The sequence below is a fragment of the Zosterops lateralis genome (assembly GCF_965231275.1).
Source record: "Zosterops lateralis genome assembly, chromosome: Z".
In the NCBI taxonomy this organism is placed as follows: Eukaryota; Metazoa; Chordata; class Aves; order Passeriformes; family Zosteropidae; genus Zosterops; species Zosterops lateralis.
In genome coordinates this window covers 45,790,717-45,934,895 of record NC_139800.1, presented here as the reverse complement: position 1 = coordinate 45,934,895, position 144,179 = coordinate 45,790,717, and the positions used below count along the sequence as shown (strand labels likewise).

Sequence of the window (144,179 nt, the reverse complement as noted above, 5' to 3'; positions counted from 1 at the left end):
GCTAACAATTTCCACTCTTTTTTAACCTTAAAATATTTCCAGTGGTGCTTGAGTACAGTGAGTTTATGTCCCCTGACAAAAGTTTCCCCTTACCAGACCTTTAAAAGCAGTCTACCAATGTCCCAGGGAATCAAGAAAAGTCCAGTGCTACCCTGTGTCCATGGAGAGTCAACTCCCCCCAGCAGCTGCTGCTATGGGCAAAAAGCACAGTGTGTTTGCTGCTCACTGACTGCTGCTCCTTCAGCAGCACTGCCGACTGCTCACCAACCCACACCTACGAGTGTTCTCAACTGGCATGGAAAAGGATGCACTTTGATGGGGATCACTTGCATCTCCTAGGGTTCCCTAAGCTACAGAAAGACCAGACAAGCTGAGATAGGGACTGAGATCTCTAGGAGAAACAGGCTGTGACAGCCAGCTAGGACAGCAGTTTTCAACCAAGCCACAGCAGAAACCACAGCTTAACCACAAAAGCAAAAATATGTAGGCATCATTCAGGCAACAGCCACACTGATCCCTCAAGCATCAGGGAGGTACTTCCTAGGCTATAGATCTGTGTAGATCTACACGATGGCAGTCTCACCATGCTCTTTGCATTCAAGAACCAGCCAGCTTATTCCTTGTCCCAATATACAGCCAAAGGAAGAAATCATTATGCTACGCCTTCCTAGGACATGACTTTTACTTACCAGGCACCCCCAGGCGGTAGAATGATTTCCCTATAATTCTAGTTGAAGAAGATGCTAATGTACACTTCCCCAGTATCACAACTCTCACTGGAGTGAGGACCTTCTCTCCCTCTCTACTCCTGCCTTGAAATTCTTTCTGTAGAAAATTCAAGGTTGTTTATGCTAAAAAAGAAGCACTCTAACAGGCAACAAAGTTTAGTAGAGGACTCACTAGAAGGTGACTTCTAGTCCCTCCTTCAAGAGCAAGTTATGCCCCTGATATTAAACAGTCATTGAATGAAATGCAATCTAAGTGCACAGAAATTCAGAAGTGTGGGATCTTCTGAGGACAGTCTACTCTAAGACCAAGTAGCATCAGCAGAGAGTTCTCATGATCCTTGTGTCAAGTCCAGTACCTAAATTTTGGACCTGGGCAGGTGAGACTGACAAGGCACTGTTGTGGTTTGAAAGCAAAACGAGTGAGAGGCTCCAAGTCAGAGATATAATTTAATGAGAAGAAAGGTAAAAAAAGTAAAAATAAAAGAAAATAAATGCAATAACACAAAGAATCATTGACAGAGTCAGAATACAACCTGAGCAGGGTGGTGGAAGCAGTCCAGGTGAAGTGCTCTTCCTGAAGCAGTGATCCTGTAGAAAGGTCTGGGAGCTCTGGTCCTCTGGGAATCCAGTGGGTAAGTGCTGCTTGCACTGTCCCAAATCCCAGCTTATACCCAGTGGAGAATGTTTGGCTCCTCCCCCTGGGCAGAGCATCTCACAATAGCATGAGAAGTGTGAAATGGGTCCTTGATGGCCCATTAACAGAGATAACCCCTGGAGGGAGTTACCTGTGACTCATGGGTCATTAGCAGGAGACACCCCAAAAGTCATTAGCAGGAAACACCCCAAAGGCGTTAATGGGCCATTAGCAGAAGAGGCAGGGGGCTTGGGAAAACACTAGCTCACCTGGTTTCAACAGTTCATGAAGATGGTGATAGAATAAATACTTTGTGTACAGCCTACACTGCAACCCAGGACAGGCACCTTCTTCATTAAGTGAACATCATCTGATGCATCTCAACTCACCCTATGCATACACAATCCTTCCTCCCCTCAGCAAACAGGTTTGTTGTCCCAACAGACAGGGGAGTACAGTGCCAAATTACAGGACACAGAGCTAAGTAACCCTTTTCTCCCAAATTAGGAAGTTAGCTCCCCTTCCCCTAAACCTGGAATAAACCCTGCTGTGCTGATTTTGGCTTGGATAGGGTTAATTTTCATCACAGTGTCAAATATGGGGCTGTGTTTCAGATTTGTCCTGAACACAGGGTTAATAATACTGAGATGTTTTTGTTGTTGCTGAGTAAGGGCTTGCACAGAACTTTTCTGCTTTTCATACTGCCAAGCTGAAGAGAAGGTAGGGGCGTCTGGGAGGTTGGGAGGAAACTCAGCCAGGACAGGTCACCCAAACTGACCAAAGGGATATTTCAAACCATTTCACATCCACATCAAATTTAAAGTGGGGGGAAGAAGGAGGAAGAGTGGGACACATTTGGAGTGATGGTGTTTGTCTTCCCAAGTCACCATCAAGTGTGACGAGGCCCTGTAATTCTGGAGATGGCTAAACACCTGCCTGTCCATGGGAAGTGGTGAATTAATTCCTTATTTTTCTTTCCTTGTGTGTGCAGCTTTTTCTTCCCCCATTAAACCATCTCTATATCAACCCACAAGTTTTCAATATTTCGCCCTTCCAGTTCTCTCCCCAGTCCCAATGGTGGTGGCGTGAGACAGTGTGGTGCTTGGTTAATGGCTGGGGTTAAAGCCACGAAACCATACAGACCTTTCAAACTTCTTAATATCTTTATTAGCACACTCATTGTTCAGCAGAAGACAAAACACAGCTGTACAATTGCTGCTCAGGTCCTATGCTGAACACCTAACTAGAAGCTAAGAGATGTGTCAGTCTCAAGCCTTGGTAAAGCACTGATTTTAAAGATATGGGAATATATCAAATTTGCAGACTGAACTGAAAGACTAAATAGAAACACATTTCAAAATAATCTGAGAGCCCTAAGATAAGGACTTTGAGACATATTTTGTCTGGCAAAGTGTTAAACATTTTATGATCAACTTAACAGCTTTCTAGAACCTACACAGTAAAATACCACCCAGGTCACACCATTAGAACAGCAATTAGGAAACCGTAATTTGTCTGAAAATTTGCCATAATTTAACAATTTTGTGACATAAGTAAAAAAGTTCTGGCTTAAGTCATGTATCAAATAGTATCAAATAGCCCCAAGCAACCAGTCTAACCCCAGAGATGTGCCTGCTTTGAGCAGGTCTGACTACACACCTCTTATGGTCCCTTCCAACCTAAATTACACTATGATCTTAGAGTGCAAACCACCTTGTTGTTCTTATAACCCTAACTTCTCAAACCCTTCTTCTCTTACTCCAAAACTCCTAGCTGTTCACCTTCTACCATAGGTTTCGCTTTCTCTATTTTAAATCCTTATTTTCTCTTCCCAGCCTCTCTGCTTCCTACTTGAAATGCCACCCACTGAAACAGTATTTGGAGGTGTTTTTTTCATAAGTGTCCAGTGAGCATTTAGGTCCAGATTTGTAATCTTATGTAGGTCCTTTTCCAGCATGTATCCCCCATAAATTGCCAGCAGAGAAGAGTCTTTCCCACAAAATACTGTGAAAATTAGAGAACAGCAGGCCTCAAACACACAGAAATATGCCTGTGGACCTTGTGTAAATAGGAAAGAAGAAGAACCAGAAAGAAATACGATGGGTTTCACCTTCAGATTTTCAAATTTCTAATTTCTAATGCATTCTTAGTGACTACCTGTAGAGCAATTTTTTGCAAGATTTTACAGTCCATAATGCCATAATGTCCCATATGGAAACGGGGCGGGGGGTGGGGGGGGCGGGGACAAAGAAAAAAAAAGTAGTAGGAAACAGAATAAGTTATGGTAGGTTACACAGCCATCATGACCAAATAGTCAAAGCTATGACAACCATTTATCAAACTGGCACAGAAATAACAACACATACATCTTGCCATAAACACATGTGGGAGAAGAGGCAGACAATAAAATAATGCAATGCTTTGCACTTTGGTGGCATAAGCTGAAGATCTCCATCTATTTTACAAGCACGCATTTTAGCTTCAAGCCTAGAGTGCAAATAATTGATAGCTCTTTTGTCCTTTGTGCCACTGAGTCACAAAAAGTTAAGAAGCTGATCTGCACATTACTGAAAACATCCAGTTCTGTGCACTGTAAGCAAAGCAAGCCCGCACTTTTGGTCATGGTAGTGCCTACTCCCAAGCAAGGCACCCAATCCAATAAAGAGAGCTCCCTCAGCTCCTCTGTGAGCTAAAAAAAAAAAAAAAAAAAAAAAAAAAAAAAAAAAAAAAAAAAAAAAAAAAAAATTGAAACAAAGATCTCCTAACCCTCTCTGGAGACAGGAACTGACCATAAATGACTACCACGGCAACACACAGAAAGCCCAGATTATAATTGTGAAGAGACTGCTGGGAACATATATGCTCCAGGCTGGTGTTGTCCCATAAAACCTTATATGCTTGCTCCAAAGCCCACCAGAAAAACTCTTGAAAACAAGTTATAAATTTTGGAAAAGGAAAACCTGACTAATAAAGCTTAGCAATAAAACAGCTGCCAGAGACTCAAAAACTACCTGCAGCTACTAATTTAGGTGACAGACTGATGTGGCCAAGTGGCTTGCAGTTCTCCCATCTTTTGTTGCACACAGATATTCTTTTTTTTTCAGCAGGCAGGCCTGGCTGAGGATTTAGACACACACAGATCAGCTATGAACATGCAAATAGGCATCCTAACCACACTGGAAGGGGCCACTAGCTAGGACTGAGGTGATCAGTGCTACACTTTGAGGTCCAGAGAACTCTTCAGTGACCTTTATTTGCAACGGTAAGTCAGCCCATTTTCTTAGAGTAATGCCAATTCAGCCATCAACAATTCATTCACTATAGATATATAAATGTTTTGTGCAGTCTTAGGTCTGTTATTATTAATGTAACAACACCATTACAATGTTTGTAGACCTGTTACCCACAGAAGCTGACTTTCAATGTGCAAGATATGCTAATGACCATACTGTGTGTATGTGTATGTGTATGTGTGTGTGTATGTGTATGTGTGTGTGTATGTGTATGTGTGTGTGTTTAACAACTTTCCTGTTACTGAAAATGTGCCACAGTGCAAAGCTGTAAATAACTTGGCGAAAAACTGGGCTAATTTGGAAAAACTGGAGTGGCAGTGAAACACAGGAGGCTTCTGAATAATAACATGGTGAAACAAGTTGCCAGTGAAATTTCTGGCTTTGCATACTGAACATGGTGCTTGGAAGACAAAGAGGCGTTTTGGGGAGACGCAGGTAAGAGCTGGAAAAGGTTAACAGTAGCAACCTGCTCCACAGGAGGAATAAAAAGGTACAGCAGAATTATTAATTACATTATTAACTTTGTGTGTTAGCCTGGCCTCTCACAACGCACAGCTTTGTGGGATGCAAAGATCAATCTCCTATCACAAACACAGGGAAGAAAAGGTCCTTTCTTTAGAAGATGGCATTCAAGATGAGGAAGATGGAACACCTGAAACAGTTGTAGGAACACCTGAAGAACTGTGCTGGAGAAGCCTTGCCGACCAATTCTGGCAGTTACCAAAAAAGGAAGGAAAGAAACATCAAGAAACACTTTGTACAGAAAAGAAACAATTTCCTGCTAATGGAAGGTTTGCTTTTTCTACTCTAACACATGGAAGTTAAATGCTGAGTAATAAATTGATGCATAAAAGCTTAAAAGTTTTCTTAGTTTTGTATTTATTTACTGTTAAATTAATGTTCTCACCATTCACAATAAATAGTTCATTTTTTAAGGTCTTGACAATCAAGTTATACAAATCACACATTTCCCTCACACATAAATGTATGTTGTGTCAGGGAGTAAGGCACTTTGTCCATTCTACATATAATTAGTTCTTTAAGTGATTACTTCCCACTGACTACATCTCCTCACCATCCTCACAGCATGTTTCTATGAGGGTCCTCTGGATTAACAGCTGGTTGAGAGTTCACCTGTGCTTTCTGAAGCAATATTTAGATGCTCAACAGAAATCTCAGGAGGCACATGCTATATTTTATAAAATCCTGTCTGTCCTCTATACATTCATTTTTTAAGAGTGATGGGGTGAGTTCTTTTCCAGACGCCTGAAGATCACACCACAAGCACAGAAAATGTCACAGATCCTGTACCAAAATCTTTACACAGCCACAGATCAGCAGATCAACACACTCAGTCCTCGGGGTAAGGGACAGAGGAAGAGCTGAGGATGATTGGGAAGAGCTGAGGATGACCCAGCCATCGCTTTCTCGAGGGACACAAGAAGGCTGGTCAGGACTTCTGTGTTTTCTCACATACTCGGTGTTCCGTGGGCCCTTTGTGAACAGGAGAGAGCAAAACTCCCTTGTCAGTGTGGTCCTAAGCGGCAGAATGACACATCCCTTTGATACTTTTTGACACTGAGCCAATGATACTTCTCGACAGTGCAACCTTAGAGAGCTGGGCTCGGGTCAGAGCAGCCTCCCACCAAGTGCTCCTGGAACGACCACCGCCCCATGCAGGGCGCAGAAACCTCTCTCAGGGAGGAGCAGCTGCTGCAAAGCAGACCTGTGCCCATCTGGCCGAGATTACAGCCGGGTGCTGTCTCTCCTCAGGGAGGTGCCAACAGGGCCTGCCCTGCCGGGGCAGAGGGAGCAAGGTCGCATCTCTGCAGAAAGCTAAACACCGGATAACACCACGCACACCCCCTCCAGCCGCCAACAGGTGTACTTGAGCTGCTGGAAGAGAAAACGATTTGGAAAACTGCTTTCTCTCTCTCACTTGCTCCCCTGAATGCTAATCAGCGGCGCCGGCTAAAAATACCCAGCAAGGCTGGCGTGCGCACGGCAGATAGGGAAAATGGGGGAGCTGGAACGGCTACGGCTTCCCGGAAGAAAAAAAAGGACTGGCGAGGAAGAGCCTTCCTCAAGAGCCCCTTGCCGGACTCGCCCGCTCCGAGGCTGAGGTTCCAACCCCTCCTTCACACGGCCACTGCGGGCGCTCCCCAAAGAGGTGGCCGGGCCCCCCTCGGCCGGGGCAGCTGACAGCACCAGCCCCAAACCGGCTTCCAGCCCCGGCGCTGCAGCGCTCCCGGACGTGGCGTCCCGAGGGTGCCGCCGTGGCCATTCGTCCCTCGAGCCCCGCCGCCGACGGGGTGCAATGCCCCCAGGGTTCGCCGGCGGTGCGCGAAGCAGAGAGGGCTGCTGGGGACTGAGGCCCCCGCGGGCACGGGGGGCCTGCTCCGGGCAGCGCGGCGTGGGGGGCTCGATCCGCCCGCCGGCCGCATCAGCGCCGCCGGCACCGCAACGCGGTCACAGCGATGCGCGGCTGTTCGCCGGCCTCCTGGCGAGCGCGAGAGCTAAGAAATAAATAAATAAAAATTAAGAGAGGCAGAGAAAGCGTGAACACGGAGACGAGCATCGGCCCCCGGCAACGGAGCCCGCGGGGGTGTTCAAACCTCCGCCGCCCCCCGCCCGAGCCGCGCGTCCCGAGTGCGCTCCGCGGTGCGGGCCCGGCCGGGGGGCGACGCGCGGCCCCCCCGCGCCAGGCGGGCGGGAGGGCGGGCCGGGCAGCTCCGCCGCCCCCGGCCTCGGCGGGGGTCGCACTCTGCCCCTGCCACCCGCGACGGCCCGGTGGGCCGCCCCCTCCGTCCCCCCCGCCCGCCGCGGCTCCCATCCATAATTAATCGCCTCCCCGCAGCCGCCGCGATAAGAGAGGGCGGGCGGGGACGAGGAGGCGGCGGCGACCGGGAGGCGGTGGGGGGAGCGTTGCGCGCTCGCCGCGCCCGGCTCACTGCGGCCGGCAGCTGCCTGCCGTGCGGAGCGGAGCGGAGCGCAGCCGCCCCGTCGGGGAGCGCCGCGCTCGCATGGCCGCGCCGCGCCGCGCCGCCGCCGCCGCGGGGCCGGGGGGGGCCGCGGGAGGAGGATGAGGCGGACGGCGGGGCGGCGGCGGCGGCGGCGGCGCGGAGGATGAAGTGGAGCGTGCGGGGAGCCTGCGCCGCGCTCTCCAGCTGCCTCCTGCTCGCCTGCGCCCTCAGCGCCGCCGCCGTGGGCCTCAAGTGCTTCTCGCTGGGCTCCGAGCTCAAGGGCGAGCCCTTCCGCCTGGGCACCGCCGCCGGCGCCTTCTACTCGGGGCTGCTGCTGGCCGCCGGCCTCTCGCTGCTCGCCGCCGCGCTGCTCTGCTGCCGCCCGCCCGACGAGGCGCCCGTGGCGCCGGCCCCGGCACCGGCACCGGCACCGGCCTCTGCTCTGGCCCCGGCCGGGGACCCGGACCCGGCGAGCGGCGGCCTCGGCGGGGCGGAGGCGGCGGCCACGCCGTCGGGGCCGGTGGAAAAGGCGTCGCCCGGGGGGCGGCAGAACTTCCTGCTTCTGGGGGTGCTGGTGTTCATGCTGGGCGTGCTGAGCGCCTTCGCCGGCGCCGTCATCGACGGCGACACCGTGTCGCTGGTGGAGAGGAAGTACTCGCACTATTGCCTGCTGCAGCCCGGCGGCGCGGCCCGCCCGCGGAGCGGACCCGCGGCCCCCGACGGCACAGCCGCGGCGCTCCGCTGCCAGAAGCTGCGGGACTACCAGCAAGGGTTGGTGCTCTCCACCGTTTTCAACGCGCTGGAGTGCCTCCTGGGCCTGCTCAACCTGCTTCTCGTCAAGAACTACAAGGCCGCGCAGCAGCGCGGACGGAGGCGGCGGCGGCGGAGAGCGGCCCCGGCGGCGGCGGCAGCGGCGGCGGGCGGGCGGCGGCGGCGGCGGAGGGGCGGCGGCGGCGGCGGCGGCGGGCGGCGGGCGCCGCGCCACAGCCAGGGCTCCCTCTTCTCCGGCGGCGAGCCCGAGCTCAGCCCCGGGGACTGCCCCTTCCAGGCCGTCTCCTACATCAACGTGGGCGTCTTCCACGTCTTCGACGAGGCCGGCGTGGAGGTGCACTGCGGCGGACATCCCTCCGTCGAGCTGCCCGGCTACTCGCCCATGGACCCCGAGCTCAACGCTTCCTACCCCTACTGCTACCCTCTGCCCAGCGAGCAGCCCCCCGCCTACGAGGAGATCTACCCCGGGGAGCCCTGCGCTCACGGCACTTAGCGCCCACCGCTCCCGGGACGCCCGGCTCCCCGCCCGGCCCCCGGATCGCCGTGACAGCCGGGAGCGGGCCCGCCGGCACCGCGGGGCTCGGGGACAGTTCTCGCACCCCCGACGGGATGGTCCCGCCGCCCCGGGCGCAGCGGGACACGGGCGGCGTGCTGCCGTGCCTCTGGCTCTGCGGAAGCTTCTCCTCCCTCCCTTCCTGCTCTCCCCTTCTTTCTCCCCCTTCCCTCCCCCACACCGACCCTTCGTCTGCCGGCGGCTGAATTTTCCGAAGGCTGCGCAAGAAACGCCTAAGGGTTGGTTCCTCCCGTCGCCTCTCCTCTGTAGCCAAGTTTAGTTCCCTTCAAGTGATTCATCAGTCTCCAGCTTTAGCAGTCCAGAGTTACCCATTTATGATAACCAGCCAGTGTAAGGAAAAGGTGTCATGAAGCTTCTTTACCTCTCAAAAGAGCTAAATTTCTAAACAACGCAGAGACATTTGTGTCACGTTTACTAGAGGTGTATTGGGGATCTTTAACGTTTACACTACTCCTTGGGAGAATTGAGTTCTGTTTTAAGATTTAGTGAGTTAAAACATTCGTTGGTCTTGTAAGATGCACATTGAGAAAAAAACCTGCACTTTGACAAAGAAACAGGAAAAAAATCAACAACGTTTTTGTACACTAACGTGCCTGCTTTTGTTGATAACTTCTTACTGTAAAAGCTTTCAGAAGTCTATAGTGAAAATGTTTGGTAAATTCACTGCAGTTTAAAATTGATGATTAGTTCCTTTACTAAAATAACTGAGATGTTGCTAGGATATGGCAGTTAAAAAGGAAGTCCAAATGTAGTACACATTCCTTTTTGTAAACAGGTTCTGTGTTTTTAATGCAAGGCAGGATTTCTTTTTGTTTTGCACAGGTGAAGGGTATAATTCTATTTTGTACAACTACATGGTTTACCTTGTAAAGAGTTCCATTTTACCTGTTACAATTCATCAATCTGGTAAGCTTGAATATTAAAAGTTTTATTTGAGAAATATATATATTGTAAACAGCCTTAACTGGTGCAGTAGTCACAGTTTTAAAGGATAAAAAAATATATAAACCATCCTGGAAGACATCTTCCAAATGTGTTTTCAAAACAGTATTTATACTCCTGTTTTAAAGCAAGGAAATTTTGTTTGTTTGTTTGTTTGTTTGTTTGTTTGCTTTATTTAAAGAAAGGCCAGTCTAATTTCTGAAAAGGGGGAGGGGGGAAATGATGGGATCTAATGCTGTTAACTCTTCACGAACTTTGAGGTATTAAAAAGGGTTCCTGCAAAGAGAAAAAGTGCTAAATCCTCCTTTTGGATTCTGCTGTGGAATGCCAGTACCAGATAGTACAAAAAAGTGCTAATTAAAGAGAATCAGATGCGGCATATTTTATTACATCATTTGAGAACAGACAAAGGCTTGATTTCATGTTGCACGAAGAACCAAAAAGCAACTCTCCTGGTTGCAGTTGGTTCGATACCCCCTCCTCCCGTTAAGGCATATTGAAATGAAGTATTACAAAATAACCTTTCTGTTAATCCTGTGCTTGGAGCCTGCTGCATAATGCCAGTGTATCAGCTACCCAGGGGCTGGGGGGGTGGGGGGAAGGTGGAAGAGGAGGGGAGACAGAGTGGAAAGAGAGTTAAGAATATGCAAAGTTAGAGTCTATTTCTGTGGTTCATAGAAAATTATTTTGAACTTTTTAGCTGCAGAGAGGCTGACGTAATTTGCAGCCTTAGAGCTGGAGAGAGAGATTTAATTCTAAAATATTCAAATATCTCTGCACTGTTGTTTTCTAAAATGTTTTGACTTGCACACTTTGTATAATCTAAAATGCAGAATGCCTGAAAAGTCTTAAAGTTGCAAACTGATGTCTGTGAAGCTCACAATTAAAACTCTAATCTAGAGAAGAGAGTGAAAAGCAGCAGTTGCCAATTTGTCATGTAGTTCTAAATAGCAGAAATTTAAAATAGAGCTTCTTTTGGCCAGCAAATTTCCTGGTTTGGAATGCCAGTCTAAAACATATGCCCTAGCTAAGTCCCATTTTAGTACTGAAGATTGGTTTTATGCTGCCTCTCTGCAGATGCAACTTCTTAACCCCTTATGGGAAAGTGAAAAGTCCTGTAGTCTTTGCCTATGATATTGATTTAGGCAAAAAACCATTTCCATAGCATACTTTATTGCTCATACAAACAGGATTTTGCAAACTGAGTAACTAAAGCAAGGAGGCTAAATTCTTATGTAAGTCTCCAATTGAGTTTATGAGACAGCATACTAACCTGATACTGAATTAAATGGGAACTGCTAGACTGCAGAGTGATTTTGAAAAACAGACGAACCAGCTAGGTGCCTAAATACAGATGCAGATTAGTAATAGCAGTTGTTGTTGTTTTTTTTTTAATTGGCTACAAACATTGTAGTTCATGGAACCTGTATCCTAGTTTTACTTAAGGAATTGATTTTTTTGGTCATAAAAAGATAGCATTTTACTAAAGATAATTATTTTAGGAAATATGAACTAGACAATTCTGAAACTCCAGATGTTCCAAAGATCAGTGCTCAGGGAAATAAATGGAAAGTCAAGAAAGCTACCTATTATACTCAATTGTTTAAATGTAAACAATTTTAGACTATGGATTTTTAAGATTGTTAAAGTCATAACTTTTTTTTGTATGTATGTATGTGTGTACATGCCTGTGTAAGTGTGTTTGTGTTTTATTTAAGTATTTTCTGGATGCCGTTGAATTAGAATATTTATTTGCAGCTCAGTTTTAGTTCTCAAATTTCTACTTTTCTTCATTTGGGCTTTTATCCCCTGGAATAGTTTAATTTAGTGGTGGACAGATTGCCAGAATAATGTCCAAGTCAGACTCCCACAGAAGCCAGTAGGCATTGTTTCATTGACTTCAGTGGATCTGGGCACAAATGATAGGTAACACCTACTCTAAATAGTCTTCAAAGTAATCTTGATCTTCTGGCATGACAGGATGCAGCAGTGGCATATTATTTCTCAGTTATTTGTGATTTGTATGGATAGCAGTATTAAGGGAGGTCTCCTATGGTATTATATACATTTTTAAAAGCAGGAAAAGAAATTGGCAGGCAAATTGACCAAACAAGCCATGTTTTATTAAAGATGGTATATCAGTGTTTCAGGTATCTGGTGACTAACTTTTCTGATAAAACATGAAACACCACACAAATTTATTTCTCAGTGAGAAGAAACTTATAAATACAGGATATGAGATGAAGCTTCACAGGCATGATTGCAGTATTGTGAAGCTGTTTTTAGTAAACCTGAATCATCATTCTATCTTCTGAGCAATAATGTTAGAGTGTATAAACTATACTGTGCCAAAATTGAAAATAGGCTGGTGTGGGAAGCATTGGAGCTTAGGTTAATTACCTGAGAGGACTCATACTGTCCCTTTATTTCCCATTCTCCATCACAGGATTGTCAAGGTGAATGCAAACCTGATCAATTCATGTCATGAAAGGTGATTACTGCAAGGCTTCAGCCTTAAGTAGCAAAACCAGGGAGAATGGAAGAGAAACATGTATGTGCTATCAAATCTCCATTTTGCCTATCTGAAGTAATGACAAGACTTCTTTTTGCCCTGTGGCTTGTTGTTTTAATTTGCTTCCAGCTTTACTCACATCTGTTCAAAGGGAGGGAAGAAGAGGCTCAGTACTACTGTTTTGTTCACAGTGAAGTACTGATTTAGTAGCAGACTGCTCTCAGCTTTTGTGTCCCTTCTGCAGGTAATAGTGGCTAGTCGAGGTGGAAAATCAAGTCTGCTGTCTTTGATGAGACAGGATTTGCCTTCATGTGGAAAAAATTTATTCCCACCAGCCTATTAGCAATTCACATTAATTATTTTCACACTCCAACATCCTTGCTTAAATGTTACTTATACTTCGCATTGTAATTGACAGACAGAATATACATGAATCTAAAAATGGGAAAAAATTATGTTAGAGGGGAAATTGTATTAAAATCGTACAGATTTTGCTCAGAGTTTGATTTCACTGTAGGACTTCTTTGGTTCACCAAAAAGCACTATAGCGGCTGGTATAACTTAGATATATTTCAGACATACTGTTTAATAATCAGAAAAGGTTTCTGGATGTTCACATGAGAATGGCAATCTGTTTCTGCTTTTGGATATAGTACATATGAAAACCTTTTCTTCATTTTGCCATTTAATCCAAGATTGATCCTCAAGAAAATGTCAGTAATTGATCTTGTAACTTTAGGATCAATAAAATAAGTTTTAAAGCACAGCATATCCTATAAGAAAAGCCTAATGCTCTTCATTTCATATTCTTTATTGTCTTAGGTGGATGTCTAATAGTACAACTGCAACTAGTATATAATTACCATTTTCATTACAAAAACTTGCTTTTCAGGGACTTACAACTGGTGCAAGTAGAACCATGTTATAAAATTCCAGGTTTTACTGTGAAGTTGAGTCTGTTTCTGTAAGTCAGGTATTTCTCAGTTACAAGATGTTCAAATATTTTAGATAAATACTGCTGTTAAAAATCTGTTCATTTCATGTGATAGAACTCTACATATGTGCTAGAGTTACCTCCCCTTAATACAAGCACATATTTCCAATTAAAATGCATAAGGGTGAGATTCAAATTTGTCATGATCACTGTCCAGGTTTAGATTTCTTAATTATCTCTCAGTAGTTGACTGCATAGGACTAGGGCTTGGTGTATATTCCAGAATCAGTAACAGCTCATCTAATAACAGTTTAACAGAGAACAGATGGACTTCAGAAAATCCACAGGCTAATGGAGTGCTGGGGGGAAAGCTTCAATCACCTGTTGCAACCGTTCAGCATGCAGTGTTTCCTTGCGCCAAAGGAGGCACTGCCCAAACAAAATAACTAGAAGAAATTGAGATTTTAAGTTGAGTGCATTGTGTTCTCATTCTTACAATACCAGTTCTGGAATTCTTTTCCTGCATAGCTTTTGAAGAGTGAAATCCTCAAATTGGTGTTCTAAAATAAAGATTCAACTGCCTCTCTTTCTGGGCCAGGTGTGCTGAGTACTTTCTAGCCAATGTTCAGGCACCATGGTGAAGTTCAGTTGAATTTTATGGCTGTGTCTCCCTGATGTCAGCCTAGATAGTCTGTAATTGAAGCTCAAGTAACCTAAGAAACCATAAGATACTCTGAGGTGTATTTCCTTTACATAAGAAAGTCCTGCTGTCCTGTTTCATCCCTTTTTCAAACCCAAATGCCTTAAACTTCAGTGAATTTACCTTGAGGCAGGAGTGGAGATGATATTGCTGTTTACCACTATTTTAGTTGTGGAATTTTAGATATCTGGAAGACCTCATTAAGTTTTGTGGAGGGAAAACTTGTAGTGAAAAATACATACTGAGTCATCATCAGAACACAAAACATAGCAATACAACATAGCAGTTCCCAGGGCTTCACTTATGGATTACTTCTGGCACGGGTCTGCCTGACGGAGAAATTCATTTCATGGTCTTTGCAAATGAATCATTTGTTTCACCTCAGCAGATAGGATTTAAACATCTACTAAATACCTCAAGCATCCTTATCAGTTTGTCTCCTCTGTGGCCGTTGTTAGCAGAGGATAAAGTGAAGTGTGAGAGGAGAGAAAGCTTATCATGATCCTCTTAATGGGTTCAGAGGACTAAACGTTCCAAAGCATTCATTGGTTTTATATTAAGATTTGAGAATGGAAGAATACCTATAATATCTAAAAGGATTATTTTCCAGGATTTATATTTTTGGAAACCTAATACTTAGGTTTAGAGAAGGTTCTTTCAGAATTTGCTTTTTCTCCCAGGTTCTACATTTTAAATGACAGCTCATCTCACAAAAATACTCAGTGAAATCTCCAGGCATTTAAATTATTAAATTTAGGGAGATTAAGTAGAGCTGTCCTACAAATTACTGAGTGCCACCAGTTTCTTTAGAGGTCGTACAAGGAATTTGACACATGATGCAGATGAGGCTTTATTTGCCAGTGTTCAAATTCTGGCATTTCCTCACAAGTGAAGGAGGCAACAGCACAAAGTTGTGCTCCAAAAAAGAAAGTTGTGGGCAATCAGTCAGTATTGGATTTTGGATGAGGTATGTACAGTCTCATGATCTATGCAGCTGCCATTCATTCATGATTAAAATGTATGCCCACACCAAGGGATTGCCAGTGGTGGATCTGAGTAGAAGCTGACCTTGTTGTTTAGTCCAATGGCTCCTAGAAACATGGAAAATCATACCAAAAGATCATACTTTCACTGGAAAGGAAAGAGCCACTGAGAAATTCCTATTTCCTTGAATTTTGGAATATTTACTATTTCCTGAATGATACAGAAGCTACTGGTATATGCAGATCAACTAAATTAGACTCCTAGGAAAATAGGAAATGGAAATGTAAGTGTTAAAAACTACTTAATCTGTCCAAAACATTTTGATGTGTAATCAAAAATTATGGTAATTCTAGTAGCATATCCTCCTGACCTGGGCACTCAAAATTACTGGAATTGAAAAAATTTACTACCACCAAAACAGGACTGGAAGATTGGAAAAAAAAAAATCTGCTTTCTGATTCATCTTTTGTTCTAAATCAAAAAGAAAGAAATTCTGATACAGCTCTGTGTGAAACTATTACTTAGAAATATGGTTTGTTGTACTGGATGGAACATAAGGGTGCTTCTCTCAACAAACTGGGAGATTATAGCGCACAAAAATGCATTTGGCTAGCACAGAGACTTCCTTATCAGTAAAGTTCTTGGAGAGCTACCAGAAATATATTGAAAGGCACATTATCATCCAGGTTTACCTGGACCATTGTTTGCTGCACTGAGGTTCATGTTCCCCTAAGCAATGGAGCTTGTCTTGTCAGTAGGAACAAGCATCTGTCTCTTGTGACACTAAGCCAGGACCTGGATACATGCAGGCAGGTTCTGGCCCTCTGGGAGCTGGGTGCTGTGGCGCTGTTCTGTTGCGTGTGCTGAGAGCAGGTGAGGTGGGATGTGCATAGCCCAGGTGGAACACTGTGCTATGTTACAGCAATGAGGAGAGCAGATTGGTGTCACAATGCCAAGTTATAGACTTGGTTATGCACTGGTCCTGGGGTGCAGCAAGAGCTTGGCTGCATCTGGGGAGCTGCTTCTGGGTCATTTCTTCTAGAGCAAGTTGCTCAAGTCAAGTGGGATGGGAAGAGCAATAAATGTCTTTATTGCCACCTCCTCATTCCCCCTCCAACAAAACGAAAGTGATCCAATTGCAGACCTTCACAATAGAGATGTTAGGTTGTGTCTTGGGTTCAATATTTATCCTCTGCTCCCTCTAGCAACTTCTCCAAAGGAGCAGCTCAGGAATGTCAAGTGCACACTGTCTGTTGCCTCTTTGCTTAGGGGGAGAGCCTGCTAATGGCATTATGAATTACTCAATCAGCTGGTGGGGAAATAAATAGAAATGAGCAACAAACGATATTTGGCACATTACAAGAGCTATGAGCTGCTCTGGGCTGTCCTTCATTGAAGGGCTGTGGCAATTCTTATTTGCTCAAGGTCTGCAAGATTCAGAGGTCCAAGAGTGAGGATCCCTGTTGGAAGTTTTCCTAGATGAATTTATCTCAAAAGTCAAAAAGCAACTGTTCCCGTGTTTCAGTAAATGCATCTTGGCATCCAAGCATGAAAAGGAAAAAAACATAAACAGGGCAGAACTGTTGATTCATTCATGGTTCATTAATTTTTCATCAAGGGCAGCAAAAAGACAAACATTAGTGTTAACATCTCAGATTCAGAGAATTGCTTCATTGTAAGAGGTTTTGAAACTGACTGAGAAGGAAGCAGCAGAAAGTACACCAAAAGAAAATTGATATTTCACAATGCTACTGTCAGACCATTCATAATGTTAGCAAAGGCTAACAAGAACATGAATTTCAACTTCCCTTATACATGCAGCTGGAAATGCTGCAAATCTCCAGATGATATTCAAAAACTTCTATACATGACTAGACTAGACTTGCAGTCCGTTACCTTCTGTGTTCATAGCTACATGGTGGGACTTTACATGCATGTGTGTGTGTGTGTGTGTATGTAAAATGTGTATACTGGCTGTGGACAGATGGCCATCTTCATCTTCCCTACTGCTACTGCAGGACCAAGCTCTTCCGTTCTGTTCAGCACAGCAGCAGAACATCAGAGCACCCCTACTCAGCCACTAAATCTCAGCAGAAATGCACTGCCAGCATCATGGGGGGCCCCAGTGGAACCTGTATGTCTGTGGACAGAAAGATATCACCACAGATTTTCTCAGGAAAAAAAGCAGGGTACTGTTCAGATCTTCAGCTTCTCACTTTATACTGCAGGCCTCTGAGATCCTCAGCAGCAGAGAGAGTCAGTGCACCCAAGGGTGAAGCACACCAGGTCAGGTGCCAAAAGAAATGCCTTTCTTTCCTGGAGGAGGAATCACTGTCACAAGAACACACAGAAGAGATACAAAAGCACTGATCTCCCTCACTTACAGTTATGTAATTTGAGATAGAGAGGGCCAGGGTGCTGTCCTGTGATCCCCAGCCCCTACACCAATGCATATTGATACATGGGGAAGCAGGGCGAGCAGAATGACAATCACATTTAACCAGTTAAATTAAATACTGATGGAGCAGCCAAGAGGCAGATATGGAGCTAAAACACACAGAGCCAAACTAATTCTCATCCTGCCCTCTCCTGGGCACATACCTGGAGAACTTCCATAGATAGGGATTTTGTTTATCCCTATGAGGGTGAAGTTTTAGTTACATCAAGTGGAAAGAACTCTCCTGTTTACAGTTAAAAGTTAGGGTATTTCCTCCCTAAAATGTCAGAGTATTTCCCTCTACAACTCCCTGAAAGGCGGCTGTCGTCAGGTGGGGGTTGGTCTCTTTCTCCAGGCAGCAACTGAGAGAATAAGAGGACACAGTCTTAAGCCACCCCAAGGGAACTATAGGTTGGATATTAGGAAGAAGTTTTTCAGAGCAAGAGTGATTGAATACTGGAATAGTCTGCCTGGAGTGGTGTTGGAGTCACCATCCCTGGATGTGTTTAAAAAAAGACTGGATGTGGCACTCAGTGCCATGGTTTTGTTGAGGTGTTAGGGCATGGGTTGGATTCGATGATCTTGAAGGTCTTTTCTAACCTACACATTCTGTGTGATTCTGTGAAAATGATCACCTTGTTACAGTAATACAGAAACCCAAAAGAAATTTCCAGGAAAGGTAACGCAAATGGAGACATCCAGCTAAAACCCACGTAAACAGAGTAGAAGCTGATCTCTCAAAATTTCACACCTCTTCTTTCTTTTGGAACAGTCACATCATTTTGTTCTTTGCATTTTCAGCTCCAGCTCTCAGGAAAGATAGAAGCTGGTAGGAGGCAGACACTGATAAAGGCTGTACTGGCAAAGTGTCAGGTAAAGGGAAACCATTTTTACATTTCTGCTCTGACAAGAGAGGACAATATATTCTAGCCTGAAAGCTTAGATGGCAGAAGCAGCAGTGATTAATTGCTCTAATTAGGGCTCCAAATAGGAAAGAGTGAGTTTCCTGAGATATTGCGTGCTAAATTTCCTCGCTTCTATGAATAACTGTATTGCTCAGAGGAGATGGGCATCAGAGTGCATCATCAGAACAAATATTTACCCACTTCACCTTAGAAATACCACTACAACCTCAACACAAATAACTAATGCAAAAAGGCAACAGGACATTTTTGACACCTGGGAGGCAGCATAGCAGTCTGGTTCATCTGCTTCCCTAAAGAGAGCATAACTCAGAGAATCACAGAATTGTGGAATGGCCTGGGTTGGAAGGGACCTTAAAGACCAACTAGTTCCAACACCCCTGCCATGGACAGGGAGACTTTTCATTAGACCAGGATGCTCAGAGCTTCATCCAACCTGGCCTTGAAAACTTGGAGGGATGGGGCAGCCGCCACTTCTCTGTTTCAGTGCCTCACCACCCTTACAGTAAAGACTTTTTTCTTTGTATCTAACCTAAACCTACTCTCTTTCAGTTTGAAGTAATTTCTGCTTGCCTTGTTATTACATGCTCTTGGAAATATCTCTCCCTTTCTTTCTTGTAGGCTCCCTTCAGTTACTGAAAGACCAAAATAGATCACCCTGAAGCTGCCTCTTCTCCAGGCTGAAAAATCACAATTCTCTCAGCCTTTCCTCATAGGGAGAGATGCTTCATCCCTCTGATCATCTGGGTGGGCTCCTCTGGACTCACTCCAACAGGTCAATGTCCTTCCTGTGCTGGGACCCCAGAGCTGGATGCTGTGTTCATGTACTCAAATGCTTGCATGAAAATGGGTGAGCTGCTGGTCTACCACACCACCACTTTCTGGTTTCAGTGAACTACAAATTTCTGCTGGCCACTAGAGCATTAACAGGAGATTTTTCAGTAACAGGGCTGGTATCTTAATCCTTTAGTGTTCTTCACTGATGTTTATACCCTTCCACTTCCACCTGCCTTTCAGCCACAGTGGATAAATGTCAGGTCCTGATTCAGGTCCTCTTTGATGTGGACAATTGGAAATAAAATCACTACAGAATTACACAAAAAACTCCCTACCTCATATCACCAGAAGGAGAAAAGATCACATAAAGTGCTGACTGTCAGCTTTGCAAAATGCATTATGGGAAATTCTGAGTACATTTCTAAAAAAAAAAAAAAAAAAAAAAAAAAAAAACGCTGGAAAGTGTTTAGCAAAAAAAAAACCCCACAACATCATTGTTGGAATATATCCTACACAGCCCGGGAGTCAGCCAACTTTAGCAACACTCTTCTGTCATATGCAGGAAAAAGCTTTTGCTTCAGCTGAGTCCAGCTGCTTCTTATTGACAATCAGATGTACTGGCACAGAGAGCATCTAATCTGGAATGTGGCCATCTACAAATAGCTAGAAGCACACAAATAATAATGGTTCATCATTGCACACTGATTTATATGAGGCAGGCAGTGACATGCATATGTCCATTATTTTTCTTTCATTCTTTGTTTGAACTCCTCACTTGCCTGACTAATAAAACACACTGGTAGAGGCTACCAGGAAAGGAGGAGCTTAGCATAGGTGCATGCCAGCAGCACTTAACATTCAGTAAGTACAGGGTTCCTTTCACTGCCTGTGCCTGTCAGAGGAGTTTCTACAGTGCTACATCACTACATAGCCCACCATCAGGGCTGCAGAGGAGTGCAGGCTGGTCTGAGAAATGTTCCTACTGGTGAAGCAAAGCAGAACAGAAATACGCAAAGCAAGCCTCACTGCTGATTGTACCCTCTCATTTGTATGCTCAACACTCTCCCAGTAATGAATCATCAGCCCAAGTTCTGCTCAGCTCATCATGGCTAGAAATGCTGCAATAGCACCAAACTGGGTGGGGGGATACAGATTCATCTCCAAACAACCAAACAGAGGAGATAGTGGATGGCTATGAAGCTGGCAAAATTGTACCTTGCTGATGTTGAAAGAGTCATCATATACAAGTATCCATAGCAGAGTTGAATATAGGAGAGATACGCCATGACCAGGAATCTGCTGTGAAATGTGAATCAGTGGTGAAGCAAATGTTATTCCGCTCTAGTCTGAGATTCTGGAGTACAGCAAAATTACACAGATATGTCCACATTTGCTTTAGTGAGGAAAAATTTTCATGTCAAGACAGGAGAAAGCAAAGTATGCTATGGGGGAAGAGCATCCATCCCTTTCCAGTCTTCCAGTCAATCTAGGGAAAAAACCCCAATGTTTTAGAGACAAAATGCTTCATACATTCCCAGCCAGAAAGGCACACTCTGCTCCAGGTGTCTGCAGCCCTTACCTTAAGATGGTGCCTGCAAATTGCACCCTGGTGAACAACAGAAAGGAACTACCAGTCTCACGGACACCTGAGACCACCTATGAACCTTTTCCTAGTGATCCCATCTCTGGAAAAAGATGCATCTGTGCCTGCCAAGAACAAAGCTTACATGTGGAGATAACAGAGCAACACAGTAGGTTTTTTTTCAAGATTTTATCATGAGAGAGTGAGGGAGTTTTTTGTTAACAGCTCAGTTTTGGTTACAGAGATTTATGCATCAGCTTAGCCAAGTGGAACAAAGCAGAGGGCTGGAAGAACTGGAGGGACATACCAACTCTCAGGTACTACCTTTAGCCAAAGTTGAACTCATGCAAAATTCACACTGTGTTGGTGCCCTTCAGGGAAATAGCAACAGGTGAACAAATCCCAAATGCAGAGGAAATTAAAGATGCACTGATGCCATATATAATAAAGGAGAGTTATGTCTAAGTACAATTTCAAAATTAAATATCTAAAATCAATTTTGTAAGGTGACATTTCAACATGGAGTCTTTCGACCACTCCGATGTCAGTGGTCTCTCAGTTCCTAGAGGATCTTAGTACCTTCTTGTTTTAGAGGACTACATTAGGCCTTTGAAAGTTTTGTCATAAAGGAAATTTAGGATCCTCTATAAAGGCCATCCTGAGGGAACATAGATAGTATGGTTTCCTGTTTTGTTATGATCTGACTTAAAGCATAGCAGTAAGGGGAACAATGGCAGGATCACATGTATCATCTTCACAAACAAGGAAACATTAGATATGGATAAACAGATGATTAAATGGAGATAGCAAAATAGGAAAGGAACTTGAAAAGGTAGATTTTTAGGAGAGCAGTGGTAACACAGAGAACAGAACAGCTTTATTCTATAAAATACACAGACTGGCCATGCATCTCAGTTAATGACTGGAGAAGTATTTCCTTCTTCATGGATTGCCTACATGGTTCCTAAACTATGTCTGCTCTTTTTCCTCTATCTCAGTTCCAGAAATTGCTGCCTTTGCCATTTTTGCTGCCTGGCAGTATTGTGGAAGGAGGTAGCAGCTCTCCATACCATTGCAACCAGGACAGATGTGTGCACACATTTTGTGCACAAACACATTAGCTCCAGGAATTAATACACTTCCTTTTCCTGCTATATTGTTGCTAGGGAGCTCCTGAGGTTCCCCTGGATACCATGCGAGGGATAAAAAAAATGTTGTCATCTGTCTGAACAGAACAGTAACTGCTACCAACAGTTCTCTTGTGTTCTCTCTCTCTCTCTCTCTTTTTTTTTTTTTTTTTTTTTTTTTTTTTTTTTTTTTTTTTTTTTTTTTTTTTAATACTTTATCCCTCGTTTGTCCCCAAAACCAAGGTATTGCCTAGGGTTGGTTTGGCACAGGCAAGAGAGCAATAAAACCATATGCATTCAGTGTTGTTTATTGTGCAGACACTGAAGCAACACTGAAGCTGCTGTGTGTGTCAGAAGCTTAGTCCAAACATGCTGGGAGAGGCAGGGATGTGTTCAAGGCTGTGACCTAATGCTTATGTCCAGCCCAGGTCCTCATTACATAACATAAAATAACAACCATGCACTTCCAGGGTGCATCCACAGCAAATCCTTGCCTCTTAGTCACTCTCCTTGCTTGCCTGAGGTATCTGCTTATGTGCACCTCAAAATGCATGTAACAAATTAGATTTTGAGTTGATGCCAAAGAAATAAATACCTTCTTGTAAACCACTGTGACCCATGTGTTGCCTGTGAGGAGGCAGGCTGGGGAACAGCAGGTCTGAAGCCAAAGAAGAAAGATCAGATTGGCTGGAATTATAAAGTAAAGCCAGAAAAAGAGAAGTGCTCCAAGTACAGCTGTGATACCTCTGCCAATAAAATTTGAAGAAGATGGTTTCATCTGTTGGATTTCCAAATGAGTCAAGATTCAAACATGCAGCATCACTGAAGTCTTGTTCATGTACCTTTAAGTTTCCTGTTAATTTCATTGTTTTTCTATATCCCCAATATTTAATTTTCAAATCACAGCACAGTTCCTATCTGCAGAATCTGCACGATGGAAAAAAAATCACAACCAGAACAGCAGGTACAGACATTGTATCAGATCTAGCTGAGACCGGGTAACAACACTGATTCATCATGTCAGCTTAAGCAATAATAATTTTAAAAAGTCTGCCCAAGGCTCTCAGTGGCCTAGCACATCTCAGATATAATAAAATCTCAGCAAATTAAAATAATTCTACTAGCCAGCCCCAAAACCTCCTCGATAATCATCCATTGTTACCAGGGCTACCTATAGCCCTTTCATGAAGGCAGATAAGCCCATCTCCAGCCTTTCAGTGAGAGAAACACTGCCTATTCTCAGCAGGTACTGCTACTGGCATCCCCAGTGAAAATTAATTTCCTGGCTCCCTTCCACAAAAAGTGAACCTTGGAATCCCCATAATCAGCCAGAGGATAGGTGGGGACCAATGTGGTGTGGTCTCTCATTCAATGCATTTTTCTAAATCAGGACAGAGATGCTGAGTGACTGGTATTTGAGTATTTGTTTTCTTCAGCTTTTCATATGCTTTTCCTTAATCTGTGAGAGGAGTTTCTGTGTTTTTCCTTTTGCAGCAACTTGCCCTGCAGAAGAATGACATCAGTCCCCACTGTGGGACAGCACTGGCACACAGAACCCAGACCTTGGAGCAGAAGTGGGATACAGCACAGAACATCATTTGCCCAGCTTCTGTCTATTAGCTGCTGGCCACAGCACCACTAAGCTCCCACTGGTGCTCCAGAGGTGCAGGCTGATTTGTCAGGTGGAGAAGGAAGGGAGTACCAGGTAAGAGATCCTAGCCAGTCCTGAGCTGATGGTGTCTCTCAGCCATAAAAAGCAGCTGCTACAGCAAAATCACATTGCAGCCAAGCTCAGCAGGGTGTGTGGGGTGATACCCTTCCTCCTCAGGACCACCAGGCAGACAGCAGCTCTGAGCTCAACAGGAGATATCCACCTGCTGCACTCAGAAATGCCTTGGTCTCTGGCAGTGCATTAACCAGTTGAAAGACTCAGAGCAGCAACTTGGATAAATTGCCCAAATTCAGCTCAACAGTGATTCAAAAGCCAAGGGAGATACAGGAAGCAGGTCTTAACTCCCTCAAAGGCAGAGAGGCTCTGCAGGAAGACGAAACAAATTACAGGGCTGGGCAATCAATAACTGTGTGACCTCTAACAAGAGAAGGTGCTGATTCTACACATGGGACAGGGAAACCCTGGATGTATAGATAGATTAGGAGAAAAGAGGCTGGAGAGCAGTGTCATGGAAAGGGCCCTGGGGGTCCTGGTTGATGGCGGGCAACCTGAATATGAGTGAGCAGTGTCCTGGCAGCCAGGAGGGCCACCTATGTCCTGGGGTGCATCAGATGCAGCATGGCCAGCCAGGCAAGGGAGGGGTTGTCCTGCTCTGCTGTAACTCAGCACCAGCTCATCTTCTTCCCTCCAGACAGCTTCTGGACAGAGTATTTGTTCTCACCATGAGGCATACATACCCACAAATGTATACCAAGCAAGAACACCAGATACAGCAGGATGAGATGGCATATTTTGTCACCACAAGTGCCCTGTGATGCTTATAGGGCTCCTTCTTGCTAGATTCTGCCCCTTTAGGTTGTGATCATCACATTTACACCACTCTTAGTCAGTAGGTAGATGCATTTACTGAATTAGCTCTTCCTAGGGCACTACAAGCAACAATGCAATATCCCATGCTTTGCAAAACACTCAGGCCCAGCAAAGCCTGGCTTTTCACAGTCCACAAGCTGGACTGCAAATTATTATCTTAATAGAGGGCCATGAAACCCCCCTCCTTTTTGCCCCCTTTGTGCCCACCCTTTGTGGATAATAACTCAAAAATGCAAAACCAAATATTAAACATGATGGCCATGTTCTTCCTTAAAGATATGATCCTGGCAATGGTGAATTACCTGATACATTTCACCTCCTCTTCTCTTCACAGACCTTTGAAGAACAAAAAGGTGATGTCAGTTCATCCATTTCTTCCTCAAACATCAGCTTCAGGGCTGTGATGAAATAAAAAAACTAAAGTTAAAAAAAACCCTAATAACAAAAAGATCTGTACAATTAACTGATTTTTTAATACTTCTCCACAGACCACCATTGACAAAAATGGCTCCTAAGAATACAACACCAAGAATTCCCTGCAGAGAAAGAAACCCAACCACTTGTAAGTGTTATTAACACTCATGTCAGGCCTGCCCTGATCTTTTCTCTTCCTTTGTCACCCTCAGCCTTATACATCATCCCCCATCCTATTTGCTCAGCTAGGCACATCCTTTATCTGTATTTCTGAGATGATGCCATCTCACAAGGCCAGGAATAATCAGTAGTACATACACAGCGTAACCTAACTCAAGCATGTGAGCTGGAAGCATGTACTCTGCAGTCATTAGACAGAGAAAAAGGCTCTTTCAAAGCACAAAGCAAGGCAGGAAGCTAATTTAGCTGCACTGAATTGCCCTCTAGAGAAGAACAAGGTGTTTGACGATAAATCAAGAAGATAATCTCTCTAGATAGTTGAGGATTTACCAAATATACCCAAAATTATGTGGCACACAAGCTCACAGGCACAGGGGTGCAGAAATGTAGACTGGTTGTGCTGCACGAGGCCAGTGGGGAGCACAGCCATGGTTCGGAGCACACACTGCTCGGGAGTAACTGTAGTCTCCCAGAAATCAAGTCGGGAGGGCCACTTGGAGCCCTCGATGCCTCTGTCCCCTTGGATGGCCAGCAGGTGCCCAAACATGGACAAGTCCCTTAGAATTTTCATTTTCCTGAACTGCAGCTCAGGGGAGATCTGTGCTGCAGCACATGCCATCACACAGTGCCTGGAGATGAGCCTTACCAGCAGGCAAAGCACAGCCCTGCTCCTGCTCAGTGCCTGCTCAGAGGGTGGTTTCCATTACTGCCTGACCCCCGCGGGCAGGCAAGTGGAGTAATTCAGCTGCTTGGCTAAAAATAAAAGGAGAGACTTCCCTTTCTCCCTTTGGCCTGTTCAGTGAAAGCTCTCCGCACTGATTCAAGCCACTTTAACTGTTGTCTGCCTCATTCCTTCACTAGTCTTTCACAGATCTGATATTCTCTGCCCTACATTTCATACCCAGTCTTCCTACCTCTTCTCTGCCTTGCCACTTTGGTCTTCCCTGTCTTCTGCTTTTGCAGCTGCATCCTACCCCTGCAAGTTCCCTTTTCCCATCACTATTTGTACTCTCATGTTTAGGGCATCACAGATGCACATAGAAGCTATATGAAACCATAATTTTGGGTACAGCCACATTGCTGCCATGCCCTCTGATGGTGACAGCTGGCAGGAGCCGACGTCTGCTGCAGGCATCTAGGCTGGTGGACTCAAAGTTCTGCAAAGCCAGAGAACAAACAAACTGCCAAGAAATACGATCACAGCACCCATCCTCCTGTAACAGCACAACAGCATCATATTAGGAGCTACCTGAGCACTGAGAAGAAGGCTGAGGGGATGGACTGAGGCATGCAACAACTTGGAGCAAACTGAGACTCAGATTGTACAGTAGCTGTATATGAACTATCTTTGCTTAAATTCTTGCATTTGCTCCACATTAAAGTTAATCCAAATGAGATCAGAATCTGGCTTTACTTTCCACATGTCCCGTGTGCTATTACATAATCCCTTCCAAAAGTATTTAACTGCCCTTATAAATACAGTGGCTGTGATACTAGAAAACTCCTGTGGTGTACCCTGCGAAAATCCTTTGGCCAGCATCCACTGCTCCATGGAAAGACACAAAAGTCTTGAGCACTGGGTTATTACCAAGTAAGCTGCTTGTAGGTTGTTTCTTTCCAGCCTCCAGTGAAGCTGAAGGATAATCTCTGCTTAAAAGCATAGGACTGAATGTGCTGATTGCTTTCTTGTAAATCCTTTTTGTAATTAAAGAAGAATACTGGGTTTGATCCTGATTACAAAAGCCATTGGCTAGATGCTAATAAACAGTTGGGAAAGAAGTCATCAGAACCGTACAAGCCCTTCTCACCAGCTTTGGCACAAAGGAGTCATCATGGAATTTCACTGTCACTAGAGTACCTAACATTAAGACTTGTAGGTAGAAAGGTAACTTCACAAATCAGTATTCTGGTCTCAGCTGCCACATCACATTTATGTAAGATATGGACTACTGACCACTTTTGTGGAAGGTAGTCCACACTTCTAAGATTTTTCAAAACACAATATTGTCAAAACTGGGTTATATAAACAAACAAACAAACCCAATAAAAGCACGTTTATTAAAGTAACATTGTCAGAATGGAATTATTCTGAAAATATAAACCACTACATATTTATTTTAGACTAACATGGCAGAATCTGTCCCACTCCTTTGCAAAAATTTCAGTGAAAAGCAGAATTTTCACTAGATGAAGCAAAGTATCCCTGGTGCAGAAGATGCGTAACTACATAGAAAATGTATCTCCCAAAGGAAAAAATAGCCTTCAACTTCTCATTAGGTAATTGTAGATACTGTCATGAGGCATGAATTATCTACCCAGTGACTAAATGTCATTCATCCTTCACAAAGGTAGCTTATAGGTTTACTACCTGTCAGGAGAGAAAGAAAGGCTATTCCTGTGTGGTTTGTATTGCTGATGCTCTAACACAATTTCCTGGAGTTTCCCACACAAACTCTCCCTCATTTCTAATGACCATACACAGGCTGGTGCCTGGGCTCATGCTAAACACATAACTGAGCAACAGGTTTTTACTGATCTTGGAAGGAAAAGGGTTTTCTGACAGAGGACCTGTTGGCTGGCTTGCTTTTATTTCTTGTGAGAATGAAGGTAAATGAAAGTAAGAACTGAATTTGGTGTCCAAATGCTTTGTATTGTTCCAGAAAAGGTATAGTGCTGACAGCAACAAAATCTGGTGCAACACATTCACAGTGATAGTGGCAGTCACAGACTGTCTCCAGAACCTGTTTTATCATTTTTCTCTAATGCACTATGTCCTTTGCATCAGATGGGACAGCCTGGACAGCACAGGAAACTAGTCAGACTGGAAGGGAGTAATGTCTTCTTCCAACTGGAAAATAGGTAGAATCCAACCAAGGCTTCTCTTGAGCCACCAGAGTTTTAGCAAGGGATCAGGTACCAGGTGTCTGGGGAGAGAATTCTCTTCAGCTAGAAGAGAACTACTGCATTAGAGGTGAGACAGCAAACAATCCCAGTCAAGGCAAAGGAGATTGGAACATGTTGGTAATGTGAGAACATGCTGGTAATGTGACAAGGGCATTTTGTAAGATGATCATCTACATCCACCTCACAGACAGCACAATCTGCAAAACCTTACGTCTTCAGCAGGTGAAAGAACTCTGCTTTGGGAAAGTTGTCAAACATTACTCCCAAGCTCTTACTTTAACAACTGAAAGCCTGAGCAAAAGATTAAATTGAAGATGGGTAGTTAATCAAGATGAAACTTTTCTTTAGTTGAAACAAAATAAAACAACACGTTTTGGGAACTTTCAATATCATACCTCCTGTATAAAAGAGGTATTTTTACTGACATCCTTAAAAATACTGGGATTTTGTCAAGAGGTCAAATGTTTATTTTTTTATTTAGTTTAAAATTTAGGAATTACACAGATTGGTCTTTTGATCTTAAAGTTTCTAGCACTTATGGCGTACATGGAAATTTGAAAAGATTCATAAATCCCTTTCCCTATCTTCTTCCTGCCCCCAACCTTCCACTCCTTAAGAATAAAATAATAATAATAATTTAAAAAGAGGCCCACTATGATTTTTACATCTTTGTCATAATATTCAGATGTCGCTTTAACAATATTTTTGCATGGAAAACTTTCAAAAATTTTTTGCTACCACTAAGGTTACATTCCTTGATAATAATCTAAGCTATTAAAATAGATTTTTCCTTACATGAAAAAGACTGGAGCATTTAAATTAGCCTTTGAGAATTAGATAGAGATAATTTTCTCTAATTAACCATTCCAATTTCTTCCTAAATGACTTCCCCCAGTAAGTCAAAGATATTTCCCTTCTTAATTCTGCTACTACTGTGTCTAAAATAAGTCTACACTCAGTTTTACATTTCATTTTCTGCTACAGCGGATCTAATAAAGCACCTGATTTACACAACAGAAAGCACAGTGCCTAGGGGCTGTGGGGAGAGGTTGTCCAACCCATTGGTTTCAGAGAGTAATTAAAATTTACCCTTTCTCCAGCTCACAGCAAATAAGAGACATTTTGCAAGCTTGCTTCCCAAAGGTCAGCAAAGACAACCATGACTGGAAGAAGATGCTTGAGGTGATGTGCTCTGAGGATCAGTGATTAAGAGCTGGGAAGGAGTGGGAAGTGCTGGTGCTCACAGAAGGTGACATGCTGCTTGGTGCTGCACATCAGGCAGAGTGGCTGGAGGCAGACAGCAGGGCCAGGGAAAGGACACATGCCCTGTGTGACAACCAGTGGCATAAACTGCTGCTGAGGAGGGACAGCTGGAGGTGGTGAGAGCAGGCCTGCAGTGGGAGAAATCACTACTCCCACACCACAGAATAAGAGCCATCATTTAACTCTCAGCAGCCTAAACACAAAATGGGAAAAAGCTTTTTTCTCAACAAAACTTAGCTGTCAGAAATATCAAAAACAGGATTTTAGGTGAATTGCCAAGTTGGCTCCAAATATTATCTCCCATATTATCCTTGTCCATTTGTCACTGGTCATAATTTAAGACTGGATACTGGAGCTGGGTGATCTCTGGTCTCTGGTCCTAGTCAAGCATTTCCTCCATTTCATTTATAGACTTCTTCAGCAAAAGGAAGATCCTAGTCTCAGGGGGACAATAATCTCTCTCATCTTGTGAAGTAAAGATTTTCAATATCCTGTTAATCATGAAAACACTTTAATCATTCAGCATCATACGTATTCCCCCCAAACAGGCCTGCCATGTTTCTCTTCATGAAGGGTTTTCTGGGACAGAAATCATGTCCATGCATGGAGAGAAAATTTTTATAAGGAGATGCAGTGATTGGATAAGGGAGAATGGTTTAAAATTAATATGAGAATTTAGATTAGATATTAGAAAGAAATTCTTCCCTTTGAGGGTAGTAAGCCACTAGAACATGTTGCCCAGAGAAGCTGCAGGTGCCTCATCCCTGGAAGTGTTCACAGCCAAGTTGGATGGGACTTTGAAAAACGTGGTATAGTAGAAGGTGTCTCTGCCCGTGGTGGGGGATTTGGAATGAGGTAATGTTTAAGGTCCCTTCCAACCCACACCATTCTGTGATTCTATGATTCTGTGTCTAGCTCACTGCACAGAACAAGTCCCATCACAGACAAGATGAGACCCCGGGGATTCTGAGTGTCTTCCTCTGCATTATGTACAAAAGGTTCAACATTTCAGTGTGTAGCAAATAAGACACTTGCACAGAATACACCAGTTCCTGTGCAGTGCTCCAACTCTAAATTTCTGCATAACAACTCTGATCAGGACACTGAACATCTGGAATTACAGGCAAACATCCAAATATGGCAGATTTCAACCAAACATCGCTTTCAGCAAAGATGGTAAATGTGGAAGAGCTGGAAGCACAACAGTTTTATGAGCCCAGAGCCAGCGGATCCTGTCAGAACTGAAATCTCCTACTCACTCATTATAAAATCAACTTTTTTTACAACAGAAAGCAAGTATTTTTGGCTTTTTTTACAGAATTTTATATCAAAGACCTCAGAAGAGCTATCCCATCTCTCTTTCATTCTCCCTGTGCTTCTCAGGTTCTAATTCTCTGGTTTTCCTTGTCACTACTGGCCTGACTTTCCATGCCTTATTCAAAGTATAAGGAGTCACTAAAAGTTTTTCTGCTAATTCGAGCCCTTAAGCACACATGCAGTCTCCAGAGAGTTTATCAGAAAAGGATTTGCCTTTATCCAGTCTAAAGCCATTTAGATTGCAGACTCAAGAGAGGCCTCTGGAGTCAATTAAAGGGAGCTGCAAGTGTCTCCCGAGGCTTACAGTGTCCCAGCACTTGCTGACTCCTCCCTGCCTTGTGAAGCAGTACAGACATGAGCAGGACAGTGGAGAAAGAAGATTGCCACCATGGGAAGCACTAGGAGTAAAGAAAGAGGAAGAAAACCTCAGGAACTGCAGCCAGTCTCCCCACAGACCAAAAACCAGGGGAAACCTGGAAAATCGAAAAACATGTCTTCCTCCAAAACACGAATTTGGCATACACATCTGTGGGGCTGCTGGAGATGCACATGCATAGGGCATATCACCTTGGTCTGCAGCTTCTCGACTGAAATGTTTATGACAGGGGAAGAACCAGCACTAGACCTCTGGTTAGAAGAACCTTATAGCTTTGGGTGATAGTCACTTCTTGTTATCATCTCCGTGGAATGTGTTAAAACCATATAAAAATTAAGGTATAAAAGCAACTTATATCATGCATATAGTAGCCTTCTCACCTTCCTCCAAGGGAAGAAAAGTTGAACGCAAATGATTCTTACAGTCTTCTTCCTGTCAAACAAAATATTTCCTCTTTAGAGTACCTCAGTGTTTCAGTGCATATTTCACGAAGAGCAGAAAATCCTTTGCTAGGGAGTAGCAGTTCACTATTAACAAATGCAAAGAGTTACTGCCTAGTGGAGCAGAGCAGCTCACAGAAAATCTTTGGGCTTTTCCTTTTTATTCAAAACATCATACAGTGTCTCAGAAACAGTATCTACTACTTTTATAGCTACTTCCATAGCTAGGACAGAACTTTGCATAGCTGCCTGAACACTAGAATTAGTCCTTGGCATAACAGTGAAAATTTGGCCATTGAGATACCAGTGAGAATTTGGCCACTCAGCTAGCAAGGAAACCCTCTCTGAACTTTTGTTCAAGGTCTTAATAAAACATTAATGTATCCAACAGCAGTAAAGTAGTACTTCAATACAGCCATAGACAAAGCCATGTCAACAGCCCAGGTTCAGGCTCTATCTGTTTTACTCTCAGACTCTGATCCCAGATTGATAGCAAAGGTTTTATTCAAACTCCCTCTCAGAAGAAAAATGCACAGCTGACAGGATCGTTTTTTCATTATTGTTTCCAGATATGACTGTCTTATAGACTTGCACCCTTAAAAGTTATCCTGTTTCATGGTTCATGAAACATGGAATGTTTCATGGAATCTAGAACACAGGAGAGTTGTCTGCCATGAAATGGGGATGTGCTAGTACCAAGCAAAAGAGAGACAAGTCTCAGTTAGCCTAAGATGATGTTTGTCTTCTGCAGACCATCTAGAATTGTGGCAACAGAGACAGCCCAAACATACATGCTTTGACTTTACACTCATAATTCTATGTGCCTTGCCCATTTTTCTGTCTATGGCCTTCATTGCCTAGGCTAAGGAAGAACTTTCTGGATAGTCTCTCCATTCCTGAAGTAGCACAGACAAAATGTTCTGGCATCCAGCTGTGGCCCTTTTCCCTCAATTCTTTCCTCTCTCCCTTGGGCCCTCAGCAACATAAGCCAAAGCAGGACAGATATGCCTTGCACTTGGATCAGACAGGTTTGGGGCCCAGGAGGAGTTGAGGGAGCAGAGGATTATGCTGAGATAAAGAAGGGAAGAGACATAGTGTTGAGATCCCTGAATCTGCAGGCAGATCCCTCTCTGTATTCAAGTGGCTTGGGGTTATCAACAGAGAGACAGTGCCTTCATCTCAGACCCCTAGTCAAGTAACCCATGCCAAGGCAGGGCTTCCTGCAGCACCACCACCATGGAGGTTGCCAGTGGTCTAGCCTGCCCCATGCCCCCAGAGAGCAGTAAAGCAACCCTGAGATGAGCCAGGGAGGTGAGGCATTGCTACTGCGTCCCTATGTGTTTCCTCCACTTCAAAGGATGCAACACCTGCAAGTCACTCTGGGGAAAAAGACTGAGCCACAGTGGGAGTTAAAGCAAGCCCAGACTGCCCTGCCAGCCTTCCCCAGAGGAATGGCAAGGCAGAGATTGCTGGTGTGCTAAATCCCCCTTCCATGTAGCAGGAGTGCTGAGGTTCAAGGACAACCTCTAGAAAAGGTGGAAAGAGAAGAGACTCCACCACAGCCCTCAATTAACCTAGATGGGAAAAACTACCCTTCATTTCAGCTTTGAATTTGTTTAGTTTTAAACTACAGCAACTGAGTCTTGTTATCTGCCTGCTTTACTGAAGAGCCCTCTGCCATCACATCTCTGTTTCCAGCAGGTACTTATAGATTCAGATCAAGCCAGCCAGTGGCCTCCCGGGTGATAAGTCAAATAAATTGAACTCCCAACTGTTTCATTACAAAAGCAAGTTTCCTGGTATCCTACTTGTTTTCTTCCGTCTTCTCAGAGCCTCCCCCAAATTAGCAGCATGTTTCTGAGCTGCAGACTCAGGGCTAGACACAGCATTTCTGCTGCAGTCACCCCAGTAGCAAGCACAGTGTTGACACTGTTGCTCCACTCCTATCCCAATGCTGCTGTTTGCATCCCAAACTCACTCTAGGATACTCCTCTGGGTATGTCTCTCTGTATATCCAGCATAAGTCATGCTGACTGAATATGGGCTGCCTTCTTCATTGACAAGACCTTTGTCCAAACAGTTTGGCTGCACCCAGCTCAAACGGGTTCCAGGTTCTTTTACAGAGTAGTGACATGTCTCAGTAATACTTTTCTAATCTGTGTTTATTACAAGCTTAGTGTTGTAATTTCTTTTATGCCCTCTGATGCCTTGATCCAATCCAGCACCACATCCCACTGTTATCTGTCTCCTTAAAGTGGACTGGAGGAGAAGGGAGGAGATCCCTTCTCTTCCTAGAAACAAAGGCAGATTTACTTATCAATGGATATTCTGGCACACATCCCAGGCCATGTCAGCAAGTTTTGTCCCACTAGCTGTCAGTCCGAGAAGGGCTCTTGGGTGCATGCCACCAGCACACCCTTGTCATAGTTGACTGCAATATGCCAAACCAGCCAGAAGAACCTCCTGGAAGAGACAGTTTCTCCAGGGCAGAGTGGGATTCAGCCCTAAGCTCTGTACCTTGTGTGGCAAAAGCCAAGCACAAGGAAAGAGGGAAGTGGTTCCATGCCATGGCCTCAGCACCACAGAACAGCAGCACTGCAGGGAGGATCCATGCTCCTGTCCCCTTGCCATGTGCACTGTGCCAGGGAACAGCCATTCCCTGAGCAGTGACACAGCTCAGCAAGTTCACATCATCGTGTGAAGGAAAGAGTATCTCCCAGACCCCACCTCATTTTATATTCCTGTGTCATGGCCAATGTGTATTCCTTGAGCACCTGGGGCAACCAGGATTTGACCAGGGTGGCAGGCTGCTAGTCTCCAAGCCTGTGTCATTCCTTCATCCAGCATGCCTCTGCAGCAATGTCACAATCACTGCTGTAAAGTTCAGGGTGGACCCTTGGAAACAAAAGAAGGTGCTTTAACGTTGTCTCTCTGTGCCCAGCTGCTGGAAAAGACTTGAAGGTACTTCCAGCTGTTTGGGAGTGAGTTTAATGCATGAAAGGGTCTGTCCCAGCTCTGCTCCATGGTTGCATCCTGTCCAAAGGAATGAGAGGATGCCTCCTGACTGCTGTAAAAGTGAAGCTGTGCTTGGAAATCTGACCTAAGTCCCCTGGCCTGTCATCAGAGAGTGTTAAAAAAGAAGGACCATTCCACAAAGACAACCATAAGTTTTCTTCCTTATGTGTTTTCTCCTGGGTACTTATTTACTACAAATTTAAAGATTTTGCTTAGCATTAGTGTGAGCCCAAAACACTCTGAGTGATTGGGGCACGAAGGGCACTGGAAAGCATTTTTTAGCTAAACAATTGTTTAATGTCTTTTCATTTAGAGGGCATTTTGATGACAGGTTCTACAGGGATGCATTTAAACACTCTCTCAAGATTCATTGAATGTGGGTCAGGCGAGACACGACTATAAATGGGTTTCAATTTGATTTGGATTCATTTTACTGCCCTTCCAGAACTCTTGTTTCTTAACAAATGCTTGCTGTATGAACTTTTTTAACTAGTAAAGTATTTTAATACCCACCAGTAGCTGTTTGGCTCAACTATTACTCAAGACACTCTCAAAAAGCTCACATTTCCTTTGATAAACATGGAGGCACTGTTGCAAGGCACTGAACACAACACAAAGGAGCTTGAGGGCTGAGTTAATTTTGTGTAAGGAGGAAACTTCAAGTGCAGACATTATCCTTCATTTCTAAGAGCACATTTGTCAGCTCATTGCATCGGAAAAATAAATTAACTCAATATATTACCGATCATTTTTTAGAATAAATGCAAATCAGACATATTTAGTGTTTGGGGTTTGGATGAAGAGCCATGCAGAGCTATGAAACTCTCTGTGCGTGTGTGCATGCACTGTGTTTGCAGTGAATTCATTGACTGAGTAGCAGTAAAAGCAGCTTTTTTTCATGTTGTGGCTTGTGCCAAACATTTTGTCATGCATGTTGGGGTTTTGGGGAGGTTTAGCATTTTATAAGCACACATTACAGGAAAAGGTCCATAAATGAGGACATTCTTGCACAAATAGAGGGAGTCCATTCTGGATGCTGCAAGGAGAGCTTCAGGGACAATCTTGTGACTTAAAAGAGAAAACACGCACTAGTTTTACCATCCCTACAGGTTGTCCCTACCTTGTAGTACTTCCTTATTTTCAGAAAGCTCCCAGAAGCTTACAAGAATACTCCTGCATACTGCTGATGTTCACACATAGAATCACACATAGAACCACACACAGAATCACTAAGTTGGAAGAGACCTTCATGATCATCGAGTCCAACCCAGCCTTAACACCTCAACTAAATCATGGTACCAAGTGCCACATCCAGTCTTTTTTTAAACACATCCAGAGATGGTGACTCCACCACCTCCCTGGGCAGACCATTCCAGTACTTTATCACTCTTTCCATAGCATCCAACCCATATTTCTCTTGATGCAGCTTAAGACTGTGTTCTCTCCTTCTCTCAGTTGTTGCCTGGGAGAAGAGGCCAAACCCCACCTGACTACAATCACCTTTCAGACAGTTGCAGAGAGTAGTAAGGCCTCCCCTGAGCCCCTTTTTTTCCAGGATAAACAACTCCCGTTGCCTCACAGGGCATGTGTTGTTCCAAGCCCTCCACTAGCCTTGTTGCCCTGCTCTGGACACGTTTCAGCATCATAACGTTCTCCCTAAACTGAAGGCCCAGAACTGGACACAGCACTCAAGGTGTGGCCTCACCAGTGCCCAGGACAGGGGAAGAATGACCTCCCAGCTCCTGCTGGCCACACTATTCCTGATCCAGGCCAGAATGTCCTTGGCCCTCTTGGCCACCAGGGCACACTTCTGGCTCATGTTCAGCTGCTGTCACCGGTACCCCCAGGCCCCTTTCTGCCTGGGGACTTATTAAACTTTATCTTATTGGACTCTGCCCATCCATCTGACTGTTCCAGGTCTCTTTGCAGAGCCCTCCTACCTTCCAACAGATCAACACACTCCCAGCTTAGTGTTGTCTGCAAATTTACTAATGAAAGATTCAATGCTCTTATCCATGTCATCAGTAAAAATACTGAACAGAAGGTCCTAGCACAGACCCCTGAGGGACACCACTGGTGACTGTCCCCAGCTGGATGCAGCACCATTCACCACCACTCTCTGGGTCTGGCCATCCAGCCAGTTCCTAACCCAGCAAAGAGTGCTCCTGCCCAAGCCTTGGGCTGCCAGCTTTTCCAGGAGTCTGCTGTGGGAGACAGTGTCAAAAGCCTTGCTAAAGTCCAAATAGACAACATGTTCCAGCCTGTAATACAACTATCCCCCTCCCTTCCTCCCAGAACTCCTTCACCAGAATCCTGAAGAGGATCCTGAAGCTACCTGAGGATTTCAGAGAGAAGCAAATATTCACATTTCCAAAATCTCAGGGCTTCTCAGGGGCAGCAGATAGCCAAAGCTGTATCTGACAGAAGCTCATCCCTTTGCATCCCCAGCTGGTACCCTGTGGCTTTCTCTAGCACATACTCCTCCATCCAAAATAAAGGCATAGGCAAAGGGTTGTTCTCCTGGCTGTGGAAGCAGTGGTAATTTTCCCACTGAAAGGAAAATTTCCTCCAATGTACAAAAAGAGAAACAATAAAACTAGCTCTATAATAACAAATAAAATTATTTGTTTTGAGTTGTCAGAACTTAGTTTAGTATCTCCATATGAAGTTCTCAGATCACAGAAACTGATTCCTAGGGTGAATAACTTTTGAATCTGTTATGTAGGAATGGATATTAATAATGCTATAACAGTAGGCTGGAAGAGTGCACATGTAAACACTTAATCTTAATCCAGAACACATACATGACTCCAGCTCTCTACATTTCCCACTCTCTATCTTTCAACGGCAGGAATTTCACATTATGATCACTTCCAACTCTAGGTATCTTATTTTGGAAATAATCTTTTCAAAATATGTTAATGCTTTAAGCATCCCACACAGAACTGGTTGCTCTAAGTTCTCCATTATTCTTTTAACATAGTGAATGCAGACTTAAAATTTCCTAATAGGTACTAAGAAGCTCAAGGCAGAAAAGATTTCTAAAATAACTCCATGCTATTTTCAGAGAATCCAATTTAAACAAGTGCCAGCTAAAATATTTCTGGATTGAAAAGTTTTCTATAGTAACTTGCAAATACAAAATCAGTCACCAGGACAGTTCTAAATGATATATTTTTTGTCACAGATCTATACTTCTGTCCAGTTAAAAATTCCTAGTTTGAAAATAGGAAGATGTGGGATGAGCACTGATTTTTATCTAAATGTTCCAAAAAACAGATTCATGTTTCTAAACCACAAATTACAGGTAAGCTCAAAGAATAAGTCTGTCCAGGGATTAGTACAAGGCTTGCTCCTACAGCTGCTGGAGGAAACGGAGCTATAATTTCTGAACACAGGATTGACAGTCAGGTTCTGGCCAGTGCAAGTTTGGGTCAGTTGTGGTCAAGCATAGCCTTCTCTGTGGATCTGACATACCTTGTGTTGCAGCATCCCAGAGAAGAGCATTTACAAGATCAAGACCAGAAGACCCACTGCACCTACTCTATTTTTCATCCTGGCTCCCCCTTTGAATTCTCACTGTAAAGCGAAGCAAAATTTACTTTGTGATATTAAAAGGGAGAAAACTGGAGCTGGATATAAAAAGAAGATGAGAACTTGATGTCAGTCTCACAAGCCTATTGGGTAGTTCTGTTGTTTTGTTTACAAATGGTTGCTATTAAAGCCTTTGGGATATTCTCTTCCCATCTGAAAGTGAGGCTGCAAATCTCAGACTCTGTGTGAGATTTTAAGCACTTGCCTTTCAGGAAGGAATTTCCAGACTCCAGGCTCTTCTCACAGGCTCCTGTGACCCTTACTGGGTGCACCAAAGTCAAAGAATCTCTTAGAAGGAGGTATAGACATCCAGGTATGAAAGGGATGAATGGTGTGCTTAAATGCAGGCAGGCAGGGAAACATGGCATATCCTCTCCAACAGGTGCTGCTGCTGTGGACCCTCTTGCCCACACTGGTGCTGAGCTGGGGAGAGGGCAGCCCCTGCTCAGTGCATTCAGGTCCCTGGACACAGGCTCCTGCTTTTGTTCTGAACAGCTTGGAGATAGCTTCTCTCCCACAGCAGCTCATGTCCCTGCACCACTCCCCAAACTCCCTTGCCACTTTTTCATAGCTTGATCTTTCTATTTAGCTGCTTTACATCCAGCACTGAAGACTGGTCCCCCGTGGCAGCTCTGCAAGTACAAGCAGCAGATATAATTGTCTGCATCAAGAAGCAAACAGCAAAAAACAGCTGCTTAAGCCCCAAAGAATGGCTGTCAAGCATCTTCCCTTCCTGGAGAGATCGAGACTGTCAAGGTCTCTAGAATGACATTAGCTGCCACACAGCAGACCCCAGCACACAGGAAGATTTGAAAGCCTGCATTGTAGAAAGTCAATGAGATCAATCCTACCAGGGATGGAGGAGCTACAGCAGAGCACTTACTAGCACCCACATGCATCACTTCTTCCTCCATCTCAGTTGGACAGAGCACAAGCCATCAGGAAAGTTCACACACTGCTGCTTTAAATAGCAGCTAATCCCCAAAGCCCAGAACTCAACAGAAAGCTGCCTGAGGAAAAACATTCAACAGCCTGAAATCCCAAATTAGTTCATTCTGATCGCTGTTGCCAAATAAACTGAAGTGGATTAATGGTAGCACATAGCAGACAACTGAATGTAAAGACTGTTTTTTGGCTTGTTGCTCAGTTCTCCAGAAGACATCACAGCACATCTCCATGTGGGGAGTTCCAGCTGCCCTGTCCCCAAGCAGCCTTTGTAAGACAGGAGGCCAGGGGCTGGGGCTGGGCTTCCACAATATGTGTGGGCATGCATCTGCTTCCAAGGACACACTGAAAATCCACCAAAATCAGCCTGTGGAGGACCAGGGCAGAGTTTACATATTGCCCCAGCAGCCCCAGTGCAGCTGCTCACCTTCATACAGTCGCAGTGGCATTGCCTTACCATAAGCACTGAAACCCTGCCCTGGCCCTTCCGTGTCTGCAGAGGGTGGCCTCCTGACCAAGGATCTCACACATTCCCTTCCTGCCACATTCTGCCTATGTGAGACCCTGTAGATCCTCTTAAGCCAGAAGCAACAGTTACCTCCAGGCAGTGCTAGTGCCTACATCATGGATAGAGAAGTTCTGTCTTCCCTCATAGCCCTTCTGTGCCAGAACTTCACACACTGAGTAAGAAATCTCCCCAACGAACATGTACATATCTGGGAAAATGGTAGTGGCTTTCTGTAAAGCACAGAAATTAAGAACTCCCCATCTTCCATGAGTCTTAAGACTCATTTGGGAATCGTATCCTCAGGCAACCTTTAGCTCCTTGAAACAATGTCCCCAGGGAGCTCCACCCTTACCTGTCAGCACCTCATCAACTGACTTCTTGCTTTTTGGCTACACCCCTGAGAGCAACATGCCCAGAAAACTGCTCCCCTCTTAGATTAGACATTGGAGATCCACGCACACCTTCAGATAACTCTATTCTTGGCAGTACACAAGCACCTTGAAACTCTGTGTTGCTTTTCTTTCAGGCTTTTAATCTGGACAAGACAACCCTGCTCACTTAATCCAGTTAAAGTTTTTGCCTTTTCTTCACAAATTCTCTCTGAGGTCTGGCAAACAGTTTTCTTCAGGTCAGTAAAATCTCCACAAGTTGGAAGGAATCAATGAAATGTTGCTTCTCACACATAAGAGGAACAGACCCACCAGAGAAATTATTCCTGTCTAGATATTTACGTCAACATGGACATTCACAAGTCTGAATGGGAGTCCTGTGTCTTAGCTTAAAGGACATCAGTCTCTAAGAGAAATGGTTGAAAGCTTCCTGCAGAGCTGCAGGAATTGCAAGCTCTTCCTTCCTGAACATCAGCTGGGAGTGAGATGTTTCCAGGGCTTTGCCCAGCCACTTGCAGCGTAGTAGGGCCTGTGGAAGGGCTTGTGGAAGGCTGTATCAGCAAATTACATTAGTTGGGGTTTCTGGAAGGTGGTATGTGTTTTCCTTTGGCTTTCCAACTTTTTATTTGCTGATATTTCCCTCACATGCATATTCTTTGTGTAGACATGCATGCAAGAATCTGCCTGATTTTTGTCTTAGCTAATAAAATTTATTCTCTCCCCTGCATGCCTTGCCTTTACAAGAAATCATGTCCTTTCTAGATGTGACCTGTAGAAACTGCCTTTGCGCACATCTCGCTTCGTTCCCTGTGAGTCCCACTACAAGCTGTGCTGAGGACAGCGCTCCTTCTTTTCCCTCTCAGTCCTTCAGTTTGCCTAAGTCATGTAAATATTCATAGCACAGGGGAAAACAGCTCATTAACTGAGGGAGGGACCTCAGTTCTGATGGATGCTCAGCTGCTTCCTACAAAGGAAAAGACAGTCAGCAGGAGGGGGTTGTACTGGCTTTGTGTGGACAGGCTTCGATGGTGGGGGGACTACAAGAGTGGTTCCATATCCAAAAAAGCCAATGCCAAATGGCCTCAGGGTGGACCTGCCACTGGTCAGGGCTGAGACAGCCAAGAATTGTGGTAATGCCTCTGTGATAACATAGGAAAGGAAAGAAAGGAGGAAAAAGAAAATAGTTACAATGCAGGTGCAATTGTGGCCAGAAAAGAGTGGAATGAGAACATGAGAGATGAACAGCTCTGCAAACACCAAGGTCAGTGGAGAAGGAGGGGCAGGAGGTGCTCCAGGTGCCAGAGATGAGATTCCTCTGCAGGCCATGCTGCAGACCAGGGTGGAGCAGCTGTGCCCCTGCAGCCTGTGGGGATCCACAGGGGGATGCAGAGAACCACCTGCAGCCCATGGGGGAGGTGCCCATGCCAGAACAGGTGGATGCCTGGAGGAGGCTGTGACCCTCTGGGAGGCCTATGCTGGAACAGGCTCTTAACAGGGATGCCAGACCCATGGGGAGAGGAGATGGAGTAGGTTTCCTGGTAAGACCTGTGACCCCAGGGGGAACGCACGCTGGAGCAGACTGTGCCTGAAGGACTGCATCCCGTGTAAGAATGACCCACTTTGTAGCAGTTCATGGAGAACTGTCTCCAGTGAGAGGGATGCCACACTGGATCAGAGGAACAACACCTGTCCCTGAACAGCAGAAACAACGGGAGATGAACTGACCCCCATTCCCTGTCTCCCTGCTCTTCTGGGAAGGAGGTAGAGCTGGGAAGCGGCAGGGGGAGAGGAGGGGATGTTGGTTTTTAATATTTTATTTCTCATTATCCTGCTCTGATTTTGAAAGTAATAAATTGAATTAATATCCCCAAGGTGAATCAGTTTTGCCCATGGTGGTATTTACTGAGTGATCTCTCCCAGTCCTGATCTCAACTCAGAATATTTTGTGGTATTTTCTCTCCCCTGTGCACTGTTGGAGAGGAGTGAGAGAGTGCCTTTGGTGGGTGCCTGGCATCCAGCCAGTGTCAAACCACTACGAGGGTAAAAGCACATTTCAGTTAAAGCTCCTGACTGCCTAGAGCTGGAGGGACTCAGGCAACTCTCCTGGCCATATTGAAGCTCTAACCAGAGGGCTCTGGAGAAAAACCTGCCACTGCCAATTTTCTGTCCCATTTTGTGACCAATCTCCAAGTTTTACCTCTAACCATAAAACCAGTGCTGTGATTTCAGCCTGGACTGGGGAAACTGAGCAGGGGTAGAAGTTCATTTTCCTGTGAATACATTGCACAGCAGACGAAAGGATAGGCTAAGTGTTCCCCTTTTGCCCTCTTCATGCCTCCTCCTGTAGGATCAGAGCTGCAATTTCCACGCCATAGTATGCTGCCAGCCTCATCAATTACTGAAATTGAAATATCAGACTGAAATACGCATGTTTTTCTAAGTGTTATTTCACACAACAGATAGCAGTTATGGAGAAGTATGCAGAAGAGGATAAGTCTGATCTCTGTCATTTAATTTGGGAAAAAAATTAATTTGTCATTTAAAGGAGTAGAATTCCAGAAACTTCCTCCTGCCCCATTAGTCTACATACCAACAAGGCAGTAATTGCCCTGTGAAAGTAGAGGCACAGCACTATTAACCTAAAGCAGCTTTTACTCCTCTTGAAACATAGCTTAGTTTCTCTCAACATAGCTATGCGAAATGTAATATAGATGCATATGATGGACAAATACATACACAGAAAGGCATGCATAAAGTTGAGAAATGCACCCTGAAAGAGGCACACGATAGTGGTGTTCCCGCAAGCTGGCTTGTGTGCAGCTGAGTAGTGCAAGGACTCAGCAGCTGCAGTAGTTAAAGCAAGAGAGCGTAGAAGCTAGAAGTGATGCTACAGAAACCAGCAAAACAAGCAAATATAGGTGCTGTCTTCCATTTGGAGTAGTCTTGCAGGTTCCTCTAAGAGGCTGTGTTCAGAAAATAAGGTATTTCTAGATATATATCTCTTCATAGATTTGTTGTGTTTTCTTTTACCAGTAAAACTCTCTCTTTAAAGCAATGAAAATTCTCAACCACTTTCTAGAATTTTGGTTTCATCCTTCTTAAAACAAGCTTCCCTCCTCCATTCACAAGCTGTGACAGTACCATTCTTAAGATGGTACCTTAAGGGAGCAACTAGCTCTGTGAAGTAGGAGCCATAAAATGAGTGTTTTGTAAAACATTCATGCATGAAAAAGGAAATTGCTCTGTACTATCAATTCCAGCAATGCTCAGGGTGCAATATCAATGGATATTTGTACATTACATTTACAGCTTTCCCACCCTATTCCTGCTTTTCATAGCATCATAGAAAGATTTGGCTTGTAAGGGACCTTTAAAGATCCTGTCGCGCAAAACCCCTACAATAAGCAGGGACATCTTCAACTCTACCAGGTAGCTCAGAGACCTGTCCAACCTGGCCTTGAACATTTCCAGGAATCAGGCATCCACCATCTCCCTGGGAAACCTGTGCCAGTGTTTCACCACCCTTATCATGAAATATTTCTTCCTTATACTTAGTCTAAATCTCCTAGAATCATTGAATCCTAGAATCATAGAATGATTTGAGTTAGAAGGGATCTCAAGTAATTTAGTTCCACCCCTCCTTGCTATGGGCCAGGACACATTACACTAGACCAGGTGACTCAGAGCTGGCCTGGCCTTGATTTATGCCAGGAATGGGGTATCCACAGCTGCTCTGAGCACTACCCTCCCAGTAAAGAATTTTTTCCTAATTCTGAACTACCTCCTTGTGGTTTAAAACTGTTGCTGCAGGTCCCACTAAAATGATTGTCCCCATCTTTCTTATAAACTCCCTTTAAGTACTGGATGGTGCTCTTCTAGGAGGTTTTTCTTCTCTTCTAGGAGGTTTTTCTTCTCCAATCTGAACAGGCTGAATTCTCTCATCCTGTCCTCCTAGGAGAAGTGCTCCAGCCCTCTGATCATTTTTGTGGCTCTTCTCTGGATCCACTAGGTGGATCTGCTAAGGTCCATCTCTTTCTTGTACTGTCTTTCTACCTCCACTACATCAAGACACATTGCTCTGTGGAGGTCTGAAGCTGCACAGAGGGTGATCATGACAGGATTCTATGAAGTGCTTTCTAGTCAGCAAGCAAGGCTAAACATGAGATCCCAGCACTCTAATATTGTAGTGTTGGAGGCTGCTCATAAGAAATCATCTAGTGTTCCGAGAGATGAGAGGGAGAGTTCTCAGTAAGAGCAGGGAGTTTTAATTGACAGTTCTTATAAATGCTACTGGTCTTCAAATTAGACTAATTTTCCAGCACTGGTCATTTTGTCCAGCCCAAGTTTTCAAGCCCCCTTTAGTTTTCTTTGCATTTCAATTCAGAAATAGAGTGGATTGAATTAGTCACAAGCCCTCAAGAAATACACCGAACACAGATTTCAACCTAGCTTTTTCACATTGCCACTAATAAGTTGAAGGATCACTGCCTGACACTGTATTTACATATTTCAGTCTTCCTCTTTTTCCTCTCTTCATCTGTCTTCCTGGTGCTACTATGTCCCATCTGACTACTTCCAGAATCCAACTCCAAACACTCCATCCACACTGCTCTTTTCCTGTCTGCAATTGTTCTCACCACTTCTCTCCTGCCAGGTCTCCCCCTCCCGTGACCAGCACTGCTTAGGGATAAGATGCAGAGTGCCTCTCCTAGTACTAGTCTGCTAAATGCAGACCCAGCCTTGAACACAAGGGTAGCTGGATGTCTGTGTCATCCCTTGAGAAGGCCTTCTCAACATGCTTAAGCATTTTCAGGATCTGGACCTTTGATGTCCTTGAATTAGAGAATGCATCATTCTCTTTGCAAGATCAACAACACTTAAGGCAATTACACTCAGAAAATAATACTCAATATGCATATGCTTACATAAAAGCAGCATGACACTGACATTTCAAATGAAGAATTAAACTGATTTGATCTTTATTTTCTAAGAGTACTTCATGCATCTTGAGCAATGCAGCATCAGGCAAGTAAGAGATTTCAATGATGGCAACTGGAAATGATTTGCAGGTTAGGGCTGTCTTGGCACTATGAGCAAAATGCCCCTAATTTCCGTGGGAATAAGCAAGGCACTATTAAAAATCCTGTTCCAGGGAAACAGCATTTAGAGGGGTTTGGGGGGTGGGGAGGGGACTTCACATGTAAGAATTGAAGATAATCTAATTGGTCTGATGAAAAGAATCCAGCAATTCGATTTAAGCATCTTACAGCAGGTGAAACACTTCCAGGGAAGTTACACTTGCTCTGTATTCAGCTAAGATATTTTCACACCATCACATATCAAAATACAGACTAATTATAGTCTTTGCATAAAAGAGGAAAACTGCCCAATCTCTGTGCTTTTGTTTCATCTAATCTACGTTCATTGCACTCCTCATGCAAATGAGCACATTTGTTACAAATAGAGTAAAATTACTTTTCTAATCATCTAGTATTTTATCATCTGAGTTTCAGGCTTTAAATATCTTGTTTGTCTATACCTGTCTGCTAGCTGTGGTATATAGCACATGGTATATTTTTTGTATCATGATGTTTGCTCTGCAAAATTCACCCTAAAGATGGGCAAGCAAGCAGGCTCCACACAAGTTATCCACAAAATGCAGCAGGAAAGTCAGACCTTTATCTGTCTGTCTCTGCTGATCTGTCAGCTAGAAGAATGTTGTGTCCCTCCAGATGGCAGACAGCCCCCATTCATGTCCCTACAGCTTTCAGTGAAGAGGAAAACGCATTCATTCCCAACCCACTGTCCAAGGCTCAGGCAGGCTGTGTGGCACTCCTGGCTCCTTTTCTGCTGAGATGGGAATCCAGTGCAGACTGTGTCCCATACCCTGACAGATGCAGCAGTGTGGAGCAAAGATGGAAAGGGTGACTCATTTCTATCCTGCTCTTGTACTCAGGAATCAAAACAGGCAGCAGCTGTCCAGACTCCACCCCAAGGATGCTAAGGCAGAGTTGCAGGTGTTGACCATGGTTGTAGATAAGAGCCTTCATCAAACCCCCAGTAAAATACTGCTACTGAGGCATATTTGTCAGATGACTCTCTCTTTAGTGAGTGAGAAGGGATTTGTAGGCACTTCTTCACTTTGCATTTAAATAAGGTTGTTCCAGGACATGGGGAACTAGCAAAATCAGGTTTCAACACCTGTTCCTTGCCCAAAGCCTATGCACTGGTCAGGCTGCTGTTGTGTGGAATGGACTCCAGCTAAATCCTGACTGCCCAGTCCTTACAGAATCACTGCATTTTTTGGGTTGGAAGGGACCTCGGAAGATTATCCAGCCTCCCTCCCACAGCAGAGTCCCCCTGAGCAGATGTCACAGGAACATGTCCAGGTCAGTTTTGAATGTCTCCAGAAAGATTCCAAGACTTCCCTGTGCAGCCTGTTACAGTGCTCTGCCACCCTCAAAGTAAAGAAATTCTTCCTTGTGTTGAGGTGGAATTTCTTCCGTTATGGTTATGGCTATTAACTCTTATTCTGTTGCTGGCACTGCTGAGAAGAGTCTGGCACCATCCTCTGGGCACGTGCCTTGGAGATATTTGTATGCATTGATGAGATCCCCTCTCAGTCTTCTCTTCTCCAGACTAAACAGGCCCATCTTTCAGTTTCTCTTTCTGTCTTCCCATAAGAGAGATGCTCCAGACCCCTCATCATCTTAGTGACTCTCCACTAGACCCTCCCCAGTAGCTCCTTGCCTTTCTCGTACTGAGGAGCCCAGACCTGGACACAGTGCTCCAGATGTGCCTCACTAGAGTGGAGCACAGGGGGACAATCCCCTCCCTTGGCCTGCTGGCCACACTCTTCCTGATGCCCCCAGGATCCCACTGGCCCTCCTGGCTAAAAGGGCACTGCTGGCTTGTGGACAGCTTGTTGTGCACCAGGACCCCCAGGTTCTCTCCACAGAGCTGCTTCCCAGCAGGTCACCCCCAACCTGTGCTGGTGTCTGGAGTTGTTCCTCCCCAGGAGCAGGACTCTAAACTTGCCCTTGTTGAACCCCATCAGGTTTCTCTCTGCCCAACTCTCCAGCCTATCAAGGTCCCTCTGAATGGCAGCAAAGCCTTCGAGTGTGTCAGCCACTGCCCCCAGTTTTCTATCATCTGCAAACTGGCTTAGGGTTCATGCTATCCCTTCATCTGAGCTGTTGATAACTAGTTGTTGATAGCTGTTGCTATCCCTTCATCTGAGTTGTTGATAAACAAGCTGAGTGAGACTGAACCTGTTATTGGTCCCTGGGGAATGCCACCACTACTGGCATCCAGGCCTCCAACTGGATTCTACTCTGCTGGTCACAACCCTCTGAGCTCTGCCATTTCAGCCAGTTCTTGATCCAGCTCACTCTGTGTTCATCTAACCCACATTTCCTGAGCTCACCTGCAAGGATGTTATGGGAGGCAGAGTAAAAAGCATTGCTGAAGTCAAGATAGTAGCAGAGGCCTGACCTTGGAACTTTGTACATGAGATGTGGATATTTAGCCAAGAGATATGGGAACTCAGAATATCCTGCTACCTCTGTTTTGCTCCAGGTTTGATTCAAACAGGTCAGCAGTACAAATAAGGTCACATACATTTTGTTTCCTTCTCTTCCCCTTTCTCTCTACTAGGAAAACTTACTGAGTAGGATGTTGAAATTAAATTCTATTGGAAGTTAGCTGTTGTGAATTTATATGTAGCTGAACTATTGGTTCTAGTCAGACTGCTGTCTTGATTATTGTGATTGGGTTTTTCTAGTTGGGGTTTGGTTTGGGAGTTTTTGCATGGTTGGTTTTTCCTTTTTTCTTTTTTAATTCTGGGGTTTTCATAAAACGTATTCATTTTGGCTTGCTCAGAAATGCCACCTGTGTTGAAAGGGCAGATGGGATTGACAGCACAGCACACTCTGCAAAAGCTAACCCACAACAGAAAATTTCAACAACACTCCTCTCAATAACTACCATTTTGTTTCATCCTTGCACATCTCTTACCACAGTTCTACTTTCCCTTAAGCGTTCTTCACATCCCATCAGGGAATCATCTCAGTCTGCTACTGAGAGCCTCAGGAAGGAGCCCCAGTGGCCTCACAGGGGTTTCCCAGGCTGCCTTCTATGCACCCAGACCTGCCGGGCATGGAGCTTCTAATCACACACAGCTGAGATTGGCTCTCCATGTATTAATCTTTCACACACTTCACACATCAGACTGCACTTTGTAAACCAAAGCTGTGCCCCATGCTGCTGTTCACCAAAGGATTTATCACATACAGGCACCTCAGTGCAAGTGACAACACAAAGTGCTGTGTTGTGCTGGGGTCCCTGAGGCAGCGTCACCCACTTCCCTCCCATGATGGATCTCCACAGGGTTGCCCTGCATGCTTATGGCAAAGCAGGAGGGAAGCAACTACTTATGTGCTGTGGCACATCGCTGAGCAACATTAAACAGGCAACATTGGAGACTTTCTGCTACACTGAGCAGAAAGGAGGTGTCCACACTCCCAGAAGCATGTCTTTGTCAGAGCTGTGGATGACAAATCTCCAGTTATAACTGTATCTCCAGCTGTGAAAATCCTCTCTAACAGGCCTGTATCTTTTCTCAGCAGCTGTCTTGTGTTCTAGTTGTGAAAGGGAAGGACTAGGGACCTTACTCCACTGACAAGGCCCCTCCAGCACGGCTTTTGTGGAGGAACTAGTCTTTCAGTGCCACTGCCAAATGTCCTGACCACTGATGTGTAGGCCAAGTTCATATGCAACCAAAATCTAAGAAGCTGTTCACCCACTCCTAAGCTGCTCATTCCTCCAGGCCATTCACCCCAGTCATGTTAGTCTCTTAAACATTTATTCAAAACAAAAAACAACCCACAATACAAACCAACTTGTGCCAAATCAGCAAGCCAGATGCCGCTCTCCAGTGCTGTCCGTGACCACAGACTCAGCTTTCTCAGAGGACCACTCCATACAAACAGCCTTTAAAGGCCAGCAAAAGCTTAAGACCAAGAAGGGCTATTTTGGGAACTCCTTCAGCCTCCAAAGACAGAGCTTTTCAGTTTTTTTTCAATTAGGAGAAGTTGAGCTCAAGTCTTCCTGTCTTGACAGATAGAACTAGCTCTCGGGGTAACAGGTGCAGGGTCTTCTGAGTGTTTGGGACTGCATGTCTTCCTGCTGGTGAGTAATACACCAACATGCAGTGCTGGGTGTATATTTGCTGTGTGAGTGGGACTGTGTCAGGTTCTGCATCACCAGCAGTCCTTGCAACAGACATCAGCAAATATAACACACTGCAGTGGTAATATCAGAGCTCTAAAAAAGGCATAGGTGATTAAAGTTTTGCCACGTATAGCTCTTCTTGAGATTAAGAACGATGCTTCAAGCCCATCTCTAGTGGCTAGCATCCTTAATTCTTCAGATGGCAATGATGTCATGCAAAAGCAGTGATGCTTTGAGCAACAGACTGAACATTTCACTGAGTTACACTTTAACCACTGTATCACACTGAGAAAGTGTCCTCAGTACCCTGCAAGTGAGGAGGACAACAGTATTATATTGAGTGAGAGACAGCTGTAGGAACAGGGCTGTTCCTCACGGTAACCCTAGATTTTCACCAACTGTTGAGAGATAAGTAACAGGTCCTTTGGGATGACCCCCTGTCCCCCACCAGGCAAAACAAAAGGAATCAATGTTCACAGGCCTATTTCTCAACCTGAAACCAGAAAAACAACTTCAGAAAGTTAGTCACCTATGTGTGTCCTACGAAACATACCCAACATAGACCTCAGAAATCACAGCCAGGCCACAAGTTTCACTTCAGGCCTGATAGGCAAGCTGAACATTTTAGGGAAACTTCCAAATTGTAACAGAGGCAATGGCAGAATAGGACACCTTTTGTAATCAAGTCTGGGAATACTCTAGCTACAGACACACTGAAGGGTAGGTAACATTGCAACTAGGGTGTAAATGCATGGCTACAGAAAACCAAAATTAACAACAGTTCTCCACTGTCATGTTTATCTTTTTTTTATAAGAAGACACAGACATTTTGGTTTTTTGTTTGTTTGTTTGTTTGTTTGTTTGTGGTATTTGTTTGGTTGGTTGGTTTTTTAAACTTTTTTTTTAATTATGAAATCAATTACAAAGCTTTTTGACTTCAGAAAGCAACCTGTGAAATGGCCAGTAAGAAATTGCAGAAATAACTTCAAACACAGCAAAAGCACAGATTCCTTGCTGGATGTCGGCTCAAAGAGATTTTTGGAACACACAGAGTACAATTTCCAGGCCACAGCAGGGGCAACTAAATGAGGTTGCTCCAGTGCTGGAAGATCTTCCAGGGTGGGGACAAGGGCCTCATTCTCACAGGTAAGGAAAGAGTCCCCTGACCTTTTGGAAATATCCTGTACTGCAACTTGTGCCTGTTGCCTTTTAGGCTCTCACTGTGCCATTCTGAGAAGAATTCACCTCCATGCCTCCCCTCCCTGGAGCTGACTGCAGCCAAAAGCTCTCTGATGCATCCTCATCCCCAGGCTGAAACAAGGCACAAATCACTGCAAACTTAGGTGATAACAGACTGTTCATGATTGCACAAAGGTCAGATGGGCAAGGACTTGCTGTAGATCTCAGATAACCTAATTGCTCAATCAGCAATTTATAGTAATTTATTTAGATGACAATATAATCACTCACTAAGCAACTGGACAATTATCCCTGGTGTGAAGCACACCAGGATTAGTCAAAAAAAGAAATGTTTCCTCCCAAAAACCTTGCAGACTCCAGGAATTTACTGCCTGGACAAGCACAAGACTCATGGGATCCACAGGGAAAAGCACTTCAGGATTCTGTAAAACTTATGGCATGTGTTTAGGGGGATTGATGGAACATGCGAGTTGTGATAAATTTGGGGTAAAAATTCGTGTATAAAATAATAATCCAATGTATAATAAGAATGATGTTAATAAAATGTAAAGTCCAGTAGGTAGCAAACCGTTCCCCCCCAGCCTGCACGGCTTCAGTTACGAAACAGGACAAGGATCATCAGACTGGACAAAGACTCTGGCCAGCCCCGATAAGAATCACTTCCTCGCCAATGCAAGGAGAATTCCTTCTTGACGATGATGCAGATTTCATCAACGTCCTGGCACAATGTGCACACTGAAATCAACATAAGACTGACTGGTACAATTGGCATAAGAAAGAACCTTCCCGGAATGGATAAACGGGACTTGACAAGATCCGGGAAGGCCATCAAAAAGAAATTTGGACTATTCGGCCCACCCTGGACACCTGGACTGCCTAAGGGCAGAAAAATCCTATAAAACGGTAGACTGAGGACTGTTCGGCGTGGATTTAGGCGTTCTGTACCCTGGTGTGCAGACCCCTATCCAATAGCAGCGCTGCTATTTTCCTATTTTGTGGTTTTCTCTTTTTGTTGATGATCGATATCGTGTTATTAATAAATTGTTTCTTTGTTAATCCGATATTTGCCATTGCATTTATAACACAAGTCATTACATAATACTTAGGGAAGAGACAAAACAATGGGAAAAGGAAAGACCAAAATGGCTCAGAAAGGAATAAACATAGGAAAGCAGAGGAAAACGTAGAGGAAAGTGCTGGCTCTGTATAAGCGGGCCTCTAGTGTTCGTATTTTTCAGTGTGAGTCCTTGACTTCATCGTTGCGGAGTGTCCCATCCTCTCATTAAATCCTACTTCTTTGTGAGTGCATTCTCTACTCTTGATAGATGTGCGTGAACAGCAGTGAACTTCAAGATGGACACACTCGTAAGAGAAAAGGTCTGATTCCCAGCAACAAAAGCTGAAAATCTCTGGGGTTCCCTTGTCTGGGTGACAGCAAGACTGGCCACAGGGATCTAGGCCAGGTACTGCCTAAACTGTCCATGCAGATGTGCGTTTGTGTGTGTGTTTGCTCCTTGAACATTGATGAGGTGGGGAACAGGATCAGGCTGCTCAGCAGCCCATGGGTATCATCCTGCACCAGCCAGGGGCATGTGCCCAGCCTGTACTGCAGGTTGTCAGCAGCCCATTTCTCCAGTGCCAAGCTCCCTCCAAAGGGTGCTCCTCCCCTTCAGCATATACACCACTCCCCCTACTTGGTACCATTTCCAGATCTGCTCTGCTCTCCCCTCAACCAGCTTAAGAATGATGCTAAAGTGCCTTGCCCTACTGTTACATCACTTCTCTGCCAACCAAGGCTGAGATGGGGTGACTCAGACTACTGAAGTCAGAGCCCAGAGATCCAGTCCTCCTTTAAGCCCACTCATCTATTAGCTCCATGTGTGGCTGCTGAGTACACCCTGCTGAAGGCCTTGCTCAAGTTGTCCAACATCCGTTGCTCTTCCCTTCTCCACAGAGTCTGTCATCACCTAAAAGAAGAAATCAAGTACCAACGGGCCAGGCACAACTTGTCCTGCAAATTTCCTCTGTCATTTGCCCTCCATCTACCTCCTGGCAAAAGGTCTCCCTCTATATTATCTGCTTGTGGACTGAAGAGAGGCTGTTTCCCAGACTTTCCATACTTCTGTTTGATGGTGCAATGCCAGCCTCACAAACATCCCCTCATCACAGGTTTTTTTAGTTAGGAGAGTGGGAGGCCTATAATGACATCAGCAAGCTCCTTCTCCTGCCCCACTGAGCAGTGAGATCACAGCTTCTTTCCCCTCCTTCTGCTGGTGAAGCACTCAAGAAAACATTGTTTTTTCAGAGGAAGCCCTTCTTGGTAACTTGAAACTGTGGCCTCTCCTCCTGCAACTGTGCAATTGTGGAGCTAAATCTTGTTTAGTTTGCAAATGCCTGATGTGAGGGGTTCCAGAAACTGCCCTGACCCTTACAGAGAGAACTACAGAGGAACAGTGGCCTACTATACGTGTTCTGCCTGCTGGAAAGGCTGGGATTCACACTATGGATTTTGTGCTGGCTTACACAGAGGCAAAGAAAAAAGAGGCTTCTTTTCCTACAGAGCAGAAATACGATTATATGGTGCCTGAAATATGAATAGATTTAATGTTTTTTTCTTAAACCTGAATTCATTTACCAGAATGAAGCTCAAGTTTCACCACTGTGAATCCGTGGGACTATAGTTGACATCAGTTACAAGCTTTAAGTGGTGTTGACTGGTGCTGATCCAGTGAAATCTAGCAGAGCAAGCTGTAGACCACAGTAACTGGTTGCAATGTCTGTCCAGCACTGAAGGTGCTGAGCAGAAATAGTTAACATGGCAAAACTTTGGAAGGTATTTAAGGAGGAGTCTGTGCCTGCGCACAGGGCACTACTGAGGAAGCCCAGGCTGATCCCACACTGGAACAAGGACTACAGGTGACTTGGACAGAAGAAACTGGTATGCTCAGAACGACAAAAAACATCCCCAGTAGTATTCCTGCTTCCCAGGTCACTTGTCTCCTTGTCTGAGGGTTTGAAACATGCTGAATATGACAAGAAGTGAGGTGGAACAGCTAACTAGTGAGATAAGAATTCGTGTTCAGGCATTTGCTTTCTTGGTACATTCAGATCAAATGCCAAAATTTTATGTTGATTTAAAATAAAATTATTATAACATTATCCCCCAGCTAAAGTCTGTTTGCCTGCAGCAAGAACTAATTCATTCATTCACTGGCTAAGATTTGCATTGTTAGAGCCCAAAAGCTCATGAAGCATTACTTCATTTGTGTACACCCAAAGGGAAATGCTGAAAAAGAATAAAAATGTCAATTCTGAAGTTGAAAGCACTATATTTATTTTTCAGATCATGCAAACTCATGAGTTAACTTGAGAGAGAGATAGAGTCTCTTCTTCCTTTCCTTTCCTGGTCTTGAAGACTGAAGTAACAGCTTTCCCAAGCCATTTAATCCTGGATCCAATCTGGATGGTCTTTCAACTTCAGAGGAGAAGGGGTACACTGATCATTTAACTAAGTAATCTGAAAAAATGCAATCTTAATACACACATAATAGTTTAGATTCCACTATTTGATAAAAGAGACATACTAGAACAAAAAAAAAAAACCCAAAACCCCACAAACACAAACAACCCAGCAGGAAGGAATAAAACACCTTGTAAATGTTATCTCACATTGTTTTAGGATTCTGTACACCAGAAGCAACTTCTGCTTTATCCCTTCCATCTCTTTATTAGCACCCTTTTTCTATGACTCAAAGTTCTTATAAACATATTCTGTATGAATTTTAGGGAGGGCTGCTTAAAAATTAATGACATAAGTAAACAGAGAATAGGTTGATAATGCCAACATTATAACAACTAGCCAGCAGGTAACCAAAATCATTGAGAATTGTGAAAACAGTAGATATACATTCACAAATACAAACTGTTTTAAAAAACCATAGTTGGCAGTAAAAGGTTATTTATTAGAAGTATTTAATTTTCAATCTTCCAGCAGGTCACAGTAAATGACATTAAGATCCAGTACTCTCTCTTCTAGGTAAAGATCAATATGTTGGCAATGTATTAAAAATTTTAGGGGTTTTATAGCTGAAAAAATATTTCCTTATTATCAAGATGGCCTATTATTTATGTATAAAAACCAAAGGCCTACATTTTGAGATCTGCATTATCTGTAACATGAGACAGAAAGCACATCAATGATTTTAACAACTGTGCTGTCAACTATATCAGTCTTGAAAGCTTACTTTTTCCATATTTGTAGCAAAAGTTAAAAGGTCTCTGTATGCTTCTCCTCTGATACCCCTTGAACATATTTAAACTAACTCATATTAGCCACTAACATGGACAAAACATGGACAAAACTAAGAGGCAAAAAGACCTCACATGAATACTGATAGTATAGTCATTAACATCTATCTTCTTGACAGAAGCAAGTAAAACAACATTGTTATAAATTAATTACAGCACATTCAAGTGAGATGGCTAGACAGGTCACTAGAGGGGTGGTGATGCAAACTGCAAACACACCTTTTATACCTTTTATTCTGCTGGTAACTTAATCCATTAAACTGTTTTCCTGTTCACTGCTCACAACTCTCTACTCGTGTGGAAAACATGATCAAATGTTCAGCATGGCTGCACTGACCTGATTTATCATTTATACATTGATAAGAAGAAACATTATAGCAGGGAATAGACTCCATAGAAGATTCATTACTTTGTTTGACAATAAGTGTTTCTTATTCAGTGTCTGAAGCGCAGATCAAAATCCATTACAAATAATGATAATCTTATAAAGAAAAATGCCACTTTTAAACAGAAATGCTTGTTCCCTATGCAAGACAGACAAAACCTCTTATCTGGGATGTTTGTACAACAAAAATGTAATAATTTAAATGCATCCACTACAAAGAAAACAAACAAAAAATCACCTGAGGCTAGTGGATTCAGGATCTTGTGAAAAGCACCTAGAAATTCTGCACATTTTTAGTATTCTATAGTCTAAGAAGGTAAAAAACTGTATGCACACAAGATTTTTTTCTGTGCCCACGAGGCACAGAAATTACAAAACATATAATATCACCATTCTGTTTATTGGAAAGTGCTATAATGACAGTTATAGAACAAAAGGTACCCATGTAAAAACAGTTTATTTCAATTCAACATTTTTAAAGCAAACTCAGTTTTAACACAAGACTGATCTTGACTAAAATAAACAACTCTTTTAACAATTTACTCTTCAGAATCTGCACAACCATTTAAAGCTGGTATTTTCCTTCTTCCATTCCAGTGGCAAACTGGACATCGCAATGCAGAACCACACACCACACACTTACTTTCAGTCTTGCACTTTGTAGGAGTGGTTCTGATCCATTGCTGTGAAGAACAGGCAGACAGCAGCTGTGATGAACACATGCACTCCCTCATATAGCAGCTTTGGCGAGAAGACGCTCCATATGAACAGGTGGTAGCGCAGACCCGTTACCAAAACTACGTAGACGGCAACTGGAATTGAACGCATTACAGCGTAGCAGAAACAGCCATGACCCACTGCTGCAGAGTTCCTGGTAACAAAAACAGAGGAGTTCATTCTCAGGCAAACTCAGAAAAGACATTGGACTTCCTCCCCTCTTTAGCATTACTTCACAACACAAGGAGTATTCAGAGATCTCCACTTTCTGTTTGAAAGTTGATCGTTAATGCAATGATGAACCAATAAAATTTGTTCTTGTCGCCTCTATATTTCCTATAATGTGTATGACAGGTGTAAGCATAGCAACTGTCATTGCAATAAAGGTGCCCAGTACCTTTATTCACTTCACACTTAGATCTGTGCTTTAGATTCTGTGCTTTAATGTATTTTATTCCAGTTGTTAAGGTTTCCATTAAGCAGTTTCAAGATAGCTTTGTATCCTGTTGGCCTTACAGTGCTGTTCCACAGAACCTGAATAGTAAGAGAAAGAGAGGACTACAGCACTCCTCACAAAGCTTCTTAACCTGTTCAACAGACAATCAGATGGAGTCTGCACTCCCTTTGTCAAGAGCAGAAAACTTGCCAAGAGCACACTGCTGCCTACAGCCAGCAACACTGTACAAAACAACATAAAAACTGCTACTGGAAAACTTGGCAAAACTAACATAATATTATCCAAAGAATACCATATTCTTAGGCTCACAGGAGTGATACATTGCATTCCTGTCACAGCTGCTTAGCTCAGCTGGGTCCACTGCCTCCCAAGAAATGTCTGCCCCATGTAACCTACATGGTCCAAACTTGCCACATTAAGGTATTTTGGTGAGTGACATGAGTCAGATGAAAATGGAAGTGAAAAGGTTTTCTACACTTTGATTGTCCTCCCTCTCCTGAGGCAACAACTCAAAGCAATGATGCTGGGGTGGCCTCTGTCCAATTTCCCCAAAATACATCTGCAGAGATTAATTCACACTAAATTCAGATGTTTACCCGTTCAGACAAAAGGAAGGAAAAAACTATTTCACTGGAATAATAAGAGAACATTTTCCTCTCCCCATCAAAATATTTTACATCATCAGTTCCCAAGAGAACACACTGGCAAAGAGTGGAAATGTTTTACAGCGAAATCCTGATCTGAGAATCTGTTTTGCTCCTCCCAGTTTTTAATTCTAATCTTGTTCCAAGTAATAAAAATTTAACATGCCTAGCACTTCTGGAAGATGTTAATTAGTCACTTATGACTAAGTAAGCTACAGAATGCAGTATTTTACATAAACCATTAAACTTTTTGTTCTTTAAATAAAAAAAAAACCCTAGGATACAGCCCTGTTTTCCAGTTAAGTCAAGGTCTAAATTCCCCAGGCTTTCAGTAGAAGGAAGAACAGGTCATGAAAGCAGAGTTTTAAAATCAAGACCAGCAGGCATGAATGACTGAAAAACATATATTCAGTTCAGAGAAAATTGTTTCCCTTGCTGCTTGGTCAAGGAAACTGAGACTTGGGAGTGAACTAGACTGTTCCCTGCTTCTGCATAACTATCTTAGTCTGCAGTGAGCTTACATAAATAACCAGCTTTATGTTTAATAACTGATTTTGCTGACTAAGGTTAAACAAAATGCAGTTCACCCGGTCTTAGCGGTTTTCATGCTGATATGAGCTAAAACAGTAATTGCAGTAAAAATAGTATTCGTAATAGTCAGATGATCACTGAATAGACAGAGGAAATGGCTTTTCAATCAAACAGGCATTTTTGAAAACATTTTTTAAAGTAAAAAAATGCACTTGATAGACCATATAGATGAATCCCCAGGTCAATGATACAATTCTTTCTGTATTCTGGTATCATAAGAATACCTAACTGTTTTCTGCTTATAGCATACCTTGACTTACAAAAGCTGTCAGCACTCACTTCACCTCTCAAGACAACACAGATACCTACCTTCAGAGGGAAAACTTGGCAGTTTCACTGTATGCAATTCACAGTGGTGCAATTTAGAGAAGGCAGCAAAAGTGCACTGTATCCACAAAGTTAAACTGTTAGTGGGATTCAACAGCAGAACATTTGGGTTTATCTCAGAGCTGGTGAAAGCAGCCACACATACATTGTTGTGGACAGAGCACTGGACTGACTGAGCACAAGTCGTTACTTGGCTGATCCTAAGGCAACAACTTAGCTCTTCAAGCACATCATCATTCTTTCCTCTTACTTCGGCCAGAGACAAAATTTGCACAGCTAATAGTAATGCCTTTGTGTGCTCCTCCTCATTCTACAGACACAGTGCCCACAGTGTCTCCAGGCCACAAGGAAGGCAGCACTCAGGTATCAGGCAGCTACTGATAACATGACCATGACAATCCAGCTAGACCAGCCAGTTTCTAAGTTACTCCAAATGAATTCACAAAAAAAAAAAAAAAAAAAGAGAAAGCTGGCTGTGGGATGCCACTCATGTATCCTCATGTTTATGGTCTGGACCAGCCAGTAATGAATGATCTTGCAAATTCTCAGGGCTGTTTCAATTAAAATAATGGAAGAATACAGGACACATCTAAAGTATCAATCTGTAACTAGCCTATGCTGACTTGTCTCTTCAGCAATTAATTATTGAAAGGAGAAGAGCAAAGACAGATATAAACTGCACACACTACCTCCATGTTCTGACAAAACCAGCCTACTATTAAGGCCTCTGCACAATGCAGGAGTAACAAAAAGGAATATTCAGCTTCTTATATTCATTTCATCTAGGAAATTAGTTTACGGGGACTTGAAAGAGAAATCCATATGTGTTACAGATGACAAAGCATATCCAAACTTCATGTGAGATACAGGAAAAAACAACATTTTTGGAGAACACTACAAATTCAAATCACTAAACATGCTGTAATTAGAATGTAAACTTTAAGTGTCGTCTAGAGAACATATCAGCTTCCAGCAAAAATTGTCTCTTTTAATGGAAAATATTTATTAATTAGTAAAATATGCCCAAGAAATTGTTATATTAATAGGTTTACCACTTCTTTGGATATCCTAAACCCTAACTGTAGATTTGTAGATGTTTTATCAACAAATCTTTCACCTCTCAATCCACCTCTAAAGTGCCACTAAGATGAGTAATATAAGGCTTGCAAAATGAAAAAAAATTATGATGCAAAAAAAAAAAAAAAAGAGAGAGAGAGAAAGACAGAAAGAAAGAAAAGAAAAATAACTATTTTCTTGTGAAAACATGTCTTCTAGTTATATAGAATACTTGGCAGCTGGTGGCAACAAGTTTTGTAGCTTAAAAATCAGGCAAAAAGTCTCCACAGACAGTCCTACAAATGCATCCACAAGGAATTTTAAAATACACTTTACAGTGTTTACAGTGTTCCAACCCTTTTTCCAACACACCATATCAATTAGACAGTTAGAAATATGCAAGCATATGAAGGTGGAATACGCTAGTATTGCCGCTTTTCTAGGGTTTGAGGAGGAGGTTCTTTCTGGAGGTTTTCAGTATGAATGTGCTGAATATCTTTTCAATGCAAGTTACCCTCCAGCACTTCTGCCCTTTCATCCCTCCTTTTCTAGCTGAGTATCACTGCCTAAGTTATCTCCTGCTAGATATACTGAATTTGCCTATTTGAAGGCAATTTTTACTGTGTTAACATCTTCTACAGTATTAACTGGCACTTCTCTTTCAAGGCACTCTGCAGTTTCAAAGATCTCTGTTTAGTGCCCTCTGAAAAATACTTGGCATTTTGTTCATCTGCCTCACATATACTAATGACGGGCTGCACTCAAACAAACCATGTAGCACTCCAAATATCTCCAACATCTTAGAGTACCTGCAATGTGTAAAAAATTTCTCTGATCTAAGCAAGTATCAATCAACTCAACACCAAGAACAAATTTGCTACATCTCTCCCACATGTCCCACTCTCACTTAGTATAATTCTACAATACTATTTTAGATTATAGAACATAATCCTGCATTGTCATGGAAAAAATACTTCATTTTTTTAGCAGTTTTAAGGGCACCAAGAATCCTCTGGAAATTTGCATTATTAACTCTGGTAGAAACTACCAATCAGAGCAAGATTTTTAATGCTATGAAGTCACAATTTTTGCCACCACATCCTATCAATGGATAGATGTCAAAAATGGTGGCTGCCAGCAAGATAAAAGGGCTGTAGAGTGTATTCTGCTGCCATGGAAATGATAGAACTTGGGGATTACTGATTTTTCTCTGCCTTCTGCAGCCTCTTGCCCAATAAGAAAGACAGAGAAGGTACAACTACCCAAGCAAGGTCGTGTCTGTGGCAGTAAGTTACAGAAGGACTATAGCACATGTGGACTGTAGTACAGGGTTCAGCAGGTTCTCACAAAGATTTAGCTGTAAAAAGCAATTAGGACTTGAAACTTCAATTCTCTTCATTTCAGCATCAAGAGTATGAAAAATAGAATTGCATCAGTATTTTTTCCTGTTCTCATTCCTGGCATAATCAGTTGTGCTGTGAGCTTCATGTCAGCAAAATAATAATAATAATTAAATTAAAAAAAAAAAAAAAAAAAAAAAAAAAAAAAAAAAAAAAAAAAAAAAAAAGAGAGAGAGAGAGAGAAAAGAAACCCAACAACAAACACCAAAACCTCAAAATCAAACCAGCCTATTCCTGTTGACACGGGCCCAGATTTTATTGCATCAAGGTATAACCAAACCATCCTAACAAGCAAAACACAAATCCTAAATATTTCAAAGCCCAGCATCAGTCAGTTTTCTGTGACTATTCTTCCAAAATTCACCAAACACTTTGCAAGGTTTCCAGTAGAAAAAAAAACCAAAGCATTTTACACTGGCATCATACATGCAAGGAATAACAAGGAAATTTATAGCTTGATTTTCTGCTAAGGTGCATCTGCAGGCTTTCTTGCCCATCTTTGTAAACAAAGTTATTCTTCATGATCTTAGCTAAAGGTGTAAAGAAAAACTGCATCTGACAATTGTTATTGACAGATGGGATCTGATGAAATTTAACACAAACAGTTAGTGTCCAAGTTATTCAATTAAATTCAAACTTAACAAGTTAAAATATACCAGTATAATTAGACACAGTGACACAAGGCATTTCTAGAAAAGTAAAGCACAATTTATTTAAATATGGATAAGAAACTGGCCAGCAAGACCAGAATGGGTAGTGATCTGTGTTTTTTACTTAGTGCGGCAGGCAGTCACAAGTAGGGTTCCACAATGAATGTTACTGAGCCCCAAACTGCTCAATGTTTTCATAAATAATTTAGATGGTAGGATTGAAAGCACCTTCATTAATGTGCTGTTGGCATTAAACTGGACAATGAGGTGGACACTTTAAAAAGGAGAGCTGTCTTAGAGAGAGATCTGGTCAGGCTATCAAAACCTGCATGAAGTTTAACAAAGACAACAGCAAAATCCTGCACTTGGCTTATGGGGTAGGATGCATGTAGCTGGGAAACAGTGTTGCTGAAAGGGACCTGGGGGTACTGGGGGGACAACAAGCTAAACATGAGTCAGCAGAGCACTGCTGCAGCAACAGGTGAATTGTGTCCTGGGCTGCATCCTCAGGGGCACTACTAGCAGGGAGAAATGTGATTATCTCAACTCTATTAGTGCTTGTATGCCATACCTGTAGTACTAGGTTCAGTTCTGGTCCCCCATCCTTCTAAAAAGACATGGACAGGCTGGAGGAGCTGTAAGGAAGGACGGGAGAGGATGAAAGAGCTCTACAGCTTATGACAGTAGGAGTTAAGTCTCTTCTTCATGGAGAAGGCTCAAGGAGACTTCATCACAGAATTTGTGTACTTAATTACTTAAAGATGGCAACAAAGGATGGAGGTGCCCTCCTCACTAGGTGGTACATGGAGAAAACATAAGGCAATGGGAGAGGTTTCATCTCAGTATAAGAAATTCATGTTCTATAGTGAGGACAATCAATCACAGATACAATCTTGCCAGGGATCTGGTAGTGTCCCCATCACTGCAGATTTTCAAGACAAGACTGAACAGCATGCTAGATGATCTCATGGAGGCTTCTGTTCCCAGAAAAAGTTGAACCAGATGATCTTTTAAGGGCATCTCCAACCTGGGGTGTTCTGTGAAGCAATACTCACTCTTTTGCACTGAGGGCAGACTTAATTCTTTCTTGTATTTTTCCACTACAGTAACTATTTTTAAACTTGTGACTTAAATAAAATAACAGCTCTCTCCTCAAATTACTCCTGCCATCCCAGTGACACACACATTCAAAAAGAATTTGTTAACCTCAAGAAAAGGTGCAAGAAGATAGAAAAATCCTAGACAAATAATGAATGACAGTATGTCATGTACAGTCCTATCCACAGCTACCAGAACCAAGCAGTTATGCTGGCCATAGAACAGAGGAGAACAGAAAACTAATGGCAAAAAATGAAAAAACTTCTAAGAACAGTAGGACTAGGCTTATACCAGTAAAAGTACAGGTTACAACTAGAAACATTGATACAATCAAGAGATATGTAAGCAAAGGTCTACAAATATGACCCTCTTTCCAGTAGAGTTCTTCTGAATGACTCTGCTTCTGCTTGAGCAGCAGCATAAACCACTCAGAGTCCAAAATCATCATGCAGCTCTTGCTAATTTAAGAGAGGAAACAAAGTTGGTACTATGCTCCAATCCATTTCAGAATAAAGAGGAAGGAATATGCAAAGTACTGAAAAGAAAGGGGGGATGGGATAATTTCTTCAGTGCACTGTGTATATTTCATGCATTGTATCAGAATATGGCTCCCAATTTTCTTCACAGCCTTTTCTAGCACAATGCACAACATATTCATCTTCAGAGCCTCTTTATTCCTGGTGGTACAATGAGATGTCTTCTGGGATTACACAGGGATTACACAGATGCTTACTAAATCCAAGTGTCATACACACTTTTTACTTTCGCAAGTTATAGGAGTGTTAGTAATTCAGCTTTGTGCAAACTACTTTTAAGAACAATACACAGCATTAAGATAAAGACTGCAGAGCCCCACATACTTTCTCTGGAAAACAAAATGGATTACAGCATGATCTGTAAATCCATACCCTAAGAGGTCTCCAAAGGATGAGACACTGCTAATACCATCAAAGTGTAAAAGGAACAGTGAACAGAAACAGTTTCATCTCAGGAAGTAATTAATTGCAAGATCAATCTGATTTTTGATGAAGATACCTTGATTTAGTAGCTGCAGACCCTCTTCCTCTCTGGATCCTAGCTGAGAAGACAGACAAATCAGCACAGGATTTTCCATGCCATAGTTTTGGTGATACTGTAATTGTAATGGGTCTGAGACAGAAAACGTAAACAGACAGTACATGGCTTTCAGAAGATTGAAATGTTAATTTGCACTTTGAGCACGGGGAAGGAGGGAAGGATGGAAGGAAGGAAGGAACTGGAAAAGAGGTAAATACAAAAGCAGAAAGAATGTGCATGAAGGAAAATACATGTGCAATGGAAATAAGATAAGGAAAGACGAGAAACTAGGCAAGAGAGTGGGTGAAGGAAGAGCATTGGCAGGAGAGAGGGGAAGTTAGATGAGCAAAGATTAGCAGAAGGGGAAGATGACATAGAAGCAGAGGCTGAGAAAGAAGGGAGCACAGAGAAAAGGGAGAGAGGGACAGATAGGAAGACAGAGTGAGGCAAGGAAAAGAATGGATGGCTGTGGGTGGCATGACATTGAGAGACACAAGGACTAAGCAGAGGGAGTATGAGAGCGATGAGGGGACTGAGGGAGGAGAAGAGAAAATGGGATTAAAAAAGAGGGGACAGAAGAGGAACAGAAATGGCAGAAGGAGCAAACAAAGACAACAAGATATGCAAAGGAAAATAGGAAAGGGAGAATGAGAATTTCAGAGATTTGGAAAGGAGCATGTGGGATAGACAGATTGACTGAGATCCAAAGAAACATAAATAGCAGCAGGGCAAAGAAAGCCAGAGCGGGATTGAGAGAGGAAAAAAAGAAACAGATAGAAAAGAGTGAGAAGTGAATAAAGTGAGTCAGGAAGAGTGGAAGTAAAGCAAAAGTAAGAGAGCAAGAAAGATGGAAACAAGAGTGAGAGGGAAAGGGCAAGCATAGGCAGAGATTGAGAGGGAGCAAACAAGAGAGAAGAACACAAGAAAGAGGGATAAGACAGCAAGCATGACATGAGATAAAGAAGGAAAATTGCACGAGAGAGACATAAAAATGCCCAGGAAAAAATAAATAGAAGCAAAAGAGGATGTGCACAGGAGAGAGGAAAACCTTAATATGCAAAGAGAGGGAAAGAGCTTCACAGAAAGAAGAGGCACAAGAGAGAGGGAGCACAAGAAGGAAAGCGAATGTAAGAGAAAGGGACAGCCTGTGCATGTGCAAGAAAAGTGCTCAAAATTAAGGGAAAGAATACACAAAAGAGCAGAATTACACAAAATCTGTAAGAAACTATAAAGCAGACACATTAGAGAGGCAGCGCATGCATGAGGCAGGAATAATGCTAGACAGAAAGTACAAGGGGTAAACATGACATAGACAGCAAGTCTCACATAGAGGAAGCATGTAAGGTAAGAAAGGAAAGTGTGACTTTTGAAGTGTAAGGCAGACAAAAAGTGAGATGTGTGACATGCAAGACGTGTGACATGCAAGACATATGAAATACAGGGGAGAGAGCAGACAGAGCAGAAAAACTGGCAAAGGAAAAAGGGAAAGCATGATGAAATAGCAATTGTAATATGGCACACAACAGAGAAAGGATAAATGTGCCTTAAAGAAAGAAGCCATAAGAAGAAAGGGCAGGAAAGTACATCAACGAGGAAGTGATGGTGCAAGACAGACACGTATTGTGCGCCAGGGAGGAAGGGAAAACTCACACATTAAAGGAACATTGCATGACAGAAAGCTGGTTAGGAGAGAGAGAGTGGGGTAGAGAAATCAATACATTATTAGAAAGTATGAAGAGTGTCTGAGAGAAGAAGAGATGTACAAGACAGAGGTAAGGATCTGGATGTAAGAGAGGAAAGGAAACTTTTCAAGATAGGAAGGAAGAGAAAGCATGCAACAGGAACTGAAAGAGAATCAGATAGATGTTTGATCAAGAAGGAAACTATTTGAGACGGGAAATACACACAGGAGGGGACATGTTGATTGAGAGAGACTGAGAGAGTGTAAAAGTGACAAACATTCACAGTAGAGACAAGGGACACTTGAGCAAACAAGAGGTAAAGTGTGTGTGGGAAAGTAACAGAACATGTCAGAGAGGGAATGCACATGATAGAGCAGGAAACTGAGGAAGAGAAAGCACATGAGAGAAATATGGAAAGTATGAGAGAAAGATGAAGAACAACAGGGAAAAGGAGGGAAAGCATACCAGGGCCACACACTGAACATGTCTGTGGGTGTGAGCATATGGGGAAGCCAGAGAGAAAAAGAGAGTGTGTGCACAAGAGAGAGGAAGGGTGCAACAGAAAGAACGAAAAGGCGTCCAAGAGGGGAAAGGCAGGGGAAAGTGGATGAAAAAATGAGAGAGAATTTATGTAGAAGATATTTTTATTAGGAATACACATGTGGAATATCACAAGCGTGTGACAGAGCAGGAAAGTACACAAATGAGATGGAAAGTTTCCAAGTCAGCACAGGAAAGGAGGAAAATGACTGCATAAGGGAGGGAAAGTGTGCTTGAGAGGGGAAAGTAAAAGCAAGAATGAGAAGGTAAGAATAATCAGCACAGAAGAAGCAGAAGACTGTGAGATGGGGAAAGTGTACCAGAGAGGAAAAATACATGCAGAAGAAGGGGGACACTCTAGAGAGAGAGAAGGAAAGCATGCATGCAAGGGAGTAAAAACTTGAAAGATGAGGAAACCAACAATAAGAGTGTAAGGCAGAGAGGGAGGGGAAACATACACAAGGGAGAAAAGTGTGCAAGCAAGGAAAACTGCAGCAGACCAAAGGAAAAGCACATGCAACAAAGTAAAGGCATGAGAAAGGGAGTATTCTAGGAATTGAAAGCATTAACTAAATGGAAAGTATAAAAAAATAAATAGGGATGGAATGTGTGAAAGAGACACAGAAAGCATGAGCAAAAGAGCAGAAGAGGGGAAGTGAAAGAGCAAGTGAATGCACAGGTAACAAAAGCAGTGCGCATGAAACTAGAAAAGTACAAGCCAGAGAGCGTAGGACACTGTTCAACTGAAACTAAATGTGGTCAAGAGTAAGCATTAAAGACAATGAAGTGTAAAAGAGAAACAAGATGTGTGAGACAACCCACAAGAAAAGGAAAAAAATGTAAGGAGTGCAATAGGGATAGGGAAGTGCATATGCAGAAGAGTAGGAGCCAAGAAAAGCAGGGTAGAAAGGGAAGCCCTGTGAGGCAAGTGTGAGAAAACAAGACAGAAAGTGATAGAGGGAAGTGTGTGAAAAAGTAAAAGAGGGTAAGAGGGTGAAAGACGTCTGATAGGGGAGAGCCAAAGGTACAGTGGGTGGGAGGGAAGGGATGTCCAAAGAGGGGTGAAGGGAGTGCAAGGGAGAGGGCAAGACCCCAGGAGAGACAGACTGATGGGGAAGGAGTATGTGGGAGTGACAGAACCTGCGTATGCCAGTGAGTGCCAAGGTGCGTGAGAAGAGGAAGGAAACAAGAAAGGGAGTGTTAGATTGCATTTTGGAGGGAAAGTGAGGGGGCAGCAAGATGAATTAAATTATGGAGGAGAGGAATGCAAAGAGAGAGGGAACTAACAAGTAGACAGTGAGGGGAGTGCTGCTGAGTGAGAGACACCAAGGAAGCACAACCAAGGTGGAGATAAAGTGCAAGTGAGTGAGTGACATGAAACATGCAAGGGAGGAAACCACCAGACGGCAAAGTGAGACAGCATAATAGAGGGAACAAGTGTGGGGAAGATCGAGAGAAACAGGAAATCATGTTTGAGAGGGAAGGAAAAGAAGGAAGAGAAAGAAGGGAGAATGGAAAGCAAGAAGAGATAATACAAATCAAAAGGGGCAGCATGAGAGAGAGGGAGAAAAGGAGCACGGGAAATTGAGTAGGAGTAAGAGAGGAAGTACAAGCAGAGGAGAGGAGAACTGTGTGTCTTGTACAGCAATGCAAGAAAGGGACAGCAGAAGAGCAAAGTGACAGAGAGCAAGGTTGTGCAAGAGAAAGATGACACACAAATGAGTAAAGGCATGCAAGTGAGAGATAGAAAGCAAAAGGATGAGGTGAAGATGGGGAAGGGGTGTGAGAAAGCGCAAGGTGAGTAGAACATGACATCAGTAAACCATGCAAAGTTTAGTTCTGTCATGACAGAGAGGCAAGGCAGGTAAGAGGGAAGCAAATCATATACTGCTGGGAAAGTGTGTGAGAAAGACGAGGCAAGTGACAGAGAGGGTGTGAGTTGAAGAAGGAGAGAGGTAAGGGAATAAGAAGGGGAATGAGGAGAGAGAGAAAAAGAGATGGAGCAAGACAAAGGGATAGTGACAGCAAGAGAGAGGGAACAATGACACTAGACAAGACAGAAAGCACAAGTGGCACTGAAAGTGCAAAGAGGAAGGGTAATTTTGTGAGACAGAAAGCATGCAAGAGAGGGAGAGAAAGGAGAATAGTAATACAGGTGAGAGAGGGGAATGCCAAAGAATGAGAACAGCAAGCAAGGAAAAGCACAAATGGGAGATACTGTAAGCACGACAGGCAGAATTCATGTGAGAGAGGAAACACATGAGAGTGAGGAGAATGCATGTGAGAGGGAGGCTGTTGAGTCAGACAGGCAGAAGGTGCACCACACATGGGTAAAGGGTACAGAGAGAGGAAAAGGGTGTGGGAAACCCATGAAAGGGAAAGTGCGAGGGGGGAAAAGAAGTGAAGAAGAGGAACAGGCAAAGTGTCAGAAAGGCAAAGCAAACACAGATACCAGTAAGTGGAGGGAGGAAAAGAACAGGTAAAAATGGAAGAGGAAAATAAAATCAAAAGAGAGAAGAGTGTGAAAGAGGGATGAAGCACACCACAAGAGGGAGGGATGCCAGATGAAGAGATTAGAACAGACATTGAGACTGGGAACCACCTGAGAAAGAATACACATATATGACAACAAAGGCACAAGAGAAATGCCAAACAAAAGAGGCAAAGTGAAAGTAGGAGAGAAAACACCAGAAAGAGTGAGGAAACGCATGTCTGAGAAAGAAGACAGAGAAGTGAGATTCATGAGGGAGACATGCAGGTGGGATGGAGACATGTGAACAAGTGTGCCAATTAGAAGGAGAATGTATGTGGGACAATAAAGGGAGAGAAGGAAAGGGAAGGGAAAGGAAGAGTGCTGGCAAGCACTAGTGGGGAGAAGGCACCAATGAGAGGGGGGTGTAAAGGATAAGAGAAAGAAGAACACCACACCTAAGAGACTGAAAGCACAGGTGAGAGGGAAATCACATCAGGAAAGCAGAAGCAAGTAGGAAATAACATCAGAGAGAGGGCAAGTATGCCAGAGAATGCAAATGCACAAGAGAGGTGAAGCAAATCAACAAGAGCAGGCAAGTATCTGAATGAGGCAAAGCAGGAGCACAGCAGATACAGTGCACATGAGAGATGAATGTGTCAGTGACTGGGGTGACCAAGACAGGGGGAGTGCTTGAGAGAGAAATCTGTGAGGTAAGGGGAGAACAAGCACATCAAGGGAGGAAAAGCATGTCTGAGGCTAAGGGGCAAACAATACAGAAAAAGAGAAAGGGATAACAAAGGGAAAAGAGAAGGATACTTGAGAATTACAGAATCAGAGAATGAACTAAGTTGGAAAAGACCTCTGAAGTCATCAGGCCCAACCTATGACCTGACACCACATTATCAACTAAACCATGGCACTGAGTGCCATGTCCAGTCTTTCTTTAAATACTTCCAGAGACAGTGACTTCATCGCCCTCCTGGGCAGACAATTTCAGTGCCCAATCACTCTTTCAGTGAAGAATCTTTTCCTAATGTTTAACCTAAACTTCCCCTGGCGCAGCTTAAGATTGAGTTCTCTCATTCTCTTATGCTCTCAGTTGTTGCCTGGGAGAAGAGGCCAAACCCCACCTGACTACAATCACCTTTCAGGCAGTTGCAGAGAGTAGTAAGGCCTCCCCTGAGCCCCTTTTTTTCCAGGATAAACAACTCCCATTGCCTCACAGGGCATGTGTTGTTCCAAGCCCTCCACTAGCCTTGTTGCCCTGCTCTGGACACGTTTCAGCATCATAACGTTCTCCCTAAACTGAAGGCCCAGAACTGGACACAGCACTCGAGGTGTGGCCTCACCAGTGCTGAGTACAGGGGAAGAATGACCTCCCAGCTCCTGCTGGCCACACTATTCCTGATCCAGGCCAGGATGCCCTTGGCCCTCTTGGCCACCAGGGCACACTTCTGGCTCATGTTCAGCTGCTGTCACCAGCACCCCCAAGTCCCTTTCTGCGCGGGCATTGTCCAGCCACACCATTCCCAGCCTGCGGTGCTTCAAGGGGTTGTTGTGACTTATGTCTCGGACCTGGCACTTGAACTTGTTAAACTTCACATTGTTGGATTCAGCCCAGCTATCCAGCCTGTCCAGGTGTTGTGGTTTTAAAGCAAAACAAGTGAGAGGCTCCAAGTCAGAAATACAATTTAATAAGAAGAAAGGAAAAAAAAGTAAAGTAAAATATAATAAATGCAATAATACAAAAGACCACTGACAGAGTCAGAATACAACCTGAGCACGGTGGTGAAAGCAGTCCAGATGAGGTGCTCTTCCTGAAGCAGTGACCCCGTAGAAAGGTCTGGTAGCTCTGGTCCTCTGGGAATCCAGTAGGTAAGGGCTGCTTGTACTGTCCCAAATCCCAGATTATATCCAGGTGAGAATGCTTGGCTCGTCCCCCTGGGGGGAGCATCTCACAATGTGATGATGAGTCATACAGGGGGTCCTTGATGGCCCATTAAACAGAGATAGCTCCCTGCAGGGCATTATCTATGAGTCATGCAGCAAGGCATTTGATGGGACATTAACAGAAGATAGCCCAGAGGGAGGGAGCCTGGGAAACACTGCTCCAACAATTGGATTCAACAGTTCATGAAGAAAGTGATAGAATACTTTGTGCACATCCTATACTACAACCCAGGACACCAGGTCCCTCTGCAGAGCCCTCCTACCATCTAACATTGCTCGCTCCCAGCTTGATGTCATCTGCAAATTTACTGATAGTGGACTTGATCATCAGTGAAGATATTAAACAGGACTGGTCCCAGCACAGATCCCTGAGGGACACCACTGTGACTGGCTGCCAGCTGGATGCAGCACCATTCACCACCACACTCTGGGCCTGGCCATCCAGCCAGTTCCTAACCCAGCAAAGAGTGCTCCTGTCCAAGCCCCGGGCTGCCAGCTTTTTCAGGAGGATGCTGTGGGAAGACAGTGTCAAAGGCCTTGCTGAAGTCCAAATAGATAAAATCCACAGCCTTGCCTTCATCCACCAGGCAAGTCACCTCATCTTAAAAGATCACGCTGGTCAGGCAGGACCTGCCCCTCTTAAATCCATGCTGGCTGTGTCTGAGCCCTGGCCCATCCTGTAGGTGCCATGTGACCACACTCAAAACGATCTGTGCTACAATCTTGTCAGGCACTGAGGTCAGGCTGACAGGCCAGTAGTGTCCTGAATCTTCCTTCCTGCCCTTCTCATGGATGGGTGTCACAACTGCCAACCTCCAGTCATCTGGAACCTCACCAGTGAGCCAGGACTGGTAATGATAGAGAGCACCTTCACAAGCTCAACTGCCAGGTCTCTCATCACCCTGGGATGGATCCCATCTGGTCCCATAGATCTGTGAACATCCAAGTATCTCAGCAGTTCTCTGATTGCCTCCTCCTGGGTAACGGGGATCATTTTGCTCCCTGGCACCATCTACCAGCCCAGGAGGACAGTCATCCTGAGGATAACCTGTCTTTCTGCTGAAAATTGAGGCAAAGAAGGTGTTAAGTATTTCTGCCTTTTCCTCATCTTTAGTTACTGAATTCCCTCCCATATCTAATAGAGAATGGAAGTTAACCTTGCTCCTCCTTCTGCCATTAATGTAATTATAAAAATATATTTTATTGTCCTTCCCAGAAGTGGTCAGATTGAGTTCTAACTGGGCTTTTGGCTTTCTAAATTTTTTCCTACACAATCAGCAACTCTCTTAAACATTTCCTGAGATACCTCACTGTCCTTCCAAAGGTGATACACCCTCTTTCTTTTCCTTAGTTCCTTCAGAAGTTCTTTGCTCATCCAGGCTGGTTGTCTTCCCTGATGGCTTGTCTTTTGGCACACAGGGACAGCCTGCCCCAGTGCCTTCAAGATTTCTGTTTTGAAGTATGTCCATCTGTAATGGATCCCTTTGTTTTTAAGGGCTCCTTCCCAAGGAATTCTCCAAATGAGTCTCTTGAATAGGCCAAAGTCTGCCCTCTGGAAGTCCAGTGTGGAAGCTTTATTGATTCCCCTCCTTGCTTCACCAAATACTGAAAACTGTAATTTCATGATCACTGTGCCCCAGACAGCCTCCAACCACAAGATCTCCCACCAGTCCTTCTCTGTTTGCAAACAGCAGTCTAGCATTGTCCCTTCCCTGGCAGGTTTGCTCATCAGCTGTGACAAGAAGTTGTCCTCCATACACTCTAAGAACTTCCCAGACTGCATCTTCTCTGCTGTGTTGAGTTCTAAGCAGGTATCTGCAGGTTAAAGTCATCTACAAGAACAAGTGCTGGCAATCTTGAAATATCCTCCAGCTGCTTTAGAATACTTCATTCACCTCTTCATTCTGGTTGGGTGGTTTATAAGACTTTCACCAGGATGTCAGCCTTGTTGGCCTTCCCTTGATTCTTACCCATAGGCACTCAACCATAGCATCATTCATCTCAAGTTCTGTGACATCAAGAGACCCCATAAAGCCACCCTTTCCACTTCTTCTCCCTTGTCTGTCTCTTCTGAAGAGCTTGTAGCCATCCATTGCAGCACTCCAGCTAAGTGAGTCACCCCACCCATGTTTCTGTGATGGCAAAAAAGTCATAGCTTTCCTGCTGTACCATGGCTTCCAGCTCCTCTTGTTTGTTACCCATGCTGCATGCATTAGTGTACACACACTTCAACTGGGCTGCTGATTTCACCCCTGACTCTGGCTTACCACCCATGGGCTTGTTTCTGGAGAGCCTAGTTGTATCCATTTCCCCTTCTGAACCTAGTTTTATGTCCTCTAAATGAGTCCTCCTAATTCATGGGCTAGAATCCTCTTGTCCTTAATAAATAGATAGATGGAGCCCATCTGGCTCTAGCAGGCCAGGTGCTGCAAAAGTTGCCCCATGATCAAAAAACCCAAAATTCTACTGAAGGCACCAGTCCAATAATCGATAATGCAGGTTCTCCTCTTCTGCTCATAATTTGTCCCTGCTGCTGAAGGGACTGAGCAGAATATCACCTGTGCTCCTGTCTCATCAATCACTTGACCCAGAGCCCTGAAGTTCGTTTTAATTGCCCTAGTGCTCTTCTTTTCCATCTCATCACTGCCAACCTGAAGTACCAGCAGTGGGTAATAATCAGAGGGCTGAATCAGCCCAGGGAGTCTCCATGATCTGTGATATCCTGCACCCGGGCCTCAGGGAGGCAGCAGACCTCCCTGTGGGATGGGTCTGGTTGATGTACAGGACCCTCAATTCCCCCCTCAGAAGGGAGTCATCCACCATGACTACCTTCCTCTTTTTAATGCTAGAGGTGGTGATCTATCTGACAGATGAAGTGTAACTGGAGGCTCTCCAAACAAATTATTTTCTCCAATGTTATCTGGCTGACCCTCTGGATCCAGGGCCTCATACAATTCTGAAACGGCCTCTGGGTAGGTGATGGGGGTTGGGAGGAATTTTTATTAAATCCCCAAGTAGGAATCCATTTCCACTCTCCTTCATCTACAAGGTCTCCTCCTTCTGCCCTGATTGTAAGAGGCACAGGAGTCCTCTGGCTCCTGGTGGGCTTTTCTCACAGATGGCAGGGTGAAACTCCACAGTACTTCCCTTTCACTTTCCCTAATACTCCTTAGACTTTCGACTTCCTGCTTAAGTTTGGCCAGAGATCGTTCACCTGTTCACACCACAGGCTTCTGCATTGTCCCCCAGTACTACTGACAGGTTCAAACACTCCTTACAGAAAAGGGTCTGGATAGACATGTCCTTCTGGGGGGTTCTGTTTGGGTTGGCACACTTTTACTAGCTATGGCTCTTCATCATTTGGAGACCATTGCTGAAAAAAACCCCAAAACCAACCAAATCCCAGCAGCAGGAGGATGACTGCAACTCTGCCTGCACGAACTGCCATGCCACTCCCTCCAACATGTGCCACACCCATGTTCACCTGCTCCCTATGGTCTTCCTTTTTAATCACACCTCCAATGGCTAGAGGAAGCCCCTCCCTGCACCTGAATGGCTGCTGAGAGGAAGAGAACCACCTGTTCAGCTCTCTTTGAGAGAGATCTGTAAGGAAAGAGGAGAATAAGCACATCAGGGAGGAAAAGCATGCCAGAGGTTAATAGGCAAATGATAGAGACAAAGAGATAACAAGGGCAAAAGAGATGGAAACTTAGGGAGTAGTAAGGGTAGCAAGCAATGGGAACAGATGGCAAGCAACAGGGGTAGGGAAAGTATGAGCAAGAGATCGCAAGCATGAGCAAGAGGAAAAGTGCACACATCAAAGTAGAAAAATGCATCTGAGATGGAAAAGCACCCAAAGGGGAGGAAAGAATGGCAGAGAGAAGTAAGAGTGGGAAGAGGGAAGTGCAAAAGAAAGTAACAGCATCCAAAAGAGGCAAAGTATGTGACAGAGGGACAAAGGACATGTCAGAAGCAGTGTGAGAGAGGCAAAGAAAGTAAATAAAGAAGATGACATGAGAGAATGAATGTGAAAGGGAAAACATCTGAGACAGAGTAAAAAGAGGGTAAAGAGACACAGAGTAGGGAAATGGGAATATCAAAGGAGGGACAGAGTGAGGGGGAAGAGAGGGGAGGAAAAAGCAACACAAGATTGAAAGGGGAGAGTGAGAGGAAGAAGGAAATTGAGAAAAAAGGGGTGAGAAGGATAGAATGAAAGAAGGTGGGGAAGCACAAGAGACAAAGTATGAAGGAGGGGAGGTACTAGCAGGAGAGAAAGGGGTTGTGTAATAGAAGGCTTGTTAGGGAGAGGAAGAGAGAGGAGTAAGAAAGAGTAAGATAAAGAAGCATATATAAGGCTAGGAAACTACAAATAGTTGCAAAGTGCATGCAACCCATAAAAAGCATCTGAAAGTGGGAAAGCTAAGAGAGAAGAAAGCAGAGAGCTTCGGGGAAGTATGGAAAAGAGAGGGATAATATGATGCCAGGGAAAAGATTATACAGGTGAAAGGTGAGACACAGAGAGAGCAAATGAGGAGGGTAATGAGAAAAAATAAAAATGAAATGAAAATAAATCAAGCTGGAGAGAGAGAAGAGTGTGGGGGAGAATGGAAGAGAGTGGATGAAGGGGAGAAGTAAGACTGATATGTGGATAGCAAGGCTTAGCAAGGGCTCATGCAAGAAAAGGAAGAAAATCACAAAGCACAGGAAGCAAGAACAAAAGGAAATCTGAAAGCAGGAGATAGTAAAATTGTGTAACAGAGAGAAAGCATGCAACATGAGGAAAGAGACTGGGAATGCAAGACAGAGAAAGAAAATGCAAAAGAGTGAGAAGGAAACACAAGAGAAAAAGAAATATACGAGAGAATCAAACCACCTGAGACACAAAAGCAAAGCATAAGAGAGTGTTGAAGTGTGTGCAAGAAAGTGACAATGCATCCAAGAGACACAGATATAGTGGGGGGCATGCAGTGCAGTAAAGGAGGGATAATAAACCAAAGAGAAGGGAAGGCATGAGAAAAAGAGACTAAGAGTATAAATGATGGCAATAAAGAACATGTTTCAGAAATGGAAAAGTATGCAAGGGACGGGGAAAAAAACATAAGACTGAGCAGCAGAGCAAAAGAAGGAGAAGGAAAGTGAAGCAGAACAAGAAAGAGAAATGCAAAAACCAGGAAAGATGAGGTGGGGGGAAGAGTGTGTCCAACAGAGAGGACAAGCGAAGGGAAGGGAGTTGAGACAAGGAAAGTGCATAGGGATACACACACATACATACCATGATGACATAACATTCAGAAAGGCAGGTTACATGAGAGAGAAGTGAACCATCTATGAGGCAAAGTGATGTAAAGGGAATGTGTGCCAGGGAGAGGTACAGCAGAAGAGGCGGAAAGATGAAAGGGAGCAAAAGCACAAGGAAAAATGAGCTGGTTGGAATGTCTGCATGGAAGAGAGGAAATAAAACATGCAAGACAGAGAGAAAGTGAGAAACCATGAGAAAATAAGCATGCTAGAGGGAGTGCTAGTAAGTGTGAGTGCATCAGGGAGATGAGGAAAACAAGACAGAGAAGAAAAGCACAATCAAGAGAGAAAGCATACCAGAGAGTGGAAAAGTATGTCCAATAGAATGGCAAAGCACATCCAAAAGAGAGGGAAAACATGTCTGAGACAAATGGAAGGCTTAGGAGAGAATAAGCAACAGAGGGAGGAAGTGAGCAATTGAGAATAAAATAGTGAACAAAGGACAAACAAGAAGACACAAGCATGAGAACAAGACTGTGCACAAGAAAGTGGAAAATTCTCAGTGATAGAGTGGCATGTGAGTCAAAGATGTGGCAAAATGCACGTTTGAGAGAGAGGTAAAAGGAGGCAGGGGGACAAGGCAGCTGAAGACAAAATCAAGCAAAACGAGGTGGGTAGGAGGGGCATGGGATGTGGGAAAGGGAATGAGAAAGATGAAAGGGAAAGAGAAAAAAGGGAAATGAGAGAGGGACAGCATCAGACAGTAAGGAATAGCATAGAACAAGAAAGCACAAGTATGAAGGTGCAAGTAGAAGAGGAAAACTGCAAAAACAGGAACATGTTAGAGCAAGAGGCAAAAACCTATCAGGGAGAGAAGGAAAGTACATCTCAGAAAGAAGAGGAATTTGGAGATAGAGAGAAAAATATATAGGGAAAGTGAGAGCAAGAGAAAGAGAAGTCAATGGGATGACAGCAAGGAGGAAAAGTGAGGAACACAGAAAAAAACAGAAAAGAAACACGCAAGAGCATGAATGTTCACAAGAACATAAGAGAAAAGCTAACCAAGAGAGACGCAACATGTATATGAGAAGCAATGTATGTGAGAGAAAGCAGATGTGTTTAGGTTGTAGGAGAGGGGAGGGTTCTGCGAAAGACAAGGCTGATCAGAATGGAAGAGAAAGCACTTCTACAAGAAGGAGACAGAGTTTCTTTGAGAAGGGGCAACAAGGCCAAGAGGGAGGCAAAGGTTGAGAGGTAAGAGAGAATTGACTGAAAAAATCACACTGTTAAGAGGGAACAGAGGGAAGGAGAGAGACAAGTGGAAGGCAGAGAGGAGTCCAGAGAAAGCCTAAGATAAGCAGAGACAAAGGCAGAAGCTACACAAAGAGATGAAAAATAAGAGTGAAACTGGGAGGTCATTTGTGAGGAGGTGAGGGAGAGAAAACACATCTAAGACAAAGAAAAAGCCAGAGAGACAGATGGATAGAGAAAGAAGGCAGTGGGATGCTGAGAGCAAGAAATACCAAGCAGTTTAAGGAAAGCACAAGCAAGGGAATGAAAGCATAGAAGAGAGGGAAAGTACATGCAAGAATGTTGTCAAAGAGGTGGCAAAGCACACAAAGAGTAGAGAAAGTGAAAGAGGCAAAGCAAGGGAGAATGTTAAAAGGCAAGCATGGGAAAAAACATCATGCAGGAAGTGAAGTGAGTGGGAGGAAAAACATGTCTGGATGACAAGAAAAGCTGCAGGGCAGGGATACAAATGAAAGAGGAAAAGCCCATGTTAGGAAGGTGGAAAGACAGGATACAGAGCAGGAGTGATGAAGGAAGAGGACAGAGGCCAAAGAGAGATAGATTGATGGGGAAGAGGGAGGCAAAAAGAGATGTAGAGATGGAATGTTCAGGAGGAAGAGGAATGGTTGGACAGTGTGATTGAAAAGAAGGGATAGTGAGCAGATGAGAGAAGTACAGTGAGGCTGAGAGTGAGACAGCAAGTGACACAAGGGAGATAATGAGAGACAGAAAGCTGTAGTGAGACAAAGTGCAAGGAGAGAAAAACTGAAAATGGAAATGCATGAGGGAGAAGAATTTTAGACATTATAGAAATAGAGACTAGGAGAGTAAAATGCCTAAATCGACACACTGACTGCAAAGCACGGAAGACGAAGCTGCAAAATGCATATGAGGGAGACAAGAGGGGCAAAACACACACACAAGAGACAAAGTGCACATGCACAAGAGGCAAAATATGAGCACAGAACACTGAGGAGAGAGAGGTAGAAAGAAAGAGAGGAAAAAAAGAGACAAAGCACAAATGAGGGAACAGCAGAGCATGTGACAGGTAAAGCCCACATGAATGACAAAGTATGTGAGAGAGAGGCAACATGCTTGTAAAGATGACACCATGCAGAAGGAAATGAAAGAGATGAAAGAAGGGAAGTGTACAAGGGAGGGAAAATGCGTGCAAGAAGAAATAAGTGGAGGGAAGTACACACAAGAGGCAAAGGTCAAAGCACAAGAACAAAGTGACAGATTGAGAAAGGGAAGTTTGGAGTTAAAAGGAAAAAAATGGTACATGAGTGGCACAGCACAACATTCAGGCAAAAGTCAAGAGAGGCAAAACATGCAGGAGAAAGCGAGCATTGGCTAGAAGTGAAAGCATGAGAGGGAACATTTATGCAAAAAGTTATAGAATCATTTAGGTTGCAAAAGACTCTTAAGATCTTTGAGCACAATCATGAACTGTAAAGTCCTCCCCTAATCCATGTCCCAAAGTGCCACATCTGCACATTTAAATACCTCTAAGGATGGTGACTCAGCTACTTCCCTGGGCAACCTGTTCCAATGCTTGACAATCATTTCAGTGAAGAAACATTTTCTTAACATCCAATCTAAACTTCTACTGGCCCAGCTTGAGGACACTTGCTTTTGTCCTATGACTCCCTACTTGGAAGTAGAAGCTGACCTCCACCTTGTTACAACTTCCTTTCTGGTAATTGTAGCAAGCCTCCTTTTCTCCAGGCTGAATAATCCTATTCTCTCAGCTGATCCTCATGGGACTTGTGCTCCAGACCCTTCACCTGCTTCATTGACCCTCTCTGGACATGCTCCAGCACCTCAATGTCCTTCCTGTAGTGAGGGGCCTAGAACTGGATGCAGAACTAAAGGTGTGGCCTCATCAGTGCCAAGTACAGGGGGACAATCACTGCCCTGGTCCTGCTGGCCGCTCTAGTGCTGATACAGGCCAGGTGCCACTGGTGCTTGTGGCCACCTGAGTACAAAATGGTTCATGTTCAGCTCCTGACAACCAGCATCCCCAGGTCCTTTTCCACCAGGAAGCTTTCCAGGCATTCTGCCCCCTGCCTGTAGGTTGTTGTGACCCAAGGGCAGGACCTGGCACTTGGCCTTATTGAGTATCATAGCATTCATTTGCCATGGCCCACCAATCCAGCCCATCCAGATCCTTTTCAGGGCCTTGCTGTCCCCCAGCAGATCAACATTTCTACCTAACTTGGTGTCATCTGCAAATTGACAGAGGGTGACTTGATTGCCTTGCACAGATCACTGGCAAAGATATAGATGAAGTGCAGGGAAAGCAAAGCACATGAGAAAATGGCAACGCCTATCAGACAGAGGGAAATATGGGTGCAGAGAGAAAGAGAGAAGAAGCCTCACAGTGAGAGGAGAAAGGAACAACAGAGAAGGGGAAGAGGAACAAGTGGAGATAATGACAGAGGGGAGAGAGGAGGGGAAGCCATCCAGTTTTGGGAAGGACTCAAAAATAGGAATATTTCCTCTAAGATAGGAAATCTCCAAGAAGGAGGAAATGCAAATGTAAGAGCGAGAAAAAGCAGGTTCAACACAAGCCAAAACCAGGGTTTTTGGGGAAAGCTCTACAGATTTAGAAGAAAAACTAGAGATAGAAAGGACGGAGAATGAGTGGGAAGAAGAAAGCACAAATGAGACACCACAAGCTTAGGAGAGGCAGAATGCATGCAAGAAAGTATGTTTATCAAGAGACTGCAAAGCATTCAAAGGAGAAAGTAAAAGACAAAGAGACAAAGAGAATGAGGGAGGGAAGTCCTAGAGGAAAAGGCATGTGAAAGAAGAGGGGAGAGAAGATGAGGACCCAGGTAAAATATTTAACATGGGATAGAGAAGGATAGTGCAACCAATTTGAAAGTATTTGGGTGCATGTGAGAGCTGGAAGATCTGTGAGACATGGAAAAGCATGCAAGAAAGGAGAAAAGCTACAAGAGGGAAAAGAAGACACAAAACGGAAAACTCAGAGACATAAGGATGCACACAACAAAGACACAAGAGACCAAACATGCACAAGAAAGCAAGAGAAAAAGAAAGCACATACAAATGAGAGAGGGAGAGCATTTGCGTGCTTGCAAGAGGGACGAAGTGCATGAGCAATGAGTTACTTGCAATAGAGGAGGAAGCATACAAAGGGGAATCTGCAAGGTAGGAACACACAAAGAGAAGTGTGCCAGCCAAGGGAAGAGCATGAAGGTGAGGGAAGCAGGCAAGAGAGAGGGTGAAATGTGAGAGAAGGGGAGAAGTGTGTGAGAGATGTAAAAAGCACATAAAGCACGAAGAACATATATGTGAGAAGGAGCAAGCACGATTGGGAGATGGAAAAAGTGAGCACGAGAGAAGGGGAAAAGAAGCGGAAAAGCCATGATGACGAGTCTGGGAGTCATGAAGTGCGTGAGGAAGTGCATGAGGAGGAAAGCTCATGCAGAAGCACAAAACAGGGAGAAGCATGCTTGCAAGGGGTCAGAACCACGAGAGCGAAAGGAGCACACTCAGGAGGAGAGCAGGAGAGTGGGGAAGCCCATGACAGAGAGAGAGAGAGGTAAGCATAGCCAGGACATGAAGCACATGCATGAGAGGCAGGAAGCACACACATGTGGCAAGTGGGAAAAGTCATCATGGAAAAGAGGCAGAAAACCCAAACATGAGAGATGAAAGAACAGCCATGAGAGACAGGCAAAGTGCACAAGAAGGGGAAGTGTCCAACAGGGTAGGAAAGCAAGAGGAAAGAGTAATTGTTGGAAGTGGAGAGAAGACACTGGTGTCTGGTGTGGCACCAGACAGAGACAAATAGTGAGACTGATACAGTAAGAAAGGAGCATGAACAGAGACATTAAACCATATCCAGGTGCCTCAGTTTGACTGGGACACCTCATATGCATAAATAAATATTTACTCTTGTAATTCTATGCTTTCTTTTTCCTCAGTGTGCATGGAACAGTCTTGTCTTGATTCAAGTGTGAGAGGGAGAGAGGTGCACATGCAAGTGAGAAAAAGTATGAGAAATAGGTACAAAGTGCGTCCAAGAGAGAAGGGGAGTTTGGGGTTAGGTGCCGTGGCTGTGGCAAAAGCATAACAAGAAAGAATATGGAAGATACCAAACCAGCTACAGAAAGGGATATAGAGGAATTAGAGGAGAGACAGCAAGCAACATATAATGAAGAACAGTGAGTCACACAGCAGGAAAGCACACAGGAGAATGAAACTTCATTTTATAGCAGCACCAAGCTTCACAGTCCTTCACGTACTATCAGCTGGGTTGACTAATCAAAATTATCTTACATGGCAGTGTAGAAAAACCTAATCCCTTTCATATGAATTTACTAAAATTCCGCTTACTGCAGAATGATGTGTTTTTTGAAAATAAGATACTGCATGACCACCTATTATCCTGCAACTTTGAGTAAAGTTAGCTTTCCTCTGTTATGTTCCAGTAACCATAGTTCAGTAACAATAGGAAGGACTGCTGTAAGTTATTTACAGACACAAAACTTAACCAACCTTTCATTATCTTTTCAGCTTTTCAAGTCCTTTTAGAATCCTGCTAATAGTTTCTGACTAGATTGTCATTATTCTCTGAGGATACTCTGCATGTTTACCATGGGAACACAAAATTTCCCCTAGGTTACTCATGTCCACCATGGTTAATACTGATTGTCTTAATATATTCAGTAAGCTTTGCATGTATTAACATTTAATGACCTCTTTTGTGTAAGCAACACTGGGAAATCTAACCATCAGGATGGCAGAAAAACACTCTCTCATGACACAGAGGTTCCAAACAAAAATAAGGAATAAATACTGCACCCTTTTGTACAGCAAAGTGGTACTGCATACTTACACTGTAGGTAGTTGCAGGTCTAAAGATGGGATGAGAACTGTCAACTCAGCTATGTGCTCTTGAGCAAAAGTCACATGAAAACCAGAAGAACAAGAGGAAGAAGACAATGTAACCACGACAACCTCAAATCAGAGCTTGGGCAGAAATAAAAAAGATTTTCAGAACCCTTTAATTCAGTATTAACCACAAAGAAAAAGTGATAGACCATTTAAACTAAAAAGTATATCTGATGTTACTGCAAGTGGTCTCTACCTAAGACTGCAGTTCTGTTGATGAGAACAAATCTCATAGCAATTGCAATAAATAGCATTAGTAAGATCATTTAAAAGCCAAGTGAATAAGTCTCCATGATTTGGGCAGTAGCTAGCACACTAGAGGACAAGTTCTCAATTAGGGTCATCAGTCATTACTGGAAAACAAACCTCATGCTGGACATGCTAACTCAACTGGAAATTAGATCATAATATTTTAAGTTCCAAATCTATTCAGATGCTTACTTTTATCTACAGAAAGCAAAAATAACCTAACCTACCTCAAATCTGTGTATTTATAAATTCTGTGCACACAGCTTTCCTTAATATTTACATAGAAAGTGCTTCAGCTCCTAAAACCGATCCATGGAGCAAAAGAATGATATTTATTTTGCAAATGGCTTTGAAGCAACTTGTTATTTGTTTATAACAGAGGCAACCCTACTTTGCTGGATCACTTTCCAATTAGAAAATGCTTTTCAATACTGAGAGCTATGGCTGCCTGAACGAAGTCTCATAGGAAACGTCAGTGTCTCAACGACATGAAAAAGGAATGAATGAAGAGATATCTATCACAGAGCAATAACAAAGTCCAAGAGAATCTTCAGCCATTTCTACAATGACAGCACCTCGGGAAAAACCTAAGTGAATAAAATACTCTTCCAGCTTGTGGCAATAAAAACACAGCTAATCACTTCCACATTTCCATGCATATCAACAATCAAGTAGATGACCTCTGTATTTCTTTTTATTTATTTAGAAAATGAGACTCCTGGCAGTAAAATTATAACAAGCATTACAATTTTAGAGAATGCAGCAGCATATACTCTCAGACGGCAACATTTTTTCAGCTTTAGTTAACCTAAGTAAGAGAGAATGGTGTTAAACAGAAGTATTAAAAACTACTTGTATAAAATATTGAAGGGTTCAGTGGAAAATGTTTGGATTGTCCTTTGTCTTTGAGGAGGGCTCCACTTCCTACCTAAGACTCAAAAAAAGGTATATTGAAACACTCAATGCATGTCTAGCTTATGTCAGAAAGAAAAATGATTAATGCATTAACATGGGTAGTGAACAGGAGACTCAATCAATCAAACACACTAGGCTGAAGATGGCAAAAGCTGACATCAACTGGTGAAATTCCTCTACCTAGCACACCTTTCTAATTCTGTTTAGCTTAGCATTATAAAAAAATTCAGAGTAAAATATAACTTTGCTGTGCCAGAGTTCTACATTAACAAAGTCAAGGCATAACGTTAAAGTTATGCAACTATTAACAGCCTCCAGTTGAGGATACATCCATTTTTGTTATTTAAAAGCCATTTGCTAATGAAAACACTGTTACAACTTTTGAGATCTGTGGAACAAAAGCTAACAGGCACGCAGGCTTCTAGTGCTAGGAAACACCCACCAGTTCACCCTGACACCTAAGTAACTAAACCAGCTAAAACACAGATTTCAATGCGGAGGTAATCTGAAAACTATCATGATGCCTAACTAAAGAGTGGTAATTACACAACACTGTGAACATCACCCACATGAAAATTTTGTTTGGGTAGGAGCTTGGAAACCGAATCCATCTGGAGTGCACGGCACAGTGAGGTGATATAATACAAATCAAATTTTCCAACATCAAGGCCCTTTTCTAATCGTAAGGACCTAAAACCCCAAAGTTCTAATTCAGATCAGAGCAATAGAGTGGTTACTGCAAAAACTACCTTTTACATGAACCAAGTGCTTGCAGGAATTTATGCAAGTCACACACAGAACACTTGGTTAAGTTCAGGCATCAGTTTAATCAGTACTCCCCATCTCAAAAATAGTTTCAAGAGTTATTGCACAGTTTCCATGGAGACTGAACCTAAAGAGTTCTTTCTATTTCTGTCTCTGAAAATCCCTTCACATTTATGCTGCCAAGTTTTTCAGGAGAGCCTGAAGGATTAAAAGTGGCAGTAATATCCATGTTAGTGTCTATCACATGCCACTTAATTATTTTAGAAACACATTTACCTTTCCATATGAGGAGAATATCTTATAGTTTCATGAGTTTGTTCAGATGAAAGCAAATTATTTAAGGCCTTCCAATTACATTTCCACAGCAACTGTACTACCTGAAAACCTCCTTATCTTCTATTCCACCTTATCATACCAGCAAAATACATATGGGCTACATGTATCTAATGCACTTTCATCTCACAGGTAGGCTCTTAATGTTTCTCATCACATCTCCACAGGCAAACTGATGGAGTCCAGGCTAGGAAAAGTGGACATTCAGGCAAACTGAGTAACTAGCGAGATGCTTCAGAAATTCAATCTGTCTGGAAGACCAGACACCAGTGATCAACCACAGGATGTCACACAGGGGCCAGTACTGCTTTATGTCTTCACTAATGAACTAGGTAATGGGGTAGTGCTCCCTCAGCAAGTCTGCACACAATACAGAACTGAGGGGAAGAGTCTGTGCAGGAGCTGGGTCTGCAGATGGGTCTGCTACTATTCAGGGCATCTTGACAGGCTGGAGAAATGGACTGACAAGAAACTCAAGATGTTTAACAACGGGAGATGCCAAATTCTGCACCATGCATTGGAACAGGCTTGGGGCTGACCACCTGGAAAGCAGCTAGGTAGAGAAGGACATACGTCATTCCTGTCATTCCTGCTGGACAAGGTGAGCATGAGCAAGCGATGTTCCCATGAACCAAGCTGGAGCTGTAGTGAGAAAAGTGGGGACAGCAGGTTGAAGAAGGCGATTTTATCCCTCTGTTGAGCAGTTGTGAGATCACATCTGGGGTTCTGGATGCATTTTGGGGGTCCCCAGTACAAGACAGACACAGCTGCACTGAGTGAATGCACTGAAAGCTCACAAAGATGTCTCAGGGATTAGAGCATCTGACAAAGTGAGAGGCTGAGAAAGCTGGGAGTGTTTAACCTTGAGCAAAGAAAGTTTGGCAGGGTTCTCACAAGTGTTCATAAATGTGTCATGGGCAGAAATAAAGAAGATGTACTCAGACTCTTCTCACTGGTGCTCAGCAAAAGGATGGATGATATACAACGAATTCCCCTTAAACACCAGTGAATAACTGTTTAACTCCAAGTACTGCCATATGCTGGAACAAGTTGCTCAAGAAGACCCTGAAGTATCTTTGCTTGCTCTGACTGACTCTCCTTTGTGCAGGAGGGTTGGACTCCTGACTCAAGTACTCTGCGGCTTCATAAACATAAAGTGCCGAAAGAGGGAAGGGTATGTATGCATATTTGCTCCTATGCAGTGATGCCCAATGCAATGCAGCTTCAAAGAATTTCAGCAAGAAGCTCTGGTAAGTGAACCCAACTGATGCAGCTGTAAATTACATAGGCTCTGCTAAGTGGCTGAAATTAACGAAGACAGACCTGGAGTCAGGATTTCCTATCCAGGCCAACTTCCTCAGATGCAACAGCTCGTAAACAGACTGCAGAATGCAAGGTTCTTCACCAATAATAACACCGCTGAGTGGTTCTGGGGACATCATCTTGCACTCAGGACTACATCAAAAAGTAGGGGTTTGAATTCCACCGACTAAGGCACACTGCTATAAGGCAGTTAATAAAAAGCTTTTATAAAGAACATCCTAAAGCATCTAGCACTTCTTTTAAAAGTTCAGTCTCCCATACACTTAAGAAAACACATGAAGCAGTCAACCCCCTGCCTTCTGTATTTTCAGCTTTGGTTCCAAGGAGTAACAAGCAACTAAAAAGAATCATTTGGACAGCAATGGCAAAGCACAAGAGTAAAATAAAAAACATACAGAGCAAGTTCTGAGCAGATTAACATACCAATTTAAGCAAGTCCCAGCAGCTAGAGATGCCAGTCCATACTTATGTACTGTTTCATTGAGGAAACAGCCTTACCAGTTGACCCAAATGAACCTTAAAATGGCTACAGACACAAGCTGCTTGATGGAATTTACTTACATAAGTGATGTGGGTGTTACAGGCCGTAGCTACCCACTTGACAGCAGGTTAAGCCAGCACTGTACCTGGCAACACTACTAGCTGAGATTTAATTTGCAAAAATTCAACCAGGAAAACATCAGAACAACAACCAACACTACTGAAGAGGTATATTATTTGAAGAAATATAAAACAAGTACAGATACTCAAAGATTTTGTCACCAAAAGTTTTTCATTATTTTGTTAGAAGAGCTTTCCAAAAACATGCTGTAAGTTATCATTTTCTCTTCATTGTATGTTAGTGTACATCACAGTCTGCAGTCTAGATTTTAGACAATAAAACTGCAGTTGTTTAAATTATGGGAGCTCATTTTTTTCTTCCTCCTTCCCCAGACAATGTCAACAAAGCAGTGCTCAGATCAAGCTCAAGCAAAAAATGTCAGTTCCAAAGCACCTACAGTGTAACGATGAAGAACGGAGAGTGGGACAACAAAAAAAAAAAAAAAAAAAAAAAACACAGCGCTATTTTAAACAAATCTCAGCAGAGGTACAAAGGAATTGGGAAAAACAGGACATTCATAGAATGCAAGCAATACCCAGATTCATGGGTCACAAATTTACCAGAAGATAAGTGGCAACACTTTTTATAGGTACGTGCTCACTCTTTTCTTAAATACAGCTGAAAGAATGGAGAAAACTTGAAGAGTTTGGACACTGGAAAAATGTATTGATTGAGCAAAGCAGTAAATAAAAGATAAACTAGGGAGCATTAGAAACAGAGTTAAAACTCATTTTGGGTTCAAGTCAGCAGGTAGTAAGGAAAATTCAAAAAAGGGCTTTCTAAAGTTACACAAATCAAGACATCAATAATTAATGTACTCCACACCTACTCCTCCTGAAGCAAAAAAATACCAGAACAAACAGAGAAAAGTCTGGCTTTCAGAAGTATTATACTAAAACACCAGCACTTAGACCACATGAACCTATCGAAGACCAAAGAAGACCTCAGGGTAGCTGACGTCAGACTAAGAGGTAAAGTTTTACAGTGAGTCTCAATTTATACTAAGGAGTACATGAGTAGATGAATAAAATGGCCCAGCACTGGTATGCATAAATCCACAGCAACCAAATAGAGACTGCTAGACATCTTTAGAGAGCCATGTAGCAGACAAGCAAATCAGTGAACAAAGGTTAATCACTGTGAATACCTGTTAAAGGAGTCTGTTAATCCAGAATAACGGACACAGTGACTGTGCAGAAATTTAGTCTGCTAGAACATGTCCCTCCTGGACCAAAAACCTCCATTGGTCTGTGCAGCTTGGTCAGCTGGTGATCCCATCTCCTTACACCTTTAATGAACACAACCAAGCAAACACAAGTACACAGTTTTGGGCATAGCCAAAAACAAAGAAGCAAAAGGAGAAGAGAAAAGCCAGAAAAAAAATCACTGACAGGTGACACTGTATAGGTAGGTAAAAGGGAGTCAAAGGTTTACAGAGGTCGACAACGCGTAAGGCAAAAAAGTTGTGATAAACTACATACTGTATAAAATCCCACCTGTCAAGCCTACTGCAGTATTTTTTCATCACTAAAAAAAAAGAAGTAGCTTTAGATTCCACAGATAACAGAGAAAAGACTCTGAGATGGTAAGAACTGAGTCACTGTTGAATGTTAATTCTGTAAAAATACATCAAGTTTCAGCATTTATGCATTGATATGATATGATATGGAATTCATAACTCCCCTGTTTTAACCTATTGTATAGCTCAGTTTAAATACTTTAAATGATGAGTTAAACGGAATTTTAGAGAGTCCAATTGGATTTTATATGCACACACTTAAATTACATTAGTGTTTTACAACTGTCTTCCGAAAATTCTAATGCATTAATTCATTTTACTTTAACTCATCCACCACACACGATACCCAGAGAAGTACAAATATTTTAGCTACAAATGACTGCAATAACCAGTAACATAGAATAATATTAGCATGTTTTATTTATAAAACCTTGCATGCCACTATGTCAAAGAAGGACATTCAAAGAACATCATGCTATTCAAGTTTGAGTTCCATTCTAATACTTTAAAAAGGCCTTCTCAGGTCTTTAACTTAAAAGGTTTCAAGAAAAATATTTTTAGGCAGAACATGCTGTCATAAAAAACATAATAAAATTTTAAGTAATTTAGCACAGCATACTGACAGCTCATTAAGAAACAAAATTAGTAAAACATACACGTATATTCCCAGAGAAAAACTTCTGCAGATAAAATGGAAGTGGAAGAGTTAGGTGATACAAACTTATGCTGAAAAAAGTAACATGCATTTTTTTAGTACAAAATTATAACTTTCAGGGAAAAATATTATGTGAACAAAAATTTCTTTGAAAAGATGTACACTTTATGGATGGTGTTTATATCTGCAGTGCTTACAAGAGCATTACTTTATTTCAAAACTTATTACCTGCTAACTTCAGAACTCAAGTAGCACAGCAGATGGATGGCCCAAAGGAGAGGTCCCGCATATGTTGTAAATGCTGTGAGGAAGATAGCTGGTAACTCCACGTAGCTGTCTAGTCCCACAAAACCTGCTGAAATGTCCACAGTAGCAATGCCATTTGAATTTCCCTGAAAACAGGAATAATATAGTAAATATCCAAATACCTCCAAAGATACATTTAGAATACATCAGAATAATATTAATTATTGCACCCATTAAGGACTTACTCTTTAAACTGCTTTACAGTACAGCCATATTTTTTACATCTGAATTTCAATAAAACAGCTTACCAAATAAGTGCTTTTAATTAGAATTTACAGATTAACAAAGGCATAAACAGCTTGCTATTTTGCAAGTCTTATTTTGTCTGCAAATTAACATGCCTACTGTTTAATAAGTTACATTTTTAAAAAAGAATTTAAAATAAGCAGCTACACTTGCTGATTTCAGACACATTAATGAAAAAGTTGCATTTTTCATCAGACAAGGTTCAAACACAAGATCTTAGGTCTGCTGCCTAAATTACACCAGAAAATAAATATTTCTTGCCCTTAGAGACAGCAGGACTCTAATTTAGAGCTGAAATGGAACACTACATCGCCCACCTGCCTGCCTCATGGCACAAGTTCCTGCATGTAAACAGATTACGACAGGCAAATTTAGAGATGTTACTCCTTCCCAAGCCTCTATACCACATAAGATTGCATTGAAATAGACCAGAAGTCAGTCTAGATAGCCTGAATCATCAATAAAAGGCATTTAAACCTACCAAGAGAAAAACAGAAGGAACATGCAATAATTAAAGTCTCAAGAGCTGTCAAGGTCTGGTATGTTTTACCTAGTTTTCTTCTCCAGTGACCAGGACCACTAAATAACAAGGAACAGTGTAAAATTGAAGGAAGTGTTTTCCACTGAAAATCTGAAAGTACTTAACTTTACCCAAATACCTAAAGTAACAAATATATTCTATGATTAAGGCAGAATATTTCTTTAATTAACATAGGTTATAATTAAGATAGGTTTCCTCAGACTAGTGAAAAAGCTCTCAGATATTCTTGCTATACCTTGAGAAACTGATCCATTTCTACAGCACTGATATTCTAACAGCCATCAAACCCTCTTTTTCCACCCACAGAATCCCAGAACAACACTAACGTAAGGACTGTCACCATCACAGCCTTAGGTTTAATCCCAGCAGAACATATGAGGAGTGGTGGCTCCCTATTTCCCTCAAACCTGATCTCAGCTCACCTTAGTGACTGCAGTCCTCTTGACCTGCAAGTTACCCAAGTAAGGAAGTGCTACCATCAAATACTTCTGTCACAAAGCCCAGAGCACACAGAGAAGCACAAAAGACAGGCAGCTTTTTTAGGTATATAACTAACTAGGCACTAGCAAAAATACCTGTTCTTGAGACAGCTCTAAAGTCTAAGAGAAAAAAGGCACTTGTGTTGAAGGAACTATTCAGAGTTCATAAGTAGTCACCATCCCCATCAATCCCATCATGAAGATATCCCCAGAATGTAAGAGGGCTAAATGGTATGAATTTTATCAAAATACCATACAGTAGAAAAATCTTGACTTACAACTGTTAGTCTTCCTCAGTTTGACTTTCATCATGTGTCCCTGTAGTAAATCACTGCATCAGTGTAATCAGTTATTGTTATGCATTTAGTGCAATGTCCAGCAATGCCAGGAGCAAAGCAAAGCACAACTGATGATAAGCAGCTAAAAAAATAAAAGCATGTCTGTGCCCTAGAATCTGTAATATGAGACTGGAAAAAAAAAGCCATAAAGTAAGGTTACTCCTCAGGTTTAACAGGTATAGACTGGTTAGAGGTCACGGCAAGAGCAGAAAGGTAAGTGTAGCACTTTGAAGACTGAGCAGGGTGCTGCTTCTCAAGAAGGCGGAGTTTGACAGGGACAGGTAGGGAGGGAACCTGCTCTCTTTTCCTCCAGTGCCTGTACACAGCAGCAGGTCTTTTGCCACCACACTTACTTCTTTTTCATTCCCCTTCTCCCCTGCATGATGAGTACAGAGTAGAAGAGCTGAGACATGAAGAGATCATTCCTGCTTGTGTCATGAGGAGCTGAAAGGTCTCTTTACAGTGTTTAACCCACACGCACATGGTTGATTTTCAGCACCCTGGGGCAACTCCGCATGCCACTATATGAGAGAAGAAGCAAGAATAAAGGCAGCACTACAGTGCATGTCACTGGTCCTGCTGAACCGGTGCAAGCAAAATGATTTACTTTGATTTGGAAGGTAGTCAGGGCAAGTAAGGAACCTGGAGGAAGGAACAGGTTCCCCTTCTCCTCAGCTCCCCAGGTCCCTTCCCCACAGGGCTCACTCCATCTGTCTTTGCCATTGTTTAAAGTGACACAGCTGTAGAACAAAGGATGCACACATTTGGATCCACATACCACTCCAATCACACCACGAAGTGTCCAAACATCTTACTCCACCCTGAACCTGCTGAACCTCACAGATAATACTCCTACTGTTACTACTGGAAGAGCACTGGTGAGTAGCAAAAAGCATTTTTTCTTCACATTCAGTATCTTTCTCCAAGACAAATTCATATATTTACACTAAATTTTCATAGCTATAAATTCTAATACTCCACACAATAACTGACAATTCAAAGTGCCTCCTCTTATTTTAACATATCACTCTAGTATTTCAGAAAAGATTGCCCAGAAAGATTCTGCTGTCTCCAGAAAGACCTTGGAGGTTTCAAGACCCTTTGCCATCTTGTTTGACCTGACAGCTGACGCTGTTCTGAAAACGGTATGGAACTGTGAGCCTGCTGAAGTCCTTTCCAATGTAAATTATTCTACAATGCTTTGAAATTGTAACAAGAAAAAATTAAAGTCACTTTAAAATGTCACTCAGTTCATCTCTTTACCTAAAGGTGAGACAAACTAGATATGAATGATTCTAAAAATGTACTAACTACTCTGGTTTCCTTCAGTGATAAAAGCCACCAGAAACTGGAACTGTGTTTTCTTTCTCCCATTCCACAGATGTACTGTTCTAAGCATGGCAACAAAACCCCACAAGACTAAGAAATAAATACATGGAATTTTTGTTCATTTATGAGCTTTCATGCAAGGAAATGAAAATATTTTTACCAATATTTACTCTCGGGTTTGTTTTCCCACCTAAGATTCAAGTTGTTTAAAGTCCTTGGCCCTCTAAAAGCCCCGAGTCACATTGGCACAAAGAAGCGGAGTCTTCAAGGCCTTGTTTTCTGGTTTCTCGTGTTGTTTATTATTTGATATCTCAGAGTTTTTCTCCGCTCCCAGCTGAGGTCCGGACAGCAGCTGAGACATGAGGCGACTGCCCCCCGATGGGACGTCACCTTACATTTATACAGATAACTACGTGTAGGTTATTTACTATTTCACACCAATGCCTAGTGCTTACACTAAAAGCGTCACTTCTGCTTTGACCCAATCCACTCAACTACCTTATATCATCACCACCCCAGAAGATGGAGGACGAGGAAGAAGGAGAGGGACACGAGGTACGATCCAAATTCCACCATCTTGTCCCCCATTTACCTTTATTCTAAGAATCCTAAAACTACTGAATTTTGCATGTTCTACTTTGCTAAACTACTATTTTCACTTCCTGGTGATTTGCAATTCCTCTCCTAATGCTGGAAGTTTCTCCCATGGGCTAAGATCAAACTCAGTGTCTTCCTGGGGTCTGTGCCAAGGTCTCCAACTCCCCTGGACCGGCTCCACACCCCCCTGTCCAGGGCTCAAATTCCCTTTCCCGGGTCCCAGGTCACCAAAGGGATGTCCTAGACTCCAACAATTTACTGCAAACTAAGGTTTTTAGGAGCTGGTTTATTAAAGAGAAACAACCAAGTTATTTTTTTTCTATTCTTACTGCATTTTAAAGACAAGGAGTAATTGCAAAGATACAACATACTTTTGGAAAATGACTGCTGAGTTATGAGATGTGGACAACTCAGGGCTTAGGAGAAAACAATCAATTATCCAAGATCATTGAAAAATTCATCAGGAGATTCTCAAGCTTGCAATAATATCCTGATAAATAAGTAGCATTCTGACTAAAAGTATTAATTTCATCTGTTTTTAACAATACTTGAGTATTTTAAACTTTGGTTTACTTCATCAATTCATACCAAGTGATAAATAAAGCAAAGGCCTTAATTACTAAAACAGGACTAGAAAACAAATTGGGTTTACTCAGCTCCACATTACTAACACAGCACTTTATCCAGACAATCTCTTAAAACCTCCAAGCATGAAGACTGCACAACCTCTGTTAGCAACCTTTCCTCTGCTTACTATTCACAAAAATCTTACTAATATGCTGGAAAAATGACATCACACATAGTCTTCCCATTTAATTCACAACTATGTATCAAATTCGCCTGTTAGATCCAAATTGCCAGAGAACAGAACTTTGCTGGTTCTGCAAAGGAAGGAAAGCTGGGAAATGAGAGTGAAAACAAGGCAGGTGAGAGCAGTAAGTCAGGACTCTTCAGTGGCATCTCCAGGTCAGGGCTGGATCCAGTGACAGTGATCACGGCTAGATGCAGTCCAGGGATTGCAAGTCTGTAGTGACAAGGCAAATCCAAGATTAGGCCAGAAAGCCCAACCAACAGGTCCAGGGTAGGATCAAGAAAGTACAAGACAGGCACACACATACCTGCTTACACATCTGGGATACAACACAGGCAGCAGGGCATCACATTAAAGCAGAACCAGAACGGAAAGAAGGGCCAAGCCCCACGCTCTGCTCTCCTCCCATCAGCTCCCCTCTCAATCAAAGATGACCCTGAAGTCTGCTAACTAAACTCCAAGACAGAAGATGCACTCAGGGTTCAGACACAGATGAAGTGTAGAATGCAAAACAAAGTGTAAGATCAAGGCATTTGTTTTCAACCTGCCCTTAATTTTTTTCTCCTGCTCACATTCAAAACCAAAAATTAGCTTCCACAGTCAAGTACTTAATTTTTTTACCTCATGTTCATCAGCTATAGTACATTAATGAAAAGTAGTATCCATTCCTGTCAGCCTTGCTTATTCAGTACACTTAGGATTTTCACAGATCTACTTCCATAACGTCTTGGAGGACCTCACAATAGTTTTTTGAAAGACCAGTGCCTCACTCATTAAATATGCTATCCTGAACAAGGTTATTTTTACTATCATATTGAAAAGGCCATCACTTACAATCCACACTTAGCAAGACAGTTACTGCTTTAGTCATGATGTACCATCTTGTCTACCCAGATTTAATAAAGACTCAGCAATATTGGCAAGTCTCGTGTAGTTTATAATCAAACCAAGGCGTGCAAAAAGTAGTTCTCAAACCTCTCTCCTATTTCCAGATGGAAGTGTTCCATATTTCATTTATATTTCTCTCTCCTGCCTCATTTAGCTAGTGCAGTTTAAATTTAGTATCCAATGTGATCTACATCACCAACAAATTTCAGTGGTTTTCAATTTTTGTATTTCAACCAAAAGCCTGCTATTTTTTGTATGCTATGTTGGATCCTTATGCCTGTATGGAAAGTAAAACCTTAGCATCACTCTGAACTCAGTAAATTTAACAGTGACAGCTCTAGTGTCCAGAAAATTTAGAAATATGAAGTCAAGGAAGACATTTGCATCTATGCCAGCAGTACACATAATACCTAATAATTCTTTCACATCTCTCCCCTAGAATTCTAGCATAGGTATTGCTTGCTCCTGAGGCAGTAAACAAATTACTTTCTGTGGCCAAGAGTGAGCTGAACAGAGATCAGTACTAAAGGTGAGAATTTGATGGACTCCTCCAGCAAAAGCAGTCCAGCTGTACTTCTGTAATGTTCATTCAGTATCTGAGAACAAACCATACATGCTCTGTCTGAAACAACCCTGCCCTAAGTCAATCAAAATGTAAGAACTCAGCACTGATGGTCCTGGACAGGACAGATAGTTGCTAAACCTGGGACACCTGAACTGTACTCAGTGTCACTTCACTGGGAAGGACAGAAGTAAGGCAGGGATCTGAAAGTTGTCACCAAGCAAAGACCTTCCTGATTTTCCCACAAGGTAAAGGAAAAAGATCAAATGGCTTATTCAAACAATTAAAATCTCTATCTAAACTGGTATGGGTACATGCAGAGTTCCACTTTCCATCACTCACTTAAGTAAGAGCTGGAAATTGTACACAACCATGCAGAATCATCTACAGCTTCACTTGAGTCACTTGTCTACGGTACTCTCGAGATACATAAAGACTTAAAAGTTGAGTGGCTGCACTTGTCAAAGAAGGTGTGAGTTAACAGTGAAAACTGCATTGCCATTAGAAAAGACTGACACACACCTGAAGAGTTACCTCCATGTCTTTGGGAGAGGGGTGTCCCAGTTCAGGGGACAGATTTTTTTTGCCAAATCAGGCACACAAAATGGCATAAATATTGGTAAAAGTTCACCGGTTGTATATCTGGTATAGATCCTGCATCTATAGTTCCGTGACTGGCAGTGAATTATCAATATATAGTGCCACTAATAAATCAAATTGTTATGTTTATTATGTATCATTAATAAACCAAAGAAACATTTCAAATCTGATTTTAAGCTGTACAAACTGAGCATTTTTCCCTTTGCAACAAGTCATTCATACTCTACACAGAACTCAAAGGAAAGAAGGTATTTAAATACACTAAAAAAAAATCAGTTTTGTATGTTGCCAGCTTTTTGATTTTTTCAGATAATGAAGATCAGAATGCCACACTGAGAAAAACAACATTGTAGACAGTAGTTTCCCCAGAAAAAAAGAGAACCCTGGAAAAATGCTTTGGGAAACTCCATTCATAGTGCCATACAAAAAAAGCTGAATGACACACTCTCTAAACAAATTGTTACCAGAAAGTTCTCAGTTCTCTGTGTTATCATAGGTTGACTTTTGGTGCAAGAATTTTAACGTTCTTAATCACTGTCCCCCACTGGAACCTTCCCTCAGACCACACCTTAAGTCCCCACTGACTCCACCTTTGGCCTTCTGCCTTTTGCCCCTTGTTACTGCCTTGATCCAATACGTGGCTGCCTTACTGTTTCTTATTTCTGTATTATTAAAAGTACTTTTCAGACAACTGGATCAAAGCTGTCTCTCTCTCCATTCAAGTCGCCATCAGGCTGAGTCCCAAGGAAACTCAAAGGGGTCTAATAGTCTGGCCAGACCTCAGGAAGTTTCACAATATAAAAGAGGCATGAAATTATAGATCACTTCTGGAAGAAGTTCCTTCCGTCCTTGGAAATATGGACGCAGACTTAAAAAGCTATTCTCAGAATAAACAGAGAAATTTACAAATTGAAGAGAGAGCATTAATTAGATTTTGAGGCACCTCTGTAGCCTCTGTAATTTATGAACTACAGCTCAACCATTCTACTCTTCTATGCTAATATTCTACATAGAAGATAACTGCTTTCAATTGTGAAACACAAAAAAAAGGTCTCTCTTACAATTCAATTTGTTGTATAATTCAATTTGTTTCACTCCATACCTTCAGAACAGTTTTTTCATCAGAGAATAAAAGAACAAGCTAACATCTAAAGACGGGTACTTGGGTCAAACTGTTAATCTCCACGCTAAAAAGACATCTAATATGAATGTACTTAAAACATTTTTAAAAAAGAACCAAAAACTTGTTCTCTAAGGAGTGGGGGGAGAGGGCCTGGGAAAGAAAATTTCATCTGTCTTGACCCTTAAAAGCTCTTTTTTTCACTAGCAGAATTGATTTCTCTATTTCTGAAACATTTCTAAGATTTTCTGAAAATAGAAAAACAAAAAGAGAAATAAAGAGAGACAATAAAGGAAATCCTTCATGTTCTATTACAATTAATTTGTCATTTCAATCAGTCTGGACATCACGAATAGGCACATACCTTAATTTCTGTGGACAGACACAAGAAAATTCTAGAAAACTGTTAGCATGTTTTTCTGAAATGGATACATTTTAAAGGGTTCTGTGCTTAAACAACTTAAGCATTCCACAATTTTTTTGCTAAGCCACTGCAAATTCAAAATAACCTTTTTAAAGCTGGAGCTTTTGGACATGCGATGGGACATAAAAAGGCAGTTTCTTATCTGGGCCTGCTCTATTTCATACAAAGCAGCATGAGAAAAAAACATGGGGGAAAAAGCTTTGCTGTGCTTTTAACAGAAGTTTTGATAAGTAACTATCACCCAGCTCAGATAATTTTCCAGATCTTACAGTGATGGGAAATGCACGAAGACCCATCTAGAAATTTGGCTCATAACACAGCAGTGGAGAATTTCTCATTTATGAAATTTGATTGCTGTGACTCAGCAACATATCTATGTGGAAGAAATTCCCTTGACAGAACTAATTTTTCAAATATCCTAAACTTTGCTGAAATCTGTAGCATTTTGGAAGTTACTATTTCCAAAGGAAACGCTTCCAGAAGAAATGTCGAAATTGCCAGCAGAGTGATGAGGCCTAGGCAGATGCCCTGAAACTGCAGAATATCCAAAACCACAATATGCAGTCAAGTAAAATTGAAATCACTACTTCCAGTGTTCTAAAAACAAAAAAAAAAAATCCTCAATTGCAAGGATAGTTGAAACTGCGAACCACTAGAAAGCTAACACAAATGTTACCAGATCCTGTTATCTTCTACTGGTCTTGCACAAATGTATTTTTATTGGTGTAGAAAAAAACCCCCTTTGACACACACAGCACAGTCAAATGGAAAGATGTATCAAGCTCCTGACAGCTCTAACAGCTTCCTTTTAGGAGCTTCCAGAAAAGTTAGTCCCAAGTTTTTGGCATCATTCAGAGCAGAAAAGACACAACATTTAACTGGCCATATTACACTTCCAAACCAAAACTATTACTTTAAGAAGCCTTTGTTTTCTTTTTCATCATGGCATACTGACTGAAGACAATGGACGACATTTATCTAAGGCACTTTCACCTCACAAGCAGTCCAGGCTAGGAAGCTGGATACTCACGTGGACTGGAAACTGCTCAAATGTTGAGCTCACAGGGCTGCCTGCTCAGCAGCTTGAAGTCCATCTGGAGACCAATCACTAGTGATCAGCCCCAAGGATTGACTCTGGGGCTGATACTGTTTAACATCTTTACCAATGACCTGGACAGTGAGAAAGAGTTCTCGAAGGAAGTGTGCACACAATACAGAACTGGGAAAGTGGCAGATACAGCAGATGGGTCTGCTGCCATCAGAGGTGCTACTGGAGGCACCTTGACAGACTGGGGAATGAAACAACAAGAAAATCAGCAGGCGCACCAAAGGAAAATTCAAATCCAGCACTTGGGGAGGAATAAAACCATGCCTTTGGTCACACTGGGAACTAACCATATGGAAAGACATTTGGAAGAGATCAGCCAACCATTGTCCTTTCCGTGCCAACACCAATAGCATCTGGGACTCCATTAAGGGAAAGCCTCACTAGCTGTATAATAGAGATCTCCATTCTCTCTAATAACCAGTGGTGAAATCCACATTTGGGTGCCTGGGTCCAGTTCCGGGCTTGCCACCATGAAAAAGCCATGGGTGTGCCAGAAAAAGTCCACTGAAGCACCACAGATGACCTGCTGGGTCTTTTTACTCTCAAGAGGAGAAAGCGCAGCAAGTATTATAGCAATATGTATAAATACCTGATGAGGGGAAGTACAGAAAATGTAGCCAGACTGTGACTTTCTCAGTTACCGACAATGGCTAGAAAAGGGATGAAAAGCGATACACAGAAACAGAAATCCAAGAAATTCTGACTAAAATCAGAAGAAGCTTTTTTTACTAGCTAGGGTGGTGAAGCCCTGGAGCAACTGCTCAGAGAGCTTGAAGAGTCTTCCCACTTTCAGGTATTTGAAATAGGGAATAGACACAGTTCTGATCCACTTGGTCTGTTTGACCTGCTGTTTCATGGGGTCAGGTTGGACTGAATGATCTCCAGAAGCAACTTCCAGCTTCAGCTCTCTTGTAATTTCATGGTTCTGTGAAATTCTCAGCCAAGTGTACCAAGAATTCAGCAGCACTGAAACATTTATGAACCATTTGCTGCTTTTTGAAAATATCTAAACCATTCTTTATTAGTCTCTCTTTCACAACTAGGATTTTTTTGCCAGCTTCCCCACCATTAAATTTCTGGTTTTGTTTGGTACCTTAGTAAAGAGATGGTTCTGTCTTCAGCATTTTGCCAGCTGCACTAAGGGGTGATCTCAGAAGGCTGTAATCAAAGCTGACTGCCTGAACAGTAACATTCAAAACGTGCAAAAGCCACTCAACCAAGACATGCTATGCTGTCTGAACAGGATAAGTGGGTAGGAAGGGATGAATCATGATGATCTCACCTGCATCAGCAATTCCCTATCTGGACATATATTACTCTCAATCAAGCCAACCCTCAATCTGCAGTTACAGTTCCCTAAGCTTGATCAGAGTTTTAACATCCTCAGCCATGCCTCAGAGGTAAAGTCAACAGAGGACCAACACTGAAACTTTGCAAACACACCTCTTAAACCTGATTTCCAGGTTAACAAGTGCCCTCTTTAGACAGCCTGTTATGCTAAGGTTCCAATAACAGTAGAAGCAGAAAGATCCTCTGCAGTTTCAATGCAAACCGAAGTTTTTGTGGAATCACAACCTTATTTGCAATGCAAAGAACTAGGTTATTGAAGCTCATAAGGCTCCTCAGGAAAGAAGGTATCATTTGATACAATAAGAAAGAAAATTAGATCCAGTTCTTATAAGGGACATTTCATACTACAGCACTTTCCTTCAGTCTTAAACAGTATACAGACCTATTGTAAGCCTCAAGAATCAGTGACAAAAGCCACCTGCTTTTTACTGGTATTAATCAACTTAGATGACATTTTTAAATTAATTATCACCTGAAAAGTATTTACAAGGCCCATTAACAGACCAAAATCACCCTAGTACAGTCTCTGATCTTTGTAAATCTACTTTTGGAAATCTACACTAAGGATAAGACATTAAGGTATGCATCTTTCCCTGATTCTGAAAACATAAAGTTAGTAAAGCATTTAGAAACCAAATCCTTCTAACAACTCAGTAAAGTTTTCCACTGTAATATTTAGTTAGCATTTTATTTACAATGGACAATATTTTTTAAAAACTACTCCCTCTCCCACCTTTGAAGTGGAGAGAGTATTCAGCTTACCTGAAAATAGAAGAAAGCTTGGCCAAACCAGTAGTGCATGATAGTAATTTGTGCTGCATCAAATTTCAAAGGTATCCAAATATATTTTGTCATCATTGTCTGAATCAGCAAACAAAACACCAAAACTGGTAAATTGTGAGGTCTAAATAGAAGAGCTGCTAGTAGAACCAATCCACTGTATACTTCCCATAATCCTGTGCTCTTCGTGCTGGAGTCTGCAGAAATAACCTGTGACTTTAGTAAATCTTTAGTGCCAGTGAAGACTATGCCAAGAACAAAGACATAAACAAAACGAGCCTCAGTAATCCCCCTAAAAAGAAAAAAAATATTTAAAAATTAATAAGTAAATAAAACAGAAAGATTAGTTACTTACTAATACCTAGTTCAGAGCCTTTCAAGAGAGGTCAAAACCAACAAGTTCTGCTGAACAGGTTAAATCCAAGGTTAGTATTTTTCAAATCCCTAAGCAATTCCATCACAAAACAAAAAAGTATGTTTTAAGTTTTAAGTGTAATTAGCACTTATATCATCTTCATACCTATACCTATAAATTCATTTGACTCTTAAATTCCAGGGAAATCTAGCTTCTGCAGGATACACAGCATGTTGTCCAAAAAAGCTGACATGTAAGGACCAGTAAGCTTAAAAACCGTGACCTGCTATTCTAGAAGTGCAAGGTCTGAAAAACTAAGACTAAAAGGGACTACAGCAAGTTATCCAGTCCAACCTTCCTGCTCAAGGCTCAAGCTGGGTCATCCTAGCACACATTGCACAGGATTGTGTCCAGACAGTTCTTGAATACTTCCTGTGAAGGAGACTCCATGCAACCTGCTCCAGCATCTAGTCAACTTCACAGTAAAGAAGTTCTTCTTCATATTCAAGTAGAACTTCCTGTGCATCAGTTTCTGCCCACTGTCTCTTGCCATGGTGCTTGGCACCACCAAGAAGAGCCTGAATCCATCCTCTGACACGTTCCGTTCAGAGACATTGCTGAGGTTGTCTCAGACATTCTCTTCTCACGGCCCAGCTGCCTCAGCCTTTCCTCATAAAAGTAATGCTTCAGTCCCCCTAACCACTTTCAGAGTCCAGGTCTCAACTCACTCTAGGACCTCCATGTGTCTCTTATCCTGAGGAGGCCAGAACCAGACACAGTATTCCAGATGTGCTTCACCAGGGCTGAGTAGAGGGACAGGATCACCTCCCTTGACCTGCTGGCAATGCTCTTCCTAATGCACCCCAGGATCCCACTGGCCTTCTTGCCCCCCAGGACACTCTGCTGGCTCATGGACAGCTTGTTGTCTATCAGGACCCCCCAGGTGCTTCTCTGCAGAGCTGCTTTCCAGCAGGTCACCCCCAGCCCATGCTGTGGCCTAGGGTTGTTCCTCTCCTGGTGCAGCACTTGCCTCTGCTGAATTTTGAACAGTTCTCTGTCCAGCTCTCTAGACTGTTGAGGTCATTCTGAAGGGCTGCACAGATCTGCTGTTCAGCCAGCACCTAAGTGTCCACTCATCCAGTCCACACTTATTGAGCTTGTCTATGAGGGTATTGTGAGAGACAGTGTTGAAATCCTTGCTGAAGTCAGGGTAGACAACGTCCACTGTTCTCCCCTCATTTGCTTCATTATTGAAGGCAGTCAGGTTGGTCAGGCATGATTTACCTTTACTGAATCCATGCTGACTACTCCTGATCACCTTCTTACCATCCACGTGGATAGAGATGGCCTCATTTTAGAATGAGGTGCTTGGTCTCCATCACCTTTTCAAGGACTGTGGTACATCTGACTTGCTGGTGGTTTCCTGATCCTCCTTGTCCTATTTGAAGACTGGGGTGATGTTTTCTTTCTTCCAGTCCTCAGGCACCTCTCCTGGTTGCCATGATCTTTCAAAGATGATCATTAGAATGCTCATTACGCCCATCAGCTCCCTCAGTACCTGTGGATGCTTTTCATCAGAACCCATGAGTTTGTGGATGTCAGATTTGCCTAAATATTCTCTAACCCAATCCTCCTTGACCAAGGGAAAGTCTTCCTTTCAACATTCTTACACTGTGGTCTCCTGGGTCAGAGATCCCTGGCTGGTCTTGTTAGTGAAGACCAGTACCAAGAAGGCATTCAGTTAATTCTGACTTCTCTGCATTCTCTGTTACAGAGGCCTCTGCTCCATCTAGTAAAGGGCCCATACTACTCCTACTTTTCCTTTTGTTTTTTCGTGTATTTGAAAAAGCTCTTTTTGTTATCTTCGACATCTTTGGCCAGAATTAGTTCAGATGGGCCTTGGACTTCCTTGAATCATTTCTACCTTCTCTGACAACCTCTCTATATTCATTCCAAGTGGCCTGACCCTGCTTCCTCCTTCTGTGTATTTCCGGCTTAGACTTCAGCAACAACAGGAGTTTGTTGTTCATCAACACAGGTCTCTAACCCTATTTCCCCAATTTCTTGCTCATCAGGATGTGTCACTCTTAAGCCTGGAGGAAATAACCCTTGAATATCAACCAGCTCTCTTGGGCATCTTTTCCCTACATAGCCTGTTTCTATGGGATACTTCCAAGGAGATCCCTAGAGAGGCTAACATTAGCTCTCCTGAAATCTATGATTGCTTGTAGTCCTGAACTCCACAATCTCATAGTCACTACAGCTAAGGCTGCCCCCAACCTTCGCATCTCCAACAAGGCCTCCCCTGTTTGTTGTTATTAAGTTGAGAAGCAAGTCATTCCCTGAGCAGCACAGCATTCCTTGTGGGATCCTCTGCTATCGAAACACTGTCATGAATACTTTCCAGGAACCTTCTGGATTGTTTGTGTTTCATTTTGGTGCTTCTCCAGCAGATGTCAGGGGAGTTAAAGCCCCCACAAGAACCTGTAACTTAGAGGCTGCTTCAAGCTCCCTGTAGAAATCCTCATCCACTTTTTCCTCATCAGGTGGCCTGTAGCAAACACCCACAACCATGTCACCCTAGTCTGCCCTTTTTATTCTGACCCATAAGCTCTTGATGCTTTCATCATCTACCTCAGATAGAGCTCAATACATTCCAAGAGCTTCCTCACATAGAGGGAAGTTCCACCAATGCATCCTCCTGGTCTGTCTTTCCTAAGCAGTGTGTGGCCCCTCATGACAACATTCCAGTCATGTGAGGTATCCCACCATGTCTTTTTAACCTTATCTCTCTGTCAAGCCTGGCTATGTCTACATGTGTCTTCAAATCTAGTCAACAGCTCTCTCAGTGACCCTGCTAAACCCTGAGCTAAGACTCCCTCCTTAAGGCATGTGGACCCCATTTATTGTGAGCAGTCTGATGACAATCACAGTCATGTAAACTGACCTGTGATAAAACCGGTAACACCTGTGATTCTGCTGGTAACACCAGTTTCAAAGTCAGGTGTTCATCTGCCTGGTTTTCCAGTTTCTTGCCCTATCAATCCCTAAAACTGGTAGGATAGAAGAGAACAGGAGCTCCAGACCCCTTGACCAGATGTCCCCAAGGCCCTGAGGTCCCTTTTGATCATTTGCACCCTTGTTGTTGGGACTTGGTCATTTACCCACCTAAAAAACCAGCAGTAGGTAATCATCAGTGGGCTGCACCAGGCTGGGAAGTTTCTTGGTAATGTCCCTTACCCAGGAGCCAGAGAGGGAACACACCTCCCTATTGGATTGGACCAGTTGGCATATCAGGCCCTCCATTCCTCTCAAGAGGAAGTCACTAACAACTACTAACCTTCTTTTTTTTTTTAACTGAGGAGGCTGTGATGTGGGGGGGGTTACTGCTCTACCACAGGCAGCCTCATCAACCTGGCTGGACCTTCACCCCCATTCTCATTTCTCTGGTCCTCACTTCCCTGGTTCTCAGATTCCACGGCCTCATACCTATTGCATTCAGGCACTTGAGGAGGTGAGGGAGGTCAGGAGGGGTTTCACCTGCCACCCAAAGCAGAAACCCCTTTTCACCCCCCTCCATCTCAAAGGTCCCTCCCTTCCTTCTGGCTGGTGATGAGAGAGTAGGAGGTCCATGGATTCTTGTGAAGTGGATATCAGGTCTGTTTGTCTGACGCAAGGCAGAGTGAGGCTCCACCAGTCAATCTCTTACTATCAGTCTTCGCTCTACATGAGTAATAGGTGAACATGGTCTACAAAAGCTAATATAATTTGCTCAGAAGTGAGGATTCCTGAGTCATTTGGACTTAGCAGTATACGGAGGACTAGACTAGGACACTAAAACCAGTAAAATTACAGTTATACTCATGTAACCAATGTAGCTAACTGACCACAAAAAAACACCACTAGCCAAAATTTTTAAAAGTAAGTTTTGTAAATTAGTAATACTTTTTTTTTCTTAGAAAGGTCACATTCCTTCTCTGCCAATTGCTAAAAAAATAAGCTTGAATTCAATCTTTCTTTTCACATACAGGAGAGAAAAAACAAGAGGAGAAATAATAAGCAAGACCATTTACATATTAAATTCTTTTTCTGCATGTACAAACCAAGAAAAAAGGCAAATCAATGACACAATAGTAATGCGGTTTTTCTAAACCTGAATATAGTGCATTGTTCTGCTGTTTACCTTTCAATGGTTCAAAGTTATACCTAACAGCCTATGCAAAAAGGTTTTACTGTTTTAATCTCTTAAATAGCAACCCTTCGTAAAAACCCTGTACTGCCCACTGGATTCTTCCTTTAGGGAAGAAAGAACAAAGGTAAAAGCCAGTAAAGTTTAGAGAATTTCTAGATTTCTAGCTAATGCAGAAATTCAGTGCCCCTTTTCAACACCTCTGGTAAGTCTGATGTAATTAGTACCACCTATTTACTTTAGATGTAAAACTTTAGGAAATAGGTTGGGGTATTAGCCTATTCAATAAATTGAGTGAAAACCTGAATTAACCAGTTGATGAAGATTCAAACTAGAAAAAGTGTTCCTCAGCAAATGCACTTCTATTATTTTGTTTTAGTATACTACATGCTCATCTTTTTCATTGCATAGACTACAATTTTTTAAAGAATAATTCTGAAGTAAAAAGCAAAAAGATTCCTTATCTTAGAGAAGAATGCACTATGCATGAAAAATGCAGTGGTATACAACTTTTCCTCATATTATACAAAACTGCCTTTGCTTTCCACCTGGATCCTGAGCCATTCCAGATCAGGAATACACTAAAGATACCTCTAGACACATTTAAAGTAAAGTCCTGGGGTTTTTGGTTGCATTTTAAACAGGCTTTTATCACACCAAACATCTAATAAAGATAAGCTAGTATCACAATGTCAACCTGTCACCTATCATCTGACATCTACTAAAATTTGTCTACCATCTCTTTTGACATACTGTACTAGGAGCCTTGCTGAATATAATGCTTGGTGAGTCAGTGATCTTGGGCAAACCATGTCTCTCTACTGAGCCTTGTACTTTACTCCTGAGAAGCCCACATGTCAGGAAATGAGTGGCCACTGCCAGAGACCATGCTGGGAGCCCTAAGCCAGTCTGTGTTATGCACTGGTAGGTATTACGAGAGAGACAATGTTCTGATCTGGCAGGCATACACACAAGTTTGTTTTGGATTGTTTGCTGTGGTTTTTTCACACAAAATAAAAGGGACCATGGTATTTGAGGGAGGCAGAAACTCTCTTCAGACAGAAACCATTTGCCACAGTGTGCCATAGGAAGATTCACTTGGGGTTTGAGACTGTAGAGCCAGGTATAAGAAAACTAAAGCCACTTAGCTACAAGCCAGAAGTAGTCATTGGTGAAAGAGCTAATAGCTTCCTTACAGTTACTGACAAGTTCTGTAAGAAACTTAACATCAGACTAAAAATCCTTAGTATGCACTGTTCTGCACAGGTGAGACTTTGAGAAGGACATGGTTACATCTTGAAACCCCACATTATAGAACACTCAACTGCAAACACAAGGTATGGAAAAGCAGCTCTCTGAACTACTAAGCACTTTTGAAGAAGTAGTTAAATGAGCTTGCCTTGTGCTCTGCTAGATGTGACAAGTCCATCTAAAACAACAATAGATGCATTTGGAGTTTTTTGTAGCAAAAATATAGAGTATTACTACTAGATTTTCCTCATATTAATTGTTATCTGATTGGCTTCTCATCTGTCACAGTCATAAGCCACTTCGTGTGGCTTAAAATTAAGCACACATCACAAAAATTCAGTGCTGGTCACTTACAAACTACAATTCTATTCCTAAAAATATAATTCCAACCTAGAACATCCTGTTCACCTCATCCCTATAGCCAAAGAGTTCAACATCTTGCCAGAAACAGTTACTTATCTGCCGATAAACTTACTTTGAAATATCTTTGCCACCATGTTGCCATGGAAATATGACATTTCCTATAGCTGCCCGGTAACTGTAGACTCCCAGGAGCCCGAGTGCCATAGCAATCTTTGAAACCAGGGAGCATCTTCTTTGAACCAGAAAGAAGATCATAAGAAGGGAGACTGCAGCCAAGAAGGAGAGTTCAGGTTTATGTTCAGAGCTGGGGAAAAAAAACAAACCAAAAAACCCTTTTAAAATAATAATTAGTGCTAAACACATTTGATAGAGCCTTAGCTAAAGCACTGTATTAAATAAACTGTATTAATTAATACAGCACCAAATTAATCATTGCAGTGGTATCTGTATTAACTTTCCAAGAGGTATGGTAAAATATTTTAATATTTTTAGAAAAGCAGTTTTATTAATGAGGTTTTCTATTCAAGCATGTATATTTAAAAGTGTAATTATTGTGTTCCACCATATGCTAGTTATTCTGTTAATTATATAAAAAATGAGCCGCATATTGCATAATGGAAAAGGGTCTACTGCTTTTAAACTAGGGTTTTGTTATTTATGCATTTTGAAAAAGTGTATTTTCCTTATACTACAGCATTTAATTTCCTAGCACTACACAAAAGATTTTTGCACTACAGGATTAGAACTGTCTTTTGAAATAACTATATATGAATTTGCTTAATTTTAGACACATCATGTACCCTACTACCTACAGAACACATTACCTACCCAAAATGACCAAAAATACACTTACATAGTTTAAAAAACACACACACAAACTAATTAGCTCAATCTGATTCCCGTATGCAACTACAGCACCTTGTATTGTGCCAATACATTCAAGAGATAGACACAAAATTTGCATCACTGACAGAGAAGATCACAGATACAGCTTTGTTTCCCTGCATGTTAAATAGGTAATACTCATTCCAGAATCAAGGGCATTTCACTGAGCATGCTGCCAGTATTATATATTTAAATCTTCAGTACTAGGAATTAGCACTGCAAAATGTAAGGGGGTAGTAAGGCAAAGATCTGCACCCATGCTTTAATATGTAGTTCCAGAAAGCCTGCTAACCCCTGCCTACTGGAAATATTCCCAGTATCCCAAATAATATAAAACCATTAAATTTGTTAAATTTGCTTTCAGTTAAGGACATCACGTAGATTTAGAGAGCTAAGGGCTCCATCTTCTGTTTTCCACAACTCAAAATCCCATGATAACAGATCCCTAACTTCAGGAAACTAACAGTGTGCCTGGGCTGTTACCCACATTGAATTCAACCACACTTACAAAACTCCAGTTTTATCTCTGATTTAATAAAAATTACTGTGCTTCAAACAGGTTTACTTTCCTATTCCCTAGTATACACTTTATTAGGAGCTTGACCAATAGCTGTTCCAGCTGTTGTGCTTGAAAAGTCACAGAGGAAAGGCTGGAGGGCAGATAAATTGTCTTGTTAGTTCTCCATGCAGAACCCAGTCAAGTAGTTCATACATCTTAACAAAACTCCCAAGAGATGCACTGTTCTCCAAAAGCCACTGGAGAAAAGTGAGAGGAATAAGATCTAGAACACTATGAGACAGAAAATGTAGTCTTGGTGTTTCTCCTCCCAATTATTCTTCCTCTACACATGGAGAGAGCAGAAATACTGGACTCCTGCAGCAACCTGTGAAAATAACGCACACACCACCTTCTTTATGATCAAACCATAAAAAACTAATTTAGTAGCCACTAAACTTTTCAAATGAGCATTTATAAAAAAAATTAAGCATTCAGGTCATATTCTCCCTGGCTACTCATTGTATGATAGCAAGACAAATCAGGGATAAATAACAGTATACCCTCATCATCATCTTTGTCTCTTTATCTAAAAATTCCATACACACTGAATTTTCATTCTTGACTGCTAGCACAGGGACTAACATACATCTCATGTGTACATTTTCTAGTAATAGTGTTCTGTGATCTCTATTTGGAATTTTTTGAATCATACAAATCTGTTAAAAAACAAACAAAAACTACCCAAGTTTTTCATAGCATTTGCTAGAGAAACAAGAAAAGAATTTACAGCAAGCAAAGTCAGGTCAACACAAATCACCTACAGTTTCAAGGTTTTCCAGCCAAGGTTCCTACAGTTAAGCAGCTAAAAGCACATGTAATTAGCACAACATTTGAAAGGAGATGGTAGTTGCTTCCAGAGAGCCCTATCATTTAGCAATGTTCTATATGGTTTTGATAGTCTGCTCAGAAATACAAGCACAAACATACTCTGATCTCAGCTGCCATGTCCTTGGTTTTGCACAAACCACAAAACTGAAAGTGAAGAACCAATAGCCCCCTGAGTGAAAATCTGGTGAGAACAGAAAGAAAAAAGAGTACTTTGGCTCTATCTTCTTCCTGTAATGGCTTGTGGTCTACACTCATACCTCTGGTAATAGAATGAAGGTTGAAGACATTTTCTTCCACTGCTTGGAACCTCACCTCATTACTGCAAATACAAATAGAGTGAATGGAATTGTAAATGTGCATGATTAATAACTTAAGTGGATAAAGCCTTTTTTAATTGTTTCTTGCATTTTACAACTGAATACAAGTCACAAGGTGTGCTAGTTTTGAGGGGAAGGACATTTGGGGACGGTTAAGTACATTATTAAAAGAATATATTATCACCTTCCTATGCTGATGCTTCTTGTCACTTCTCTTCAAGCTGACACTGCCATGTAGCAGCTCTGACACCTTTCAAGTATCAGCACTGACCAAGATTAACAGCCAAATAAAGCTAACTGAATACCAACCAGTCAAAAAGAATACCTGACTTCCAGTCAGATTTAGATTGCATGTTTTCTTCCATTTCATCTACTGTCTGATTTTCTTTTGCTCATTTTCCCACCAAAATATTTTTCAGGTTTCACAGTCTGTCTGCAAATAACAAAGAACATTTTCCTTATTTCAGCACTGCTGAAAGCATTCCTAGTAGCCGAATTCAACACACAATAGGTAGATTGATTTTCTGTGCTTTGATGCTTACAGCAAACAGGAAAATCTGGACAACTGTGTCTCTGTTTTAAATGCTGAGCCCCTTAAGCACTGTCCAGTTAAGCAAAATACTATTCTGAGCATAAGCAGAGATGTCCAAAAGATCAATACAAAGGAACAAAAAAAGAGGGCCATTTGTTCATTAGTTTACCTTAGAGACAAAATAGAAGGCTGGCTAGAAAAAGCCTGAGTAGTTCAAACTCAAACTAACAAGGGCACATACAATATCTAATTAAGGTTCCAAATTCTTATTAGTAAAAAACACACTATTAAGACATAACTATGCCAATTATACTAACACTAAAAACAGAGTAACAGTCAACCTTAGAGACTAACAATGCATTTTGGGAAGAAAAATAAGTGCTTTATGCAATTCACTTTATCACCAATTCATGCTATAAGAAAAACACATCATCTCAATCCTGATCAAATCACTAGGGAAACAGACATCTAATATCATGTGAAGGAGAAGTAAAAAAGATGTTAAAATCCTCTACCAAGAAAATGCAAGCACACTGGCCAAATAGGAATTCCCAGACACTTTATAGACCACAGGATGTGTAAAGATTTAGTTGCATCATTTACTAAACTGTCTGACGCTTGTTCAGTGAGCCATAACAGAGTCATACACTCAACTACATCCCATCATTCAAGTCCAAAAACTGTCATACTTCAAATATTACTAATCTTTTAACTCTACATTGCAACTGAAGTATAGGTCAGCATGCAGACATACATAATATCCTCCTGTTAGGCTGAAAATTGCTCCATTGTTTTAAGCCAAGAGGTAACTCCACAGCAGCCTGAGCCAATCTGTGGCAGGGCTGCCAGGGCTATATTTTTTTCATTTGGTCCCTAAATACAGCAGAAGTAGTTACACCAATGAAAGGGAGAAGGCAGAACTATGACAGTGACAGTCCTAATCACACATCCTCTTAGTCTGCCATGGCACAACACTCTGGACTGTTGTATAATCTTTTTAAGCCTCCCAAAGTATAAGGCAGGGAATCCTTGCTTCTTTCTCAATTAGATTTGAAAGACAAGTGGGTTTTAGTAAGGAATGTTTGACAATGGCAGAAAGAAAAAAATGTTTGGCTGCAGCACTTCAAAAGATGCAGACACTTCCACATTCTCTTCTTAAGTAATTTCAACAACAGCAGTGCTGAAATACTGTATATGTATATGCTGTCCTTCCTGCATTCCTGTTACTAAGCCAGCCCATTTGCCTGTGAAGTTGGATGGTAAATCAGAATGAGAAGTGATCCAACTGAAAGCCAAGAGTTTCCCATGCCATCTTGAGTAATTTTTCCAGACACGTCTATTCAGTGATTTAGCTCACCATACTGACACAGAAACAGGTAAAATACAAGGCCAATGAGGTGAGGAGAAAGAGAGCAAGTTCCTTGCCTTGTATGGCAAAAGCTCCTATAGTATACTATTTTAGCCAAATGATCAGTCATAGCCTGAGAGTACAGATGTACAATCTTTTCTATTCTACTTCCTTCAAAACCTAAGAAAATACAATCAAAGTGAGGCGATAATCTGGTAGGGAATAGAGGAAGAAATTCACCTGTAAAAATCTGACGGTTTTGTTTTGATACCAACTGCTGTACTCGAGCCTTACTGAAGGGGGAGGCAGACAGCTTTAAGAGGGTTGTGATGGCTTTATGAAGTAGAATACTTTATCAACCTGACATATTTTTGTGATGAGACAAGCTTAATGGAAGAGCACAAAGCAGGCACTGTTGTTTATTTGTGCTTTAACAAGGTTCTTAACACCAGCTCCCATAACATTCCCATGAGGCAATCTCATGCTAGAAAAGTGGATAGCCAGGTGGACTGAAAAGTGCTAAAAATGCTGAATTCACAGAAGTGCCATTAGTAGCACTAAGTCCACCTAGAGGGCAGACACTATCTGTCAAGCCCAGGACTCAGCATTGGTCCCCATTGGGACCACTGTTTAACGTCTTCGCTAACAATCTGGACAACGGGGCAGTGCCCCCTCAGCAAGTCTGCACACAATACAACTGGGAGGAATGGTTGATACAGTAGGGTGGGTCTGCTGATACTCAAAGGCCCTTTGACAGCCTGGAGAAACTGCCCCCCAGGGATCTTATGGGGTTCAAAGAGGGCAAGAGGAAAGTCCTGCATCTTGGAAGAAAAAGCTACACATAACAGGACAGACTGGGGGCTGACTATCTTTTCAGAGATAGACTCTGAGCACCTGGGTGGACCCACATTGAACAATCAGAATGCAACATGCCCTTCTAGCAAAGGTAACTAACAGCATGTGCAGCTGCATTTGAAGAACCTCACCAGAAGATGGAGGAAGGCTATTTCTTACCCTGCATTCAACTATGGCTCCAGTTAGAAGTTTACCCAGTACACAGAAAGATACAGACAGACATATTAAATTCACATGAATTCCAATTCACAGGGACAAAAATCAAACACAAGAACAGACTCCTCCCTCCCTTCTCCCCTCTCCTTCCTCAACAACAACAAAAAGAACCAGAATAAGCCAAAACAGATGTAAAAAGCCTTGGGTTTACCTCAGTGGGCTGCTTAGAAGTTCCTGACAGGCAACTAGTATTAGAGCCAGGCACATAGGATTTCCCACTTTTCTTATAAATTAGGAAGCACCTGCTCTATCTGCAGTCTACACTGCACCTGTGTTATCCTCGTGAGATCGACACAGCCCAAGGCTACAAAAGGTTTTGCTGCTTTCCAGGCATACTTAGCACCATGAAATCAGAGGAGGGAGCATACTAAAGTAAGACAAGATCTTTGAAAGTTAAGTCAAGATACATGCACACACAATTTTGAGACGTCTGGTAATATTTCCAAGAGTAAATACACATCTCTGGTTGACCACATGCATAAAAGCATGTATCTGAAACAAACCAAAGTTTTCAGCTGCAGGAGTATCAGGTCCTTGTTTTGTGGCCTTGTGGCACCAGCACACTCCAAAGAAAAGGACTAACAGTCTGAAGAAAAAATCTGGCTCAGGACATTCCTGGGCAAATAAATCTTTCACAGATGTTCAGGATTAATTGTAAAAATCCTCACAGTCACAGCAAATCACACCTCATCCTGCTCATACATTGACTTAGCTCATAATGAAGGAGTGAGTTATCTATCATATGGACTTGATGTAGGAAATATGACATTTTTTCCTGATGTCCTCACCTCAAGAGCAGAAATGCATGGTGAAAACTCTGGTAATAGAACAACTGCTATAACGTGATAAATTCCCTCATAACTCATGTCTTTCAGCACTCATGCCTGTCATTGCAATTAGCATTTCATCTGTGAGGCTGCCAAGCAATAACAAGTCTCGTATTAGTCCATTTGCTCATGTCATTTTTAATGAATGATGAATGACATTTCATCCATGTGTTGTAAGACACTGGCAATAAATTTATTTATCTTACACAGCAAAGTCTCTTCATCTGCTGTTTGCAAAACCTTGACTGGACAGTCAAAAAGTATTGCTTCTCCATCCACTAACTGAAGTACATGAGACAGTTCAAGTGTCACTGAATAATAACTGCAGTTCTTAAAAATACTGAAAGGTATTATAAAAAGCAGAAGCTCTTCTCTGCTGTACTTTCAGTTATAAAAAATTCCCTTTCTTGTTTATCATATTACACTCAAAAATAATTCCTTCATCTTTTCACCCACACATTACAAGCATGTGATAGACAAGAGAGAATTTTATGTGTGGCATCTTCTCCTGTGACTTCATAAATTTTGGAATTATGCAGAATCTTCCTGCCTTAATTTCAAGAGTTTAATTCTATTAAGTGATTTTTAATTTCTCAAACCAGACACCGTTGACTTACGCATGGAAAATATTTACTTTTTTGCTTCTGATAAACCTATCATGTATAATTGGCATTAATTAGGTAAGTTATGGTGCAGGGCAAAGATTATAAATTATTGATAGTACACAACTAATTACTCCTGCATGAAATAGCAATGAAAAATTCTTTATGCCACTTTATGCCGCGGTTTATCTGCTTTGTATGTTTGCAGCGATTTCTGATCAGAGATGCATAGAAAAAAAACATGTCACCAAATGAAACACACATTCATTTTTAAATAAGGCAGAAAATGTGACAGTAAACCAGAAACCCACCTTGTCAACCAGTGTCCGAAGTCTGGCCGATGAGCCCACTGGACACCTGTCTGATTCAAGGATCGAAGCAGCCGACAGCAAATAAGGATGATCCACGGAGTTGCTACACTTAGCCACTTATCTGATCCTTTTATGAATTCAGATGAAGAGGTGGCCCTGCCCAGTTTCGAATTACTTGCTGCTGGAATGTCTATATTCTTGCTCTCAGAGGTTTCCCCGATACAATCAGAATTTTGTCTCACACTGGTGCTATGTTGAGGATCACATTCTTTCAGAAGAAAATTATTTCTACACTGTTCCTGACATAGCACCAAACAAAGCGTATTGATAAGAAAATACCAGGTTTGATGTTCCTCTTCTATAAAACTGCTTGCCCCCAAACTCAAAACATGGCAAAGAGTTCCAGCCAGAATCAGAGCATCTATTTCTGACCAGTTAGAACTGGACACAATGGGATTCTGTTAAAAAAAAAAAAAAAAGTATATAAAAATTTAAAAATTTCACTTCTAAGTATTCATAGTGTCCTTACAGCAATTTACAGCAATGAAAACAAAATAAACAGCAGGATAGCTTATTTCTATCTTAAGAAATCTCAAAAATTTATAAAATACACATTTCAGTGAAGCACACTCAGCATGACAACATAGTAATAATTTTTAAAACTGCATTCTGTTTAAGGAATAAAACTTCTCTATGAATAATCATCGCAACTGTACAGTTTAAGATTCCCTACCACCCTGTAACAGAAGGTTCAAAAGAAGTTCACACCCTGTTGCATATTTGTAGAAGTAAAAATAAAATCCTGCAGAAACCTTGAGATATAGATAATAAGTAATTCTCTAATAGTTGAAATCTATGATATCTTCAACTCAACACAGTTACAACCTTCACTACTCAAGTTAACAAAGTTACTGCCTGATGGCCCCCTTGACTTTGCTTAGCTTGAAATGCATCTTTCACCATAAAATGTATTTTAAACCTTTATCCACTGATTATTTACTTCACATACTGTGCTTATCTAAAACCACAATATTTTTTGTCTAATGCCTACATTAGCTCAATTTCCTGTTCTCAACAGCTAATTGAAATTGCCATATCATCACTACCTTCAACGATAGGGCTAAAGAGAAAGCATAAGGACATGAGGAAATTGAGAGCACCCAGTTCTGGTTCTTACTGTTATCAGGTAACGAACCATTTCAGCTCACAGAGAAAGCCATAAAAAGACCACAGAGAGGCACAGCCATGATAAGCATGCACTAAGGAAGATCATAAGGTGACCAAAACTCTTCAGCCATTAATTGACAGGCTAATAAGAAATCACAAGCATAGCTCTGAAGAGCATCAGTCTGGACACTGTAACAGATAAGGGGGAAGTGACAATGCATGGATTTTACAGATATCTGATAGCGCCTGTGGATCTGTACCAACTCATTAAGCAGAGCTTAATGAAAAAAAAGAAGCCTTAAGAAAGTGTCAGCAGTGGAGAAGAGGGGGTGATGAGGAACAGGAAACAAAGGGGCAAAGTAAGAGGAGGAAGGAGAAAGGATTCAGTTACATACAAGCAGAAGCCATTACACATCTCTGACTGAGCCCTGTGCCAGGTCACTGTGGTCCATCCTATCTTACTAAATCCCCTCCTATCTTCTGTTCAACTCCACTCCCTGTCCCATCTGTGGGCGTTCCAAGATGCCACTGCAAGAAGGGGACCAATCTGCATATCAAAAACTTGAGACCGGAGCAAGTAAAAGCAAGTGCCAGAGGACACTGGAACTAGCAGGAGGTTCCTAACGCACCTTAACAAATAGAATATCATACATGCTTGTGAAAAATTTTGAGAAAGACATTGTCAAAAATCATACATTACTATTTTATTTTATCTCATTTTGCACTATTACAGAATATCATGGAGTATCTCTTGAACTGCATTTTAAGCACCCAATAAAACAAAAATGTAAAAGCCAGATTGAAATTACTGCATGCCATTTTTACTTAAGAGCAAAGATCTCTGAAGCTACTTTCACATTCATTTCTTTAACTGTGTATTTTAACCACATCATCTTCCTATATGTGACCTATGAACAAACTTTTTAAAAAATCATGAATATTCACACAGGCAAATTTCACAGAACCTACTAAATTAAAAGATGTACAGTGTATTAAAATTCCTGCATGGTTTAAATCATGTTAAAAGAAAATGGAATCAAAACTGACCTTTGAGCAGATAACAAGAAAGCAGGTATAAACAATATAAGTATGTCTGTGCATCTTAAATGCAAGTATCACTTATGTTCGTGACTTACTGACTGCAGCATATGTATTTTTGTTCAAAAAGCAAGACAACATTACACAGAGAAGACAACAAACACACAATGCAAGAAGATAGTTAACATTATTAGGAACTTAGCTTTAGGGAAAAGAAACTTTTGCAAAATCAAAATTTAATGAGATGTATGTGAAAGAATGCAGTAGCTTTAACTACAATTATGACCTATTCACATTTCCTTCATTTCGTGTGTTGTTAAAGAACACATTACATTAAAGCAATTTCACTTAAAAAACCCCTACAACACAAATCAACACACACAAAAAAAAAATCCCACACAACTGAAGAAGTCTCCATGAGGTTACACACAACAATAATGGAGGAAACAAAACACTAATAATCTGGAAAAATGTCCAAGTTCAACCTACATTTACTAGCATTTGAAATTTCTTTGGTGTTCTAAAGACCATTCAGGTTTGTTTAGTACTCTGTTCTGAAAAGCAAATACCATAAGCTGGTATTTGGAACAAAAGGACAAGGTAGTCGCTGCAAAGACCAAAGAGCATGAATTTCACAAAGCTGGGACAAGAACAGTACATGATGGATCTTCAGCAAGTTTAAATTCCAATAATTCTATCGTGGTGACCTTAAAGCTCTTGGTTAACTAAATAAATGAGCATGTAAGGACCATCTGCTCACAGAGACAAAGGAATCTGAGATGCTATATAAATGAGAATGAAGAAGTCTGTGATATAATTTGTCTTCTTTGTAAGACATAACATAAAATCTATAGTAGTATTGGTCTCTTGTATCTGGTTACTGTCAGGAACTGATATGAAAACTGAAGAAGTGATTCATTATCAATTGGGAACACGCAAAAACCTCATTAAAACGATGGCATTAATGTGAAATGTCCAGGGTCAGAAATCTGTATTTCTTGCCTGCTTGTCTCTCACAACTTGAGTGAAAAGAGAAAAAAATTACTCTTACATTCACATCAAAGGATTAAAATCCAATGACATTTACTGATAAACCACACTTCAGATCAGAGTTAAATCACTATGCAAAATTAAGAATTATGATGCAAATTATGATCTTCTGAGCCTTGATAATCTTAAGAAATTCTGGAAACAACTTCATCAAGGTTTTCCGAATTTACTTCTAATCCCTTATATTTGAACTGTGCCTTATTACGAATGCCATGAGTATGGTGTCAAATACAGTCTGACCTTAGATTATTTAGATTGTATCTAGTTTTAAGATTCGGTTTAAAGGCATTGAAATGTAGGTCTTACCCTGATATTCACAGCTCTCTTTTTCCAGCTGCTGAACATTTCCAGCCCTCAGGAACTCAGCAGACACTCTAGATACTAAAAAACCTGTATGACTTTCAGTTTGTTTGATATCTTGGCAAAAAACTTAAAACAGAAGCTTTTGTTTAGAAATCTTTAAATGCCAGGTTCATATGATGTAAGCATATAATCTCCCAAGCCAAGGCAGCTTTAATAAGTACTGTATCAGCACTAGTATTTAAGCAATACGGAAACTGACCTCTCTGCCCTACCTTTGAACATACTTTGCTAGCTTGCAAAAGTGTCAGTACATTAATGACAGAGTACATGCACCTTTGATCATTAGATTTTGAAATTTCTTCACTTTGAAGTAAAACCTCCTATAGTCTGTGTTCTGAGTCTTATTCCAGTTATCTGGGTTTTTTTGTGGTTAATCTACTGTTAATGCCTGAGAAATTCCGCAACTACTTTTCAGATGAGAAACTTTTTTTTTTCACCCTCACCATCACTCACAATTTGAACACTTATCATTATGTTTGCTTCTGATACCTGAGCTCCCTGAAACCTATAATGATTCTCTATGACGGTAACTTTTCCATGACAAAGTATTACAGATCACACTTGTTCCTACATTTTCACAGCAGTTTAGGATAATTTTTGAACGCTATATGGTAAAGACACCACCCAATCACCTTTTTTCTCCCCAAGTCAGAAAATGCCAGGAAGTATTTTAGGTGCAATTGCATTAAAAAGTAACACTGTTCAATTCATCAAGAATATCAAACAAAGGAGGAAAATCAAAAATACTGTTAAATGAACAGGTGATTTAAAATAAACTGAAACAAGGACATTTTGTAGATGTAATAAAAACACACTATAATTATGTGTGTTTTTATACAATTATAACACACTGCATAATGAAAATTCTCAAAACCTCTACTTGGCAAGCCTTAACTTCTGTATTCTAGTTAAAAAAAAAACTGTTACGTTTTATTTCTATCAGACACAGGGCAAAAACCTCACAATTAGTAGTAGTAAATACCATGCTTAAATCAAACAAGGAATTACAGTAAAACTATGAAAAAGAAGTTAAAATTTTTAACAATTTTCTAGAATTAATAAAGAGCTGCAGAACTATTTAAAGCCTGAAGTATCATTAAAAGAAGAGACTGGTTCTGCTCGAAACACAGCAATCAAAATCTATAAATAACAGTCAGGAAGCAGATGATAACACTGCCTGCACTGGTCTTCAGAAAATTCATGAACTTGGTAATCAGTTTCTATATTAAGCCACAGTGGGGTAAAAAAAGCATTACAAATGAGAAGCACTTCAGAGAAATCTTTAGATGTAAACGGAAACAATTTGAAGGAAAAAAGCTCTGAACCCATTAACAGAAGAGCTTAATTACTTTTAAAATACCTACATTTTATCATATAGCTTGAGCTTAGAAAAGGGTTTTTAGTTTTCTTTTTAACCAGAAAGCTGAGATTCAGGATTCTATTCCCACCGTCAGAACACCAGGACTTCAGAATTCTTTCAGAACTGGACCCCAAAGGCAGATTCGCAATGTGGAGATGCACAGGTGTTTTGTAAACACTTGGAATCAGAGATATTTTAGTGTAAGTGATACCCGTAACTCACACAGAAGTCTCTTTGAGATCAACACATAGCATATGAAAACAACCCATTTTTCCCCCAACATCTAGGCATTCTACTGGAAAGCGGATTAAAGATGGAGATGAACGTTTGGAACACACCTGCATTACAAGCAGCACTAGATTTGTACACTGCTCCTTTCACCCTTTTCCAGGCTTTTTATTTGTCTAAGCACATCTGAAAAAAACCCCACCACAGCTACACTACAACAGCCCTGAGACTGGTAAAAATGTAAATCAGAACCAAGTCACTGCTTATATATATGTCTGGAACAAAGGCACGTACCAACTAAACCTACAAGATATTTCAAGCTTGCTTTGGAATTTGAAGAGAGACAGCAAGCCTCCCCGACAGATGCAGTGAGATAAATCCAGTAATTTAGTCACCTATGGAACAGGAGTGAAGATAGGATGACAAAAATGTATTTCTACAGGTCTGAATACAAAGTTATGTCTGCCTCAACCAGAATTAATCTTGCCAATCTTGTCTAAACCTCGTAAGATATATTTAGGCTTCCCACATTTTCAGATATATCTCAAGTAGGAATATGATCAAAGGTCAAATAGGGATGAAGAATTCAGTATTTTTTATTTCTACCTGCCGCAGCTTTGAAAAATCAAACATACACACAAACCTGGAAGACATTGCTGAAAAACTCATTTGTGTATTATCAACTTGAAGCAGGTTGCCCAGAGAAGCTACATCCCTGGAAGATCAGGATAGATAGAGCTCTGAGCAACTTGGTCCAGTGGAAGGTGTCCCTGCCCATGGAAGAGATTTGGAACTGGATGATCTTTCATATCTCTTCCAACCCAGACAATTCTATCCTTCTGTGATTCTTTGAGACCATCCACCTGGAGAAGAAATGTACCATCTGTTGTCATTGCTCTCCATGCTATTGAAGTGGCAGGTATGCAAATTTTATGCAGGTCTACAAAATTCATCGTATTTAGATTTTTACTCTTTACTAAAACTAGAAAAACTAGTAACAATGAAAAACAAGTTTGTATTTCATAGTTGTTTGTCATTGCACACCAAGGACATGTGAGATTTCTACACTGAAGCATTTATTATTATTATTATTACTATTATTATTTCAATTATTATTACTATTATTATTTCAATTATTATTACTATTATTATTTCAATTATTATTATTTCTACTACTTTCTTCTTTTTTTTTATTAAAAAAAACTAGTCAGAAATTATAGAAACAAAATTATAATCTGGTATAATTTGAATAATATATTAGCAACCTTACTTATAAGAATTTAAATCTACACTCAGGGATTACAGCACGTATCTGCACAGAGTGCAAAATTAATCTTTACTCAGGAATTCTAAATTATCTGAATTGTAAGAAATATAGCTGTTACAAAATGCTGCAAGTCAGAAAGTTTACTTTTTTCCTTGATAGAGCATGTTGTTGTTGTCATATCATTAAAACAATGCACCTGCCACATCTTGTCACACACTTGAAAAAAAGGTACTAAACTCCCAAGCTTGATTCCATTAAACACAGATAAAGGAGTGTATTGAACAGAGGTTGTACCATTGAATGGAGTAGTATGAGCTGTGAAGCCATTGAACATCAGGGACCTTCCAAAAATATGACTAATGAGCAGTAGAAAAAACAGCTAGAAGATGATTTTATGGTATGACTGACAGCTCTTGACACACTAAGTTTCACAGTGGAAAAAAAGACACTGCAAATTCTACTTCCTTGGAATTACCTGTATTCTATTGAACACAATAAAACTCCTCAAGTAACATACAGAAGATAACAAACTCCCCACACTAAGAACACTTTGAGAACTCCAAAGATTTTAACAAACTCTTTCTTAAGCTTAAAAAGTAGAATAGACAGATTAAATTGGTTCTCTCTGCTGAATTTTCAAAACTATTAAAAAAAAGCCAAACATTAATAATGCCAGTACAAGAAAAAGTATATTGGTAAAGTATATTATTCCTAGAGCATTAGCGTCTGTTATATCACCACTGTCCTTTGTGCACATTGTTGTAAAGTATTATACCTCTTGCTTTAATTGCAATTGTGAAACCTAACTATGTAAAAGCATAGGATTTCTACAAGGCATAACTATTTCTTATCTCATAAAGTCAACTGAAAATTACTGTACAGTATTTTAAAAAATTCTTTAAATTAAGTCAAAATTCTTCACATTAAGTCTAAGCACTTCTCAGATCTTCATCAGTCGGTATTATATCACAGTGACCACAGCACATTTCAATCACAATTTTAAATAATACATACTCACATTACAAATAAGAATTTCTTTAAGCACACAGAGAAAACAAAATTTTAACTGACAGTATTATGAAAGATAAAAGACAGTATATGAAAGACAGTACATGAAAGATAAAACATTTTGAACCATAATTAGTGCATGCTCTCACCTTCAGTGGAAGTCTGGAATTCTCAAAGATCTTTGCAATAGCAGATAAAATACCACACATGAGTGCAGAAATCAGCATCATCACTCCAACTGCTGTTAACCAGGACATACTGCAGAAATAGCACAAACTTTCTGCTGATGTGCATACAATGACATGAACAGCACAGAGCATCAGACACATCAAGTAAAATAGCAGAGAGAACAGTGGAGGGGAGAGGGGCACTTCAAATTCTGCCCGCTTGCTCAGGGCTTTTGGAACACTGAGCAAAAGCAGTAGCAGAACCTAGAAAAAAAAATAGGAGATTAATACTCTAAAAAATTGGGTTTGCTAAAACGTACAGTAAGAATTCTCATAAAAAAATCATTCTGTTGTCATCCACGTAACTCTGCTAATATGTGCACTTTATCAAAAAAGCCTGTGAAGAATTATGTTGGATTTCTTCTCCCCCAGTAAGATACTACAACATAAATGGAAGCACCCAATATTGTCTTTCATTTATTAAGGGCTTAAACATACAAGTTCTCAAGTTTAATAAATCATCATTTGCCTCCTCACCTGTGGCAATCAATGATATGTATGACCTTCATTCCCTGTAAAAGACCTTGAACTCCCAATATCAAAACAGTTCCTAAGCAAACAAATTTGACCCATTGTTTGTCATCTGTAAATGTCTGAAGTTAATATGCTCTCTCAAAAGCAATTTATTTCCTGTAGAAGACATACATATGTATGAGACCCTGCTGAGATAAATAGCTTCCCAAATGAGGGGAAGTTCTCATACTATCACAAAGTGTATGCTGAATTTCTAGCTTATGAATTCTCAGAGTATTTATTTCTTGTATCTCTCCTTATCTTAATTGATTTTATTGGTTTTACTTTCACTTTGCTCTGACCTGAACACAGATCAGGCAGAATTCCAAGTTTTGTCTTACGTAACTGTAGCAGCAGAGATCAGTAATACAATGAAACTTTCTGCTACTCATACATAAACCTTTACCAAAAAATGGGAAACTTCAGCCACACGCTAAAATGCTTTGCAAGCTGCAGTGATGGAAGTAGGATTAGACTGACCTCAATCAGCCAGTATTAGGGCAAGATGAAAACAAATCAAAACAAAAACAACTCTATCAGGCCATTGTCAACCTGTAATCTTTCACTGTCACTTGCGAAGACCTATGCCTAAAATTTTTCCTACACTACAGTGAAGCACAGTAAAGTAGACCAAAAAAAGAAAAGAAAAGAGAAAAAAAAAAAAAAGAAAAAAAAAAAGCAAAGCTTTGCAATAGTCTCCTGCTTCTTCATATTCTACTGCATATTTCATTTGGTTAAGAAAATATGCAGTTTTGAGTATTGCATTGGCTTAAGTCTTACAGTTCAGCTCATTGCTCAAAATTAAAACTAAAGCAGCACTCATGGCAGGAAAAGGCTCAAACTGTAGACATCTACCAAATGAAATTTAAGTCTTTTGAGCAAACGCACTGTTATCAGTTCATGTCTCAGAGGTATTCTTCTCATCTGAAACAGGATAATTGGCATTTATAGCATCTGTGTAGTTTGAAGCAACATCTGAGTTTCTCTGTTCTTATTTATTCAGTGAAGGTGGAAAATCAATATCAAGACAAAACCATTTTGGAAAGCAAGGCAGTTTCTTGAGCATTGCACTGGAGAAAAGAAAAAACTGCAATCATTTTGCTGGACTTTTACAGACATGCTGAGCATACACTTCTCAACAGCAATTTCTGTGGTTAGTAGCTGCATATTTCTTTGAGGCTGATTGCATATAACATGTAAGATCTGTTTTCCAGAAATAGTAAGCATCTACAACTGCATTCCAGAAAAAAAAAAAATAATCCAGTGTTTCAGATCTAAATTGTCTACAGCTTGAATGCATAGCTTCTGGAAACCAAGGAACAAAGAAAGATATGCATCTTCAGCTCTGCACTGAACTTTGTCCACCTCCAGATCTTCCACCTGTAAAGCAGGAATAGAACCTACCATCTCATCTACCCAAGGGCACCATGGAATTCATTCCTGTGAAGTGATCAGCAGAGAGACAAACCCCACTGAGCAGTCTACCAGAGAGCCACTTCAGAAGCACTCTGTATGCAGACAGGTGTGCATGGGAGACAAGGCATAGAGCCCTACCATGACAAAGGAGACTCAGCACTTGAGTTTTCCCCAAAACATCAGTTGGAGAGATCCACTTAAAATTAAAGATATGGTACATCTTATCCTCATAACTATGGGAGATACAAAGATGTAACCCTACAGCAAGTATTTATTTCAGGATCCTTAATCTATCAGTACAAGAACAATTCCTAGAACTGTAAAAATTTGCCATATAAGGTATTGCCTGTCTGGAGCAGCTATACTCAATATTAAATAAAGAGGAACAGCTAGGGATTTACTTGCCAAACTTTTTTTTTTCCCCTAATGTGGTAAAGCTACTCAAGAATAGAAGGCTAGCTAATACAGGAGTAATTGAAGTTGTAGCACATCTGCATATCTACTGTAACTAGCTACACTAAAACATAATTCATATCAGAAGCACTCTTGAATCATTTTGAAGGCCAGACTTTACTTTAAAAGGCGTATTGATTTTATCCAAGCAGAATGTCAGCCAACCCTAAGAACCCATACTCAGTAATTTTAAAGACCAGTAAGTGTATACTGTATACCATGATACTTTACTTTTGTGCGCTTAGCTTTTTCATAGAATGATCTATTTTCATACCTCCATAATGATCACAGTCCCCACCATCATTGAATACATGTCATATTGTGCCACTTGTTTGCTTAATGAAGAGCTCAAAGTCTTGAGGGCCTCCAAGTATTGCTTCAGGACCTTCTTGCCAAGATTTAAGAGTATTTCTGAATTATTCCCCTCTAAATACAGTTTGATCCAATTACCATGGGATTTTTCTGCTATCTTAAAATGTTCATATCCAGGATCTGGAGAGACAGGGAGAAAAGAAAAGAAGCAAGAGGATCCATAAACAAAGAAAGATTACTTGGAGATGTAACTGTACAAAAACATGTAATTGCTGTGGCAGTTTAAAATTTTTTCACAGGTACAAAATTACTATCTTCCTGCAATGGTAACAGCTATTTGAAATAAATGCAATTAATTCTAACCTAATAAACTGTCAAGACCTCTAACAATTGACAAACTTAGTAAAATAACCATTCATTTTTACAAAGAGTTTCCAGAACAAACAATTCAAATGCTTTAGATACTGTGGGGGATTTGGGGGGCGGGGGTGAAGGATAGAAAGCAATGCTATCCACTGGAACTACTCATTATCCAGAACACATTGTATAAGCTAAGTAGGAAATGATCAAATAGCTGATGACGACATACACCACATCAGATGGTAGTATGGGCTGGATGAGCGCCCTGAGAACTGAAAGAATGGCAGAGCTCAGAGAGTTTTAACCAGCAGTATAAAGTCTATCTAGCTGGAGGCCTATAGATAGTAGTGTCCTCTAAGAGTCAATATTGGGTCCAATGAAGTCTGAGTTATTCACAATGACTTGGATGAAGGTATAGAGGCCTCCTCTCAGCAAGTTCCCTTATGACACAAAGCTGGGACAAGTGGCCAATACCCCAGAAGGACGTGCAGCCCTTCAGAAGGACCTCAACAGGCTGGAGAGATGGGAAAAAAAGAAACTTCTGAAATTCAACAGAGGCCAGTGCAGGGTCCTCCACCTGGGGAGGAACAACCCCAGGCACCAGCACAGGCTCGGGTGACCTGCTGGAAAACAGCTTGTGGAGAAGAACCTGGAGGTCCTGGTGGACAACAAGGCGTCCGTGAACCAGCAGTATGCCCACGTTGCCAAGAAAGCCAGTGGGATCCTGGGGTGCATTAGGAAGAGCACTGTCTGCAGGTCAGAGGAGGTGATCCTGTCCCTCTACTCAGCCATGGTGAGACACATCTGGAGTGCTGTGTCCAGTTCTGGGCTCCTCAGGACAGGAGAGACACAGAGCTCCTGGAGCAATTCCAGCGGAGGGCAACAAAGACGATGAGGGGCCTGAAGCATCTCTTCTAGGAGGAAAGGCTCAGGGAGCTGGGCCTGTTCAGCCTTGAGAAAAGACAACTGAGAGGGAACTTCATCAATGCCTGTAAGTATCTGAAGGGAGGGTGTCAAGAGGATGGAGCCAGGCTCTTCTCAATGGTGCCCAGCAGTAGGCAGAAGTCTGCCTGTTGACAAGAGGCAACACAGGAACATAGGAAGTACTACCTAAACATGAGGAAGAACTTCTTTACTCTGTGGGTAACTGGAACAAGTTGCATGGAAAGGCTGCAGAGCCCTTTTCTCAAGATATGCGAAAGTTGTCTGGACACATTCCTGAGTAATGGTGGGAGAACCTGCTTGAGCAGGATAGTTGGACTAGTTAACCTGCAGTGATCTACCTAATCGCAGATTCACCTAATCTGTGATTCTGCTTTTCAAATACTAGTCATTGTATACAGTATGCATTCACAGTACAAATTCAGTTGACAACAGATGGAAAGCATAACTTTCAGAAACTCGTATCTCACTGGAACTTATGCTATGCATGAATATTCATATTTATCTGCATTATGTTTAATTTCACTTCACACTAACAGTACTTGCTATTTCCCTGCAATTTGACTTGAAACGTAACGATAACTTAGGTGCAAAATGCCGATTTGGAAATTTTTACTGCAGTTGTTCTCTTCTTAACTGAAAGGAGGGTGAAACATTTGCTGTACAGTTTCAGACAAGAAAGGTTAAAACAATGACTGAAATAACTTGGCTGTCACAAAGACTTACATTACAGCTCTTTTTCACTCCTTGTAGATAAATAGTGTATTCTACTTGGGGAAAAAAAAATATTTTTCGTTAAGCCTTTTCAGCAAAAGTACACTATTAAATCCAGAAAAAATTTAAATTTTATTTCAAGTCAATGAAGGTGAATGAAGTATTTCTATTCGCAATTTGTATAGTCATGGAAGAATCATGCTTACTATTTGCAAGTCTCTTATGATACAAAACACTTCATCATTTACTGTGTGCTGAATTCAAAGTGAGAATTTTAAAATGTAATGTTTAATTTAAAATGTCCATTCTGTTTTCCCCAGACTTCTAGCAGACTCCAAGGCATGCTGCCCCTGCTATGCAGGGGGCTTGCAGGGATCTGCTAGAAAGCACAATCCAGCCAGCAGCAGACATGTATATAACAAGGTACCTGCCAGTGCACACAGAGGATTTTCTTTCCTTCCTGTAATTCTTCTAACTTCCTTGTGAAGTTTCTCTTCCAGTATATTTGAAATAGGAGTTAAATATTCATACATTTGAGGACATCCATAAAGGATTATCTAAAATGAGCTTTAATTAAACTGAGATTTGACATGACATTTTTTCATTATACAGAAGACTGAAATTAGTTCGAGCTGTATTTTGAAACATAAATAAATTCACTCCACATCTTCTGCTCCTCTTCTGTTCCTCTTTCATGCTTCTTGACTAGTCTCCCTCTTCATTCCTTTCAGCATTTTTATTTCATTCTCATCTACTTCTTTCCATGCTAACTGCCCACCAAAACCATTGTGTCCATGGTTTTATGAGAAAACTTTTAGTCAAACCCTCACGAATGAATGATTTAAAGATCTTGCAGACAGTAATAAAAGACCATGGTTGCCAAGTTTCATCCAAGAACTCCAGTTATATTGGTTCAGTGGCAGGAAGCATAAAACAAGAAGGGTCACAGACACTAAGTTGGAGAAGCATTTTGGTAACAGATAATACTGGCAAGTCACTCCTGTACAGGATACTTATAAGACATGTCAAAATTGAAGCAAAATCCAGAGTAAGCTTACCCGGCTGCACATTTTGCAAAGCACTGGCAATGTTTACTTGCATTGTATTACATGAGCAATTTGTGCTTCAGCCTCACTATCTTATCACAGCCAGATGGATACGTTTTGCAAGCATCTGTTTGACAACAGTTTCACTTAGTTCCAGTCACAGGCAGCAATAATTTCAAAAAAGTTATACGGAAAGAATGAATGATGTAACTGACTTCCCCAGTTTCAATATATAAATGTCCCAGTAAAAATCAAATTATTTTCATCTGATACAAGTTCAGGATCAGTCCCAAATGGAAAAGCTTGCACTCATTTTAGTAACACCACCCAAGCTGCTCTCAAGCATCTTCATTCCACTGTAAAATGTCTTTCCAAGAAAGATCCTAGTTTATCATTCAGAAGTTCAGAACATGAGAGAAGTATCACTAGATACCTAGGGCTGCCTATCTTACACTGAGGTATGAACTTGCTCAAAAACCCAAAGTGTGTTTTTAGATATTTCTTTCAGCTTTTTAATTTTTGCTAGCTATTTTTATTCTCCTTTTTCAGACTTTTTCTTTAGCTGCATGTATCCACATCTATCAAAAGAAAACTTTATGCCTCACATTACAATTTATTAGCATGTTTTAGAAAGTTACTTTTTAAATAATAAATCCCTTAGTCAAGCTTCAAAATTCTCATGTAAAATTTAATTTACTTGAAGATAGGTTTAAGTGTGAGGATTTTTTTGCATCTCAATAAAGCAAAGCCCAAGTCCCATTAAATGTTGTACAACCTTAGTTTGAAAATGCATGTTCATATGAACAAACACAGGGGAAAAGTTATTGACCTACTTTCATTCTGCTCTTTATTTATTAACAGATATATTTAAAACACACTTGAAGATGAAAATAATTTTTTGTGTACTGTTACAGTTTGCTCTTAACACTGGAGCAGCTGAATCCAGGGAAATCCATGACTTATTTATGAAACAGCTTGTAAAGGTCATTCCGCTTTCCCATCCGACTGGAAATCAACTCAACTGACATCTGACTTCATCTCATTGTCTTAAGAAGGAAACTAATATCCCACCAAAAAGGAATGCATATTTTATGATATAGCCTAAAATGAGTGAGTCTTTTCCTGCTATGATTGACTCTGTCATCATCCTCATGGTCCCAACAGCTGGTGCTCTAACCCCTGTCCTGTAAGTTACAGCACTGGACAGGAATGCCATATTTTCCCCTTCAGCAGAGCTTACTGGTTTTGACCTCAAGAGTTGAAAATGTTTTTTCTAAGGCAGGAAGGCTTATGCTATCCTTGCAAGTATTTTCAAGTGTATCTTTCATTTTAAACTGAAGTCCCAGTCACGGCATTTCTCTTAGCATTGAACTGAAATGTTATGATCCACTAAATATTACTAGCTGAGAATCTACACTGGAAAGCTTGAAACTGCAGCAGCAGCTTTAACATGAGTGATGTCTAGCTAAGCAACTGTGAGTCACGTCCAACTGACTCCAACTATCTTTTGGGGTTTCTTTCCCTCAAAAAAACTGGCAGCAAACCTTGCCTGTGGGATTGCCTATATAATAAGAAATTATATAGCCCAAGAGCTGTCAGCACAACTCCAATAAGGGTTCAGATGTTCATCAAATAAAAATCAAAAGGCTCTGAGCAGGGTGAGCTAAAGAAGATTGCTCAGATCTGTGTCCAGTCAGGTCTTGAATGTTAACAGCTACAAAGTCTCCACAACCTCTCTTACCAACTCATTCTAGTCTTTGACAAATCTTACTTAAAAAGGTTTCCTCTAATATTTTGTGAGGACCACCAATTAGACCCTGGCTCCATCTTGTTTATTCCTTCCCATCATGTATTACCTACATTGATAAGATGCCTCCTGAACAGCCCTAGCACCCTCAGCCCCTCCTCATATGACAGACGTTCCAATCCCTTCATCACTTCCATGACCATGCACTGCACTCACTATGTTATATTCACTACATTATGGTACTGAGAAGCCCAGCACCAGGCCCAAGACTCCTGATGTCCACTCACCACAGCTGATACAAGAGGCAAGATTGACAGGAACACAGCGGATGACTGTCCTCCTAATACCACCTTGGATGCTACTGCCCTTTCTTTCATGAGGGTGCTCTGCTGCCTGATGTTCAACGCGGTACCCCCAGTCTCACCCCGTGGTTGTTCTTCCAGCTGCTTCCAGTCAGTCAAAATCAAATCTGCATGGGTACAATGGGATTACTTCTTCCCAGGTGTAGGATTTGGCATTTCCCTTTGCTCAAACTTAAGAGGTCAGCCCATTTCTCCAGCCTGTCAAAGTGCCTCTGAGTGGCAACAGACCCACCAATTGCACCAGGCACTTCTCCCAGATTTTCATCATGTACTTCCCTTGCTGAGACACCACTTTGTCCCACTGGCCAGACCACTGATGAAGATTTTAAACAGTTCTGGCTTGAGTCACATGATTGATCACAACAGCCCTATGATTGATCACAACAGCCTTCAGGGGGACTCTGTGCTGCTGATCACATTCACATGAACACAGCAGCTGTGAGCCACTTTTCAGTCCATCTCACTGTCCAGTTATCTAGCCTGAAATACAACAGGATGGCTGAAGTGTCATATGAGCACCATGGATAGTGAATATAGGATTTCCTCTAGTTGTTTGGAAAGCTACAAATTCTTTACAATCCAACTGTCTGCACTAGACACCCATGCAATATTGCCCATATTGGTCTGTGCACTAATCCTGACCCACAAGCTCTCAACTATTTCATCATATACCCCAAGGCACAGCTGCATGCCTGTCACCACTCTCTCACATAAAGATTCATTTCCCCCCCTCACATTCCCAACTTAAAATCTTAGAATTGTAGAATTATTCAGGCTGGAAAGTAGCTTTTAAGACTATCTTGTTCATCGCCAGCACTGTTAATGGAGAAATCTTTCACTAGATCACTACTCATTATGGGTTTCCAATTAGACATTAGGCCATTGACTTTACAGACACACAGCCAATTTCTTATTCATTACAGTGTCCATTTGTCAGACCATATCACTAACAGCAGCAGAAATGTTGAGGGAGGCCTTACCAAGGGCCTTACAGAAGCCTAAGTAGATGACACATCTTTTGTCCACTGATGCATTTACTCCATCATAGAAGGACACTAAATTAGCCAAGCACAATTTGCCCATGGCAAAGTAGTGTCAGCCATGTCCAATAACCTTTTTGTCTTCCATTCATGTTGAAATGTCTTCCAGGAAGATCTGTTTTGTGATCTTACCAAGCACAGAGGTGAAGCTGACTGGTTAAACAGTTTCCAGGATCCTCCTTTTTACCTTTTTTAAAAAGAGGGCAACCTTCTTGAACATGAATCAGACTACTCAATATAGTAACTTCTCTGCAAGGTAACCTGTTCCTAGGGGAATCCTGACAGATACATGTGTATGTGCCCATAGAGGGATAGTGGGATGGCATTTATCTTCACTAAAACACCATGCAAATCAAATGGCCATTCATGCATGCTCCTATCAGTCACTGAGTTAGTGACACTGTCTTTAGTATCTCCAAGCCTGAAGTATCCATATCAGACAACACTAAATAAACAGGGAATGTACTGTTTCCCTGCCAGTCTTTCCTGAACAGACCAAAGCATTAACCTTTCCCCTTGGACATCCAGGACACACTAAGAAAAACAAGATCCCTCCAAGAAGTCTACAGAAACAGGGGAAATTGACATTAAGACTGTAAAAAAAGCTACCATGACTTGGACCTAAACTTGCACCATGTTATTGACATTTTCCGTTAGTGAAAGGAGAGAAAGTCATTGTGGATGCTTTGCCTCCCAAACTCTTTCCAGTAAGGAAGTACCTCCAGTAAGTTTGCAGTCACAAGTAAGCAGCATATAAAATTCCTACATTTTTATCCTCAGCAATTTTGACTTTCATTTCTCAGATGGAAGCTACAAGCTGAAATTAAGCTCTTCCCAGACAAAAAAACCTTAACATTTAGATATAAAACAGATGCTGGTATGTTCATCAATGTTTGCAGAAATACTGTCAAATGGAATTTGATACCCTGAAACTCCTTAACAGGGCAAACTTCTCACTTGATACAACTGGGTTAAGTGAAATCTGTGCAGAAAAAAAAAAAGTCAGAAGAGATGGAGCATGGGTCCTCCTATAGGCATGTTGCTGCAACAAGCAAAATTTCTTCTGTTGAAATTCCTGAACAAGGTTTAATTATGATTAGAAGCTGTGATGTTGAAAGGTAATTGATTCTTGACCTAGAATGATCATTTTGCTAAAATTTATGTTGCTATCCACTTTGATTATTCCTAGCTGTAAAACAGCTCTGCATTCTCATCTGGTTTTTTTAATAATTCAACAGATTATAAATCAATTGACAAGCTTCACAGTCACCTTAAGACACCTTCTAATGTCAACAGTAAAATATTCTCCTTTACCCTCTGACTCAATTTTTTTTCAAAAAATTATCATACTAACTTCATTATTTATACTGCAGTTTGTATCATGCCTCCTAATGAAATACCACATTTTGCTAGGTTTAGTTTATTTTTTCTAATTTTTTTTTATTCTTTCCTCCAAATATACACACATACACACATGCATTTTTATTAAGCATTTCTCTAGGTTCTCATTCCAAGTAAATACATAAAAATGAAATAAAAAGATAACTTACCCCAAATTATCTCCCAGTTTCACTTGAAGCATCTTTTTATTTAAACTAGAAAATTCAGTCCATTGTGTTAACTCTCGAAATAGCTCAGAGTCAGTGCCCTATATAGGACACCTCACAGAGAGCATTATGAAACCACAGAGATTTAATGACACTGGCAATTTTATTTTAATCTTACTCCATCATTATTTTTGCTCTTTTGCCAACCAGGAATATTAGTAGTAATTTAAAAAGCTGTATTCAGAAGCAGTGTATCAAAGTAGGTTGCAGTAAAGATTGAATTTGGTACAACTGTTCTGAATATACTGCTCTCAAGAAAATAGCTATTTTGCAGTGCAATGCCATACTACTGAATTTAAAAGTCCAAACTGTTTTATAAACAATCTCTTTTTATTATATCTGTACCTTTTTTTAGCTAATTTACCTTTTTCATATGCAGGTGTATTCTCTTGCAGCAATCTGCTAAGCTGGAACCCATTCAAGTGCAGAAAACGTAGCTGTTCTCTCATTGTCTTGCCTCCGACAACTGGCAATATAAGGTTCCCAACACTGTTTCTGGAAATTGGTAGGCCAAGACCTATTGCCAGTGTGCTAGCTAAATCTGTTTGCTGTACAAGTTCAGGTTGGGCTAGAGGAGCTAGAATGAACAAAGGGGAAAAAAAGAGAAGAAAAGAAGTGTAAAACATCCATTCTATTTCTCCAGAGACAGCCGGCACCTTACTAGTTGCAAAATTGTTTCATTGGTGTTAGATCAGCTATTTTCTGCAGAGTCTGCAGTCTGCAGAGAGCTGACTGATCTTTTTCAGCTGCTATCCTCTGCTGCTGTAAATTCAATATTTATTAAATTCTTAGCCAGCACCACTCTTCAATGCTAACAACTTCTGTAAACACAACATAAACGTTATACAAGTAAGAAAACAGATGGTCCAGGACATCACCTTAATATCAAGTTGCAGCCTACATCCTAAGAGGATTTCATAACTTTTACATTAGAAATAATAAAAAGCACTACAGTAGGCTGATTTAATATATGAACAAAGAATGAGAATCTAAAATAATGTTGGCAGCATTCCAGAAGCTTCACAATAAATATAATGACAACAGCTCAAGATTTAATTAATATCAGGTTGCTAGGCAAACAGAATTAGACATCAGGTAAAGAATGTTGAACTCAAAATCCATGGGTACATGCAGGCAAATCCAGTGATTTTTGAAGGGTCATGTGTAAGATTCCCTTAATTTACTGCAGTTATCAGGATTAGCCTTCTATCCCTTAGAAATCTACAGACATGAATGATTTTATTAACATAACTAACCTTCCGCTTAAGATTGTTTTGCCAGCTGTTTTTTTGTTGGGTTTTTGTTGTTGTTGATTTTTGTGCTGAACTAGTTAGGTAACAGTGCTTTTCCAGTATGCTTTTATTTCATCCTCTTTTTAACTTCAGGCATTGAGTATTTTGACTTAAATACAGTATAGAAAGAGTTCTATATAGTCTTTATTCCTCTCAAGGCTCCTTTTTGGAGAATTAAAATTTCCCTCCTTTCTCATCTAGCTCTGATTACTCCCATACTTATATAGAACGCCATCTATAATCTGTAAAGCCTCTTTGCATGAGTGCCTGTCTGTCAGCAGTTTTCAGATTTTGTCTTTAAAGGCAAGTTCTTAACTGGTTAAAAAAAGCCAAACTACCAAACACATTTAGCCAATTATGGGTGACACATCTCTGTAGAAGCCTATACAAGAAATACTCTGACAGCATACTAAATGCAAAAAGCCCACAGGATTACTATTTTGAGGTCTACCAAATTAACCACAGTACATTTTGTTTACAGTAGGATCATAAGGAGCAGTCACTAGAATCCTGATTACTGTACCAATGAAAAGTAAACTGCTGAGTATTTACAAAGGCATTAGAAATCACGAACTCTATCCCAAAAGACAGGTAAATAGATGTATTTCATTGCCTCATAAAAACCACTTATTCCGTTTAAACCTTACAGAAACTAATTCCAATGAGCAAGAGACTGTAGAATCTGTACTCTTGTGGCCTGGCTGTCCACATATGCTAGTGAAATTCATAAAATAAAAATTTAGCCAAGAGCTTTGATCCACTCTTGACTTTGTTTTGTTTACAGACCTGAGAAGAGGTCAATAACTCTTCAGGCAGTGCTTTGTCTTGCAGCTCAATAACAATTTTACAAACAACAGGAAAATCTACCTCTACTGTGCTGCAGGAACCTCCAGCAAGATAAATAAATCAAGGTTCTGCACACAGGTTTAGAAGAAAAGAAATCAGATGGAAATGAGCAAGTAGCAGAACGAAAGGCAGAAAGGAGTATTATTTTGAGAGGAATATACACTCCTGGTATAACTACATTCCATCGATTCACTCAGTCAATGAGTTTATTTAACCACAACTCTAAAGAGTAAACTAAAGATTCTCTAGCACTCCATTTCTTTATTCTCTCTTGCCTTTAACTATCTGTTTGGGTTTTTTTTATTCTTATCTCCAAGTAGAAAATCGGATTCAGAAACACGTAAACTCACATCAATGATATAAAATTAACTCGCCCATACAGTAAACAAACTCATGGTCCGTATTCCATCCTTAAGACTTAGTAATCAGTAGTCATGTTATCAATGCCATCACCTCTCACCCTTTCACAAGGGTCAGATCAATTTAATGTTAAAAAAAAAAAATCATATTTCTAATAGTCTCTGGTCTTCCAAGGGCTTTCTTCCCCTTTCTGGTCAACTCTGTGTGAGAAATTGTCATTCATTCCTCTATCCTAGCTGTCAGAGAGAAAAACGGAGACAAAGGGAATATTCTGGCCATGAAAGACAAAATTTAAACCTACTTCAAATACAATTTTGCATCTACACCTATTCATTTACCATTACCCCAGTATCCTTACAACAGATCTCATTAGTTCTAAACACTCAGATAGAACAATGCTATATTTCTGAGATGATCACCTCAGAAACACACAATTCTCTCAGTGGTTGCAAAGCTTGATTCATGCTTTCAGCAAGATACAGATGCTAACTTTGGCTGAAACCAGAGTTTTGGATAACACAGAATGGGCTTTGCCAAATAGCTGTAGAACAAACCAAAGCACTTTTCAAGAAGAATTCTAGAATAATATAAATAATATAAATAAAATAAATATAAATAATATAAATTCTAGAATAATATAAATTCTAGAGTAATATAAATTACAGTGTCTTTTTGTTCTGATTTCAACTGGGATAGAGTTAATTTTCTTCCTAGTATCTAGTATGGGGGCTGTTTTGGATTCTCTATGAGAATGTTGTTGATAACACACTGATGGTATAGCTGTTGGTAAGGAGGGCTTCCTCTAAATCAAGAACTTTTCCACTTCCTGTGCTCTCCAGCGATCATGAGAAGCTGGGAGGGAACACAGTTGGAGCAGCTGACCTGAACTGGTCAAAGGAATAATCCATACCTCAGAGCACTGTAGCCAGTACACAAACTGGAAGGAGTTGACTGGGGGCTGTGGATTGTTACTGGAAGGGGGGCTGGGCACTGATCAACGGGTGGTGAGCAATTGCATTGTGCATCACACGTTTCTCTTGAGTTTTATTCCTCCCTCTCCTAGGTTTTATTCCTCCATCTCTCCCCTTCCCATGACAATAGTAACTACTATAATCTACATATAATTATAATTGTTGTTCTTGTTACAGTTATATAAGTAGTAGTGTTCCCATCCCATCCACTATGCACTGGTATCTACTAGAGTCTTACACCAAATACCACACAGCCACTCACTCACTCACACCCTCCACCCTGGTGGGGAGGAGAAAGAAGAGGTAAACCTCTCATGGGTTGAGATTAGCAGAGTTTAACAATTGAAAGAAAATTAAATACTATAATAATAATAATAATACTAACAAAAAGGAGACAGGCAGAAGAATAAAACACAAGAGAAACAAGTGATTCATAATAAAATTTGTCACCACCTGCTGACCGATGTCCAGTCCACCCCCAAGCAGTGACTTCAGCCACCGTTTATACACTAGGGAAGATGTTCCAAGCTATGGAATATCCCTTTGGCCAGTTCACATCAGCTGTCCTTCCTATGCTCCTTAATGGCTCCTTTTGCACCTGCTCAATGGCAGAGCATGGGAAACAGAAAAGTCCTTGATTCAGAGTAAACACTAAAACACCAGTGTATTACCAACGTTATACTGAATCCAAAATCCAGCTACTAAGAAAAAAACTAACTCTATTCCATCTGAAACTAAGACACTTCTAAAAAAAGTCATGCTTCTTTGATCCTCACCACTTCTCTTCTCAAAAGCTGAGCTGATAAACAGCAGCGGTGTGTGCACTTCTCCTTCTGAAGAACCACCGTGACTGCCTGTTTCAGACATGCCATGATCCCCACAAACAACTAACAAATTGGGCAGAGAAGTTTCCTCCTGCAAATCATAGAAAAAAAATCTAAGTTACCATACAAACACAATTCATTTGTATAATTTCACCATCTTCATCATTTTCAAACATGAATGTCTCAAAATTAACTTCATTTTTGAAATTTGCTCACCCTGGGGCAGATATCAGGAGATGGCTGCAATTAAGTGAAACTCAGTAATAGTAAATTTTAAAAGTTAAGGCATATTCATATCTAACACATTTGTCAATATCTTAGCAGAAAAAAAAAAGCTTTAAAAAAAACCCCTGAATTTACAGAGTTACAAGAAACTCTCTGGAAGATTAAATAAAGACTACCACACCGTAAGAAGAAAATCAGGTCTCACAGAAGAGCTTCATTAACACAGAAATATCCCCCCTCTTCGTTTCTCCAGCTTCACTAAGTTTCAATACACATGCTGAATTATTAACATTGTAAATATTAACATAATATGAATATTTTAAAATAGTCCTATTTCTAATAGGATTTCTATTTTCCCAGGGCTTTAGGGGTTGATATCTGACTGATTTGGGGTTGAAATGTGACAGTCAATGAAGACTGATTGTTAACGATTGTTGAAGAATGACATTAAATGATGTGTATGTTCCTGAGTAAAGAGAAACAAACTTAAGTGAGGCCTGTCCAAGAATTTTGAGCTAACAAATCAAAGTGGTAGAAAATTAACAGTCATTCAACAACAAAGTAGCTTTTTATTATCTCTAGTTATTACCCGTACCTATTCTATCCAAAGAAGTGCTTTTATTATGTCTGTATTCTAAAACTGACATAAAGGTTTGAACATAAATGGCAAAAGCAAAGATACTAACAAACAGCAGCAAAACAATCGTAACATTCATAGAACTTCCACACTCAGGATTTAACCTTTCTTTCACATAATAGTATCCACTTGACTAAAAATACTACTGAAACTTCATTATCAGCTATTCTGAATTGCAATAGCCAAAAACAAACGCTTTGGGCCACCTAGAACTAGGACTTGGCATTTCAGAACCCAGACTTAGCTGTGTGACAGCTTAGCTAAGTGACAACCAGTATTTACCAATCTGAAAACAGATTCAGATGTGCTACATTCACTACAAAACAAAGCAGATTAAGACCACCACTTCCATTTGAATTTATCAAATATCTAAGAATTAGGCATGCCTTCATAATTCTGGACATCAGAGCCATTAGCTACACATGCCCATTACTACTTCTGCAGAACTTCATTGCTAGAAAGCACACCAACAACCATTTTAGTTCTCAAGTGATGGGAGAATTTTGGCAGGCATTCCTCTCTGCTTCCCACACACCAGGAGGGTGCTATTCCCCATAGCTTCCCAGAAGCGGCCAATAACAGATGTTACTGAGGTCAGCCATCAAAGCCCTAAAAACGCTACACTGGGAAATGGCCCAGGCAGACAAAGAACAAAATACACACTTTAGTCAATGAATAAAGAAGCTATCAACAACAACCAGCAAGCATTTTAATGTCAGTCCACATGTAACACACTCTGACCCAAGAGGAAGCTGTATTACCTTTGAAAGAAGAGAAATATGAATCTTCTTCAGTATGTTATCCATTTCACGAAGTTTTGGTCCCACTAATGGGCTGTTTGGCCCAGTCATATGACCAATATGGTCCAACCCCAGGTAATGTAGTATCAGGAGATCCCAGTCTTCTCTCTTCAACACTCTATCCAAATGTCTGGTAACATTATCATCAACCTCAAAGATAAGGAAAACAACTATAAAGTTAAAAAAATTCCCTCTTGCAAAAAGCACAAAAAAATCAACTACACTACCCATGAAAATTCCATAGAAGTTGATGAGATTACAGTCACTCACAATGTTAATAAGAAAAAAAATTATTAGTTCAATGTCAGACAGCCAAATATATTTGTCTTAAAAAATAGATTCTTCACTCCATTTAATCTTTTCTGGTAAGGACGCATAAGATTACATACAGACAAGACAAATGGGTGGTCAAGCTTCCACAGAAACTTTTAAAAAGTATTCCAAGAATTCTTCAGTCACTTTCACCCTTCACACTCCAGATTATCACTTCACATGTGATACATCAAGGATCACAAGTACAACAAAAAGTCTCAGTTTAGTGATGGGAAGCTCAAGGGTACAAAAAACCCTGATCTTTCAACTCCATTTTTGCTAGTGTGCAAACAAAGAAGATTGTACAGTAAAATAACTGACAACATAGTGAGAAAGAAAAATAGTTTGAAAACTGCTATTTGGGGCCTAACTCACCTGTTCTTCTCCTCAAGTTGACAATACATTTTTAGTCACATATATTCTCTTCAGTTATTAAAAATCCTTAGAATATTTCCCACATGATACTACTTTCTTGAGTCTCTATATAACTACCAAAAAACTATTAAAAGCTGTGTGTTTAATAGACTATATTAAGACTGCTTAAGGACTGCATAAAGAGCTTGAGAGCCACATTAAGCACAGATTCAGTAGAACTTTTGTAGAACTTTTTACTTCAGGTTGAAGCTTTTGCAAGTCTTATCAGCACAACCAATTAAACATGTCTTCCAATTCACATTAGATCATTCTAATTCCCTTAAAAAATAAAATATTTTAGTCAGTAGCTGCAGATCAATGGCTTGAGGTTTTACAAATCATAAAAGTTCACAAATTAAGTAAATTTGTCAAAGCATTTACTCTTCAAATGTGCCCAAAATAAGAATTTTCAGAATTTGTTTCACTTACTTTCTATGCTCCCTCTTTGACAACATAAACACTGCTCCCATTGCAATTATAAAACTGCAATACTAAAAAAGTATACCTCTAAGAGACCAAGCTAATATATTAATGGACCTCTTAATGATTGCATAACTAAAAATATTTGATAGCAAACTGAAAACATGGATAATAGAATTTTTAAACAAAGCAACTGGTGAAACTTCCAACCACAATAAATTTTGTGAGAAAACTGTATGTTTAGGAAAGTTACAGAGTGATAAATTGATAATTACTGTATCATCACAACACTTTTTACAGCATATGCATGAGGGATTGAAATGCTCAGCTTTACAGTGCCCATGCTAAAAAGACAGACAAATTTGATTTCTATTTAATTGCCAGGTGAGTATTTCAGAACAAGGGTAGCTTTACTCACTCATTTTCAGAAACTGACACTGTTTGTTTGTACTGACTTTATTTAACTTGGGATCACACAAAGCCTCTCACCTCTGTAAAGTCTGACACAAAAAACGATGTTGTTCCATCATATTCCACAAAGTGCTTTGGGAACAATTTAACCCAAGTATCATCACCATAAAATATTATTCTTTTCCCAGCTGTTTTTGCTTGCCATATCAGATTGTCTTCCAACAGAGCTGGAGAATTGAGGTTCACAACAACATCAATGAAACCAGGTATGCCACCTGTCATCAAAGCCTAATGAAACAAGAAAAAAGACACATTAAACAAGAAACTTTCAGTGCTCAGAAGACAGTAGCAATGTAAATGGGAGGAAGCAATAAGCCAGATGGCAGACAAATTATATTTTTGGTAAGGAAACATAACAAAGTAAAAGAACACAAGCTGTCTTGCCACATAACCTCAGCTGCCACAACACAGTGCTAGTTGATGTTAGAGATAACTGCTTTACAGAAGGCAAAAAAATTATTGTCTAAATTAATGGCCAGAAAAAAGACCACCTAAGACAGTTGACATTTGTTTCATTTATTGGTCATTAAACCACCAAAAGATAATTCAGGTGTAAGTAAACTGACTCAACGTTAACAACAGTACCTTCAAAACAGTAAGTAAGAAACTTCTAGAAAAAACAATGAAACCCATCTATAAAGAGCTACTAGACTGTCTCCTCCTCACCCTCTCACTCGCCTGCCAGTTGACCTACCAATGATCACTCCCTCAGCTTTTTCAGTGCAGAGGTGCTACTCAATCTACCACTGACAAGCCTAGATGATCAAGCATTTTGATAGCACCATCACAATTCATCTTTTAGTTACCTGGAACTTGGCAGAATTTCCTTTTTAAGCTGTGCAGAAATACCCCTATGACAAAACAATTTCATACTAAACTGGATTTTCTCTTGGAAGTTACAAGAACACAGAGAAATACAATAAAAATGTTCCTAGATAGAAGACAACTGGAAAACTCACCAACTAAGAGACTACTGCCTTCCCATGATTACATATAAAAAGGCTATGGCAATAATTTAAGCCTGCACTAGGACCTTATCTGGCCTTAACGGCTTGCCCATGGCAAATCAGGTCTCTATAACATGCACTACTACAGCAAAGAGACACTCAGCTATAGATTGCACTAACACCACAAACGTCCTTTATGCAAACTCCAAATATATGAAACAACTCACACTTGAAAAGCTTCTCCAATGAAATGATAGAAAAAAATCCCACTTACCTTAATACGAGGCATAGTCACAGTGGGCGGCTTGGCTTCAGCAATGAAACTGTAGGAAGTCCCTTTTTCAACAACTTGAGTAGTATACGGCATGAACTGTTTGCCTTTGGACCCAAACACAAAGTCATCTCTCAAAGCATCTATCAGCACAATGACAACTTTTTTGAAAAGTGGTGGAGGAATCTTGGTCCAGTTAGAAACCATTCCTAAGCAACAAAAACAGGGCATATAAAAGTCATCAACAAATTTTACTGAAGACTAGACAGAAGTTAAAGGACAACTTCACTACATAAATGAGTGCTTTCAACTTCTTTATTAATTCTACACCCAGAAATGAGAAGCTGCAAACAGAAAACCTGAGAAGTATTCTGAGGATGAGTTTTCAAGCCATCCAGCACAGGAACAACACAATAACTCCAACACTACCTCTACAAAGTAAAACAAGATGTGAATGGAATGTGTGACTTGAAATTGGGAAAAGTAAGGAAAAGTTTTGAAATTGAGAGTGGTCAAAGTAATAAGAAGGGATAGCTGATACCTTCTCTCTTTTTACTTCAGTAAAGCTGACAGACAAGTAATTGTATCTGACAGACAACATCTGTTACAAAAAAGACATAGATAGCATTTACCTGTACTGATACCCAATTTTGCACATCACAACATAAAGAATGCCTCTTTATGAAATCTCATCGTAAGATAACAGGAAGTTTACAAAGAAAGAGACAATTTCACTGACACTTGCATGGATAGATTTGTGCACATCAATCACTCGAAGGTAGAAGAATGTATGACAGGCTAGTTTAGTCATAGCAGCTGCAGGGCCAAAATCCAATTCCAGAATTCCCTGAACAGAGTATATAGGTGGGTACAGAAAAATGCTGCTGTGCATCAAGTAGTAGGCAACATCGTGCCTTCAAGCCCACCTCTTGCATGGACTTAATTCTGTCCACAGCAACTCTTCATCTGCAATGAACTTGCCACCAAGTTCATTGTTGGCATTCAGGCCTTACAGCAGCATTTTTGCCCCAACCTCTACATGTCTCATTTCTCTATCAGGAAAAAACACAAAAGGGCAAAATGGAAGCAGAATGTATCCTATCCACAGACCTCTACCCAGACACCACTGTGTTGAACTGACTTCTCAGTACATGCATTATATAAAGTCAGGGGTTTTACAGTCCTTTTTTAAAGTCCTTTCACTTTTCTGTGAAAGTGGTTGACAATTTGGAAAGGTTGCAGATAATGCTGTGTCTAACACAACATCAAAAACAACCTCAGAAATGTATTTTGGGGTACATAGATAAGCATCAACAAACTGACATTCACAGGCTAGTTAGTGCTAGTGATTTTCCCAGATCAGGAAATGGGGGAGGAGGGCACAGCAGGGAGAAGAAGGAAATCTCAACAACAAAATGCTAACTGCAAGCAATCCTAATAAAACTGATAATTTTGTTTTTCCAGGACTTGAATTATCAACTTAGCAAGCATGCTTTGGCTCTCCATGAAAAACAAGAAGGCACCACTGGATGTTCTGTTAGTTACATCTTTCCCCTATCCACCTTGTTAGTGAAAGGAAGCTTGCTGGACACCAAGAATGTTCAGAGTGCAAACACATATGCCCTACTCCTAACTTCCTCCTGCAGTGTGATTTATCAGAAGGTCAAAGTGTTGAGAAGGTCAAATGAATTTGGAGTCACTTAAAAGCCATGTGAAAATATTTACTGTAAAACAGAGAAAGCAACACATTGTCCAAGTCTTGCCATGCAACATGCTCATTTATCTCTGCCAGGGTTCCTTAAAAAACAGTTAATTTAAGTGAACCTGAACTTCTGTGAAGAAAACCACAGGTTCTCTACCAAGAACTTATTACAATAATGTGCTGCAAGCATTCTGTACCACAGCCTTATCACAGCCAAGACAGCATGCACTCAATGGCAGTCAGGACTCACAAAGTTAAACATTCAAGAGTTCCAGAAGCACTGCAAAATATTATTTTCTGAATAGGTAAAGTAGCTTGAAAGCCTTCTGCATCATGGTTTAGTAAGCAATACCCTACCTTTAGACATCATCATGCAGACATCACTCTGCGAGCACATCGTAACCCAGAACTACAGAAAGCAAGTACTCTACTGTCACATTTTTGCCTACCACACCTAGGCTTGTCATGACATGCCTAAACCTAAACTGCTTGTAGAGCCCTGTGGCACACATTTCCACTCTTCAACACAAAACAATCCTTTCAAAACCAAATTGTCTGACATCTCCTCCCCACCCAGTCACCCTCTACATTAGTGTCCTGATAACAATCACATGTGAATGCAATATTTCGCTCACAGCAGCCTATCAAATATCTGTGACAGTCTTGGTAAACTCCAGCTAAAAATCAACCTGCCCTGAAACCACTCAGTCCATTACCAGATTAGATTCTTTTGGTGTTCCTGTTTAACCAACACCAGCATATCACACTTTAAATCACACAACCTTCTGTTCTCTCCACCGTGCCTCACAATTTAAGTAAGTCTGTCTCCACAGGTGTAATGTCAAACACTTCAGAAGAATTAACATTTCATATCAGACAGCTAAAGACGCAGTTTGGCAGTTACAGTCCTGCTCCACAAAGTTAACCATAAATAGGTGTCCCAATCAAGAGCTTTGTATGAGCAAAATACTACTCGATCCAGCTGCCAAGTGACCCTGGAGTTTCATTCCGCAAGCTCCAAACTGAAAAACAGTCCATCAAGTACACAGCCCTCGTCACATTACTTTAATACAATCTGTGACTGAACATGTAAGACAACTACATTATTAGCACATCCTCTACTGACTGCTTAAAAAGATTCTTGAAAATTTTGGTTTCACAAATTCAGCTCTGGAACGGAGCAGGACATGTAAAAAGAGCGATTTCACAGAAACGGCGATGGACTGCCACGCTGTGCATATTGCAACCTGCATTATTACAGGTGCTTTGCCATTACTGAGGTGTTAAAAGTCTCGCTGAGGTGGCATTAGAACACTCACACGTCACAGAAAAATCACAGAAACAATTAATCTCGGGCAGAGCACAGCACAGGAAATGCGTGAGGAGTTTTAGCTGGCGCGGCATCATCTAATACAAACAATTTGCCACTGAACAGGACCGGGTATCACGGCTCCGTCAGAGTCAGGGAAAGGGAAACAAAACGACAGGAAAGCACAACTTTCACAAAAGTGACAGCTGATGCTTTAGGCTTTTCCACGGCGAGCAGGTACTCCTGCCTGTGACCCGCAACTACGTGAAAACCAGTTGAGTTCTAAACTACTCTCGGAACACGAGGGCGCTACAGAAAGATGCCGCACGACGCGGAGACGGGGCGCGCCCGGCAGCCGCTCGCGTTACCTGGGCCGGGCGGGGCCGGCTCGGCGGGGGGGTCCGCGCGGGCCTCTCTGCGGGGCACGGACCTCACGGGCACCGGGAAGAAGCCGCGGAGGAACAGTGCGACGCCCAAAGCCTGCACGAGGAGGCAGGAGGAGGCGAACACGCCCGAGCGCAGCCGCATCCTGCCTCGGCACCGCCGGCCACAGCGCCAACCACAGCGCCGACCCGCCCCGGCCGGCACCACCCCGGCTCTGAGGGGCGGCACCCGCGGCGCCCCGCCCCTCCCGCCTGGCTCCGCCCCCGACCCGCCACCCGCCAACCAGCGGCCACCGCGCGTTTCCGCCAAGCCTCGCTATTGGCCACCAGTCCGGCAAGCCCCTCCGCCAGCGCGTAACGGCAACCCCGAACCGGAAGTACAGCCCCGCGTCCCGCCCCCACACCCCCTCCGGACCCGCCTCCGGACCCGCCTCTGGATCCGCGTCCCGCCTCCGGGCCTCCCTCTGGACCTGCGTCCTGCCTGCGCGTACCGCCCCCGGGGCCCGCGTCCAATTGCGCCTCCCATCTCTGCGTGCCGGCCCTCGCTCCTGCATGGCGGCCGCGCCTCCCGCAGCTGCGGCCCAGCCCCGCACTGTAGCCGGCGTTCCAGCCCTCAGCCCATTCCGCCTTCCCTGGCTTGAGGGGAAAGGAAGTTTGATGGAGTGCTTGGCAGATGAGGAAGGAGTCCTGGACAGATGCTGTTGCAGGTGTTTGGCAAGCAGAATCTCTCCTCATGCAGACACACGCCTCTTAATAAAACTGAATAGTGATATCTTGGGGTCTTTCCGTTGGAATGGAAATGGACTGTAGCAGGCAGATGATGGCACAGGAATGAGGAGAAACAAGTTTTAAAACTTAAATTTTCATTGAAAGTAAATTGAAGATACTCTGCAAAGTGAAGCAGTTTATACTGGTCTTGCTATATATAGTAAAATAGGAAGATAGCCACAAAATTTCACTCTCCCAAAGAAAATTGCTCCTCATTTCTACCCGGGCAGTTTTTGTATGGCCCAGCACTGCTGGAAAAATGTGGCACATGTTTCTGCAGTGTACACAAGTCCTTGGTTTTACCTGTGAGTGGTACATTTTCCCTGGGCCCACAAGCAGAGCACCCTGCCAGCTGCACTTCCACTTACACCTGGATGTGTCTCCTTGTGATCCGTGAGGACAAAGGTGCACTGCCACAGTCTGCTGCTGTGGCACCTGTTTGCAGCCACCACCCACAGCTGTGTGCCTGTGCTCCTGTGTGACCTGCAAAAACCACGTGAGCAGACTCCAGAGTGGTTTTCCCGCTGGGTCTTTTCCCTCAGCCCAAAGCATGATCTGTTTTGTGTAAATACAGGCCAAATGAGTTGTGTTGTACCGTGCTTTGAAAAGTGTTTTCCCACTCCAGTTGGTCAATATGTGGTTTTATTACCAATTTCACTGGTCAGCTGTTAATTCTGGGCTTTGCAACACCTGCCACAAGGCAAAGTTGCTGCGATGTGAGAAGCATGTGTGAGTGGGTTCAG

General features: G+C 41.7%; 2 protein-coding genes across 8 annotated transcripts; one reads left to right on the top strand and one right to left on the bottom strand.

The window, feature by feature from the left end:
* Window positions 1-7,781: 7,781 nt before the first annotated feature.
* TMEM271 (transmembrane protein 271) lies at window positions 7,782-8,882 on the top strand (the record flags this gene model as incomplete). Its single annotated transcript, XM_083884217.1, has 1 exon — window positions 7,782-8,882. The coding sequence occupies one exon, from the start codon at window positions 7,782-7,784 to the stop codon at window positions 8,880-8,882; it is 1,101 nt and encodes a 366-aa protein (XP_083740343.1).
* Window positions 8,883-53,553: 44,671 nt separating this feature from the next.
* Window positions 53,554-142,861, bottom strand: PIGG (phosphatidylinositol glycan anchor biosynthesis class G (EMM blood group)). 7 transcript variants are annotated; one of them, XM_083884212.1, is made up of 14 exons: window positions 142,654-142,858; window positions 139,278-139,483; window positions 138,075-138,284; window positions 136,401-136,589; window positions 134,730-134,868; window positions 130,849-131,061; window positions 122,629-122,846; window positions 119,895-120,176; window positions 112,265-112,722; window positions 105,097-105,288; window positions 98,809-99,118; window positions 87,576-87,739; window positions 61,306-61,369; window positions 55,667-55,763 (listed from the first exon to the last, which is right to left on the bottom strand). In XM_083884212.1, exons 1-13 carry the CDS (start codon window positions 142,811-142,813, stop codon window positions 61,342-61,344), a joined length of 2,769 nt encoding a protein of 922 aa, XP_083740338.1. In that variant the 5' UTR covers window positions 142,814-142,858; the 3' UTR covers window positions 55,667-55,763; window positions 61,306-61,341. The 7 variants fall into 7 exon arrangements, with proteins under 7 accessions (XP_083740336.1, XP_083740338.1, XP_083740337.1 ...); XM_083884210.1 differs by lacking the exon at window positions 61,306-61,369 and having other exon boundaries at window positions 53,554-55,763; XM_083884211.1 differs by lacking the exons at window positions 55,667-55,763; window positions 61,306-61,369 and adding an exon at window positions 86,357-86,461 and having other exon boundaries at window positions 142,654-142,859.
* Window positions 142,862-144,179: the final 1,318 nt, after the last annotated feature.

What these genes read in the sequence shown, in the direction of transcription:
- PIGG (XM_083884210.1), bottom strand. Translation starts at nt 142,813, where the DNA reads ATGCGGCTGCGCTCGGGCGTGTTCGCCTCCTCCTGCCTCCTCGTGCAG. An exon ending in ATTCCAGACTTCCACTGAAG is followed by an intron (nt 112,723 to 119,894) that starts GTGAGAGCATGC and finishes TTTTTTTAACAG; the next exon opens with AATCCCATTGTGTCCAGTTC. An exon ending in GGTGGCAAAGATATTTCAAA is followed by an intron (nt 99,119 to 105,096) that starts GTAAGTTTATCG and finishes TTTTCTTTTTAG; the next exon opens with GGGGATTACTGAGGCTCGTT.